Below are 144,179 nucleotides of genomic sequence, written 5' to 3'. Positions count from 1 at the left end.
TATACGGGCGGGCTGTTCTGACGTAAGGTGACAGCGTAAGATCGTAGAGTTTTGGGGAGCTTGATTTCTAGTTTAATGCGCTCACGTGAGTTGAACCGATAAATAGGTAAAAAATTCTATCGCGATAATGTACGTATTGATCGGTGGGGTTATCTATGAATCATCCACCTCTAGCTTTCATCACAATCGTCGCTTGATATACCATCGAAGTCCTTGGCTGTCCACCATATCATGGTAGCGTGTGCTTCAGAAACCGACTCCACGATGCAAGCACGATATTGCCATTGCAAGGGATGTATGCTTTGTTTTGCGTGTTTTGTTTTTACTTGATGAAGATGTTCTGTTACACGTGTGTTGTATAAAAGAAAGCGGGTTCTGGTGAGTTGCTCAACAAGCAGGTTTTTAGGTATGATCAGTTTCATGGAGTTACTAAGGGAGACAGTCCAGATGCCCGTGGCTGTTCTGGTTTAGTAAATAGTGAATCAACAGAAGCAGCTTCTTGTTGTGATACATTTCCGTGCACTGTGTACCCCACATACGTATAGTCAACAAAACTGGTCCTATTTATAACATGTATAAATATGCGCCGTGCAGTTCTATTTGTCATAAATTTTTGTGCAACGCTCCTATTTCCGAGAAACTGGCGTCACATTAGAGAGGCCGTTTGGATAGATTGAACTAGAGGGCTTTCAGTGTAGGCGATGTTAGTGTCACTAAAGGAGGTCTACATTCCCTTGAAAACATAGTGGATTGGCGTTTTGGTGAGAAAATGAGTAGAAGCAGCTGTGTATAGTAATAGCTTAAATAATAGTGTATTGCTTCATCTTTTTTTTAATGTTGTCTATGTTATGTTAGGTTTCATTGGTGGTGTGGGCCTAGATTCACACGAAACTGTCTTGATGGAGTGAGGAATTTTTCGGGATTTCTTGTTTGCTGTGAGCACCATCATTCAGTCATGTGGATACTGTAAATGTTTGTAGTGCTTATGCAGAGGTTATATACGTGTGGGCTGTACCTGCATTGTGCTCATGTAAACGTGTGAACCTTTTTTTCAACAAGTTGGCCTGCTGCTCCGGAACTATTTTGGGAGTGGGGGGGCAAGCACTGCCGTATTTTTCATCATCATCATCAGCTTGTCTACGCCCACTGCAGGGCAAACGCCTCTCCCATAGATCTCCAATTAACCCTGTCCTGTGCTAACTGCGACCAATTTATACCCGCAAGCTTCTTGATCTCGTCTGTCGGCTTGTACGTTTTCTTTTCTTTTTATTTCTCATATTTGGCCATTTTGTATATTTCTATTTTATTACTTTAATAATTGGTATAATTTTATTGACGTCTGTTATTTTTTGTTTAAATTTATTCGTATTTATTTCACATGTTTGTATCCTCGTTTATTCTGCATTGGTATACACTAAAAATAGTTTCAGAAGTAAGGAATGCTTGCGCAGACTGCGCAAATGATGAAACGGGTTCGAAAGCTGGAAAAACATGTTTTTTAAAATTTCAGCATTCGCTCCTGCAGTGAAGTAAATTTGAACGGGCGAAACTCCAGAAATGTTACAATAAACAAGAAAGTAGACACTATAGTTACAAAGCTATTAGCGCTGATAGACGAGCTTCATGGCTGGCACGGGAGGGACAGGGCAGGGGAGGCTCTCAAAGGCGGCCGAAGGTTGAGGTTCGTTCTGCCGTTCTACACACAAACTCTATCATAACCGCATTCAATTGCAGTTCCGCAGCTCTCTTCTTGTGCACGTGGAGCAGAAGAAGGTGTGTCAGCCTCCTCTGCGTCATTCGATTGCGTAAAAATGTTTTTACTCGCCTCAGAGCACTGAAAGATCGCTCTCCTGAAGCAGCTGACACAGGCACAAAAAACACGAGTTGCAGGTACCGGACAACCTGGTCCATCATCTCTCGCAGATCTGCAGACTTGCCCTGTAGTATCTGTAGAATGCGTTCACTTGCGGCCGGACCCTCGTCACGCAGGAGCGTTGGGAGAAGCACGAGCTGCGCTGAAAGCCTACTGATGTCAAAATCTGCAGCGTGTACTCCTAAAAGATCCTTTAGGTCGTCTGCCGCGAAGTATCGACCTTCAACAGCCTCGGCGAAAATGCGCTCGAGACCAATCAGCTGCTCCATGCCAGGCTGTTCGAATCGCCGTCGGATATCGTTGGTAATACGATCGATAGCGGCAAAAAACTCTTTTCTCTGTGACGACTTGGTGTCAAGCGCTGCAGGCTCCTGAGGCTTGTCTGTAAACTGAAGCCTTCTGGGCGGCTGCGAAACTCTAGGCATACTAGGTTTCTTAGACCTAACTCTCTTGCCCTTGAGTTTGTGCGTTGCCATAGGACGTCAAATGATGCGTCAGACCGTAACTTTGCCAAGCGGTCACAAAGGGCTTCTGCTGCTTCTTTGGCTCCTGCAGCGCGGTAAACTGGGCATTGAAGAATCCTCGCTAATTGCTCGCATGGGCCAAACAGTGCTATAGAAAGGCTAATCCCTAGTAAAGTTTCGAACTTCTTTAATACCTTTTCATATCCTTTCATGGCTGTCTTGCTTGTGCCACTTAGAGAGCTTTGAACTTCTAGCAGTTCCTTCAAAGTCGCCTGCACCCTTTCATAGTTCTCAACGAACCTTTCCATTGATTTTACTCGTACTGTCCACCTCGTTGGGCACAGTGGTAACAGTAGGGTGCTTGGCCCGGAACAATCCTGCTCACCGCCATCATTACCCGGAGGAAGTACGACGCTTGAATAAACAGTCTTCCCTGTTTTTCGATTCCAGGATTACATTGGAAACATCCTTTACAATGTTCAGAGCATCGCCAACGACACCGCAGTTCCTTGCTACCTCCTGGAGTGCTACGTCTAGGCAGTGGTTGCTGCAGTGCACAAATATTGACCGTGGTTCCGCTTCGGTAATCCTTTCCTGCACGCCTGTAAATCTGCCTGCCATGTTCGCGGCCCCATCAAAACAGTCCCCCCTTAGGTTATGAAAGTCCAAGCCCAGACGCAAAATCATGTCCCTCACGTCATTATACAAGGTCTCAGCCCTGCTGTCGGGTGCATTGTACATTTCAAGAAATTCCTCGCGAACTTCCAGTGTTATTCCGTCTACCCAACGTGTGAATTGCTCATTCCCTGTTACGTCAGTAGTACCGTCAGCTATGATTCCATAAAATGGACTGCATTTGATGTCTTTGATGATGTCCCGCTGCACAGTGTGCGCCATGATTTCAATGAGCTCGTTCTGTATGTTGCTGCTGAGCCATTTATCTCGCTGCTCCAGCCATTTCTTCAAACCAGGCACGTCTTGTGATCGTTCATCTAGCAGGTCAAGAAGATTTCCGTCATCCTTGGTTTGCCCTTGCAAAGCTTGTCCCGTGCGACATAGGTAGCGCACTGAACTCACTATTGCGCGCAGAGCCTGCCTGGCTTCCTCCTGCTGTCTGCTGCTGTGTTGAGATAACAACTGCGCTACACGGATTCCCTTTTCTCTCGACAGTTGGCGGCTCGCGGAGAGGCAGTGAAATTGGCTCTTCTCATGGCGCTGACATTTTTCAATACCCTTTTTCTAATTATTGAACCCGTTGCGAATAAAACATTGTTCCACTGCTGCAACGTCTTTTTCTCCTGTTTCCTTGAAGGCTAGTTGACATAAATGGCAAACCACGACGTCGCGTTCGTAGTCGTACGAGAACCACGTGAATTTCTCAAACCATGCATATTTACAGGACCTTCCACTGTGGTTGCTTGGGAATTTGTAGCTCTTTGGCGGCAGTGATCGAACATGCGGGGGCGAGTCGTTGTGGCTTGCCATTTCCATCGGAGCGCAGGCGCCGCAATTAGAGGTTGCCTGACTGAAGTCTGTTGCCGAGCGGGCCTCACCACCTGGTGCCACCGTTTCTGGGGTCTTTGTAACAAGTGAGATAAAAATAATTATTAGTCGATCCACACTGTATGAGTCGTTTTTATAATGCGTTGAAAAAAATAGCGAGAAGTGCTAAAAATGCGCGACACGCACAAGAGTATGAAAAGCACAAGAATAGCATGGTAGAAAAAAAAAAACACCGCAAAGACGTACCGTCAATATTCGCTGCTCCTTTCGCATGGTCATCTGCTTGACTTTCATGACAGTTGTTTCCTGCTGCCAGCCCAAGCACAAATACGAAATGTCATTAGAAACACATTAATAATCAAGCTGGCGACAAAAAAAATGTGACGCAATATACCTTGTGAACAGGCGCGTAGCCAGGATTTTTTTTCGGGGAAGGGGGGGGGGGGGGGGCTAAGGTTCAACCGTCCGCTCGGTGGTTTATAAAGCGCGTTTCGGGTCTCTTATGCTAGTGACGTTGATTATTGTGGTTGTATTTTGCCGTGCGCAGTTGTAATCTCGCGCAGATGATACTGGACGCAATGCACGCACGGACACCTCGTCCGTGTGTACTTTGTGTGTACTGTGTGTACTTTGAGGAAAGAATGCCACCCACAATGAATCTCCAGGTGTCTCCGTATACATATGGTAGCTAGCATGCACACTTGTCCCGGCATTTTTCTGAACGATCGCGTTCACAAAAGAATTGTAAAGTTCTAATTCAAACATTCATGGCACCGCTCATGTGGAAAAGCCACTAGGGGAAGGTGGCGGGGCAATGGCAAAAATAATGCAGTTTTTAAAACATAGGTAAAAGAATAAATACAATGCTATGCGATGTGTAACAAAAAGATACGACATTCGAGTTAAAAATTGAGGGCGAGACATGTCCATCAACACAAAGAAGTGTGAGAAAAACCTCTAACATCGTAAAACAGGTTGTGAAAGAATGTGTACGGGCGATGTGTCATGAAAAAATACAAAATGCATGTACGAAAACGAAAGCGCGAACAAAGCCATTGAAATAGTTTGTTAGGAAAGGCGATGTCTCTCCGTAGAGGAAATGACAATATTTATACAAAGGAATGTGGAAGTGGTGGAATAGAAACAAGTAAATTGAGGCAAAATAAATGAACTTCAAAATTACTATGAACTCGCGTAAACATCATGAAGTCAACATGCATATATTTCAGAAAAATTGTGCACATTTCCAGCCAACAAAAGACATCAGTTACAATGTAAAGTAAGATCAGTTGAAGAAATTGACTTACAGGTCGAGGCATCGCTTGTACGTGGACGCTTTAATGATGAGTTCTCCCAAAACTCGGAGAGGCGTTTCTGTTTTTTAGACATTGCCGTTGTTGCGTCCGGAGAACCTCGGCACTGCCATTTTATAGCGCCGTTCCCTAGACTCTTAGGCTAGGGATAAACGCAGCAAAACAAAATTACCCAATCGCAAGAATGAAAATGCCTCTTTCTGCAAAACCGTCCTCGGGAGGGGTTCCGCCATACGGGGATGTGGGGACCGCATGGTACAGTCAACACGGGCACAGCACCCTTGCCGGTTCGTAAGGAACGGGAGAGAGTGGTTCAGGGGTGACACACACAACGAACATGACCATCTTTTATTGCGTGCTTATTCCGCAAAACCTCCATGAATTTTGCCCGCGCTCGACTCACTTCCAGCTAAAGCACCCATTTGCAGGATACATTGACCCATCACTGTTCTGCCGCCTGGGAGAGCTAATTGGCCACTTATTGTAGCAGTCTGCCCGTACCTGTGCTGCAGTGTGCTTGTGCTTCACTCAGTGCTGCATAGACAGGGGAAGATTACCTGTCCCCTTTGGAGAAAAAATTACCCGCATTTCCCCGAGGGAAAGAATGTGAAAGTGCGAATGCACGAGTTGAATTTGCGCGGTTCGGTAATGTTCGCGAAAGAGAGATCACACACACACACACACACACAACTACAAAGAAAGAAAGATGCATTTATTCACAGACACCTATTTGTGTTGTCGTTGTACTTGATTGCTAGAGCGGATCTCAGCTTTGAAATTTTGTGTCAGTACTCCTTTAAGCAGGTGCATTAGCCCTTCTCACGCCCGATTCTTGGCCCATCCCCCACGTGGGTATGTGCCATGTCAGCGGCCAGGCAGCGCGCGCCCATCTCCCCCCGTTGCCAAGGAAGACGAGGAGATTCCTGGCCAATCCCCCACGTGGGTATGTGCCATGTCTGCGGCCAGGCTGCGCGCGCCCATCTCCACGTGCGCGGACATCGCCGTTGGACGCAGGTTCAGGGTCGCTTAAGAAGTGCATTGCACTTAATATATCACAGCGCTCTTCAGCAGTCAACGACAAGCGTCCCTCTCTTCCCCGCCTCAAATTACTCCAGTGCTTCCTTCCTTCCCCCTCCAAAGCGTGACACGCCAATTTTCTCCGCTGAGATGAAGCCTTGCGTTTCCCTTCCCGGCATGTCCGGTGGCACGTAGCATCGCCGAGGTGTGGTATTAGAGAGGGCATTCGTCGCGGTTGGGGGATTAGTTCCGCGGGCCTGCATTCGCCATGCCCGCGCCTCCTCGCCCTTCCGCGCGCGCAGGCGCAGACGGGTCTCGTTCAGTACGGGCACAACATATTACAAGAAGCGGAAAAAAGCGAAATGACGCCCAGGCAAGCCCATCTCCCGACGACCTCCCCGCGTCTGCCTTACGTGTACGCCGAAGCGGGAAGCAAGACGATATCCCGAATTCCCAAAAAGGAAGGCCTTCTTGTAGCCCACAAAACCATAAGAAAAAGCGCGAGGGGTTATTTGCGAAATTCCTTTGGGCGGTGCCATACCATTTACAGCGGTGTAACGCAAAACTTCCCGGAATGACTCCGCCGACACACAATGACGTCCTGATGTCAAGCAGCGCAGCCCATTAGCTTAACACTGCGAAACATAAGACCACCGCCTATACCTCGCAAGGGCGCAGGTGACTGACGCCGACAGAAATTATTCCGAGGCATTCTCCTCGAGCCAAGTCGGGGAAAGCTAAATAGTAGTTTTGTTGGTGCTTCCCACTCCAAGGCCACGCACGACCTTCGGTGCGAAATGGGGAGAAAAAAATTTAAAAAGAAACATTTTCTGTATAACTGCCGTTCATGGCCAAATTTAGTCAGTTCTGATAAAGAGAACCTATGAAGCTTCCAAGAGGTATTTGGTTGGAGTATATTTATTTGTTTTCATGTATGTTGTGACCCGACCACACATTGAATTCCTTGAATTCCGTGAATTCCTTGTACAGAAAACTGCAGTTTTCTGTGCAAGGAATTCACCTTACGAAAGAAAACGCGTGGCTTTGGCGTCCCTTGCGCTGAGCGTGGTTGGGGCTGAGCTGACCCGAGGGGGCCGTCGTCTGGGGCTGCACCCCCCCGCAATTATTTTGATTGCTGTGCTTCGTTATTTGTAAGCCCATGCATCTGATAGGTGTTTAGACGCGAATTTCCCTAATGGTCTCAAGCTCGAAGCAACAACGTCAGTTCGAAGGATATGCGACTTTGTTCACAGGTGATCTGCCGGGCTGTTGGGTCCGACCGGTTTTCCTTGCCAGGAAACGGGAAGGGGTCTACTGGACGGCATAAACTTCCTTTTATGCATCCAATTCTGCCTTGCATGAGTATATTCTCGCCTACAATTCGCACTTGCTTTGCCCGGCAAAAAAAAACTTGGCCGGCGGCTATGCAGACCTATTCTCATTCTGCATTTTGAAAGGGGGTGCATTTTACGATGCCGCAAATTTCTCTCACCCTCCAGACAGATCTTTTTTCCTTATTTTTCAGATGCGGCTCATGCGGGAGGGCGACCACGCTTTGTTTTTCAAGTTTTACAGGATGACACCGGGAGTCTTTGACTTACTGCTGTCGTTTGTGAAGAACGACCTCACACGGCAGTACGCAGTGCGAGAGCCTCTGGAGCCTGGGGAGAGACTCGCAAAGCTCGCAAAGAGAGACTTTTGGAAAGCATTGGACCACACAACCGCCAGTTTGAACACTTAACTATAGGTTTTGTGAAAAATTTGATTTCAGAGTAAGCGGTCGAAAAGTGGGGGGGCCCTGCCCCCTGTGCAAAAATGTTGGGGTCGCCCCCCCCCCCCCTGCCCCCCCGGTTCCGGAGTCCCTGCCTGCTAGACGCCTCACTTTCTTTTTTTCAGATTTTCCTGATGATTACAATGTGCTGAACTAGCTTGGGATATTGTTGTGAAAGTTTTTTTAGCAGATGAATGCACTGCAAGCAAGTCAACATCAACAAAGAAATTGTCTCTGGTCAAATCGTCCCCTTATAATATCAATTAAATTTAATGGACAATGTTATCCTAGCGGTATTTTTCTCTTGTTTGACATTTTAGGATCCATCCAACAGTGCCCACGGTGGTGGTGGTGGTGAAACTTTATTTCCAAAAAGGGTCCTGAAGGACACCTGACCGGTGTCAAGGTGTAGAGGGCATCTCCCACGTCGGGACGGGGAGCCCGAGACTCTCCGCCGCTACGCGGGCCTTCTGGACAGCCCAGAGTTGATCGTTAAGTTCACTGCTCCTGAGAGCACTGTCCCACTTGACCTTATCCTCCAGATAGGAGGCTTGCGTAGCACAACCACACAACATATGACCCAAATTCACACGCCCATCACACTTTGAACACGTAGCAGTTCCGTCGTAGTCCGAGTCGATGTGGCTCATCCTCCAAGGATTGGCGTATGAGTCCGTTTGTAACATGCGGAGAGTGACTGACTGCGCCCTGTTGAGTCCTTTGTGTGGGAACGCAAATTCCCGTCGATTTAAGTAGAAGTGCTTGGTGAGCTCGTTGTAGGTCTGAAGTTGATCCTTGAAAGCCCTTTGTGGAGGCGGGGGTAGTTGGGAGGGTGCGCGGCTGCTGAGTCCTCGCGCCGCCTCGTGGGCGGATTCATTGAAGTTCCGCTGTCCTCCCCCGAGGTCGCCCATGTGGGCTGGAAACCAGACTATCGAATGATTACTAATGTGTCTATCTTCCAATAACTTGGAGACTTTGGCATCAACCACTCCCCTGGCGAAGGCTCGAGTGGCCGCCCTAGAGTCGCTATAAATGACCTTATGTTGAGGATCAAGCAGAGCAAGTGCAATGGCCATTTGCTCAGCAACCTCCGGATTCTTGGTAAACACGGAAAGTGCATTGCACATCCGTTCTTGAGCATCAATGACGGCTATCGAAAAGGCCTGTCTTCCATTTATCTGAGCAGCATCTACAAAAGCCGACTCCGTAGGGCTCTCGAGAGCTGCAGCTAGAAGTGCCTTGGCTCGAGACAGTCTCCTTCCTTGATTAAAGACAGGGTGGACGTTTCTGGGGAAAGGACGGACCACGATGGAGTCTCTGATTTCTCTGCTAAGGTGTTTGACACTCTCCTTATTCTGTTCGGTAAAGATGCCCAGAGTGACCAGAATGTCTCTGCCTGCTCTAGTGCCTGACAGTCGACCTACCTGCGCAGTGTGCTGGGCTTCTGCGATTTCTGATAACGTATTGTGAACCCCTAGTTTCAGTAGGAGATCTGTGGATGCATTGATAGGAAGCCCCAAAGCTACCTTAAAAACACGACGAATCATGGTGTCGAGGCGTTTCTCTTCGGTTTTCTTCCAATTGAGCATAGCCGCGACGTAAGAATTGTGGCATAGGACGAAAGCGTGGATAAGCCTGATGGCGCACTTCTCGCTTATACCCCTATTCCTGTTGAGAATGCGTCGAAACATTCGTAACGCGTTTTCAACTTCCCCGGTAATCTTCTGTAACATTAAGTTATTGGAACCGTTTCCTTCGATAATTAAGCCCAGAACTCTGATGGAATTGACCTCCGGAATGCGATTGCCGTGCATGTCAAAAAGCGCAACGTTGGGCCTCCTGTCCTGCTCCCAACCCCTGGGCTTGCGCCCTGGTCTAGATGGGCTATAGAAAAGCAACTCCGACTTCTTTGAGGAGCATTTAAGACCCGCAGGGGCGAGGTATAGCTCTGTGGCCCTGACAGCTTTTTGCAATCGAGCCTCCAATTCACCGTCACTGCCCCCAGCACTCCACAGGGTAACATCATCAGCGTAGATGGTGTGTTCAACCCCCTCAATATCGAGAAGTGTTCTAGCTAATTTGGACATGACTAGATTGAACAAAAAGGGAGACAGTACCGAGCCTTGAGGAGTTCCCCTGTCTCCAAGCTCGAGGGGTTCTGATATAATATCTCCAATGCGTAGGGAGGCGGTTCTGCCGCTGAGAAAAGATCGAACGTAAGAAAAGAAACGCTCGCCGAGACTAAGGTCCGATATGGCCTGAAGTATAGCCGTGTGGCGTATATTATCAAAGGCTTTTTCTACATCAAGGCCCAGAATGGCCCTTGTGTCTTGAGTGACCCGATCTAGCAGCTTCTTTTTGATCCGGAGCATAGCTTCCTGGGTCGAAAGACCCGGCCTGAAACCGATCATGGTATACGGGAAAAGCTGGTTATCCTCCGCATAAGCGGAGAGCCTGTTAAGCACAACATGCTCCGCAACCTTGCCGAGGCAGGACGTCAGAGAGATCGGTCTGAGGTTTTTAAGTCCGAGAGGCTTGCCCGGCTTAGGAATGAGTATCGTATTAGCGTGTTTCCAAGTATCTGGGACGTAGCCCTCTCTCCAGATATTATTGATTTGTCTGGTTAGATAGCTTATGGAATTATCCTCAAGATTGCGAAGAACTCTGTTCGAAATACCATCAGGGCCAGCAGCAGATTTACTGTTAAGCTCCTGAATAGCAAAACGAACTTCTCCCTCCGAAAAATCTCCGTCAAGCGCGTGGTTGGGAGAACCCGTATACACTACTGGCGGAGGGACGAAAGTCTGCGTTTTTATAAGTGGCAAATACTGACCGGCTAGATCTTCCAAGAGCTCGTCATCCTTAGCTTCCTTCCACGCCTTGTGAATTATTTTGCTCAGTAGCGACCGCTGGGTTGGCTTGGATCTGGAACCTCCCTCATCTAGTAGATGTCTGAGGAGACCCCAGCCTCTCCCTTTGCGAAGTTGGCCGTCTAAGGAATTGCATATCTCATCCCATTGTTGTTTACATAGAACTTTACAGTACTCCTCAATCTCTCTGTTCAGCAGCGCGATCTTTTTCCTAAGTCTCGTGTTCAGTCGTTGGCCCTTCCACCGTGCTAGTATTGATTGCTTAGCCTCAAGGAGATTAGCTAATCTGTGGTCCATCTTCTCAGTTCCAACATCCGTGAGGATGGTTCTTTCTGACGCGTGAACGTCCAGCCCAAGCTGCTCTATCCAGCTCTCGAGCGGAGGATCTGCCTCATCGGGAGAGGCATCGGGATTAGCCCTCAATTTGCGGAACTTATCCCAATCAATCAGTTTAAACTCCCTCAGCTTCTTACAGACTACCTCGAAGCTGACGACTACAATATAGTTGCTGCGTTCCAATTCACAGACAGCTTGGTAGACAGTCTACGAAGCAGTCTAACTAGACGTCTGAAGGAATGAAATTGGAACGGCGCCTCGGTCGCAAACGCAACACCAGCGCAGACGACCAGCAGACGACAGCGTCGTTGCAGACATGTTGAGCTGAGCAAGCCGCAGGTTTCGTAACTAATATTACCGTTGTTATTACAAACGTTACGTCATTTAAAAACTAGACAAAGTCACCTTCATGACTAGTAAATTTTACTAAATATTTAAATAAAGGAAGAAGTGCTTTTGGTTCAACATAAAAACGCAAAAAGGTGGCGTTGGCGTCGCTTTTCAGTTTAGACAGGAAGGTAGCCTGCATCGTTGCTGACTTCGATGCTGTCTCCTCGAAGCAGTCTTCGTTGACTGCTTCGTTCGAATTGGAACGGGGCTTAACATGGCGTACTGTCCGCGAAGACGGCAACGAAGCTGTCTAAACGGTAAATTGGAACGCACCCAGTGATCGCTGCCGAGGTCAATATCAGTATTCACCCAGCTAGGTTTCTCGATTCCCCGGACAAAAGTGAGGTCCGGCGTCGAGTCCCTGCACGTAGAAGTGCCGCATCTAGTTGGGTGACCCGGGTCTGTAATGAGAGTGAGACTAAGGTCCGAGGCGTGCGTCCATAACCTTTCACCCTTGCCGGTGGAGTAAGGGTATTTCCACGCTTGGTGAGGGGCATTTAAATCCCCACCAACAATCAGAGGAGCGTTACCGGCCAGCCGTGCCACTTTAGTTAGGATGGCCTTAAAGCTCTGCCTGGATTCTTTTGGGCTACTATACAAATTGAGGAGACATATACTGCTGCTGTTGCCTATATAATTGTTAGGAATTATCTCCACAGCGATAAATTCTACCTTACAATGCGACGTACGGAGCTCGTGTCGGATATAAGGGATCTTCTTATTTATCAACAGTGCCCACGGTGCATTGTTTGAAATTTGGGCCCCATGAATCCTACCCTAAATGTACGAAATAAGAAAAAATGAAATTAGGTGATCATCAATTGCACGACATCTGATCATTGAAATTTGAGTATCAGGCGCCCAACCACAGGCTTGTGCAAATACATTTTTTAAAATAAATAAATCCAGGTTCATGAATCCCGGGTGGAACGACCAGCCATCATTTGTCGTTCAAGCATTTTGTTATTGATTAGCATAATCCAGTTCAGTCAATGAGTGGCTGTGATATATCTGTGACATCACGCCAGTGAGGCCGCCGTTATCACCCCTGCTCCTTCTCCTCCTCTCCCTCTTAACCCCTCTTGCATAATGCTACTTAACCCACGCTATCGCAATGAACGCTTTGTTTTGGCCCAGCCACTGCCCCGGCGTGTTAGTTTTTGTGGCGACGAGGTTGGGATTAAAACGGGGCGTCAACTCGCTCCATCGTGGCCGTCGCACACACGGGAGTATACGCCAGCCCACCGCAGTTTGGCGAGACGAACGACAAATGTCCAGCTTACCAAGTTCGTCTGGAAGCCTTCTTTGAGGGCAGTGGCATCACGGAAGACAAAAAGAAACCGGCCCTGTTGGTGACTGCGCTGTCCACCCACACCGTGGACGTACTGAGTGGACGTTGTGCTCTGGACAAGGTGAATGAACTTTCGTACCCCCAAGTAATTAGTGAAGCAGCCTTACTTACTGAAGCAGCCAAGGCCTTACTGAAGCAGCACTTTTCGCTGCCACTGAACGAGATAGCACAGTCTTACAAATTCTTCGCTCGCAACCAGCTGCCCGGCGAACCGGTCAAGGATTTTATCGAGTCGATTCGACAGATAGCGGGCACAATTTTGGCACATCGTTGGATAGAATGCTACGAGATAGCATCGTGTGTGGACTGCAAAGCGCAGAAGTGGGTCAGCAGCTACTCGCAAAACCACAGCTGACGAGGAGCGAAGCGGAAGAAATTGCGACATCCGCCGACATGTCCGAAGCTAACGCGCAAGATACGATAAGCCACGCCGCTGAGGGAAGTGTACAGGTGCCGTCAAAAGTAATTGGAGCACGGGAGCGGTGTCCGAACACTACCGAAGCGCCATGTAGCAGCGCCGGGCATAACGAAAAGGACCCGACAGCGCATGCGTGCGTGACGTACAGATGACCCTACAACAGTTCCCAGTGTCTTTCTTTACCTCTGGTCCGATAACTTTTCAATGACTTCATCGAGCACGCTGGCCGCAGTGATGGCGCTGATAGAAGAACGCGATGGGTCTGTAACCAGCGCGTGTGAACTGCCAAAGAAGCGGCGGTATCAGCGCTACCTGAAGCAGCGTATTTTTGAGCGCTGGGTTTTTTTATCAATGAGCAAGGGCAATACTGATGTAGCTTTTGTCTCGTGAACAACGCAGAGTCGTAGGTTCGAATGGGTCCTAGCGCATCAATAAAAGAACAACCATGAAAACAGTCGCCTTAGATTTACTGATCATCAGATAAGGCATGCAAACGCTCGAATACCACATGCTGAGGGGGCGGTATTTTTCTACGAAAGTTAAAAGCAGCGAGTATTCACTTCTTTTTCGCAGACACTAAGTGTCGATTTAAAACTCAATACTGTCGGCGTAGAAGTTTCCTGCTTAGTCTCTGCCGGCATGCCTTCAAGAGTGCCACGCGCTGAGCGGCAGTACATCGTTAGACTTGCATTAGAAGGCCGATCTCAGCGTGAGAGAGAGAATTTTATTTTTAACCAAAAGAGGGGAAATGTCTCTGTCGGAGAGCTTCATGGAGTCCATGGGTGCCTCCGTCCAGGCTCCCACTGATGGCCTTCTCGATGAAGTCCACCAGGCCACGTTGCTCGTCATTGGTCTTCTAGGTGGCCAGCCAGTCTATAGTGTAGTGTCGTCTAAAGTGTGCATAAATGCGGCACTCCCATAATATGTGTTGTTGGTTGGCGATCACATTACCGGTGCGGCATACGGGGGGTGCATCTCCCTGTCTACTTTGCATGAGGTGTAGTCTAGCAGGTGTGTTTAGTGTACCGGCTTGCGCTTGTCTGAATGTAGTCTGTTGGTGTCTTTCTAGGTGTGGGTGCGGCTGCGGTAACTGCTGCCTGGCTCTCCTGTAGTCTTTCAGGTGAAGCTGTCGTGGGCTTGATTCGGTTTCACTGGGAGTTTCGCCGCCATTCCCGGAAGCCCGGTAGTGCGCTTTTCGGGCGAGATATGCGGCATAACATAAATGCGGTCATTTGGTGCTGTGAACCGCATCATTCAGGCTTACAGAGATGGAGGCCCATTCCCGGACGGATTTTTGTTTTTGCAGCAGGACGTGAGCCCTATACATACTGCAAGGACGGCGAAAACGTTCTTGGAAGAGCGCGCTGTGCGGGTGCTGGACTGGCCGCCAAGGAGAGCGGACTTCATCATCGAAAATGTTTGGGGGACAATAAACCATCGCATGTCAAGGCTTGACCTCCGCACAGCAACCTCGGACGACCTGTGGCAGGCTGTGGAAGCTGAGTGGAACAAGCTCCGTGAGGCAAACGGCTTCGTGGAATCCCTGTACGAGTCTTTGCCACAACGCATGGATGAAGCAGTAAACGTGCAAAGAGCCTTCACTAGGTACTAGGTAGGCACTTGGCACTATGAAAAAAAGCCGCAAAGCACTTTGTTGGATGAATGTATTTTCCCGAGTAGTGAGAAGCTTCATATCTTTATTTCGTCTAAATCGTTATTCTTTCGGAACAAACTCAGAAAGAAGCATTGCCTCTATATACATGACCATCAATAAATATAATTTGGTGAAGCATGAAGGTGTGCTCCTTTGCCTGCTACGAAACATAAAATATGTAAGGCGTTGTGCCGCTGAGCCCTAGGACGCGGGTTCAGAAACTTGCTCCACGTGACACGATACCAGCCGAGACTGTCGCCAGGCCCGGGACTAGAACAGCTCCGATGTTATAAAGTGCCATCCATCCTCAAATGTAATTTATTGGGAGGCCTTTTCTTTCCAGGATGTGTTCGCGATACCCTCACATTTGTATAATATACAGAAAGCTATCGACACAAAGGCCGCATCAGTATCGCCCTGACCCACTGATTAAAAAAAATACAGTGCTCCGAAATGCCCTGCTTCAGAAGCGCTGATACGGCCGCTTCATCGGCAGCTCGCTCGCGCGACTTCGACCCATGCGGGTCTGCTATCAGCGCCATCACCACTGCCGGCGTGCTCGCTCAGCTGCAGAGGAATATGCTCGCGGCAGAGGCAAACAAAGGCACTCCGCGCGGTTGTGGGGCCATCGGTTCTTCACGCGCACATGCGCTGTCAAATCCCTTTCGTTCGGCCCGGCGCTGCTACATGGAGCTCCGGCAGTGTGCGGACACCACTCTCGTGTTCCAATTACTTTTGACGGTATACATACATGGGCGCTGGGGGGCCAGTCTTATCGCCCAAGAAGCCGGCCACAGACTGTTGCGTGCAACCGCTACGGAGCAAAAGGGCACGGACCTGAGGATTGCCGCTTCCGCTCAGCGACATGCTTCAAGTGCAAACAGCGAGGTCATATCGCCCTAGCCTGCTACCGCCGTGAGGGCGGTTTCTGGGAGGTTCCACCAGTGCGCCAAGTACAGGTGCTCCAAAAATAATACGGAGCACGGGAGCGGTGGCCGGAGCGCGCAAAACTGCATGCCAGCGCGATCTGTGCGTAGATGCGCCGCAGATAGCAAGAGTGCGTGGGCACATCCGGCTGGCCCCTCACGATGTTCTGACGGTCGTCTTATCGCCGGCTCAAGCGAAGCCGCTCTGCTGCCACCCCTGCTCGACATGGGCGCTTTCGGAACTTCACGAAGGCCTGTTTACGCAGAGCCTGCCAAGAAAGCTTCGTCTTCAGCGGGCTCCGCTTTCTGCTTCGTCATGAATGCCACCGGTTTCACTATGGTTGCCTGCCTGGCTCCAGCTAGCGCATAAAAATGACCAAAAAACGAAAATTTCATGCGCGTACTGGCTGCATTGCCTTAACGATACAAATGGGCGATCAAATAAAATGGGAAGAGATACCATTTGAGTCCAGTTACTTCAACACAAATATACTTTATTACGCGGGAGACACAAACCTACACAAATTCACTTAAAACTGAAGTATGTCCCGGCTTCAGAAGGCAGCGATTGGGCATATTTTGCAACAATGCTCGGCGAAATGAATCAAGGGTGGTTATCATTGAAGCAACTTCTGAAGCAGCCCTTTTTCTGGTCAAGAAATTCTGTTTCAACTATTTGTTTCATCGTCAATACCTTTGATTCATTTTTTAATCAGTGCAAGATATTGTCGGAAAGCCCTCGCTAAGTTCACTGTATTCCCGTTTTTCGCAGTTCATTGAATTTTATATAATAAAGCCTGTTTGTTTTTTAGCAACATGGCCTTTACTCCACTCCCTTTCTCAATTCTCTTGAGCGGCGCTTAGAACCCTCGCAGCAATCCAGCCAGCACGCGCATTAAATTTTTGTTTTTTGCTCATTTTTATGCGCTAGCTTGAGCCAGGCATTATTCTAGCCACATGGTTCAAAATCAAGCGGATCGCGAAGCACGGCAGGCACCCATAGTGACATCGGTGGCATTCATGACGAAGCAGCAAGCGGACCCCGCTGCAGGAGCCGAAGCTTTCTTCGCTGGCTCTGCGTAAACAGGCCTTCGATGATGATGATTAGTGGCTCTCCCTTTGAATCGGGGCGTCGGTTGTCAGAAACCGACTTGCCTGTTTTATTACGCTTATTTGCCCTACTCCCAGCCAACCTAATAGATTTGCTTTCTCCCTCCCATCTCCCCTCCTCCCTCTTTTAAACTCGTCGCCTCCACCCACCTCCTTTCTCCCCTCGCTGTTCTAAATTCTCATCCGTATGATTACTCCGCCTGAGTACCCATCCCTTCCCTACTGCGTACCTTCCCTACTGCGTACCTTCATGAAGTTCCGAAAGCGACCCTGGCGAGCAGGGGTGGCAGCTGCGCGGCTTCTCTTGAGCCGGCGATAAGACAAGCATCAGAACATCGAGAGGGGCCAGCCGGATGTGCCCACGCACTCTCAGTATCTGCGGCGCATCTACGCATAGATCGCGCTGGCATGCAGTTTTGCGCGCTCCGGCCACCGCTCCTGTGCTCCGTAATATTTGTGGAGCACCTGTACACGCCTTGTCGTCGCGGGAGGAAGACACGGCCACGGACGGTATGTTAGCGCTGGAGGCAGCGAACAGTCATATCGGCCACGTCGGCACCTTGGATTGTTCTGGGTTTCCAGTGGACATGCAGGTCGACACAGGCTCACCGGTTTCGGTCATCACGTGGCCCACATATGAGCGGAACAAAGCAGTGTGGCCCAAGCTGCGTGGTTCGCCACTGAAACTGACCTGCTTCCTGGGACGGCTTCCAGTGCAGGGACAACTGAAGCTCAAGGTTTCTTGCGGAAAACAAGTCGACGGATGGATATTTGCAAGTAATTGGTTGTTCCGGCCCCAACCTCTGCGGACGCGACCTGATTCAAACGTTCCACATGCTCGAGGTACCGGTCATGAACGTGAACACGTCAGGTGTGCAACTGCCGTCGGTGCGGACGACATTAACGTGGACCGGTTGCTAGCGGAATTCGCTGATGTGTTCGCGCCAGGTTTAGGTCTCGTAAAAGGGCCTCTGGTACACTTCGAGACGCGAGAAAACGTGGTGCCGAAATTCTGGAAAGCACGCGAAGTTCCCTATGCTTTTCTTCCAAAGGTCGACGCGGAACTTGACCGCCTTTCGGACGCGGGCATTAATTGTCCCGGTGCCTCATTCCAAGTGGGCCGCACCAGTGGTACCGCGGTAGTGAAACGTAGTTTCTGCATCCGCCTTTGCGGCGATTTTAAGCTAACGATAAACAAAGCCTGTCACACTGAGCAATATCCGTTGCCACGGGTGGAGGATATCCTGGCGACATTAAACGGCGGTGAAGTTTTTAGCACGCTAGACTTGCGGAAGGCGTATACAATCAGCTTCCGTTGGATGAGGAAGCCTTGCTACTAACGATCATTAACACGCATAAGGAACTGTTAAGCTTCACTCGCCTGCCTTTTGGAGTCACGTCCGCGCCGGCAGTGTTTCAACGTCGCATGGAAACCATTTTGCAGGGGCGTCCGGGTTTTCAGGTCTACGTAAGCGATGTCTTCACGGCAGAGAAACGCAACGACTGCACCACACTGCGCGAAGTATTGAGGCGTTTCCGGGAATATGGCGTGCGCTTGAACGCGGACAAGTGCAAGTTCCGCCAACCAGAGGTGGATTTTTTGGGACATCGAATTAGTGCTCGGGGTCTTCAACCAAAGACGGAAAACAGAGACTCAATCCTTGATGCTCAGGCACCGCGGAACCCCGCAGAATTAAGGTCCTACCTTGGCATGGTAACGTACTACCACAAGTTTCTCCCCAACGCATCGACCGCCATGGCATCCCTGCACCAGCTGATCCGCAAGGAAGCTAAGTGGCAGTTGGGTACCACTCAGCAGCAGTCATTCAGCAAAATGAAATACCTTCTCAAATCCGCAGATTTTCTAGCGCATTTTGACCCAGACAAGCCGCTGGTCCTGGAATGCGATGCCTCCCCGGAAGGAATCGGCGCAGTGCTTTCACACCATGTCGGGGGCGGTGTAATTCGGCCCAGGGTTCCGTTCTCAGTTATTGACGGAAGCCGAGCAAAATTACTCCCAGCTGGAGCGTGAAGCCCAGTCACTTGTGTTTGGCGCATCGAAATTCCGACCATACTTACTCGGCAGTACTTTCACATTATGGCGGAGCATATAGCCGCGTGTGGGACTTTTTCATCCAGACAGGCCAGTACCCGTGATGGCCGCTGCGCGAATGCAGCGATGGGCCCTGCTGCTGAGTGCATACAATTACGTCATCAAACACCAGCCCGGGAAAGACAACGTTCCAGCAGGTGTCCTCAGCCGCGCTCCCCTTGTCAGCAACTTCCCAGCCAGAGACGCAGAAAGAAACTGGGGACGGTGAGTATGTCCTGCTCACGAAAACCCTCAATGACGGTGTCATGTCCGCGAAGCAACTGGTCACTCTCACGGCGCTCGATGACGAATTAGCAAAGGTGCGAAAATGGGTGCAGGAGGGGTGGCCAAGGAATTTGGGGCATGAGGACTAGCACAGTTGATGCCATACTTCCAGCGGAAGGCTGACATAACGGGGAGTTACGGGCTTCTCTACTGGGGCCATCGCGTAATCGTCCCTAAGGGTGCCAGAGCAGTAATGTTACGTCTGCTGCATGATACCCATCAAGGCATTTGCTCAATGAAGCGGCTAGGGCGCTACTTGATGTGGTACCCCCGGATGGATAATGGCATTGAGCACATGGTCAAGTCCTGCCCAATTTTCATACAAGCTGCGCCTACGCCCCCCAAGAAACCCCCTGCATGGCCTGAAACGGATAAGCGTTGGTCGAGGCTGCATATCGATTTTGCGGGGCCGATCGATGGTCACATGCTACTCATTGTGGTGGATTCACACAGTAAACGGACAGTAGCGATACCCATGAAGTGTTCCACCACGCCCGCAACCACAGGGGCTCTGCGCACCTTGTTCAGTACATTCGGGTTGCTCCGGACGCTGGTATCAGATAATGGCCCGCAGTTTACGAGTTGGGAATTTCATAATTTTATGAAGCTGAATAGCATATAGTACACCTCCGAACAGCGCCGTATCACCCCCAGTCCAATGGGCTCGCGGAGCGGGCTGTTAGAACTGTCAAGTATTTATTGAGGAAGAATGTGCAAGGGTCACTGAAAACCCGCCTGGCAAGGATTCTGCATAGGTACCGCAGGACGCCGCAGGCCGGGGGCCTGACACCAGCGCAACTCCTAATGGGCTATGATTCTCGCTCCAAGCTGGGCAACGCAGTGTCCGTTCCGCCCCCGCCAGTTGGCCGTTCCTCCCTCGATGTGTGGCAGCCCGGTGATCCCGTCTGGGTGAGGAACTTCGGGAGAGTCGAGCCGTGGACTCCAGCCAGCATTACGTCGACAGACGGAGCTCGCCTGGTAAATGCCGACGGTCCGGAGGGGGAAACCATTCGGCGCCACAGCGACCGGGTGAAGCCACGGGAGTTGGAGCAGGACCAGCGGAACGAAGACGTGCCAAGAAACTGCTGATGGGCCCCTAGCAGGAGGGACGCCGAGGCTGGTGCCGGAAAGGAGCGGGACCGCCGGGAGTACCTCAACTTCCGTGTTGCGTCGGTCAGGCCGGGAACGCAAACCCCCAGACCGTTACTCACTGTAGGGGGAGCGAGATGATGTATCTGTGACGTCACGCCAGCGAAGCCGCCGTTATCACCCCTGTTCCTTCCTCTCCCTACCCTCTCAATCCCTCTCGCATAATGCTACTTAACCCGCGCTATCGCAATAAACGCTTTGTCTTGGCCCAGCCGCTGCCCCGGCGTGTTCGTTTTAGCCTGCACCAAAAAGAAATTTTTAAGACCCCCTCACTGTTTTTTTTTTTGGAACAGCAGCACGTATATTAATTTTTTAAGTGCGAATGCACTTCTTAAGCGACCCTGAACCTGCGTCCACCGGCGATGTCCGCGCACGTGGAGATGGGCGCGCGCAGCCTGGCCGCTGACATGGCACATACCCACGTGGGGGATTGGCCAGGAATCTCCTCGTCTTCCTTGGCAACGGGGGGAGATGGGCGCGCGCTGCCTGGCCGCTGACATGGCACATACCCACGTGGGGGATTGGCCAAGAATCGGGCGTGAGAAGGGCTAATGCACCTGCTTAAAGGAGTACTGACACGAAATTTCAAAGCTGAGATCCTCTCTAGCAATCAAGTACAACGACAACACAAATAGGTGTCTGTGAATAAATGCATCTTTCTTTCTTTGTAGTTGTGTGTGTGTGTGTGTGTGATCTCTCTTTCGCGAACATTACCGAGCCGCGCAAATTCAACTCCTGCATTCGCACTTTCACATTCTTCCCCTCGGGGAAATGCGGGGATTATAACTGCTGTGCTTTTGGCAACTTCAAATTTACGAAGTAAACGCGCGTTATGCGGTGCGTGGACGCGTCTGCTCGGGAGCGTTCGCGTTAATTGGTGTCGCATGCTTTTAACTGGTGGGGGCTATGAAGGAGCCGAAAAACAACCGCGTGATGAAGCGTGTCTTGCCAATAACAGAATTATTTCGCTTCCCACAAGCATCTTTCCTGGCCGAATGTAAAAAAAAAGGAATGCGCTCATGGTGAGAAACGCGCGCAAGGTCTTGAACCCTGCCGTAGCGGGTATACGTTTGCTTTTTTCATTGGGTTTTTAGGTTGTTTCATGTATTTATTTATTAATCTATCTATATATCTTGTTTGTTTGTTTGTACTGGGCCACTATTTAGGCCCAGGCAGCAGGGGCAACAAAAAAAAAAAAAAACAAGACTATCATCGATCGTTTCCGCCAAAGCAGGAAGCACATAAAATACATCAGAACGCATCAAAGTACATTATTTCCATAAACAATTCTGTAATTGCATAGTGGAGTCGATTTCTGAAGCACCCGCCGCGGTGGCTCAGTGGCTAAGGCGTTGCGCTGCTGAGCGCGAGGTCGCGGGTTCGATTCCCGGCCGCGGCGGCCGCTTTTCTGATGGAGGCGAAAAGCAAAAATGCCCGTGTGTACGAGATTTCGGCGCACGATAAAGATCCCCAGGTGGTCAAAATTAATCCGGAGCCCTCCACTACGGCGCGCCTCATCGCCTGCGTTGCGTCGGCGCGTTAAACCCCACAATCAATCAATCATTTCTGAAGCACGCGCCACAACGATATGGTGCACAGCCAAGGGCGTCAATGGTATCAAGCGACCATCGCGATGAGAGCCCATGCTAGCGCCGATTAGCCTAGCCTGCGCATATCGAAATTCGTCGCTAGGCTGATGAAACTGATCGAACTTTTTTTCATCTCGATCGGGTATGCGGCGGCAACGCTTCTCGCTGCCGACGGCGCGCTTGGACGAGCGGCGTGCCGCGCCCACCCGTTTGACTTCGGGGCTTCGGCACAAGGAGCGGCAGCGCCTGCCTGGAAGCAGACGACGCGCCTTTGTTGCCATAGCAACGGGGCGCATGCGCAGAGCAGTGGGGGTAAGATCAAGTGCGAAAAAAATGGCGTGCGAACTAAACTTTTAAAGAAGGGCGATGACCCCGCGCCGGCGCCGGTGCCCGCGGAGGCCGCAGATGCAGCCGCGGAGACGCCAGCGCCATCTCTCGCCCCCGCCGCGGATCCTCCCGCGGCGAAGTGAGAGGAGGTGGCGCCGCTCGTCGGCACCCCAGCAAAGAAAGAACTGAAACCGTGGCCTCCGCGATTTGCTGCCGGTGGCACGCCGTTGGCAAACGTGGCAAACTGTGGCAAACGTGGCAAAGCGTGGCAAACTGTTCGCATGGCGACGCAGTGAAACATCCCCCTCGCGAGGCGCACGATCAAATGCAGAGCATTTCCGGGGGCGCACGACGTTAAGTAGTTTGCGCTACGTTAATGTTGTTGCACTTGTGGCAACTGCTGGCGAGAGAGCGCCCGTCAGCAGTAATTTGAATGAGTCAAGGATATAAGGCGCGTTCGTAGCTTCCCATTCTGTGTCGGCTTTGTGGCGCAGTGGGTAGAGCACCATGTACATTGCGTTCCGCCCGCAGGGTCGAGGGATCGAAACCTGGCGCCGGATAGTATTTTCTTTTATATAGTGTAGGGGGAGGGGTGCGGACAACGACGGTGCGGACTACGACGGGACAACGCGGGTCACATCGTGAGTTACTGAAATGCTCTGGATTTAAAACGGCTCCTTATCACGCTATTCGCCGCCCTGTCTCACTCCCCTCGTGGTGAATATGCTATTCAAATTTCCCGCTCTCGCAGTGCTCACGCGCCCAGTGCCTGAAACTGCGCCAACGGGAGTTCTGTTCTTTTTGTGCTGGCTATAAAATTTCGTGTGCAGGAACTGTTCTGCGTTATTTCATACGTGCCATTTTTTTTCCCTGCGCGGCCGCTTTTTTTCGCTATCGTGAAAAGCAACCCAACCAGCGTTCCTAACTAAATGAACGTGGGGGCTGCCGGTTATATACACAGATTTTGCCTGAAATGTACCTGCAATTTTCTTTGCGCTAAATAACGGGGAAATGTATGACGAGCGCCAGAGGTTCACGAGGTACGAACGGTTACGACTATTTTAACCGCGTGGTTTTCGAAGCCTCAGCGTGACCCCCTAACGACGGTACACCAGGCTCTACTTGTGTCCATTATCTCGCTGCGCCGCCTGATTCCGGCAGTCGCTTGACATCGACCGTTAGCGAGTTACGACAAGGCGAGCCCACAAAGTGTTCTGCACTTGTAAAAACGTACGACGACATATTACCCCTTCAAAATAGTTTCTTGAGTTGGTAATTTATTGACAATAGATGGTCTAGACTAGTGATTGCAGGGTGCTTGATTGCTGACACTAGTCCTTTGTAGTAACCGATGTAGAGCAAGCATTAGAATATTGCTTCAAACTTACAGGCTTCAAGAGCAGATGTGAAGGCAGTATTAAAATATGCGAAATTTTTAGAAACTGCTGTTGCAAGTGAACATTCAGTGTTGCATCTCAGTAGTAGAGAACATGATTGACAGGTCGGTATCTTAGTCGCACAAACAAGATTCTCTGATGGCATGGAGAAATAGCTGGAAAGTGGCTATGGAGCTCCAGCTGCTTTACACATTTTCTGTAATACCAGTTATTTGTTTGAAGTTTGCAATAAAATTGATGTCATTTGTTAGTCTTTTTAATGAACGAAACTTTTCGTGGCCACAAAACAGTGGTCGATAAACAAATGCTCACTTTCTTCGGTGGCCTGTAACGATTCACTAGAATTTCACACGGCCAACCCAAGGAATCCATGGCTCATACACTGCAGGGTACAGGGGTGAGACAGCTGAATTAGATTTGGGAGCAGTTTTTGGAGCAGCGAAATCTCGATTTTGGAGCAGAAGAACCTTGATTTGGAGCAGTTAACGACATTTATTATGTCACCTTATGTGCCTAAAAAATCAAATTTCCGGCAGTTTTTTTTTTTTTTGGAGGGGGGGAATAGTGCACTTCTTAATCGGTTTTGAACGTACAAAACACTGAAGTAGCCTTTAATTAAAGTTTGTTCTACCAGATTATCACAAGGTACGAACTACACTTCCTTTTTACAAACCTGCTGAGCACGAGGTCGCGGGTTCGATTCCTGGCCGCAGCAGCCGCTTTTCTGATGGAGGCGAAAAGCAAAAACGCTCGTGTGTACGAGATTTCGGCGCACGTTAAAGATCCCCAGGTGGCCAAAATTAATCCGTAGCCCTCCACTACGGCGCGCCTCATCGCCTCCGTTGCGTCGGCGCGTTAGGCCCTACAATCAATCAATCCTTTTTATAAACCGTTTTTAAACTCTTAGGCTCTACGCTAGATAGCGTGAAGAGCCATTGAAAATATCCAATTAAAAACTAAGCAATCGTAAGGCATTTTTATTATCATGCAAATGCCTAAATTATTATTTTTGTTATCCAAGACTCGGCTTTAAGCACAAGTGTTGAGCCATGGCAAAAGTTGCGCAAAGCGAGGTGACAGTCGTCGCACCCCACCAGCTTTCCCATTTCAATCCCTAAGGCGCACGTTCACTACGATCGTAATTTGAGTAACGTTGGTATGTTTACCCACCTCCCTTTTGGCATTAAATTTCACTTCAGATAAACTAACCATTATTACTAGCGTGCAGTAATATAGCCCGTCCCGCTATCGCACACTGCTAGAACATTTTGCGGCGATGGGGCCTGCGCCGCCCCATCTGCAGTGTCGACCGTCCCATTCCCGCCGCTAGCAAGCTCGCTGTCAAAGGCAGAAATAACTCAGTGTTTTATTCACTTCACTTCATGCATGCGCCGCGCCTCACACTCAAGGCCGAAACACGGCGAATTTGCGGGCGCCGCGTCTTTCGAGTGGTGCAACTTCCCGTAACAGATGAAACAACTAAATGTACCCACCGCCCATAACCTAAACCACGGTAGAAATCTTCGAAGAGCGCTGCCTGACCTAGAGTGAACTAGCCTGAACCACGAGCAACTGCTTCGCCCGCCGGCCATGTTTTCCAATCTTCACCACACACCACACAGTGATGTCGATCCAGAGATACGGCGCTCCGAAAATTGACGTTTTTTTCATCAACTTGAACAAGTTTTGTCACCTCAGTAAACATTAGAATTTTTATACAGGACTCTGCAATGGTTTGCGATGGGAAAGCTTTAAAAATGTACAGAATATAACATGTGCAACCCGACATTGTGTCTTTCGAAAAAAAACTGTTTCGGGGACAATTTTATGCGGGTTTGTTTATTAATTGATCACTAAATCAAACTTTTACAAACACGATCACCTTGGGGGTGCTGAAAAATTATGCCCAGAAAGTATTTTTCCCCACTGAAACTGACGGGAGCGTTCAAATCTTTGGCTCTCAGACTGTTTTGGAGCAGTTTGGCGCAATTTTTCCAATTTTCAAGCTTTTGGAGCAGCCTGGCGCAGGAAAACAAATTTGTATCAAAACTGCGCAATATGCGCAGCTGTCTCACCCCTGAGGGTAGTGCTAGTCTCCAAAAACATTTGACAGGACGACTGGAAACTAGCGCGGCCCACACACTCCATAGGTGGAAACCAGTAGCCCACCCACACAGTGCCATAAAACAGCTAATGAACGGAGTGCCTCTGCTAAATATTAAGCAGGTTGAAAGGGTAGGTTCGCATTGATAGATTTTATGCCATCGTTCACTGGGCGTAGATTAACTATTTAACGGGCACAATAGTCATTTTTGTTATTTCGGACAGTTCTTGAAGGGTTGCCTAAATGTTCTTTAACAAAACAAGAAGTGAAAGCTCTCAGTTACGGATTTTAAAAACATTGTTTAGCCTTTCCAGCAATTGTCCCAGCCTGAAGGAACTCGGCTGATAGTTGGTGCCGACTGTCGTCCTCGCTTGCTAGCTCCCTGACCAAGCACATGAATCCAATGACTAAGAAAGATGGTGACCAAAGTGAGAAGAGAAGGTGGATCCCATACAACAGCCCTTGATCATCTAAACACCAGCAAAAAGCGCCGATGGCTCACAGGCCACGACTAGGGCGTTAAAATACCTTTTGACATACATTTACAGGGCATTTACAACCTTTTATAAAAAAAAAATCTTATTACACACAGTCCCTCCATAGAAGGGGTTTGTTTCAGACAAGGTCGTTGAAATTTGTTATTAGTAACAACATAAACTCATCATTGGTCCCTTTCATTCTGCACACTTACGGGCTTCGTTTTAAAAACCGTGCTGTTTCTATTTCACGTATAAATGAACTGCTTATGCAATATTCTCTTATTTACCTATGTTCGAAGTAAACTGTGTTATACCGTAAAATGTGATGTGCCGAGTGCATGCAGGTGTAACATTCTTCAATGGAACATGCAGAACATGAAGCTCAGTGCTGATAAACTTAAATCAGGGAAAATAAAGCTTCCCATGTTGCTTCTTTATTTTTGTAACTATTCTCTCTACCAAATACCTTGGTGGTAACTCAACTAAGCTCACCTTTACCCTAGGCCTTTATAATTATTTTGCTCTGCAATTATACATTCTCAGCTGGAGCATGCCTGCTGAATTCAGGCCCCAACCACACTTTGCTATTTCACTTTTGCAGCTGTATGAAATGTTGCTCTTTAGGTTTTGCCAATGATTTCCAACAGGCCACTTAACTAGTGTCAAAATCATTTTATACCTTTAATTGCTATTTATAGCAAACAGTATTATATCATTTTTCATAACACATTTTGTTGTAACCTCATTCAATGATTTTGTTACCCCGCCAGCCTGGTTCATAAATATTTGCGTGAACATCCTTGTCTTGCAGCTAATCTGCAGTAACAGACACCACACATTTTGGCTTTCCAGCGTAGCTTTGGTGTCCGCAAAAAGGAATCTTTTTCTTGGCTCGTCTGCAGCGCTTTGTAGAAAAAGATCACTTGCTGGTTTGGCTTTCCCGCAGTACTTTAGTATAGTGCAAGAGAGTATCGCTTGCTTATTCCTTTTTTGTTGAGGTTTTAATGCTGTGCATCTTCCAGAAGAACCCTGGCATTTTGTTTAGAAATGGAGCTTCACACCACAAACAGTGCACAGAAAGTAGAGCTACTCACTTTTTGCATAGACACGGAAGTTTGGCAGATCACTTGTCATTGACAAGTGTTTGATTTCTGGCTTAAGGTGCAACGCTGGGATAGTTTACTAGTTGGGGGGGAAAACGCAGCGCTGATAAACGGTACTGAAGTACTAGGAAAGGTGCCGTGATCAACATGGTTTCTATGTGTTGGCAGCTTTTTGGTCCAGTGTTTTTCATGAATATTTGCCAGGGGGCCTTAACATGGCCTGCTTTTGTGTAACAAAAATGTCAACAGTGAAGCACTTATCAATGCTCACATGCTGCTCATTGATACCAGAGCAAAAGTACATTCAGCAGTCATTTTATTGTTAAAGCCACCCATGATCCATACACCTTCCAGCTGTACTGCAACTTTCACAAACACCGACAGGCATTCACATCCACGCACGTGGCCTTGGCTCCAGTTCTTGCACAAGGTATTAAGAAGTACTCTCGGTAGTGGGCAATGTCACGCTTGACACCAACCATTACCCCGAAGTTGTACTTGATAAACTATCTTTTAAGCCTGTTGGCTTAAAGGATTGTTTAAGTGCCCGTTTTGTGGAAGAAAAAGAAACAGCTAATGGACACACAACACACAACCCGTGAATGTGTTTTCTAGCAGCTGGCTTCTGACGAGACTTGCATCATTGTGAACGAAATGTGGGACATTTTATAATGCCCCTTATCACTAAGTAAATTCACTTGAGCAATTTTACAAAACAGTTTACACAGTGCGGAGTTAAAAAGCAATAGAATGTGAAACGTCCCCTCACAATTGGAAACTCTTCCTGTTCACTACCCCAAAGGCTTGGACAGTAGACGCTTAAGCACGCTTCATCAGTTGCGAATATATGCATTAGTGTCAAGTTGAACTCCGCAGAGTGCTTGGGATGGGCATATAGATGTCACAGCCACTTGGAATTTGTGCATACTGCAAGCCTCCAAGATAAGCTCTCATCATCATTAGCCCATCCTGCTGAGAGTGAATGGAAGTATTGCGGCTGGTTATGTTCAATTCCAACCAAGTCAAACACAAGAGTAAAGAAGGAACGAGCCTATTAAAATACATACTCAAAGCAGATGCAGGAGGCAGTTTTGTTGCCTAACCACGTTAGAGGAGGCGAAAGGTACTGGAGCGAAGGAAAGGGAAATAAAAGCCAAGCAGCAATTTTAAGCCTTGCCTATCATTTCATTAAGACTTCTTAAGTTGAAAGCACAATGGTACTCTAAGAAACAAATCTGAGCATAGATGAGCAATATAACTGAATTGTCACTTGTTAGCCTTAAGCACACCAGACTTTTAAAGGACTATTAGCAGAAGTTCCAAACTTGGCTCACACGGCGATCTTATCGGCTGCACTTCTCCCATGCTTGCACAGTTGGAGCTTGAGCCTCCTTGCACAAGAAGCCAGCCAGTCAGCGAATTGTTTCAGTGGTATCTTGAGTAGATATATCTTTGGACGTGCAGTTGGGCTCCACCCACGGAAGTGAAGCTGCGCTCCCTGCACGGATTCTGCAGCGCCGCGTGCACAGATCGTTTCTGCGGAATAGTTAGGATACATTTCTCAGCGATAGTACTACTACCCCGGGGGAAAAATTGCAGAAGCTACATGCGAGGTCGGATTGCGTTCGATGATGCCGTGCGCTACCTGACGACACTCGATTCGTGCACACGCTGACACTACGTCGCTCGCGTTGGCATGTCATCAAAGACAGCTACCTCGTTAGACACGGCGCGACGCGATGGAAAATACTGATCCCCACGTTTTATAATTGAGCCACCACTCTAGAATTACAACACAAGGCTTGGCATGGAAGAAGCGAGGCACAAGTAGACAACGAATGCAGGCGCGTAAAGCCGATAGCACGCGAACTGCAAGACAACGTGAAGCTTACAAAATATTAATCGACAACACTACAGTTCTAGGAGCATGTAAAAAGCGGGGCGAAGCAGCGTGCAGAAAACAATGCGTTAGGCTTACCAAGACGTGCAACAGCAAGTTCACAAAAAATACCCAATCTAAATAATTACAAGCACACCTCCCAACAAGAAAAAAGCGCCCCGAGGCAGCCGCTGTACAGGGAGATAAGGACGTAACGATGCGTCAGGCCTGCCATTCGGACCACGGGCGGAGAACATCGGGACACAAGACGTGAACACCCGGCTGCCGTCGTCGTTAACACAAAAAACGCGGCATGATCAAATGACGTAAATAAGACGTTTGGTTTGTGACGTCACAGGAAGTCACGTGATTACTTTAGCTTGACGTCACTTCTGCGTGGCAGCAGCCGTTACCAGGGGGGCGCAGCTCGTGCCACGCACGTGGCAGCAGACTCAACCTAGAAAAAATCCCATGCGCCGAGCCGGTTTTGTGAAGGCCGTAAGGGGAGCGCAGGAAGAGAGAGTCGAGTCCGGCCGTAGACGCGCCTGTGACGTTCCAGCCGACGGGGGCTTCTTCCTCTGGCCAGCCACCCCGCTGAAGAACCGGTCGAGCTCTGCTGCGCACGCTTCACCCACTTGCTGCTCTGTGAGCACGTAGAGCTTGCGCGTACACTTTCTCCCGAGCAGCTGACTGTCCGGGTGCTCGCTGGACGGCTGCAACGTCAATGCAATGACCGTGTTCTCGTCGGTTTGGGTTTCAAAATCGCTGATTTTTGTTGACCACATGCGGCGTCCACGTGCGTATTTTAGCTGTTGTATTTTGCATGTTGCTTTCTTTCCAAGCAGACTATACGGAAATGGGGTTTTCAAGACGTCGAAATTTTGAGTGCAGTTGGTCTTTAATGCCCGTGGGGCCATAAGTGTATCTTGAATAAATAAATACAGAACAGTAAATACATGGAACGACTGTATCTACAAATTAACGCTCCCGTAGCAATTAAGAAGTTTATAAAATGAAAAATAAAATGGCAGATTTCCAGAAGAACCCCTAACACAAATAAAAACACGGCCCCTCTACAAACAAGTCACATTCTACAGTCGCCACGAGGTTGGTCGAACTGTTAACATGTTCCAAAAAAGAACGCTATTGTACAGTGCTTATTTCTAACACTATTTTCAAGTTCTTACTCTCCCTCCTGTGACACCTAAGGCTGATATTGGCTGGAGAGCACTCCTATGTGGGCAGCAAGTTCTCTAGTGGTCCTAAGTGGCGAAGATTCGGCAAAACAAAACCCGTTTCTGATGTCAGGATGATGCTCTGCCAGGTGAGTGCAAGGGTGTAGATTGCTTGACATTAGCACAATAATGCATTCATCACGACAAGTTCAGTTAGGTCTCTTCGACATTTCAGAGAAGTGCATATAAAAAAATACTTTGAAGAACGACTTAGAAATACTGATGACAAGAAATGGGTGGTTACGGTCTCTCTAAACTCCAAACTCAAAGTAAGTCAGCTTAAAACACATTATACCTTACACCACTATTAAACGTTCATACATGATTAGGATCTACTTAAATGAGTACTGACACGAAACATCAAAGCTGAGATAACTATGCAAAAAGTTTCCTTTGTATATGAAAATTTTAATAGCCAACGTTCAGGATAACATATTTTAAATCAATTTTAATCTTTGCATGCGCGAGAAAGCTCCGAATAAATACCCTTGCAACACTGGCAAAAAGCAAGACGCACTGAGTGCCTCGCCATGCGCTTCGCCCCAAACTGCCAACATCAGGGCTTCAGTGACTTAGCCAACACACTGGCTGCTGATGGGGCACTCTGCACTGCGTTGTGTAACACGTCACAGTTTTGGGATTGATCTCGTGCGGCCCGGGTGCATGCGACCACGACCAGCCTGAGCGTGTTCGCTCACTCTAGGGTGCGCGTCCAGACTGACCATGATGCAACGAGAACAGTGACACCACGAGCGCCATTCTCTCATGGTGGCTGCCTTGGGGTTCATTTTGTAGAAGCCAAAACTGACACAAATAAAGAAAGCTCAAAATAATTTACCCTGCGGTCGACCATCTAATGTTCCATTCTATGATTTCTGGGCTGGCAGGCACCCATATAGCAATAAGAAAAATGTAACACGAAAATTTCATACCAGTACTTGTTTTTAAATATTTACATAGACACATGAACTGCCTGCTAACGGCCCTTTCTGACACTTGTTGCCCCCATCTGTCCACCATTCTTCAGCTGAGCATGAAAGACTGGTGCAAGAAAGTGTCAAATTTAGATTTTACAAGTCTACAAGCTGAGTGATTCAAATTGATCTTTTTGTGATCTTTCTTCATAAGGATTTAACCTATAACCACTCTTCACCGGCTCGGCTCATGTACAATGCTTAAGCTTCATGCACATTCTGTACTTGGTACAGTTTCATTTCCTAAAGCAATGCTTCCAGCCTCTCCCTGATGTGTCTGTAGTCTCCACCCAAAATGCCCTGCAGGAAATCCAACTTTTTCTGATGATGATGATGAACATTGAAGTGAAAAAACATTACAACGCTTCTCGTGATATGAACCGTACTTGAGTACCTCATGTTGTGAAGCTGATGTCTACCCCATTGCCCCAATCCAACACAGTCGAAGCAATTTGGATTTGCATGGATCAGCAAAATTACACAAGAAAATTCACACCTCCATCTAACGACAATGGTTGCGCGCTACGGAAGGTCATGGATTGCCTGCATCAGCAAAGCTCTCTAGAGAGCATAACTGCAGCAAACCGTCCCGACGAGGAACAGGTGCTCAGTACTGGGCTGGTTAATTTGGTGTTGGACTTGATTTTGAAAAGCTTCTCTTTCCCCTATTGTTGCCCTTTCGACAGAGGAGTAGTTGATTTTTCATTAGGTCTTCCCGTCAGTAACTAGGTCACGGCTACATACTTGGTTGGCACACTTCCAGAATGGCCTGCGAGCAATGCAGTCTGTCTGCTGCTAATTCCAAGTGGACCACAAAAAAAGCCACTTGTGGAGGCATTCACCTGCTTTCCATGGGTACTCAGAAAGGACGTAGACCAAGGCTTGCCCTCTAGGCCCTGCACCAACATCGTAGGCGCCAGGTCCTCCAAGCACTTTTTTTTTTCACTGGAACCCCTCCTATGGAGATGCTGCCGGAACAGGATTGAATGCTGTGTCAGTACATCTGAAAATTGGGCGAGCTGGTAATACATCTTAGAAAAACAAAATGCGTAAAAGATGGCGACGCGGAATCAGACCACAAAGGACAACCCACTACAAGAAAAAGAACACACAGCACATCGTCCTGTGTGTTGTTCTCTGCAAAAGCAAACGCGGGCAATCTCTGCCGCATTGTTAATAGCAAGAATCATCCGAGGAAAGGGAGAAATGAGTGCGGTGTTAACCATGCGCAGCCTTTAGTTCGGTGTTTGATTGGCATGGTATACAGAATTCCGTTCACATGTAAGTCTGAGTATGTGGGCCAGACAGGAAGCTGTATAAACATCCGTCGGAGAGCACATGTGTCCATGATAACGAATTCAACAAGCAGAAATTTTCCTGCGCATTATAAAAAGTGTGGGTGTCACCCTTCGTTCGATGAGACCGTGGTGTTGCACAGGCATAATGATATGACTGTTGGGAAATGGTTAAGGCCTTCTTTATCTATGAACCTAGCAACAAGTGTGTCAGCACACTCTACATGGGCAGGAGCACGCGCTAATCGGCACCATGTTTCTCTAATCTATGATTTGTTTTCGTGTATTAATTTTGTGTTTTTCAATATAACGGCAGTTGCTAGTACGGGCTTCTGTGTGTCCCTCCCATCTGTACCCGTTATTTGTGCGCTTTCAAGTTTCAATGGCGTTGCGCCCTGCCACATACCATTTGTCCCATACGCAGCTCCTTTCCTTCACCTTCAATGTACACTTTACTGGCAGTTGCTACTGGTGCCTCCTCATAAACGTGCCCAAAACGGTGCGTCACCTTTATAGCCCCTCGTACGCTCTGATTCTGCCGCCGTCATTTATTCTATCATCTATCTCTTCCTTTTCCTTCTAATTTGGCTGACAATTTCGCGGCATCTTTTTTTTTTTTTTTGCCGCGATATTCTTACGCTCTAGGTACAGAAGCGACGCTTTCCATTCATACTCCCACGCCGCAGTGCAACTTAACTGCACGAAGAGCTATACCTCTGATGCGTGCACACGACATACTCGCGAGATTAACGGAATCAAACACATACATACTTACGTTAGAGGCACTGCATCTCACACATTCACGACTGCGCTTCGGGGAGTACACGCCACTGGTTCGATCAGCCTTGAGCAATGTTACGGGCTCCTACACAAAAGGAACAACAATGAAACGCTTGAAATTGCGGCCGGAGTGTGTGGAGACATAGCATCGTAATTTGAATTTAGCGCGTGTGCACACAAAAGACAAACCACGCTCTGGATACACGAAACAGCTGTTGGTTAGCAACCAACGTCTGGTTTGTTTTTTCCCACTGACCCAGTTGCTCGTTCAAGTATACAGCGCACGCTAACTTTGAATTCAAGATTGTACAAAATGTGTTAACATCATACTCGGTTACTAGCCACCATAGTTACAACTCAAGAACGGCACCACCTCATGTAGTGTATCACTCCGCCAAAGCGCCGGACCCGTGGCGTCAGTGCGCGCGCGTTTTGAAAGGGGTTTGCTATGAATGCGTAATATCGTCTGCGCAGTTTGTTTGTCGTCACTGGAGTCGTTTATAAGCATATTAAGTCGAAAAAATCACGGGAGCGGCTCACGCCATGTTCAAAATATTCCCAGTAACGCCCTACTTGCGCCGCGCGGAGAAACATCCGGCTACGGTGATAAGGCACAGCGGCAACTTGCGGCAACAGCGGGAAACAAATGTCCTTGCTGGGAAAATATGCGCATAGATGTTCTCTTTCCTGGTCTTCGGTGTCTGTGACAGCAAACGCCGGTGACCGGCGGCAGTGGCGTAGCCAGGGGGGGGGCTAACCGGGCTCAAGCCCCCCCCGAAATTTTTCCGGCCAGCGCCGTGCTGCCTGTTATACCTGGTACGTCGCCTGTGAACAAAGGGGCATAACCTTCTGACGTGCTACTATTAAAAACATTCACGTCTGAATGCCTGTCCTGACGCATTGTTGCTTACACAAAACGAAGCGCCCAGGTCAGGATAATTGCGGAGGGGTGCAGCTCCAAAAGCGATGGCGCCTTCGGGTAAGCTCAGCCCACGGGACTCCAAAGGTGTGCGTTGTGTCCCTTTGTGTGTGGCATGTCGCCACACAGAGAATAATTGCCCGGCTGAGTCATTCTCAGCAGAGTAGATTGACTCGTCGCGGTATGGCCGGGGAAGCATGGAGTGCGCAAAAAAAGAGGGACCGCCGGACATTGATGGGTGAAGACTGGCACGATGAAGGCCCGAAAGGGAAAAGACGATCTTTGTATGCGTAAGCAAAACCACGTGTAAGCGGCGGTGGTTCTGAAGAAAACGATGGTTCTGCTTATTGGGCGAAACGCCTGCTTTAGCAGGATGACTGTCGGGGGGGGGGGGGGGGGGGGGTAGGGGGGGGGGGGGGCAGAGGGCCTTTGTGGGTGAGGCGTACAGCAAAGTATGCCCCTCTTCTGCACGTCACCTCTTCATTCTTTTTCACGTTTCTGTGGAGCCCGGGAGGGTGTTGGCGTGGGATAATTGTATGGTCTCAGCTTGCGCGCACTGCATGTTCTCTCCTGAAAGCAGTGTTAGACAGATTCGTTCGGCGGTATTTTTCGCTAACCTAGGAAACTGGGGAACACCCACTTGACAAAAAGGGCGCGCTGCCCCCAAAGCGGGTTTTCATGAATGCGGCAGCAGCGTATCGCATTGGTTTGGCGAATCCGGCGCGGCTTTATTGTAAGCGCGAAGGCGCGACAGTCACCAGCCCTACCACGGGCAGACGGCGGTCGCGACAGTAACTAATAACCGATGGCCATCTTTGACCTGGTCGCAACTAAAGCCCCTTCATTGCGTCCACGGCCACTTTTTGCCTGGGCGGCGGCTGCCCAGAGCTATGTATATTCAGGGGTTTGAGTCACAACAACGCCGACATGAGAGAACGGTGCAAGGGCAGAAGCGCCCTGGCTTTGGGAAGCTCACACTCGAAGTGCCATGCAACACACAAAAGAGGCCGCAATTGTAAGTCATTTTCTTCCCTTGACCCCTGATTTATCCTTGCGTGATCACTGCCTTGCGTGATCACTGTATCTTTTAATATTTAAATAATTGCTTCCTAATATTTACACGACGTCACAGTACCTTTATGTCTGCGAGCCAAAAAAATTATATCTCCTTTTATTTCTAATGCAATTTTTGCGTTTGAACTGGTTGTTGAAAGGTGCGCCAGCTATGAACCAAGTAGGTACCTTTGAAAGAGGGAAAACGTAAATTCTACTCATATAAATGCTCAACTATCCTATGATGCACAAAGTTGACGAGGGTTACTCAGAGCGTATCCGGACAGCGTTGCGTTCATTAAGAGTTACCGCTGTCCATGAAGTACATGAAGAGTTGAAAATATATTTGTGTTCGCTGGAGCTTTAGTAGTTTGCTTCATCTACATTCACACAACGTAATGTGAGGTAGCCGCTGTCGCATGGTGTGCCCGTTATCGGAACTTTTGTTGCCGCGTTTCATACCGACGCGCGCATTCACTGCTACACCCCATTTTAAAATCATCATAGCAGTGTGCGCAAGTGAAGGGCCTTCGTACTGCTGGCGAAAAAACCAACGTGCCTTTCTAGTAGAATTTTCCTTCAGCTCTTTCTGGCCTTTTTTTTTTTTTGAAGTTTTGTGGGCTCAAGAGTATCGTTCTTTCAATGCTCAATCGATTTGGTATGATGAACGAATGTCGTAATTAAAAAAAAAACAGGCTACAGACCACAGGCCCTCTCAAGAGCACCAGCACACCTCCGCCCCCCGGCCCACGTGCGGGTGCGCGCTGAAGTGATTTTGCCTGGATCCACTACTGTTATACGTCCTAAAATATCGCATGAAGTAAATTTCGAGCATTACTTAAGTAACCGAAATGACCGCGGAATTATCACTGTAAACAACTTTGCAATTTTTTGCCAATGTATTATGTCGTAGCCTGAAACCATGCTTCGATTTGAACATCACGGTCGCTGTACCACCCTAACTGTACCATTACTGTCCGTTTCATGCTGAAATACGGTAGTCTGTGGCATTTATGTACGCGGGGCCATGCCATTACGCATGTTTTCTTGGTGCTGCGGGCAACAAAATGCTGACTCATTTCGAGCATCGACCCAGGCCATGTGCAGCTTCCCACTGCACCCTGTTTCCTGGTGGACCAAGGAGCGTCCCAACATAATAATATATTTCCATTTCCCGAGTCGCTAACGAAAACTGCAAAATTCCTGTGCGTCCTCCAATGCTGTTTTATCGTTTACCGTTAAAACCGCCAGTGTGCTCGGCTCAACAATGGCAGCGCACGCGTCCACTAAACAGTATGTCCTTTCATTAATGTTTGTAACCAGAATGGTAGGACCTCATCATAATTCTTTCCTGAGATCTCACGACGAAATTCCAAATGCAGCATGGTTTTGCTCAACTTGCATGCCTAACCGCAAGAGTATGGTCAAACAACGCCGTCTTTGCGTTATTATTTGTTCTTGATAAATTTAAAGTTCGTTATTTCATTGAATAGTGAACTTTGCAGTGATTTGCTCTACCTCATCCAGGAGTGGTACTTACACCTAAAGGGGATTGCCGCCCCACAAAAGTTACTCAATAGTACACTACTTCAGGCAGACTGTAGGGCATTTATACACGAAGCATTGAAAACTTGACAGAGAATAATGCAATTATTTCAGAACACGAAGGCCGAGCTTTTTAAAGGAGAGTCGACATTTGGGCGTACCGTTGGCGATGTTACAAAGCACCAGCTTCTCATATCTGCCTGGCGTCCTTAGAAGCTATGAGGTGGACTGCGTCACACAATCAGAACAGAAGCCGAAATTTCAACTGACATGGCTTGACAGTACCGATGGCTGAATTATTCCGCTTTTCGTGAGGGCTAATCCTATCATGTTCGTGTTAACAGCGCAGTTCTCGGGCGTGATGTCTAACGCTTCTTGTATGCATAATTCATAGCCTGTCGTTTTTTTCTTAAGATAAAACCTGCGCTACGTATAACGTAAGTGCATAGACCCGGTGTATTCAGCACAAACTTTACTTCATTGGCCTTACACTGGATGATTCTGTACGGGCGCAGAAGGCCTATAAGCAGAACAATTTCGACATTTAAACATCAACTAAATAAAAAGATATAATTTTTACGGCCTACGTAATTTTATTGCGGATGTCACAGACACCATACTGCACATGTTGAAATAAAGCAAGTAATCACGTGAAACTGTGACCATTTAGTGCAATGCCTGCACAATGTGCCCGTGCGTGCAATGTACGTCCCGTATCACGGGCGCAGATTTGCACCACGGGGTCTGCGGATTTTCGCCCAGTTTACAACTTCACCTGGCACAAATACAATCACAATAAACACCAATATCATGAGGGAACCTTAAAAGGCCTATTTAAAAACAAAATACAACCTAGTTCAATTTAATAGCACTTGTCTTTGGTAACTCGTACAGCTCCATTCCAATCACAGACGTTTTTTCAACCGAAGCAATGCAACAAATGTCATAAATTTTCAAATTGTGCGCTGCAGTGAAGTAATATGGGCAGGAGTGAAGTACATAGGCCAGCATTACAACGTAGTTATGAGTATGTTAACTGCACGTTAGAATGCAAATGGTAAGATCAATGGAGGCCCCTCTACAATCGCGCAATCATGTTCCTTGGCGGTGACTTAGGTCGTTGGGCCAATCGTACATACAAAATCCTGTGATGGCATAGTGAAATCGCCGCCGGGAAGTGTTTAATTGACTGATTGATGGATTGTAGGATTTAACGCGCCGTAGTGGAGGGGCTCCGGATTAATTTTGACCACCTGGGGATCTTTAACGTGCGCCGAAATCTTGTGCATACGGGCGTTTTTGCTTTTCGCCTCCATCAGAAAAGCGGCCGCCGCGGCCGGGAATCGAACCCGCGTCTCAGCAGCAGAACGCCCAATGTTTAGTTTATTATGTACATTATTCCTTTGATTAGTTTGAGATAAAACTGGTATCGTTGTTATTGGGACAAGACAGTCTTTTTAATTAACGGCAGTCTTTTTAATGAACCAAACATGTATTTTGCGCTTGCAAACTGCCGCGTTTTTTTTTTCTTTCGGTGGGGGGGGGGGGAAGGGGGGGGGGCGAGAACAACCTTAGCCCCCCCCCGAACAAAAATCCTGGCTACGCGCCTGACCGGCGGCATGGCTGAGCCATGCTGTAAGTCTCTTGAAATGTCCTAAGTACACCTCATCCGATAAGGAGCTCGCACGGTATATTCACGCAGCTGGAGCTTCCTTTGGTGGCAATCGGCACGCTCAAAGCTCATATCAAAGATCAAATCAGCACGGCGCAAAGCGTTCACTCGCGTACCTAGGGAAACAGCGTTTATTTTTTCGTTATCCCGAGAGGGTGTTGTCCCCAGGCCACGGGGCGGCCTCTCTCGCATCCACCGTGGTCCCACGTAATTCGCGCCAGCAGCGCCAAATCCTCCCCTAGTAGTACGTGGCCTCTGAGAAACGTTGCATTAATCGCCATGGCAACGAGTGGCGAGGGGGGAAAGGGCGTTTGCTGACGTCGCGGATGCTGCTGACGTCATTTATCCCGCGGCAGCCAGGCCGTGCCGCCGCGCGCCGGCCCCTGAAACCGACGCTCGTCCAACTTTCGCGTCTGCCGTCTGCCGCCGGTCGCTGCCTCATGAGCCGCTCGGCAATGGCACCAGGCGCGAAAGTTGGACGAGCGGCGCCGATGACTCGAAATGGCCGCCGCCCGTCATTTGTTATGTGTGCAGTAACGTGTTTAATAATTGAACGAAGAAAACATGTAGGTAATAGTACGTTTTCTGGTGTCAAATTGTTGTCTTTGTGGCGATAATAATTGGAGTGTTACACAAACATTATTTTTGCTATGCATTTATTCAAGATTCATATGAGGACGTCTTTGATTCGAAGTCATGAAAACACATGTACTACACCAATATGCACATACATTTTATGTACACAGTATTGGACTAAGCAAAAATATGACATATGCAAATTGAGGCATACAACATTGTACAATAGGGAAAAAACGTGCTACATACACATTTACAATAACACGGTTAGGCGGGCTAGTTGGTATTCTGAATTCATGGCTGTAACTTTTGCGCAACTTTACACGGTGACAGGTACAGGTCTTCGAGTCCCTTTTTGTATCGGTCTCCGTCTAAAGTTGCGCAAAAGTTATGAATACACATTTAGGTACACAATACTTGATTACGAAAGAAGAACTTCGAAAGTTCTAGTCCCTGCACAGATTTTTTTTTCGCGCACACCGCGGCGGGAGAAGAAAAGAACTTGAAAGTTCCACTCAATGTATACTTATTTCTTGGGCTCACCTCGAGACAGGAATGTTCTTAGACATTAAAAAAATTCGTTTCAGTTCAGAGACACAATAATTGGGAATCTATATGTTAAAAGAAAGCACGCACACGTATGCTTCAAGCCCTGCCTTTCGGGCGAGTTAACGCAAACTCTGAAAGAAAGCGTTGACCCGCCCATTAACCTGCATACACTTCCGAGAAATCATGTTCACACCAACAAAATGCAGCCATAAAAAACTGTTGCAACACAATGACCGCACTGTAGACACTCTTTGCTGGATTATATCTACGTACAAAAACAATGCCCAACCATGTGCACGTCGTAGAACACAGAACACAAATCGAACGCACCCGTCTTTTCTTTTAATGGCGCGTGAATTAACAGTCTGCTTACCAGGGGTGGGAGGGAAGGCGGGGGGGAGAAGACACCCAGAAAAAAAAAGAAGCTTTCCTGTATTTTAAGCCGCAGATATCGGCCAGGCTGTTACAAGCTACCCTCTAACTCGCGTCTGGGCAGCGCCTCTTATCTCATCCTGTCCGATACGGCATGACCATTCTAACTTCAGAACTATGGAATACCAAACCCATTCGCGATAAGATGACAAGGCGCGGGCGCGCAGTTTAGATTGAACAGCAAAGCCGGCAATGCTACTTGGTTTTATTTATTTTTTAATGAGCGAAACGCTTGCAATGGCGGCTGCAGACAACGCATGTATTTCGGTTTGGCCTTCCACTGCTTCATGTGAAAATCGACTTGCATTGAACACCGCGGAGTTACGTCAGATTTTTCGGAGCTCTGAAGCAACGCTTGGCAGTAGTTTCGCCGCAAATATAAGGTTTTGGAGCAAGACGGGGGAGGAAAATTGCTTAGGGCGCAGCACCTCCACGCCATCAATCGATGTGGTAGTATGTACGCCATGAAAGGCAAGAAGCGCGTACAGTTGACCTTGCCTTCTTTGTGAGCAGGTGCGTCGTGATGACATTGGATGGATTGAGGAGAGTCACCGGAGGAAACGTCCAATGAAGTCGCAAACCATCCTCGACTTGGGGCCCAAACCTAGACTCATACCTGCTGCACGAAACAACAAAAAATACCTTGATAAGTATACTGAATCGACGTTCCAGCAGTTACTAAGGCAATCATCAAAAAGCGGCAATGCCACCACAAATTGATCTTGCGAGCAAGTGTGTGCGTGCCAAAGACGCGTTTACTTCTACTAAAACTTTGCGTACCTACACAGCTGGGATATATTTGCACATTAGTTTCCACTCCAAGACGAGTGACATGTCTCATTAACTTCACGTTACATGCGCGAATTATTTTGAAAACAGAAGAGTGCAATCAGTCGGCTTTTAAGGAATTCACTATAACTTGTACAAAGCTAATTTGCTTACCTGTCGTCTTTGGAGAAGGCGAGAAACTTGGTCGAACTGTACCGCCCTGTGTTGCTGCACCACAGAGCTGCGCAGGAGTGGTAACACTCCTTCCTCCGCTGCCCCATATTTAGAATACATTCGAATGTATTTTATAATGCAGCGAAACTTTCCGCCCGTGGAAGCGTTTAGGCAACCCGCGCAACCCTTCGCACGCCGGCTCGCTCACGCACGTACCGAACTGGCCCGCCGTGCGCGCCGAGAGAAAGAAAAAAAAAATATTGGCGCCGGTGAGCTGTTGCGCATGCGTGAGGAGGCGCGGAAGCGTTGACGCTGTGGAAAGAAAGAAACACTGAGGGAAAGGGAAGGGCCACGCCGCAGCACCGTGCCGCTAGGATCGCCACAATTTCGGAAACCGAAACTAGCCAAAGTCGCCGACCAGTGCCCAGGCGCTCAAGTGACGTCATGTTTTGCTCACGTGAGCTAAGGATTTTCTTCCGCCCCGCCTTCTAGCCGCCCTGCACGTCGCGCACAGTCGCGCACGTGATGAGTGGTCGTTGTGTTGGTTGTGTTTCGGAAACTTGCGGCTCGATGGCTTCTGTGAGTGTGGTGGGTTTTTACATGTGCCATCCTGTGAGTGTGGAGCATTGCAAGTGCCACCTGCATGTCTGTCAGCACAAAACGGTCCTACAGTGCCGTGGATTCGGCTGTTGATTGGCGGACCGTGTCGCCAACAGACAACGCGGTGTAGTTTTTATTGGAGGTGAGTGGGGTCTCGGCACGGTCTATCATACTCGCAACACCGGAGGATTGTGAGCTGACGGAAACAAGTGTGACGGCGATAACTGGAGGATCGAGTTACGACGGGTTTGTTGGCCGCGCGTTGTTCCGCGAAACCTGAGCTGAGTCAACAAAGCTCAGGCGAGCATTCTGATCGCCGTGGCACGAGCTCTTTTTCTTTCCCCGCGATAAGAGCTGCGCGCGCTCAAACTAAATGGCGCGCGCATGTTTTATCTCGCGCGCGTTCTGTTCCCACTTGGTTTTCAGGCTTCGACTGTAAATGTGTAGGATCTGTACACGAGTCCAGTGTCGTCGATAGAGTACGATTACGCATACACAGCGCAACAGTGTGAGTGTCTATTCTGTCTCTTGTCCGTGACCTTTTTACGCGGCAGTGGTGCTCGGATTATCCGGTGTGCCCAAAATGCTACCCTTATTCCGTAGTCGTTCTGTGGGTGACGCTTTTGGAGCTCGATCCTGCTAAACCGTCTGCAGCAGCCATAGCCGCGGAGTGCAGACGGTTCCGCATGATCGAGCTTTGCATGTTGTTTGAGCATACGACGGGAATAGGGAGGGGAGGAGAAATTGGCATTGTTGTGGATATTCAAAATAGAGGGAAATCGCAATCGCTTTCCTTTGAAACCTTAGCGCTGCAGAGCCCATATCCTGTGCGACTTCCCATGACCCCCCCCCTACCCAAAATGCTCGGCTGAAACTTGTACGGACCGTTAGTGACGATTGCTAGTGGTATCCCGTTGTAAACGGTGTAATGACATGTCATCTTACCGAAAAGGAACTAATGTGTCCATGTTTTATACTCTTCGTTTAATACTAGTTCTGCTCTTAGGGCAGGCACAAAACACTTTTTTCTGTTACTGGTGGTAGCTGTCCTAGGCAATATTCTTCTCTGCTTTTCGTCGCCTCAACAGCCTTGAGGTTAACTCCCTCTTCGCTACCCTTAAATCCTGGGGCTTATGGAAGCCGAATATTTCCCTCATGTAGATTTGGATGGATGCATTCGCATTCCAACACTATGTGCCGCATAGTTTCTGTTTCTTTGCTGCAGACCACACATACCTTGTCATTTTGTGCATACTTTCCCACAAAGCTCTTAGTTCGCAAGCAACCTGCTCAAGCCCCAAAAAGCGAGGCACTGCCCTTGGAATTATAGAAGAAATTTTTGTTTGTGATGTCCAATTTCCCTGCCCTGTACATTTCTAACGACATTTTAGCTTCCATTTTTTTCTCCATTCATTCGTTTCTATCTGCCTTGGTTCTTTTTTGGTTGTCTTGGCTGGCTTTGAATCTCTCTCCACAATTCTTTCTGTATTTCATCGTTAGCCTTCTAGTCTTCCTTAGCCACTACGTGTCCACACTTTTCATGTATATGTACCCAAAACCTTAGCTTGTTTTTCCGTGCACTTCTAAGGCCAAACGGCCTACCGTTCTCTGGTTGACTTCAAGGCCTGCTAGAGCGTCTGATTTTAAGCAGAGTACTGCATTCGCAAATGTGAAGCCCGGAACCATTAGTCCTTTCCACATTCCTCTCACTACTTTCATATATGTTATACCGCCACAGAGCTCCATGCTCCGTTATAGCTTTGTTTCGCTTTCCTTTACTTTTTAAGTTGCTCCTCGTGAGTTCTTAAGTAGTTGTCCCCTTCGTTTATCCACGACCCTGAATATTTATTTTCCTTGACCTGGGTAATTCGCCATGCTAAATTGACACTGAGTCAGTGCTGGTGTCATTGAAAACCAGCATCCCCCCCCCCTTCGCCTCTGTAGTCAGCTTCTATGTTGCGGGGTTTAATCGCACTGAAGCTATGGGGCGTGCTGTGGTGGAGAGCTCCGGATTCTCCTCTGGAAATGCAGTTCTTTCGATTTTCAGCACGGCCATCACATCATGACCGGTGAGGATGATGAATACAAGTGTGTGTCACATGAAGGATGTGTTTGTTTACATTTCATTGTGTGTGTGTGTGTCCGTGTAAGACGAGTCCAAATTTCATGTCATTCATTTCTCACGCACTGCACAGATTTTTTCGAGCTGTTGCAGTTTTTGTAACTGTCACTGTTTGCAGCTGGCAAGTTTATAATGATTGTAAGACGTACATGTTGATGAGCGCGTGTTTTGTTGACGAGTGCAAGCTGCTATGGCACCTGTTTTTTATTTTTTTTTATTTTGGGGGGGTCATAATATAATGGCACTGGATCAGCACAGCAGAGATTTTTTGGCCCTGTCGCATTTTTTCATTGCTCACTGCGGCTACTGAGCTGATTTATTTATTTATTGGTATCTCAGTGGCCATTTTGGGGGCATTACATGAGGGGTGGGCAGACAAAATGCCAGGTGAGAAACAGGCCAGAGGTGTGAACAAGAACGGTTTCAAATCGTACGCAATTCCTCCAGGAAGAGCGTTCGAGTCGTGTGCTGTGAAAACAAAAAATGGACTATGAAAAGTTGTAGCATGGGCGCTTGGCAGGGTTCGCACAGGTCCTTGAAAACCTTGAAAACCCTTGAATTTAGAAGTGTCAATTTCAAGGCCTGGAAAGTCCTGGAATTTTTGCATGGTCCTTGAAAACCCTTGATTTTTCCGGAGAGAATCAATGGCCCTGTCTTTTTACAAGAATTTAAAGTGCTTGTCATAGATTTTAGGTGTTAACAAATGTAAAGAAACTTTGTAACAATCAATTTTCAGTGTATTGCGTGAAATTACAAGTTTGGTGGATTTTCATTATTACAAGGCAACATTGGGAGCTGGCACTTGTCAATCCAATCTATATCACGATACAATCCAGTAAAAGCCAGCTTCTGTTCTCTATCTTGCATCTAGTCTGTGGGCGCTTGCTCATTGCATCTTTACTGTGCCTCATACGCTCCATCTACGTTTGCTTTTACGTGCAAATGGTGGACGTGTACATAGTTCATCCTGCCTTGAAGCAACACTTGCTCGATTTTATTTCAGCTGATACTCTTGCTGACAAAGCAGGAGATGCAGGCAACATTAACTAAGTTTTGAAATCAAACAGCCTCAGAAAAACACAAAGAAAAACCTGTAAATACGAGCCATGAAATAAAAAAATAAAGCTGGGGGAGCATTTACGAACCCGTTAGCACCTATCTAGATGTGAACTAATGTGCTTAGGTATTGTGCAATAAAAAACTTTTGCATTGTGTTGGAAAATTTTAAATAATCCCAGATAAAATATTACATGGGGACCTTGAAAATGTGTTTTCTGGTCCTTGAAAGTCCTTGAAAACCCTTGAATTTTTGCTTTTGAAGCCTGTACGAACCCTGGCTTGGGGGTAAACAGCGTTACTATGACTGTAGGGTGAGGCTCAGGGCAACTGATAACTGGGGGTATGATAACTGATTATTTTGGTTTAAAGAATAAAGGAACCGGTGATAAAGAGGCAGACAGGGTATCATTCGACGGAAGACAAGGGGGGGGGGGGGGGGGGGGGGAGTTGTGATTTTAGGGCTGAAACACTTGAGTTATACGAATTCCCGTTAATACGAAGTCCACGGTGAGCACAAAAACTATTTAACCGAAGTTCTAATTAAACAAAAAGGCGCAATGATAATATTGTTGTTAGTCAGCAACTCATCTGTCTCCCTTCAGAATCTCGACTATTGTCCCCCAAGTCAAGCACACGACACGGGTTGCCATGATAGCTGAGACGTCTCCAAAATGGAAGCGTGCACCACACAAGCTCATCACCCAGCCGTGTGTCAACAAAAAGGAGGCTGAGAACCTCAAAAAAAGAGAGAGACGCATATGCTGGCCCAAGTGTCAACTGGCCTGCCACTTTACCAACTGTGCGCTGCCTCATTTTCGATGGTGTGGAAATTAGTGCGGAACGCGGCAATGTTTTTGCGCTCGAAAATTTTAGATTTTATCGAGAAAAGACAGTCATGTTGATGCTTTTTAGTTGAAATTACTTCCAATTGAACCTCCAGTTAACTGATATAATGGGTTTTAGCTTCGAATTATCGAGCAACTTCTTCCCTTCAATTGCGTGTAAAATTTCCCCGACCAGCACAGCACTTCCAATTAGCTGGAAAATTTTAGTTAAATGACTTCAAATTATTCAGCGTCGACTGTAGTCGGAAATGATGAATGTGGCTGAACGGTTTCGGACTGACTCAAGGGCATTACAGAGGTTGTCTTGGTGTGGGTTGTGGGTGGTGTTGCTGTAATCAAGTTTTGAAAGGACGAATGCTTTGTAAGCAGGTAGTTAGACAAAGGATGGTTCCATGGAAAGGTTGTGATGCAAATAGCCGAGGACACGAGGACCAGGATAAATCGGGACTGATTCCTAAGAACTTGGGAAACGTAGGGAAGGATACAGTGGTATTGCTTAGGTGGTGCATGGGAGTGCATAAGTTGGACGGCGGTCAAAAGAGATCAGAGAGGTTTCACTGACGTGAAGTGTCATGAGCCATTTCTTGCACCACGCTGCGTGTCAAAGGCAAGACTGGTACAATGGGGACAGGACGGGCGCAGTCCTGTCCCCTTTGTATTAGTCTTGTCTTTGACACGCAGTTTTTCTGCTCCTAAAATGCTGTACCAACTAGCTCAACAACATGTACTGAGAGTGAAGATAGTTTTAAAGGGCATTTACATCAGGGTAATTGATTATCGGCCGGTAAACAACACAATCATCCACGAAGAGATGGGTGCTGGAAGAAACAGCACCCGTCTTTTCATGGAATGGGCACTGTGAAACAGGAAGAAATGGGTGTCGAGAAGGTCATTTATTTAAATCCGAAAAGAAGCGGCTCCAGCAATGATCGTCGGCAGGATTTTGTCTTGACGGGGGCAAATCCACTGCATTGCGGGGTGAAGGGAGAGGGTGAGAGGAAGGGGGCGATGGTTTTGGTGTGGCTTGGGGTTCAAGTGCCCCTTGTGCACCCCCCCGCTAACACCCATGGCTCCAGCGCTGTGCCTTGGGGGACACCAGAAAGGACTGGGGATGGAGAATGGTTGACGGTGGGCAAGAAAACTTTGAATCCAGTTTAATATTGACGGATGTAGCTTGAGGCATCATAGCTTCGGTATTAGTCGGGAATGGGGGACTCTATCAAATGCTTTCCCAAAATCTAAAAAAAAGGCGTCGATTGGAATGTTGCGGTCAAGATGAGAATGCAGGTTGTGAAGGAATAGAGCAAGTTGAGTGTCGTGAGAGTAACCTTCGTGGAAACCATGTTGGGATTAAGGAAGTTTACAAATGATAGAAAATTGCCAACATTGGGGTAACTGATATGTGCCATGATTTTAGAGCACACAAATAGGATGGTAATGAAGAGTGGATTGGTTTCCTTTCTTTGAAGACATGGGTGAGTTTGCCAATCTAATGTAACAATTCCTGCGTCCAAGGATGGCTGAAATATGAAGGGGAAGATAATTGATGATGTATATTCAGTGTTTTTTAGCACTTCGGCTTTGATACCATCATTTCCAGAGGACGAAGGATTTCGTAGCACGTCAATTTAGCAATACCAAAGGCCAAGGAACGCGGCTTCGATTCCGGCTGCCGTAGCAGCTTTTCTGATAAAGGCGAAAAGCGAGAACACCGGTGTACGATATTTCGGCAGGTCCCCAGTTGGTCAAAATTGATCCAGAGGCCTCCACTCTGGCACGCCTCGTAGCCAAGGTGTAGCTGCGGCACGTTAAACCCCACAAAAATAAAGAAAATAATAAAATGAAAAGCATAAATACCAGAGGGATCAAAGGTGATGCTAGTATAGGAACAATGTAGGAAATCTGGCAACTCTAAAAGGTCACCTGCAGGCTCGTTAGTGAATACCGAGCAGGAGGCAGCATTCAAGGTGTCAGCTACCGTACAATCTGTTAGAAGGCACCCTGAGCGACCCAGCTAAGATAAGATTACATTGTTCGGCGTTAATTGTCTTCCAAAATTGTTTTGGGTCGGTTTGCAGCATTGATGGCAATGGGATGGCAATAGCAAGTAGAACTTCCGCTTATTTTCGGCAATTAGCATGTAATACTCTCTGGCAGCAGTGCAGTCTTTTTGCCATTCAGACTTCAGTCTTGTAGATTTAGCTGAACGGAACAGGTGCTGTTGTCATTGTTTAGGCATTTTAAAGCAACGTTACACCAAGGAAAGTGGAAATGCCGCTCAGTTGTTGGGGTAGTTGGTGTATAAAGATTTATCAAGTGCTGCATTTCATCCGTCAGGCAAAGCAGTGGACCGACAACGTTTATTGCAGCTAGTTTAGTTTTAAAAAAATGTTGTGAATTGCAAAATTTGGTCAGATCAATGAAAAGGGCTCCAGCATAATTTCCTGCATTAGTTGCATGTTGTCAGTGAAAAGACAGTAAAGCAAGATTGGAGGGATTACCGGCGCAGAAACGCAACTGGTGGGTTTATAAGATGTTGAAATTTGATGAGTACTTGCTTTAACGCCGCTCAATGCATTTTTCTATCATTTTGCCAAAAGTGGGAGATTTGGATGGGCCGATAATTAGAAAATAAAGTTCGGTCCCCTTTTATGAAGACCAGTGTGACCTTGGCTCTTTTTAGTTGGATGGGAAATGCACCCATTTCGAAAACTAGATTAATAATGTGGGCTAGCGGTTGGCGATCGCAGGAGCGATTCATTTAATGTTCAAAGGGCGAATTTGTTTGAGGCCTGATGGTGTTGATGACTTCATCCGGGCTGGTTGGAAACAGGAAAGATGAATGTGAGGATCACTGGTGGTGCTGCACGAGACTCACTGGCGAGAATATAACGAAGGAATGCATTCGGCATGTTGACGAAATCTAAGGGGTGATTGTATACAGAATGACTGAAGCTCAACAATAGGTGCCTCATGATTATGATTCAGATATGAGGTAATTACTTTTCTTTGTTTCCTTACATCATAACTGGCTTGCAGAATTTCAGCTTCATAATCTCTACCTTTCGCTTCTTTTAACTGCTTATTTAGTACGTTGCAATATTGCCGCAGGCCATTCTCTCAGGTTTTTTTACTTGTGTGTTTTGTTGGCAGCATCTGTCTGCTCCAGGTTGTCTTGTCTTTGTTCGGAGCGTAGCACGTGTTTCCCTCTCTTTCTTTTGTAAGCCGTACAGGCAATCTTGTTTTTGATAGGGAGAGTGGTTCACACTGTTGTCACTACACCACAATGCTCTTCTTTCATCACCGGTGTTCTCGATCAAATTTGATTGTTCCAGAAAGAATAACGCGGAGAGATAAAAAAGTTTTGCAGGGCAAACACCTCAGCATTTGATTCGCCGACTCTTATCTGTGCACATTACTCTGCTGGCAGCTATTTCGACGCCTTCTTTAAGTTCATTGTGGAGCACAAGTTCTCTCCAATAAGCTTTCTTTCTCCAAGAATCTGCATCATCCTTTGCAACGCAGTGATGGAACTGCTGCTCCAATTGCTCCAAACTGCTCCAAGATGAAACTTCTGCTCCATGCTGCTCCAAATGGTCATTTTAAGGGATTTTTGCTCCAAACGTGCGCCGAAAGGGCATTTCGAAAGCGTGTGGTAGCACTAAACCGAAACTAAAAATAAACTTTTCTCTAGTGTCACCTTTATTTAAACATTAAAGTGAAACCTGCTTGTAAACTGAGTTTGCTGCGGTGTGTCTGCGCATCTGTAGACATGGCCTTCTTTATCTGTGATCGTCCACGACTTTTTTTATGGCTTTACAGCCGCCCTGGGGCATTGCCATGTTTGTCACAAAGAACATATAAACGGTTCTTTGTGGCGTGTACTAGTGTTGTTAACATTGTAGAGTTAGTATTATTTGGCTTTATATTTTTCAAGACGTTTTTCTGCAATCATTTTCTATTGCATGCTGCATCGGTCCAACTCCAACGTTGTTGTGGTGTACCCGAACTACATATACAGACAAACCTGGAAGTTAAAATGTTAAATTTTTTTAAAACGTGACGTAAGGATGACTGTGGTTTTGTGGCTTTTACTCTAATTGTGTTTACCCTGTTTTAGTTGTTGGCTGCGAGTGGAAATGTGCATTTTAAAACTAGGACAGTTTAGTGATGTACCTCGATTGATTGAGGGGTTTAACGCGCCGACGCAACGCAGGCGATGAGGCGCGCCGTAGTGGAGGGCTCCGGATTAATTTTGACCACCTGGGGATCTTTATCGTGCGCCGAAATCTCGTACACACGGGCGTTTTTGCTTTTCGCCTCCATCAGAAAAGCGGCCGCCGCGGCCGGGAATCGAACCCGCGACCTCGTGCTCAGCAGCGCAACGCCTTAGCCACTGAGCCACCGCGGCGGGTTTAGTGATGTACCTCAAGTATTTTTATCCAAAAATTGAAGGCAACAGAGATCTTGTTCGGATTTTTGAAATGATGTGCCTACTGCATTTGATCGTTGGTTTTTGCATGCAGTATGGTGCGTAATAAATATTGGAAACTTTAAGGGTTTTCTTGTGAATTATATCCACCCTTATAACTGTATTGAAGCGTATTTTGGCATCTGCTCCAAAGTGGCTTATGGCTGCTCCAAACTAGAATTTTGCCTGCTCCAGCAGCTGCTCCGAGAAGTAAAATGCCGCTTCCATCACTGGCAACGTGACATCTGGTGGAGGTACAAGGTGCATGAACTTTAAGCCCCAGGCAAGCTGCCAAGCAAATCCTTCCCGTGCCAGCTGTCGACACCAAGGTCTTCCCCCTGAATATGGTCTTCTTCAAGACAATTTGATGAAAGTGGAGACAGCGACAGTGACCAAAGCTTGCAAGTCCGTCCCCCATGGTTCTGCAACACCGTCATTAAAGGAGGCATGAAGACAAAATACAAGTTGGGTTTATTGGAAAGACTGCTTAGTCCCGATAACAATGATACCAATATCATCGCAATCCTCGAACAAATAACGAAGATATTAAAGAAAACGTGTGAAGCAGTCGCGACCCATAGCCAATTTCCCGCAACTTTTCTATGACGTCACGGAACCTTGTTTGTGCGATTGGTGGCCGCCTCACTGACCTGTCGTGACGACACACGACTGGGCGTCTGTAATGGGGCCTCTAGTTCCATTTGACCGCATCACTTGAATGCTAACGTGCAGTTAACGCACGGAAAATTATGTTTTATTGTGGGCCCCTATGACGTCATTCTTGCTCATAACACATCACTGTGGCGCAAAATTTGAAAGTTTTTAAATACTTCTTGCTTTTTTGTCGTTAAAAAAACATCTTTTGTGGCTGTAATGGAGCTTAGTGAGATACTGAATCCTAGTTCTTTCAAATTAAACGAAGTTGTATTTTCTCTTCATAACTCCTTTAACCGTTATCGTTCCGGGGATCCCCCACTGAGGACCCAGAAGAGTGTTCGGAGAAGCTGAAGCGCGTCCGTATCTTCAACGAGTGGGACGTCCAAGAAACTTTCTAGCGTGTGTTTTTCAATGTGAAAGATGCTGCTCAAACTTTGTTTAAGAACCATGAAAGCTCCCTGACCTACTTAACTCTATTCAAAAGCAAGTTCCTTAAAACAAAACACAGAAGCAAACAAACCAGGAGGCATGGTTCACGGCAGTATTAGTGTAGTGAGCTCTGAGTCTAATATTCTGCGGTCGCTTTCCATTTTTATAAAAATTGTTTTTTTATGCATGCTTTTAAGCAAACTAGTTATGATCCATAAATTATGGGGAGCAGGAAACTTTTTTGGCAACTTGTAGCAACTGAAGACTCGTCTAGGCATCTATTAATAAACTGATCATGCACATCATTTGCATCATTAGATGCTAAAATATTGGACCAGTGTACGCTTTTTATGTGGGTAATAAGCGTGCATTATGTTATCAGTTCTCAGTGTGTAAAAAGGTTGATTAGAACTGAGCAAACGACATGAACAACCAAAGAAAATTGGATATAGAGAAAATGATGCTAGCATCTAGAACGCCGTGGTGATATGGAGTTCAAAAATATGTGGTCAGTTAAAGTGCCTGCATGACCAGCAACCAATCTGGAGGGGAGAGTGATTAACGATTTGTAGCCATATCCAAGAAAGCAGTTACTGTAGCCAATGCATGTGTGATTGTTGGCGTCTAAGATGACACATGACAAACAACAACATCAGTTATTTGAGATGAAACGGTGCTGGTGAGTGCGAGGCCGTGTCTTTTAAAGTAATGGACAAGCGAGAAGCTCCGAGAGAACTAATATTACAGCGTTTTTTTATCAAAAAGTGCTCCATGCATGGCCCTTTTCCCCGCTCACCTTTTTGCCAGCCTTTTGCCAGCCCTGGGACATTGAGTGAAAATAGCAGTATTTGTATGGCAGAAGTGTATGGTATTGTAGTTGCAGTGGATCCATTGCACAAGACAAAATACAAGAATTCATCATCGTTACGCACTCTCTTAGTATGGTTACGTTGTCCTAAAAACGCTGTCTTGAGACACCTTATTAAAGCTCTAATTTCTGCGTCTGTAACACACAACTGAAAATGATTGTTTTTTGCTGGGTTCATGGACAGAGTGGCATTTTGGGCAGCAAAATCGCTGACCGTAATGTGGCTATGGCAGCCCTCTGTAGTAGCACAACTAGCGCAGGCATACCATGGGTACCTATGTCGACATGAAATTGCTGATATGAAGGGGACTCTGTAAATACTGGAAGCTAACACGAGACACACAAACAAGGAACAAACTGCACACGGTAAAACCACACTTAGTACGATTCGCAACAAAGTATTTTCGCAGCTTGCACTCATTGTGCAAGGCTGGAAAATCAGCAGAGCTGGTGACCCGTCTCCTTCGGTCAGAGACCTGGCTGCTGCACCTCGCATGAATCTCCGTGACTGGCAGGCCCGGATCATTTTGTCCCCAGCCTTTCACATCTCTCCCAAAGTCGACCGCATTAGCATGCGCTAGAACCTGCGGCAACCGGCTTCGAATACTCGCCTTCTGTGCTCCCCACTTCAGGTGTGAACGTATGTGAACTGGCACGTAGAAGACTGCGACTGCGTGAGAGAGCACGCCGAGAATGCTGGGCAGAGTGTTCTCAAAGCTCGAGCTGGCCGGCACCGGGGCTCCTCACGAGGCACACGCTTCTGTACGCTCGGTATTTTTTCTTGGTATCGTTTTTGCGAGCTCCTCACGTGGTAAAAGCCCAGGCGCAAGCCTGGATGACGCCGGTCACTCCTCCAGAGGTGCACGGTCATGTGCGCGCGGTATTATTTTTTTGTTGTATTTTTTGAGCTCCTCACGTGGCTCAAGCCCACATGCAAGCCTGAATGACACCAGCTGTTCCTTGCGAGGCTCACACTTCCATGCGCGTGGTATTTATTTATTTATTCGTTTATTTATTTAATTATTTTGTGAGCTTCGCACGTGTCGCAAGCCCACGCGCAAGCCTGGCCAACACCGGGCACTCTTCACGAGGCACACGCTCACGTGCGCTCAGTATTTTCCTTTGTATTTTTTTCTGGTAACAGTGTACGACGGAACTGTAAGCGAAACAGCGCGGCTGTTGAAAACAACACATTCGTTGTGGTATCCGTTTGCAGACTTAAAATAGCTCACACACTCGTACTTTCTAAATGGCAGACATACACCAACTTGTAATAGGTGCTGTGAATGGCTGAACAACGCTTTAGTGCAGTGTGTTGCTTAGAACCACGCAAGACGACGGCACTTTCCTTGACATGAAAGCATCCAATTCCGTTAAACCCCTCATTGTGTTTAGGCGATCAACCAGTGTTTTCAACTGCGCGTCTTGTGTCATACCTTTATGACAGAATTTTTAACACTTTTTTTATGCTGGACAAAACCTCTGACCCCCTCAGAACCGAGGCCATACTGAGGGCCCCCTTGCGTGAGCCAGAGCCTCAGACTCTTGCACGCTCTTCTCTAACACCATGCAGACGGAATCACCTCCTCTGCTTTGACTTTGTGTTGTGCTGTGCACTGTTCTCTCTCCTACCTGTTCAGGGTCCCATTTCATTTGGAGCACTCGTGCCCGTCCCTTCCGGCTCGATCCCATTGTCAGAGCCACTCTGTGTCCAACTGGTGGGGGTCACGCGCTTTCTTTTGAACTCTGAGCGTGAGGGAGCTTGTTTCTAGTTCATCTCCTGCCGTGGTGGGACCTTGGAGGTGCTCTGTGTGAGTGTCCCCGGTTTTGTGACGCAGTGTGTGGCCCACCCTGTGCGAGGGAGGCATGCTGTGGGTGGCGGTGCTCACCCTGGCCCTGGTGGCCGGAGTCCTGTGTGTGCCCCCAAGCATCGACTACACGGACGGGGGCCTGGAGGTGGACGTCGGGGATGCGCAACCCGGCTGGGACCTGTTGGTGGTGCGGGCCACCGAATGGGAAGAGGGGGGCCTCCCCTGTGCGGGCCCCTCCACCCTGGTGAAGCAGCAGACCATCCAGGTGAGCAGGGAACACCGCCTCGGGCCGGAAATGCCCTCTTGAGCAGCTGCAGCAAGAGACACGGCGGCACACCCAGACTTGGCCGCCTTGAACGCCCTGTCATACGTATTACACAGCGTTAAACTGTGAATTGCTGACTCGCCACTTAACTCTTTCGTCACGGCAGAAAAACGGCCGATTTTGAGTGCTTCCACAAAACTATTTCTTTCTCTTGAGCTAGTGGACAAATTTAGCATTGCTATGCATGGAATTGTAGCTTATAGATTGCGCTTACAAACACATAGCAGCAGTTTTGTGAAAGGTACAATTATTTACAGTTTATAAGTCAAATAATCAGAAAAAAATGCACAAAAAAGTATACACGCAACACATATAGGCGATTGTAATGAGCCTAAAAATTATTTTAGGAATTCTAAGATATACAAATTGTTCCTACATTTCTTGGCTATGATTTAATATATATATCAACGCTGTGCACCAAGTTTTCTATTTTTGTGGGCCCATCAACCTAGCGGAACTGACGGCTGTGCCCCTCCTCGAAGCCACTGGAGTGTAAGTCGGTCATACATCCAAGCACACTTTTTTGTGTTCTGATACAAAATCCTTTTCACTTTAGTGGTAAAAAACCAGAAAAAAAATCCAGCGCTCTCGAAAAGTGTCGCACATCGCTCCGTAGTGGTAATCTGACACGAGTGCCAGGCTATCATGAAGGTGATAGCGCGATCTGACGCGGCGCATTTGGCAAAATATCCCCACCGTACGTTGACCAGACCCTACACATCAATGTGTAAAGCCGCAGTCGTCAGATAGGAAGCCCGTTTTGTTTATAAATACAGCCCAAAAATCGCGGGCGCCGTTTTCACACAACTCGCCACTATCGTGGGTTCAAATTTCACTCTTGGCGCAGTCTCTGCACGCGAAATATCAACAAAACATAATAAAGTCGAAAAATTAGTTGTCAATAAATACGCCAGATGGCGTTAGTTGCCCGCCAGGCACTGTTTTTAGCTTTCGCAGGATGTTTGAAATCATTGGAACCCCATGTCTGATGGACGCCATTTTCACACAACTCGCCACTATTGCGGGTTCAAATTTCACTCTTGGCGCGGTCTCTGCACGCGAAATATCAACAACACATAATAAAATCGTAAAATAGTCAGTCACCTGCACTTGGAGACCCGCACCAGAAGACCCAGGAACATGTCCTAAGTGTCCGGCTTCGGCGGCTGAAGCTGATGTCAATCATCTCTTGTGGACGTGCAAAGGAACCAGAACAGCTCGGGACAGTGCGCTAAGAGTGGTTGGTCTTCGGTGGGATAAACCGGGGGACTTCAACCGGTGGGTGAACGAAGACCACTACTGCAGGTCGCTGCTGAACTTTTTGCATGAGACCGGACTCCATGCCTACCTTTAGACTTGTACAAGGTCATCAATTTCCTGACTACCTGTGCTTTTGTACCCGGTATGTTTATTCTACCTAATGTCTTATCTTTTCTTTATATGCCGCATGGCAAAAATGCAAATTAAAAAAAAAAAAAAAGTTGTCAATAAATATGCCAAATGGCGCTAGTTGTCTGCCAGGCGCCGTTTTTAACTTTCGCGGGACGTTTGAAATCATTGGAACTACGTGTCCGATGGCCTATGGTGCCGTAAGGAAAGAGTTAAGAGTGCTTGCCCATTTTCAAACCACATGAAGCACCCAAACAACCACCTGCACAGTGACGGCAGTGGTTGTTTGGGTGCTCTTCCTCCAGTCCCCCAGGATTAATGCCCGCATGGCAGTGCACCAATGTGAAAATGGCAGTGCCCAGAGAACGTTGGAAAATTTTGGTGGATAGGCCCAGGCTAATGTACCAATGCACCTGGGATACCAGTGCACCTAATGGCATTGGTGTGTGGCCTAGGCCTTTAAACCAATGCAGCTTCAGAACAATACCAAAATAGCTATTGGTTTGTCAATTGGAATTTTTCAATACCTAATCACGCATGCATGTTTGGATATCAAACTTTTTTGTTTTGATAAGGGTTACCTGTACAAATGTCTAAAGAGTAGGGGTGTGCAATTAGTAATTTTTGCTTTTGAAGAGAATACAATGTGAATAATGATTTTGTTTGACTAGGTATACAAATTAAAACAAATCTTGAGCGACTTCCAATAAGAACACCGAAATTTACAATTTTTTATTAAGCATGCTTCAGTAACTATAGCCTGAGAAATATGAAAGGCTTGTTTAGAAGGTTTTTAAAACCTTTTATATTGCATAAAACAAGCACAAAGAAGCTGTCCTGGTGCTCTTAGCTTTATTGATATATCGCATGAGGGTAGCTTCGACTTGTTGTGGCAACTTCAACCGCAAGTGCTTCAGCGTATTAGTGTAATTAGGGTATAACTATACTGGGTGTTTCAGCGAACTTTAGCATCACTTTAAAAATATGCTGATGCACGCTAAGACGATGCGACTAAATGCATGTTGCTCACTTTTGTAGGTAGTGTGTCACACTTTTTTTGTATTTTGCTTAATTTGATAATTAGTCAATTTTAATTAGCCAACTTCTGAGGCAACAAAGCTAGGAAAAAGATTTCCAGTGAGAAAGTTGCAGAGCGGTTTGCAAAATGTCCGAATAAACAGTTTCTGTATTTCTATTAATTATTTGTGTTTTTCGGCTTACTGATGATGGCCACAAAATACAAGAAAAAAAAAACCACGTGACACTCTCGCAGACACGTCGTAATTGCAGTGCCCCAAGTGTTCTGCATACAAACAGCTGTAGGCACGCTGCAACTTAACTCTTTCCTTACGGCGCCATAGGCCATCGGACGATTTTATTATGCTTTGTTGATATTTCGCGTGCAGAGACTGCGTCGAGAGTGAAATTTGAACCCGCGATAGTGGCGAGTTGTGTGAAAACAGCGTCCACTGTATTTGGGCTGTATTTATAAACAAAACGGGCTTCCTATCTGATGAGTGCGGCTTTACACATTGATGTGTAGGGTCGGGACAACGTACGGTGGGAATATTTTGCCAAATTCGCCGTGTCATATCGTGTTATCACCTTCATGATAGCCTGGCACTCGTGTCAGATTACTGCTACAGAGCGATGCGTGACACTTCTGAAGAGGGCTGGATTTTTTTTCTGGTTTTTTACCACTAAAGTGAAATGGTTCTTGTGTCAGAACACAAAAAAGTGTGCTTGGATGCATGACCGACCTACACATGAGTGGCTTTGAGGAGGGGCGTAGCCGTCAGTTCCGCTAGGTTGACGGGCCCTCAAAAATACAAAACTTGGTGTACAGCATTGATATATATATATATTGAATCATATCCAAGAAATGTAGGAACAATTTGCATATCTTAGAATTTCTCAAATAATTTTTAGGCTCATTACAAACGCCTATATACATTGCGTGTATACTTTTTGTGCATTTTTTTCTGATTATTTGACCAATAAACTGTAAGTAATTGTACCTTTCACAAAACTGCTGTTATGTGTTTGTAAGAGCAATCTTATAAGCTACAATTCCATGCATGGCAATGCTAAATGTGTCCACTAGCTCAAGCGAAAGAAGTAGTTTTGTGGAAGCACTCAAAATCGGCCGTTTTTCCGCCGTAACGAAAGAGTTAAAAGGCGGCAGGGCAGCAGCGTAAGCATTGGCTGTGCCACTTACGCCAGCGATGTGCTTCCCTCGCGACAGTTCATTATAGTGCTAAGCAGACGGAGCAGTTATCACTTGTGCTGCCGGAAGCAACTAAGCGGCTGCGCTCCTATGATTATGCGCAGAACGCTTGGGAGGACTGCAGTCACGACGCACAAGTACGCATGTCACGTGTTTTTCTTTTCTTTTCTTTTCTTTTTTAATTTTGTGGGCACCGTCACTATGCTGAAAAACACCAATACTTTATAGATAGAAAGAATGAAACGGTTTATTCTGACGTTTTGCAAACCGGTCTGCAATTTTTTAATTGGAATTTTTTTTCCTAGGTTCATTGATTCAGAAGTAGGCTACCTAATCCTAACTCATTATTCAATTTACTAAAATAAAAAACAATGTGACACACTATGTATGCAATATAGAACAACATGCATTTTGTCGCGTCATCTTGGAGGGCATCGGCATAGTATTTTTAAACTCTGAGTAAAGTTAGCTGAAACACCCTATATATTTTGGCAAGCTATTTGATCACCACGGTATATTTCCTTATGAACAACAAGGCATGTAGTTGAAATTTTTATGGATCTTCACAAAGGCTTTCAAAAAAAAAGAAAAAAAAATGAAGGAAGCACTAACGCGTAAGACTTGAAGGTAGTGGAGCTCTGGGCAACCTTCACGACCACACGACGATTAAAGTCCACGATTGCAGCAGGCTTGCTTCATTTTCGCTGCCGCAACAACATTTACTCTGTCATTGTTGCTATAGGTGTGGGCTTCTTTCATTTGGGAAGATAATACAGTTGAACCTCGTTATAAGAGACATGGATAAAAGAGACAAATGGGTGTAAGAGACACTGTCTACCCACATGGCTGGCTGCCCTATCTTTCCCACTAAATTGACCTCTTTTATAACAGACATCGGATGTAGAAGACAGTGGGTTATAAAGGACAAGTCATCCTTGAACTTTAATCAATAATCTCGCTTGTAACAGACATTTTAACTTACGCCTGCAGTCGCTATTTATTATAACTTCAGCAAACACACAGTGGTTCAGTCAGCTATGAAATGACGATGAGAAGCCCTGCCAATGGAAATGCAACTTACAGAAGTGATTGAAGCTTAGTGCCATCCATTGAAGTGCGACCGCACATGCGGGCTCTCCCACGTGCGTAGCTCCCAATCAAGAGGCATCGCACTTGTTGAGTCCTGCAAGCGTAATGAATAACCTGAGCAGACAGCGGAGGAAGCTGTGCGCTCTGGCTATTCATCAGGCTTGTGAACTCAACATCTACGATTCATCTTCAACAAACAGTGAAAGGAAAGAAAGCTTGTAGAATCGGTTGTAAAAAACAGTGTAAATGCAGTCATGAAGCAAACAAAGATTCAGAACTGTTTCATAAATTCTGGGGGCAAACATAAATTAGAATGAATCTATTGCAACATGCTGTAGCGTTCTTTTGAGCTTATTTTATTCATACGGTGCCCACATTGAACTATGGCCTGATTAGTAAGTGAAAACGTGGTTCCCTGCTTATAAGAGACATCTCGTATAAGAGACAGAAACTGCTTCCGGGTACGTGTCTCTTATAAAGGGGTTCAACTGTAAATGTACGTCACCTTGGAGGGGCGTACACTATGACGTGTCTGTCTTGTTCCGAACAAGTGTGGCCACGATTACAATGAACGCTGGATTTTTATTTATTTATTATTATTATTTTTGTCAATGTTAGCCAATTTCCTTAAGTGGAGTACTGACACCAATTTTCGGCGTTAATATTATGGCACAGTTCGCTTCCTTCACTCAACAGAATACCCTGGCTGAAATATGAGCGGCCTGCGACGCGAAGAACATAGTTCAATTGGATCTCATTTATCGCGCCGACGGAGCAGCGGACGGAGCGGCACTCAGCAAATGGACATCAGCGTGACATCATCCCGCGATAGCCAAAAGAAGTGACACGACAGCGCTCGTCAAACATTCGTGACGTCACTACACGCGCGCGGCCCCGTGAGCGGTGACTGGGCGCTGGCGCATTCACAAATGTGTGCACGAAACCAGAGCTACCGGCATAACTGGTGCCCAGAAAGGCACTGTTGGCAAAAATAAAGTTCCACACACGGGAAAGGAAGCGGTAATATAGCCCGGAATCGCAATAGAAGTCGCCATCAGGACTTTTATTGAAAGCGGTCATCGAATTTCCGCCGCAATGGTAGGCCTAGCACCTTCAGGCAGCTCAGCCGTTCAGCTCCGGTGGTGGTGTGGTCGAAACAACGCCCCCACCAGCCTCTGCAGTGTTTTGACGTCCACACAAAGCGGTGAAGTCATGCCGGGATTCTGCCTTTCGGGATGAAAGCGCGGGAATTTGAAATAAACGATTTTAAGGCCGTTCAGTGTAATTAATTATCGCATGCTGGAGTATTTAAAGTGCTGTTTTGGGTTCGCCAGACCATTAAGCATCGATAAAGGCAACAAAAGTGGAACGTAAAATTTTCATGTGAGTAGTCCTTTAAGTGGGTATGTTTGGCTTGATACACGTGGGCAGGGGACGCGGGGCAATCGTCGCGAGGCACGCACACGCAAGCGCTAGGCATTTGCTTGGTTTTGTTAACTGCCGGGCGGTCACCTGGGCTTACGTGTGCTCTCTCAGCAATTTCTTGATATTCTTAATTGCGAACATGAAAACTTTCGATTTGCTGAAGAGCTTCACAAACACTGGGGCATCGTAAGGCATGAAAAATTTGCCGATTCGTCTGCCTTCTGCATACTTTCATGGTGTGATGATATCCCCGCATTGCGCTTGCTCGCGGTTCCCTTTCCAAGCCCTAACGACACAATAAATTTTGTTTTCAAAAAGAAGTTGCGTCACACTATCTGCACGCACCCACAAGTCATGCGTAATGCATATCTGCCAGGTTTCCTGAATTGTCCGGGAGGCGCCCGTATTTCTATAGTTTTGTATGATTGTACAGCCGAAACATAAATCTTCCGAACATGCACCCGCCGGAGTTACTTGGCAAGGCAATCCAATCCTACACCGATTGGCATTGTTATCTGTGAAGAGCGTAAGCGGCCATGCGCATAAGCTGAACTGCTCGGTACCACAGGAACGCTAAATGCGAGAGGCAGTTCAATATAGTAAATGAAAATTGCACCAAGTTCTATGCAACCATGTTTGACACAAACCTCAGTCGCGTTCTTTTAGCGAAGTGTCGCAGGCGCGAACATTGTTAAGCTCTACTGTCATCTCAGGACTTCTTCCAAACTGTGGCGTCCGCCACTTCGATGATTTAGCGACTGACCACTGGTGCAGCTTGTTAGTAGTTTGGACGAAAAAGTTCAGTGCCTGCTTTGGTGCAGCAAAATGAAAGTGGGGTAAGTTATTCCATTCTGTTGCTACTGAGCTTTCCACCCCTCAGCACCCCCCACACCCCTCTGACATCCTGGTTAGATCTCCCTAGTGCCATCCTTGCGAACCTGGCAGGTATGGTAATGTAAACATATCAGAAAAAGTTGACATCAACATCAGTGCCAGCAGTTGGTGACAAATGTGAGTGTGTGAGGACAAATGTGCTTGGCAAACCGCATTCGTGAGTGCCGCAGTGTTAATTCTGGCTTCTCAAGGAAGCTTTATCTCAATGTCTGGAAGTGTGAAGCTAGACAAACTCATCACTGTTTTCTGTCCCATATTAGAAAAGAAGGGAAACGTTACAGGCTTCAATAAATTCAGTGCTGTTCCGTTTTGTGAAGAAAAGTGACCAGTAAAGCTGGCCACAGTACGAGTACACGAAACAAAACACTGTTGTTTTTAATTTGTCATTGAGCACACTTCCTCGTTAATTATCTGAAGGAAACTTGGAAGGGCTAAGGTTCTATTCTAGCGCACAAACATGGGGCTGTCCGTTTCCTTCCTGTAGAAGCCCGTGTAATCACGGCAGGCGGGAATTCCGCAGTGTTTACACCTCACTGCGAACTTTGTAATTACGAAATGTAAATGAAATTTGGTGAAACTTTAGAGTCGTTTTAGCGGCTAATTGTCGTATAACTTGGTCTGGGGTAATTCCGATTGAACAAGAGTTACAGTCGTGTTCTAGAACAGTGTACCGTACTACCTCTGTGGACACCATGTATTGAGTGCGGACGGTAATTGTGTAAAGTTTACACCTGCTCTGTGATTTAATTATCACAAGTAAATTGAACTCGATGCTATAATAAAGTCGCCCTAGCAGCCAATTTCAGTATGCTTTTTTTTTTTTTTTCAATATACCTGCATTAAATTTAGAGCTACAGGGCATTCACCAGAAAGCTGGCTTTGCCTGCCGCAAGATTCAAAATTTCTTGTCTACGCGACTCTGTCCACGGATGCAAAAATTTTCAGAAACTAGCTGTAGACAGCTTCATTGTAAAAAAAAAAATTAATTTGTGCAGCATTTGATCAGAAAATCAGGTGCAAGTTGAGACTATGGCAATACGAAGCTGGTCTTTCTTTATTACAGTGTTGACTGGGGCAGCTTGAGCGTGACGATGTTATCCGGATGCGAAGAGAGAAGCCGAATAAAATCCAAAGCCGAATTCGAAGCTGAATAAAATCCGAAAGTTTTGAATATTCACACCCCGGACAAATAAGTACTACTTCCACGGTTTCAGCTTAACCGAACTATATGTGGTGAATCTGGAATTGGCAGTAATTGGGTGTTTTACAAATTCCTCATTATCTGTTGTGCCCTTGAATACATCGAATTGGTATTTTCCGACAAATGCTACCTGCACAAACCAAAAAAAATATACAATGTAAGGATTTTGCCCAGAGATGCCGCCAGAAAACTACAGTGTAGACCATCTATAACGTAACCACTTATAGTGCAGGTCCGGATATAATGGCGCGTTTTTCTGGCCACCAGTAGGCCTCGCATAAAACTCAATGCATAAGTGCACCGCTTATGATGCAGTTTCCCGAAGCACAATACCGTTCATAGTGTGGCTTTTTGGCGGGTCCGCCGATTTCCCGGCGCAGCTGGGGCATGTTTTAGTGTCGCAAAAGAGAAAGAAAAAAGATTCAGCCATTCGACGCAGCCCTCTAACTTAGACACAGAAAATTTTAAAAATAGGCAGCCTTCGGTTCTCGTGTTCCGTTTGCACGTGCGTGATAACCACAACTAGCATCGCGACCGCAAGACGCGGACGAAAAAAAAAAAAAAAAATCCCACTTGCACTCTTATCTCGTTGTCTCGCCGGCTGCAGCTGGGCTGCTGCCGGCGAGACAACGAGATAAGAGTGCGGCATCCCTGCGGCATCCGTTCTTCTGGTCGCAAGAAACGTAGATCTTTCAAAACATAAACAGGAAGTATAAGTTAAGCCCACACTCGCGGCTTGTAAGACCATGCAGCAGCAGCGTCTGATGCGGGAAAAAAAAGAAAAAAAAAGGCAAAATAAGGACTGTACCTGTGTTTTTAAGTGGCGTTCTTTTGAGTGACGATAAACAATGATTGAAAGTTAGCTTGTGATATGTTTGGATTCGTGCATGTTTTGTTGGCAGTGCAGTACCATTTATAGTGCACACACGGGATAAGCGGTCTACACTGTAAAAGCATTTCTGGTGAGCATTACATCTGTGCTTTACTAGTGTAGGGATTTATGTCCTGAGCTGCTACGGGGAAACAGGTAGCGTAAAAAGAAAACTCATGCTAATTTGATTTGCAGCACATGCATGCTGTACAAAGTGAAACCACTCGCGAAACGGAGCTTGTGAAGAAATATGCACAAGCTCCCCTTCTTCACCGTGTGGATGTGCGCAACATCGCTTTGGCTCTCCTTGTCTCCATGTCGCAGGCTGGCCAGCAGAAGATCCTCTTCTCAGCCGATGGACTGGAGCCTGGCCTCTACTGTGCAGTGGTGAGCTGGGCTGGCCTGGGGTCGACACGTTCGGCTAGCTTGTTCGCCAACCAGGGCATCACCTGTTTTCTGGGGCCAATGGTTGAAGGCACTTTAACGACACTTGTTGCTGAGCTTGTTGGTGCGTGACTCAAAGAACAAACCTGCGAGGCTACACAGACTAGGATGAACAAAGACAAGGAACGACACATAGAGGCGCCTTATTTGTCATTTCTTAATTGCTTTGTTCTCGCCTGTTTAGTGTCGCTGGTGTGTGTGTGTGTGTGTGTGTGTGTGTGTGTGTGTGTGTGTGTGTGTGTGTGTGTGTGTGTGTGTGTGTGTGTGTGTGTGTGTGTGTGTGTGTGTGTGTGTGTGTGTGTGTGTGTGTGTGTGTGTGTGTGTGTGTGTGTGTGTGTGTGTGTGTGTGTGTGTGTGTGTGTGTGTGTGTGTGTGTGTGTGTGTGTGTGTGTGTGTGTGTGTGTGTGTGTGTGTGTGTGTGTGTGTGTGTGTGTGTGTGTGTGTGTGTGTGTGTGTGTGTGTGTGTGTGTGTGTGTGTGTGTGTGTGTGTGTGTGTGTGTGTGTGTGTGTGTGTGTGTGTGTGTGTGTGTGTGTGTGTGTGTGTGTGTGTGTGTGTGTGTGTGTGTGTGTGTGTGTGTGTGTGTGTGTGTGTGTGTGTGTGTGTGTGTGTGTGTGTGTGTGTGTGTGTGTGTGTGTGTGTGTGTGTGTGTGTGTGTGTGTGTGTGTGTGTGTGTGTGTGTGTGTGTGTGTGTGTGTGTGTGTGTGTGTGTGTGTGTGTGTGTGTGTGTGTGTGTGTGTGTGTGTGTGTGTGTGTGTGTGTGTGTGTGTGTGTGTGTGTGTGTGTGTGTGTGTGTGTGTGTGTGTGTGTGTGTGTGTGTGTGTGTGTGTGTGTGTGTGTGTGTGTGTGTGTGTGTGTGTGTGTGTGTGTGTGTGTGTGTGTGTGTGTGTGTGTGTGTGTGTGTGTGTGTGTGTGTGTGTGTGTGTGTGTGTGTGTGTGTGTGTGTGTGTGTGTGTGTGTGTGTGTGTGTGTGTGAGAGAGAGAGAGAGAGAGAGAGAGAGAGAGAGAGAGAGAGGAGCAAAGCTCACCCTTTGCTCCTCCCCCACATCTTTGTCCCTCGGTGCATCTCGGGGAATCTCCCAACTGCCTGTGCTTGTTTTCTTTGCTGACTCGTGATCGGTGAAAGGCACACACGTACGGTCTCTTATCTTTCCTGACTGCGCGCGATGCTTGCAAACAAATTCTTCTGACACTTGGTGATAAGACTGAAATGACCAGAGAGGCGGAAAAAGACGTGGAACTGTGCATCTGCCGTCTTCTGTTCATTGAAAAAAAATTTGAACGCATGTATGCACACAACATTCACTGTGCATCACAATAGGCTGCCGTCAAGTTCAGGCTTTCCCGCGGTGCTCTCTGCAGTGTCCCTGCACACTACGCTACGTTTTGTACGTGGCAACCGTTCTTATATGCCCTTGTGAACACGTCCTGTGGCCGCAGAGAAACCAAGGAATGCAAGGTCAGGGATAAAATACCGTATTTTCGTGCGTATGTATAACCCGCCCCTGCGTATAACCCGCACCCCCTTGTTTCCATCGATGAATGAAAACAAATGTGTCCCCGCGTATTGCCCGCATATTTTAAACGTAAAAGGATGGACCAAAGCTACTACTCAAGCAGCATTACGCATTTGTTTATGCAAAAGCACTTGCCTAGCTGACTACGTAACTGTGCCATAACTACCTGATAAATGAATAAATGAATAATTTATGGGATGAATGATTGTATAAGTACACATCGATTATACCAATAACCATCCTTTTCAGTGATAGATGTAGCTTAATGCTCATTAGTTTAGAGTACTGGTTTCTTGCTAATTTTTTTTCTCGGAAGAAAGCGACGACACATCAAATGGGATGGGAAGATAAGTAGACAAGCGCCTGTGCTTCTTCCAAAGTTACGTACCAAGCAGCCCAAGTTTCGACCCTTCTCTGGTTTTTCTCAAGGTTGGGATTGGCACCGAAAACGTGCCGAATATAGTTACATTCGTCAACCTTGTAGGCATTTCACTATTTAGGCTAAAGGTGATGCGTGTGTGTGTATAACATTACTTTCAATTTGTTCATATTGTTGCCTTTAAACGTAGATGGAGCTTTCTGAGTACTGTTCCTGAAGTATTCTTTGCAGGTGTTCCCAAACTTACTGAAAAAGGCAGGGCCGCCTGAGAATGGTTCACTTGAACTTAGAAGGCTGGTTTTTGTGTGGTAAGTTGCTTAAGCCCTGCCTAATTACTTCGCAGCTTTTTCCAGAGATGGGTAGTTATGCTGACCACTGTAATTGAGGTTTCTTAGTATTTGGACTAAGCAATAGCTTTAATTTTGGGGCAGGCGTTACCTGCCGGGGAGTGTTGACCCTGAGAAGAGTGAAAGAAAAAAAAACAACAACAGAGGACGTTGCCTGAAATCAAGGAAGGAACAGTACAGGAAAGGTTAACCAGGGAACTGTCCCGTTGGCTATTCTGCACTTGGGGACGGGATACCGGAATTACCGCATTTTCCAGTGTATAAGTCGCATTTTTTTTTTTTTTTTTTTCTGAAATTTTGGTGGGTGCGTCTTATCGACTGGTGCGACTTTTGTGTGGAATAAATTTGGTACGTGGCGGCTGCACGTGGTCTGCGCTTGAAAAGGTGCCTGTGTGCTGCGTGACGTCAGCGCACGTTAAGAGACACAGCTCAATGGACTAAATTAATGAATTATTTGTTAGTGAGTTGGAGCAAGAAGGCTTTGATGGCTTTGCCTAAACACCGTCTGTAAGTACCTGCCATCTGTGTGTATCAATAAACCATTTTTGAGAAGTTAGTTCTGTGTAGGCTTTGGATGGTAGATGCATGTGTCTAGCACTGCTTACGGGGGGGATGCGTTCAGAGGCGGTGGCCGCCGCAACCATGTACTTTCGGCGCACGTTCTAACAAACTGATCCTCTATAAGCTTACCTGATTAACAAGTGTGTTTTGTTCATCGGTGAGTCTTATACTCCGGTGCAACTTATATACATTCTTTTTTTAAACTGCAGTTTTGAGGGGTGCGACTTATAGACCGAAAAATACGGTACCTAAAATTCTAAAAAGCTTAACTGCTGAAACAAAAATCATATGGCTGCATTTTTAGGACATCTTCTACCGCAGGGGGGGTGGGGTGGAATGCTGCTTCAACATCTTGCAGTCGATGCCTTGCAGCGTGCAAGGTGACTGCACCAAGCCCTTAAATTTCGTGCCGAGAAGGGCTGGCAGACAGGTCAAGTTCCTGGGGGCCAAGTTCGTGAGTGGCCCTGATACGGTCACCCTCTGTGTGCAGGTGGTGTCACCGGGAAGGAACCTGACGTCGGAATGGCCAGCTGAAATCAAGGCTACACTAGGTGGGAACCCATTTGCTGAGCCCTCGTGCGAGGAGGCGCTCACGGGGCACGGGTTGGGGCGGGAAAGTCGGAGGTGGATGCATCCCGTGTGCCACGAAGATGGAAGGCTGGACATGCGCCTTCCACGTGTAAATTCCACTGCAGAAGTGCACAGGGTGGGGTGAGGGTCGAGTGTATGCGGTGGACAGGACACACATTCCCAATCGTTAGTGGGGATACGCCCTCTGTTAGCGTTTTGAACGAGCCAGCAGCTCTGCCCACTACGCAACAGCCCTTCTTCAACGCAGAGAGGTTGTGGTGCCTCATCACAACGAGGAAACGCCATGCGACAGTTGCATCCACACTTGAGGACCATTTATTCGTACCTTCCAGAATAGCCCCACACTTGGCTGCCCGAATAAATGAGATGGTGAAACGCTAGCACAAAGACGCAGTTGAAGCAGTCCTTTTCCTGTTCAACCTGATCTGGGAAACAGGGCGGCTGCCCAAATCATGGGAACGTGCGGGCGTGAGCGCTGAGCTAAGATGAGAAAGGGGCCAGCGCTTAGCTGGAGAGAGAGAGAGAGAAATGACATTTATTTACACATCCGGCGTGTGGGAAGTCCCCGGCCTCGCAGGGCGTGGATGTTCCCTATCTTAAGACTACGGCTATTAGAGTCCGATAGTCCCAGAGCCTAGACCTCGAGGATGTTGTGCTCCAACTAGGCGACAGGTACTCGGGTGCCTCCGCGCCCGTTAGACGGGTCGTCGGCTCCCTTTCTCCGCTGCTAACTTCGGCCCAGTAGCCTGTGCAAGCTGCTTGCGTAACCTGGGGCTTTCCTTGCACCTGATTCGCAGCTCACATCACTGCACTCACTGGAATGGGTCTTGCTTGGCATCTTGTTGCACATCGAAGTTGCATGCACAGGCAAACCACTGACAGAGCTGCGTGCCGGTGACAGACTGGGCGTGCGTTGGCACCTTGCAGAGGTGGCCATCACCTATCAGGGTGCAGGGGCAAAGCTGTGGCATGCTGCCAACTCCCCCGCGCTTTCTCTCCTTGGATTCACTGCTGTTTCTGACTGTCGGAATGGTTTTCCCGAGAACTGTTTAGAAGCAAAGGTCACAGTGCAACACGGTGCGAGTGATCTTCGTGCCGACCGGAGGCCGTGAAACCGTGGCAGATGTCATCGAGGGCTTCCGCTGCCATTCTCCTGACGCAGAGCAGTGTTCGTCCCTCCTCCAAATGAAAGAATTCCCATTAAGAACAACTTTTCTTTTTTACCACATCTTTTTGTCGCTATCTCTCCATTTTTTTTATTTCTGAATGGAGGTCCCAAAGTAGGTGATGTGGGGAAAAAGCAAATGTGTGTGGCTTGGGCAGCCTCCGGCCATTATTAGCCTCGGTGGCACCAGTGGCAAAAGAACCATTTTGAACGCTCATTTGAAAGACCAAAGTTTAATGAGGTGTTATATTAGTTCCAAGTTGTGGATCGAAAACCTGCTTCGATTATTCCATTCACCAGGGTTATAGTATTGGAAAATGTAAAGATTACACTTTTATAACCAACACTGTTACGTCTGTTGTTTGACCAAAATTGGCTAATTATCCCTAAATTATTTTGGGAGCTAATTGACCAACTGAAAAAATAATGGCATATTTGAAGTTGGGGTGGGCGGGGAGAAGCAGCAAGACTGACGAGTTTCAACCTCATAATCAATCAATCAGGATTAGTGGGGGATTGTCCCAGTGTTTTTTTTATTATTATTATTTAATTTTTTTACAGAAAATTGTAGGTAGGTTACAGGAACTTCCACTGAGTCCATGTTTTTTCAAAAGCTGCAACCACCTGTTTTCAAACATTATTGCCCGTACTTTCAGTGAAGTGTTTTGCATTGTGATACAAGTACAATCGCAAGGCTTTTGTCGGTGAATGGGAGAGCTGCTACCCTGCACTACTGCCAGTGCCTATTTTTACATGACAAGCAACAGCAAAAGTCTAATATTAGTGCAAACGGCCCTGCGACCTCCCTGGCCTGTGGCTGCCATGGTGGGTAATCACACCGGCATTCCCTACTCATTCCCCCCACACGGTAGCACCCTCTTCACAATGTGTAACGTGGGCTTTTGCGCTGCAAAAGAAATTTATGGAGAAATTGGAGAGAAATGAGAAAAAAGCTGACGGCTTTTGTTGTTCATTTCTGGACAAACGAGGCAATCGTTTGGCACCACAAAAGAGTCGGAACAGCTTTGAAAGGTGTGACGTTACAGCTTAAAGCAAGAACTGACTGAGACTGGTGTCCCTTTCATAAAAAGGGCAGCTGTCGCTGCATTTTGTGCGCAAAAAGAGGGTGTAAAAAGGTGTGGCAGGGTCTTGTTGGTTGTGTTTGCAGACATGGGCCCCAATCCGGTGAAGGAACCCCTTCAGGCCGACTGGTCATTTCCAGACGAAGGGAAGGTGGCGCCGTGCCTCAAGTGGACCGCCGTGGTCACCCTCAAGGGAGACTACAACCTGTGAGTTCTTGTCTTTCTGCCTGTTCACTGCTGCACCCGTCACGGTGCGTGAGGTTTGAGCCATTGGTTGTGTAAGCATGTTTCACGGGGGGCTTCAAGTGACAGCCTGCAGGGGCAGCATGCGCCTGACTAAGGTCCAAACACATTGGGGCTCTCAGCCGTTTGCAACACGAATTAAGATGTAGCTGTCAGAAAAATTTGTAACTGCCTGTGTGTATGCTTTTGATAACCGAAATTTCACTTAAAAGCCACAAAAAACCCGGTCTCGTAAGTTATTGAAGGGACACTGAAGTGAATTTGTCAAGCTCCCGTTTTTGCTTGCACTGCGTAGACTGGCTCAAATTAGCACACTTTTCATCGTTTATCCAGTTGACAAATCGGTAATTATTTTACAAAGCGCGAAAGAAGAAAAACTACCATGCGCAGTTTGCGGCGGCCGCACCAACTAAGGCTGTGACGTTGGGAGGAGGGGCGCCGTGATTGGACGATGCCCAAGGTTAGCAATCAAACAAGTTTCGGTTTCGGTTCTGTAAAACATAACCAATGGCGTTGTTGGATGGGCATTCTCAATATCTCAGTAATCATCGTACCGCGCTTCTGCCATGTTGTCGGCTGTAAAATGCACAAGATAAGCCTCCCAGGACGGCTTGTAGTCGTAGCATTCACTAGCCGAGACCTACACAGTGCATGAACGCCCTCCGCGTACCCGCAGACGCCCAAATGTCATGTGCTTTTCCCCCATATTTGGTGCTTGCTTCCCTTATGTCTGTATCGTAAAAAGCGTGGTCGCACCAGGCCAAGAGTCTGTTCATTCTGGCCTGTGCCCACTGCCTGCAAGCAGTCGGTGCTTATGGCAACAGCACGCCAACGAGAACTCGCTAGCGCGCCAGTGCCAGCCTGCGCGCGTTTTGTGAACTAGTTCGTGTAGCCATGAACGTTGCGGCCCAAAAAAAGGTGAACTCAATATAGAAAACATCGGCGGAAAACAAAAAAGTTAACTTGCAAAAAAAAAAAGCACGTACCCGCGGGGATTCGAACTCGTGACTTGCAAAACATTTGCGGTGACATACCTGGCGCCCCAGACCACTGAGCCACGAAGCGGGACGCGATGACCTTGCTAATATAGGGTATATATTGTACAACCGGTTTACACTTTTATTTAGTTTTGGCATTTCAAGCAGCTTAGGTGACTATTTGTTGTACTGCGCTCGTGCAGTAAGCGTCGCCCGAGTTTCCACACTAGCTCACGTCTAGCAATTGCATTTCGTAGACGGAAAAGCGTTCGCAGATGCGTAGTCGTGCTGCTGACCGCTGTGCTTGTTCGCCCAGCGCAAAAAAGTGCTTCCCGCGCCCTAGTTTTACGCTGTACGGTAAAAATATCAGTTGATTTTATTTCCTTAGTACCTATATTGACTTCGCTGACTCTTCTCCCGCCTTCAAGAGGCCTTATATTTTCCTACTGGCGAACCAGTCAGCGAAGCGTCGCATGTGCGCTTGTGCAGCGCTTGTGTGAAGCGACCTTGACTTGGAGCTAGATACAGTGTACAAACAAACCAAGTTAAGAAAGGCACATTCTTCCATTCACAAACGTGTCCTGGATTCGTTTCAACTAAGCGAACAAATTGCGACCAAGCAATTTTTTTTAACCTCCTTGATTGCGACGACCCGCCGGCGGCCGGCGGACGAAACGCTGGGCCGACTGACTCTGTCGGCCGGGGAGCCGTGCAGTAGCGCAGTCGTGCCTCAGCCAATTGCCAGCTCATCCCCTCCTGACGTCACACAAAAACGCCACAGAAAATGGGCGAGCGTAAAGAGAGGAGGACAGCGTTTTCGAATTAGTTTTTCTACTAAATAAAATCGCGTAAACGCGCCTAGAGTGGTCGAAACATGGCCTGGGGACTCCGGACTACAATTTGCGCTAGTAATCCCGCAATGTTTACATATCACTTCAGTGTCCCTTTAATATATTAGGTCGTGCCCTGATAGTAAACACGCCATCGTAAACGTGACCACCGTTTCCTAACCATTTATTTATTTATTCAAAAATACCCCTAAAGGCCCTCACTAGGAGGGTATTACCACGGCCGCTGGATGAAAGGTGCACTGACGTGCGGCCTGCCGCGTGCCTCCAAAGCGGCGTTCAGGGACTGGTTGTGACGAGCGCGGCCCGCGGGACGCCGGCTTTCGGGCCGCTTATTTCGAAGTTTGGGCTTATCATCGGCGTTCCACGCTCCACTTAAGGCATCTGCCACCACTAATGTTACGCCTGTTAAAAGACAAACACGATTAGCGGCTGCTGAGCTTCATTTGGTCAAGATGGAAGTTAAATTCCGTTCGCAGCAGCAGCATTCCGCGTGGATAGTGTGCCTTCTGTCTCGCATTGCGGTGTCGTTGTGTCTTACATCGCCCGGCATGCTCTTTGTTCACGCCCGGCAGAGATTTACGTTTTGTCTGCAAGCTGCGACTGCAGAGAATATATTAAAATTCCGGACAAACAGGAACAACGTTTTTGTGACGGGGCTTGTTATTTATGAGTACCAACACTTCTCAATGTTTAAAGGGGCACTGACACAAAATTTTGAAGGCGAGATAACGTCGGAGATAGATTGGTGGGAACACATATACATCATCTGCAAAATATCAGCGGCGAATACAGCCTAGAACATATTTAAAATCAATTTTGAAGTGTGCGAAACGCAACCGAGCAGCCAGCAGAGGACCACGCGCAATTGTAAATAAACAACATCCAAACACGTCACGAGTTTGTGTTTGCCGCTTCCGCACTTCCGGCGTTTTACGCGGGCTCGCCCGGCTCGCCGCTCCAATCGGAGGGCCGGAGGGCGGAGCTTCTGCTCTCGAGAACGAACGACCCGATCGTTGGCGGCGGAGGCGCCGTGATTTCGTCAGCTAATCGGGCAGCTGGCCGCGACCAAAGTTTTACAGCGATTCCAGGCACTCTGTTTCTATTACTGTTTATTACCATTGGATGCGAAAACGCGCCGGAGGCACGAAAAGCCCACTGAGCTAGCCGCACGGTCGCTGTGCAGGCGGCGGCCACGGCCGCGAAGTGGCCCAGGCCGGCGCAGGTAGCTCGAGTGATAGCTTGTTACCGCTGCACGAAATTGTCCCCAAGTCCCGACCATAGTGGCTTAAATGAGAAAGGAGTTAATGATGCGATGGCGGGTTGCATTAAAAATTGTCATCTGCACCGCTTACGAGAGCGGCACTCGAATATCCGCCGCAGTGCTGAGCCGAACACATCTGTAGGCGGACCTGTAGGCAGACCGGCCGGCTTCTCCCAGCGCGCGTCTTGCCACCCACCGCCTCGAGCGTCGCGCGTCGATCTTTAGCCGCGGTAGCATTTGCACTCGCAGCGCCTGCGTCACATCCACGGTCGCTTTTTAATTATGCGCCTCACGAGATCAGTACGTGGGGGCATTCGCAGAAACTGCCGTCGATGCGGATTCGACAGTGCTACGGCGGCTCTGCTCTGTGATATCCCTCCGACGGTCACGTGGTCAGCTTTGTTCACACAAAATCCACAAAATCCATCGCTTCGCGGCACTCGCTGAAACCGAAACTGCGACTGGCCGCATTTAAAATCCCTCTAATTAAACAACCGTCGCACGCTGAAGCAAATGAGGTTTCTACAGGTTATAAGTAGGTCACTAGCTACTTATCGCAACGAAAAAAACAAGATGCTAAATTTTTGTGTCAGTGCCCCTTTAAGACATAACCAACTTTTATGTAGGTTTTTCCTCGTGCACTAAATAAAACCACAATTCATATGTATTAATCTCACGGCACATATGACTTGATTACACGTTGTTAGTTATGAAGTAATACTACCGTATAATGCGGAATATAGGTCGAGGCGAAATATAGGTCGACCCCCTTACCTTGTAGCCAAAAAAATGAAAAAAAAAAAAAAAAAAATTAGTTACCAACCATTGTTTTATTGAGACTATAACTTGTTTCGTCTCAGATTACTCATTTAAAACTGTCTGAAGTATCGTCGGACGACTGCTTCTGGCTCGCTGTCGCCCACACAGCAGGTCGTCCTCGGTGCAGTCCAGGGAATTGCTTATGCAGCACTTAAACACTCGCAAGACGATGTCATCGTGAAGTGAGCGCAAAGCATGGCACATTCGTGTGCAGACCGGAGCGACAGCCAGTCTGTGCAGGCGGTCAGCAAACATCTTGGGGTATCCATTCGTAGAGACATCGCACGACGCTAGCGGACAAAATTTGCCCCTTTGTACAGCAGCACAGGTGCACAGAGCAGCGCCCATGAAACGAGGCCTTCCGAGCGTTGCATACGGAGAGCTGCCCCTTCAGCTAACACTGCTAGCAACACTTCTTTTGGCAATACCGAACTGGCGCAAAGCGGACACGTCATTGGTCTTGGAAAACCCCCAACTTTTCTTTTAAATGCTGATGTAAACTGGCACCAAGTGCCTAAACTCATTTTGAGCAAGAAGAAAATTGCACGCACACATTCGCCGACAGCGAGAGAAGCAACAAAACAAAGATGGCGCCGCATCCGATTGATGGTGGTGGCGATGGTGCCTTTGGGGTTTGGATGGGCTCGATGGGCTGCCCGGTCGCCAGATGGCAACTGCCAGTGACTGCAATATAGGTCGAGGGGTGACTTTTCGGCAAATTTTTCTGCAAAAAATCTCGACCTATATTCCGCATTATACGGTACTATCACAGCTATGTCGGCCCCTTTTTTATTTTGACAATATATATATACAGTTGAATGAAAAGCGATTCCAGTTTCTACCTGATATTATTACTTGTTCCCTGTAGCCTCGAAAAAAATTAAGGAGAGCACATGGGATGTCCGGGTCCACAAAAAACTTTAAAAAAATATTTGGCCAGCTCGGCAAGCTAAATTTTTGCCCGAACACAAAAGAAAAAAGCGAAATTGTACAGAAATTCCAACAATTGCCGAATAATGCGTAAGCATTCAAACACCATTTTTCCATTTCACATTTTCTTATTTTCTTTGCTATTTTAAACAAACAATCTACATCTTGAATATCGTAATTATTAATTGTTGTAACTGCGTGAATTACGCATTTTTTGTGCAGATACAAGGCACTACACTTCTTGCATTACGTAGAGATGTACTCAAAAAAGAAAGCTGACGTAATAATAACGTATGTGAAAATTTTCCTACGCTATGAAAATTGATTCCAATTGAAGCGCAGTTATGTTCATAGAGCAAAACTATCACAACGCCTTTAGAGCGCGCTAATTTGAGCACCTACTTGTGTTGCTCCAGGAGCCCGACCGCTAGCTTCAGGGATAAATGCATATGGGTTTGAATCGGGGATGAAATAACGGACGAAATTTACCTAGCGCTAGTTCTCATCGCAAAGTTTGAAAAATGCTAAGCAGCTAGGAGAGTGGACCGTACGCACTGTCTCTTGAACACAGCGCGGCGCATTTATTTTTCTTTCTATACAACCTCTGTCATTAAGTTTTCAGTAGCGTGTTTAAAGGCATTGTCGTGCCTGCGAAAATGAAACAACCCAAATCTCTATGCGCGGCAAGACATGATCGAGCCAGTATAGGAGTATCAAAAGACACGCATACCAAAGTGTCTAGTCTTTTCAAATCCTTTTTCAACCATCCTATCGCGTGTCCTCGTTTTATGAGGTGCGCATTCCGCCCAGCCAACATTTTTTTCAAAGAAGCTTTAATCCGTCGCCGGCAAATATTCGTCGCTCTCCCATGTGTCGACACCGCGTTTCCCGAGAAAAGGTGACATTTTTGAAATTTCGGACGAATAAATTCCCACCATGTACCTGCCGCTTGAACTGTAACTAATCAACTTGCGGCTTTAAACTGTGCAACGCGGTTTACGTGCTGTGTGTGAGACGTTTTCAGACAAAGCTAACCCGTGGTTATTATCTTTTTGTTGAATATTATCTTTTTTTAACAATGTTGTCGAATATGGAACATCTTTTTAGATTAATATGGAAAATGTATTGCATTATCTCATTCAAGAATTATTTTAACTTCTTGCTGTTTCAGTCACGGCCGGGCGGCTGGATCGAGCGACAGACTGACTGTACATACATACATACGGACAGACAGTTTTCGCGGTTGAGTAGCCCTGAAATGACAACATCTTTTAAAACCCGTGCGCTGGCTGTCTCTTAGTCGGCGCGAGCACTCGCCTACGGGGACCACCCCGCTCCGTCCCGAAACCAGTCCCCGAACGCTAGCGCCACAAGGGAGTCAAGCGGCGGCAAACGTAAACACCGCCACTCACGCCCTCGCCCGTTGAAATTCAGGCGACGCGGCAGGCCGCACCTTGCGTGCGCTCTCATCCAGCGGCCGTGGTATTACATAGGGGGCAGGATACATTGAGAACGAAAAAAAAAAGAGTACTAGCAGCACGTTAATAGGCAAACAAATAAATACAAGTGGGTGTGAGGCAAAAAAAAGAAAAAAAAAGAAAGCAAGCAAGAAGGAAAACAAACAAAAAATCTTGAAAGAACTCTAGAACCTATAAAAGCACTTTTTAGTAAAGTTAACATACGAAGTAAGTCTGTAAACGTTCTTGGAATTTGGTCGGATCTGTAAAATTTACAATGTGAGATGGTAGGGCATTCCAATCCACAATGGTGCGAGGTATGAAGGATTGTGAATATTTGGAAGTGTGGCATTTCACACGTGTCACTTTTAAGGCATGGTCCCGTCGGGGAAAGATGGTCGGTGTCGATGAAAAGAAATCAGGATGAAGAGAAGAGTGATGGTACAGTTTATGAAACAATCAATGTGAGATGGTAGGGCATTCCAATCCACAATGGTGCGAGGTATGAAGGATTGTGAATATTTGGAAGTGTGGCATTTCGCACGTGTCACTTTTAAGGCATGGTCCCGTCGGGGAAAGATGGTCGGTGTCGATGAAAAGAAATCAGGATGAAGAGAAGAGTGATGGTACAGTTTATGAAACGATGATAAACGTGACAGTTTACGCCAATCTGATAGGATAGGTAAAGATGCGCGAAGTTTTAGAGCCGTGACGCTGTTTTGACGTGAATAATCTGAAAAGATGAAACGAACGGCACGATTTTGAAGGGATTCAATTTTGTCAACTAAGTATGCTTTGTCAGGGTCCCAAATGGCAGATGCGTACTCAATTGTAGGTCTGATGACAGTTGTGTATGCAAGTTTGCGGAGGTTAGATGGAGCATGTTTTAGTCTGTGCTTTAAAAAACCCAATGAGCGGTTGCGGGATGTGTGGTTTGTGAAGGACATAAGTTTAGTTTTAGAATTATTCAACGACATTAACCAAGTGGAACACCAAGTAGATATGGAGTCAAGGTCAGTTTGGAGGGCCAGTTGGTCAGTAGAGCAGGTTATTGTACGGTAAATAACACAGTCATCAGCAAACAGCCTGATCCTTGAAGAAACGCAATTAGGTAAGTCATTGATAAAAATTATAAAAAGTAAAGGGCCCAGGACACTGCCTTGTGTAACACCAGAGTGTACTTGACCGAAAGAAAAATTAACGTTATTAGCAGATGTGAATTGAACCCTTGATGACAGAAAATCTTTAACCCATGCAATTACAAGAGGGTGGATATTAAGTTGTGTAAGTTTGATTAGCAATCTGTGGTGAGGTACCCGGTCGAAAGCTTTGGAAAAATCTAGAAATATTGAGTCAATTTGAAGCCAAGCGTGAACGGATGAGTGAATATCGTTAATAAAACCAGCGAGCTGAGTGTCACACGAATACCCTTTCCTAAACCCGTGTTGGTATTTAAAGATGATATTATGTTCTCCTAAGTAGCTAATCACCTGTGAGTGGATGATGTGTTCGAGAAGTTTACAAATAGTGCTTGTTATTTACATGTTATTTTGTGTTATTTGTTTACATGTTATTGTGATCTGTAGCCCTTATATAGCATATTTGCTCACATAATGATCGCACTCGCATATTGATCGTACCCGCGTAATGATCGCACCCCTGAAGTTCGTCGTCAAAATACGACTTTTTTTATTTCCCACACAATGATCGCACCCTGAAGTTGCCGCAGCCATATGTTGTACGTGTGCCAAGTCTAGCTGACGATGGTCGTGCTTACCTATGTTTCCTCCTCTTTCAAAGCGGACGTGGCTGCGTTATTGCCGCAGACTTGCCGATATTAGTGATATCGGCAAGCATGAGTTCATTATTGGTGCGGAAGAAACTCTCCCTAAATGCATGTAATGAACTCACAAGACAAAGAAAAAAACGCCCTCAGCTTGCTGCGTCGGCAGCCGTGTCTGCAGTTTTGGTGTCCCGCTCTGTGGCAGCAGCAGCCATTTACTGGTCGACCTGTTCTCACCTCACAGCAAACTTGTTCTAGCGCGTACCGGTATACATGAAAACACTGCTTTGCGTCATTTTGCAATGCGGCTGGCGGTGGTCCAGAGAGTTTTTATTATGTTTTTATTTATTATGTTTATTATGCTCATGAGGCCTATCATAAAAATTCCGACCTGCATCTTGCTTGCGTTTTCTGTGCTTAAACTTTTTTCGCAAAAAATTTACCTCGCGTAATGAACGCACGCCTAAATTCGCACCATATTTTAGGGGAAAAAAAAATGCGATCATTATGCGAGTAAATACGGTATTAAGGTAACAGCTTCAGTTTTGCTTTAATGAACATTTTAATTAGACAGAACGGGTAACACCAACAATACCTACTTAATGCGCCATAGAACGCTGAGGCGTCCATCTTGCTCTCTTGTATTGGCAAGGCATTGGTGGGTGGGAAAGGCGCGGCATTCACAAGATCGTGGTGGCAGCATTCCGTAGAGCGGGAAAGGCGAATGCTGGGTGAGCGATTCATGGAGGGATGGCGACGATTGTAACTCACAAAAACGCTCTTAAACGTCGTGGGCACAATTGTACGGGCCGTGTCGCAAAGGGATTAGGTTAGACTCGCCGTGAGTAGTCCACCATAGGGAATTGCTTCTCGGACAGTGTGCGGCGTGTCCCAGGCTGTTGGTGTGAGTGCCCTCCCCTGCCCTTGCATGCCGTGCAGGCACACCGTTGAGGCCAACGTGGAGCCACGGGTCGACCCTGGCTGCGAGCAGTTGCGGGTGACCCTGTGGCATGTCACCGCGGAGGCTGCGGCTGAGGGGGACTGTGTCCACGACATCATGCTATCGCAGCAGCTGTACACACCGCTGCCAGTAAGTTCAACTGCCTGTGAGGACAAATGCCATTGGCCAACACCATGCAAGAGTCCTCAGGCTGGCCTTCTTATCTGGATCTTAGTACAGTAAAATCTCGATGATACGAATCTCGCGGGACCGCGAAAAATATTCGTATCATCCGAAATTCGTATGAACCAATACAGGCCAAAAAATGTAGCGCTGAAAAAAGTTTTCGTGTATTTCTTTTTTTACTTTCGCCAGAAGAAATTCGTGATTTTCTTCTGCATTTTTTTACCCCCACGTCGCAAAGCAGTCCTTTCTGGAGCGCGTAACGCTTCGCGCTCGTCACCTCACTCGCAGTGCCCAAGCTCGCTACATGCCGCAAGTCAAGCGTGAACCGCATGGTGCATTTTTGCACGCGATTCGCACACCTCGGCTTTGCGCGCACTGTATTTTCACGCCTGTATCGACGATTTCGCGCCCGCGGTAGCTCCTACCTCAACCAGAAAATGACGCACGACGCGCGCGGCAGGATGGAGGAGCCTGACGACTTGCGAAGCGCTCGAGACAGCCGGCTTAGCTCCGCCGGAGATGGTTAGGCTTAGCACCCCGGCAGATATTTCATGGGCGCTTTCACTAGCGCCGTGGATGATGTTTTATAGTACCGTTTTCGCATGCATAATCAGCTCCTTTACCACACAAGCAACTTAGCGTCTGCCTTGAGCGGCATTTTAAAGAGCGGTTAGGAGCGGTCGCTCGAGCGGCCTCGCCACTTTGTGGCCGCAGCTGGCCACGCCGCGAGAAGCATGCGGGGTTTTGCGGCAGTGTCAGCAAGCAGAAAACAACGGCCCGGCCGTTTCTAGAGAAAGAGCGACAAAGAGGGGAGAGAGAGCCGTCACTTGCTCGTTCGGCAGTCGGGCCCCTCACCGGCTTGTTCGTATCATCCGCCGGGCCACGCAGGTCCGTTCGGAACAGCCGAAATTTTTCCCATTGCTAACAATGCAATTTCGCCGGGACTTTTCAGAAATTCGTATCATCCCGGAATTCGTATCACCCAGAATCGTATCATCGAGATTACACTGTACAGGGGTTGGCGTTTTGTTTGGTTTGGGAAGTTCCTAATGAGGGCAAGGAAATTCTGCCTCCGTTTGGCCTGCAGCTGGGTGCTGATTTGCAGGCGGGCCGTGTGGCCCTCTTGAATGTGTCCTTTTTCCTCTCAGTGGCCTTTTCTTCTTAATGGGCACGTAATTTCTGCTTTTAATGGGCCATGCAGACAAAATACAAGTTGGTTTTGTTCAAAAGATTAGGTGTTTTACAGTGCCCCCAGCGCTTGTCCAGCAGCTAACGATGCTGTACTCTCTGAGAAATTAAACAATTTAAGGCAAAATTTCAAATCTCTAGTAAATCATGTGTTTCATGAAATCAGCAATGACGTATCCAGAGCAGATACTTGAAGCGATTGCTGGTACGGAGACTAGGGCTGAAGCAAACAGCCAAGCATGTTCTCTTTTTTTTTGTTTTGTTTTTGACTTGCCTACCGTTCGTCCTCCCAGATGGCGCCACAATACTGCCCAAGACCGCTGTCCGCACTTCCTTTGTTTTTCAGCGGATTTGTACCTGGATAATGTTTGTTATGGTTGATGGCACTCAATTCGTGAAACAGTGGGCATGCTCAACAAACAGTCAACGAAGACAATGTGGCTTATGCCAGTTGGCCAGTGTAAGCTAGCTCAATGCGCCTGACGACTGCGCGGATATAACAAGCGCAGTGTGCACAATGCCCAGTGGTGCTTCTATTTTTATGTGTGTGTTTGTAACTTCTATTGTTTACCACACCATTCTTTCTACTGTCAAAAGAATTTGCGCTAAATTTAAGTGCCAATTCTGCAAGCCTGTAAGCCCCGCCTAACTTGCATTTGCTTTTTCAAGCCTCAGCCAGTTACACAGCTGCCCATAATACATCATAGATTCTAGTGCGGGAAATGAGCTAGTGGTATGCGTGGCCATTCTCTTTTTGTCCTTATTACGTAGCTTATTTGAGTGCCGTTTGTGTTCAAAGTGGTGTCAGTGTTAATCTAACGAGGCAGTCTTTTAAATCAACCAAACTTGCATTTTGTCTGCGGGGCCCCTTTCGGGGCTAGAGTTCCATGGGTGGAATGTTTGAAGCAGTGCAATAGCCAGCATCTCACAGCAGCAATCTCTGGAAGATAAAAAAAAATAAAAAAAAAAGATGTGAAAAAAGTAAAGATAAAAGAAAAGGGCTGACAGGTACACTTAGTTTGTAATGCGGACTTTGAGAACAGCTGGTGATATTTTTATTGCTATTGGATTACATTTTTGGGTCGTCGACCTGAATCTAAGAGCAACGACAACAAAAAACCGGAATGGGCTATTCAGTGATGAATCCTGAAGTGCCCTGTTGAAGCGACAGGTCCTTGCGACGCTTCCCCCGACTGTGGGGTTTGTTCACTTGGTGTGTTAGTCAGCCTTGGGCTGGTGGGGGTCGCAAGTTGTTGAGGGCCCGCAAAAGGGCTCTGGCCGCCAGCCGTGAAGCGGCCTTGAATGTGTGCACCACAATGACTGTTGTGCCTGTGATGCAGGAGCACTCTGTGGACGTGCGCTTCGAGGACGTGTCCCCTGGAAACTACTGTGTCCGGGTGAGTGCCGGGGCTTCCCAGGTTGGCCGATGTTGGGGCCTGTGTGGCAAGTCTTCTGGGAAGGGAACGAGGGAAAGGTGACTCAGCTGTGGCCCCTAGAGATTTAGATAGTCTGCCTTCTGCACAACTCTCCGCACGAAAGACAGCATACCGGTCGACCACAGCGCCGTTTGCAGTTGCAAAATTTTTCAAGAATTGCTGTTTCAAAAAGTTATTCTTTGCTTTCCCAACTCGGTTTTTTTTATGTTGCAATTCGTTCTGCGTTTGCGCAACTGCCTCTACCAATTGGTGCTTGTGCGGGCACTCCGGCACAACACAGGTTCGACGGGAAGTACGAAATTTGCAGTTGTCACTCGGCCTACAGCACACTGTATGCCGAAACTAATCCAGTAGCTGATCATGTGACTCTAAATAATCCTTCCAAGTTTCCGTAAAGCCGTCGGAGCAAATTTTTAACTCTTTGTTTTTTCTCGCCAAAAGACCGCAGATGACGCGCAGCAGACGACAATGCGCAATAAGGGGGTCATCTCGCCGACCGCATGGTCGCAGTTTTTTTACTACTGTTGCTTTGAATGCATAGTAAACACTTGCAGGTTGAACAAATTAGGCTCCTTCAGCACAACAAATTTATGTCAGCTCCCAGTTACCATTTTCTGCCCAGGTCGTCGGGCGGTGAAGCACCTGTGTAGTTTTTTTTGTCACCAACAGATGGCGCCACTGTACAGAAAAAAAAAAATCCAAAACAGTGAACCAATCGTAGAATCACTTTTTGATGCGTAGGGCCTATGGGGAGTTTCGCAACTCCTATATCAAGTAACTCTGGTCTATACGGCGTTCGTTCATCAACTCTGGCAACCCCATTACGGGCAAAGGCAAAACTATGTTCTGCTCCACACGCACTCCAACGGTGGTTCGATAGAAAAAAATGCAAGCAAATGCCTAGTTTTGCGGGATGCCACTGTGAGTTTGCCTAACACTGTTGTCTACCGGACATGAAGCGAGGCCTACTATCTGATCACTTTTGACTCTGCGCTTGAGGTTTACCCTTTGAACGGTGATAACGCGTTGCAGTGTCTGGGACCTAAGCTAGATAACTCCGCATATTGTAAATTTCCAGATATAGCACAACAACTTCGTTCCTGGTTCGGAGTACGTTCCAGTGTACGGTAGAACGCCTAATATAGTAGATTGGTAGATTATTATTATTATTATATTATTATAATTATGGTTGTTATAATTATTGTTATTATTATAAGAATTCCTTATTCTGAAGGGGTTACTGAAGGTCTCGTCATGGATGGAAAAAGCAGTGAAGGAAACGAGGACGTCGACATTCTTTTGGGCATCCCCATGGTGCTTTGCGAAAGTCCACAAGGACATGATGGTCTCTTTGGGTGGTCTGGCCCAGAGGAGGCAATGCCCTCTCCTGGAGGGTCCTGATGTTCGGCGGAAGATTGGCTTTTCTCTCCGCCAGGATCCCCGAAATAAATAAATTAAACTTAGCTGTAAGGGGCTGGCAGAGGCTGTCGTGGCAGCCCTCTGCCAAACGGCCTTTCTGGCTGCTCCAAGCCTGCTACAAAAGGCAATTTTGCCTGCTCCTAGGACTGCTTTCAAACCCACGCACCCTGTTCTACCCTTGCGTTAAGAAACCCTCTTGGCTTGTACAGCCGTTCCTCATTACATAATTAAAACATCGACCAGAAGGAAAGTTTGGCATCCACCTCAATGCAGCCGCACGGCTACAAAGAAAAGCTGCACAGCTTTCTCAGAAACTTCGCAGTTGAAGAAAAATTCGTCCTGGTCCAGGATTCGAACCCGGGACCACCGCTTCGAATCTGTTCGAGTTGTTGATCAATTTGCCCTCGTGCTACAAACGACTAGCCTCTGGTTAGCTCAGTTGGTAGAGCGACTTCCCCGGTTACGCGGTGGTCCCGGGTTCGAATCCTGGACCAGGACGAATTTTTCTTCAACTGCGAAGTTTCTGAGAAAGCTGTGCAGCTTTCCTTTGTAGCCGTACGGCTGCGTTGAGGTGGATGTCGAACATGCTTGATTCAATGCTGATGCTGTGGCCCCATCTCCGCTTTGTGTGTTCAGTGAGCTTCGTTGGATTGGAACAAGTTTCCCCCCTCGAGTTCAAGCTAATAAGATCCGACAGTATAATAGAACATGGCATACCGACCTGTAAAAAGCTGTTAGAATACATAGTCATGTCAGAACCACAAGGGCTGTGCCTTTCAGTGGAACAATTGTAAATGGTCTTTTGCCACAGCTGTAGTTGTAGCTTTGTGAGCTGTCTCTATTGGAAGAACGATTGGCCAAGTGGGAAGCGTTGCAGTGGTGATGTGCCATGCATTTTAGTGGCCAGCCTTTAGCGACAGGCGGCCACGTGCAAGTGGTTGGCAGCATGAGTTTGGCGTTGCGTTGTGTGTTGATATTATGCATTCATTTATGCATTCATGTTATGCAAGGGTGAAAAAAAAAAACCAAGAAGCCCTATGCCGGCGTGCGGCTCTTTGCTAGGGAACTGCTTTGGTTGGTAGATGCATGCAATGCTGCTTGTCCCTAGGTTTGCTTGGTTGATGCCATTCATGCATTTGGCCCACCGTGAAGGGCATTACGCAGGCAACAATCCAAAGGTCGTTTGAACTGTGGCAATGCGCGTCTAATTATTTTTTTCGTTCTGGGTTGTTTTGCCATTCACAGCGATATTGTCTTTAATGTCCACCAACTGGGAGAACTGGGAATTGTAATTGCAGTTGTGGAACACTCGGGGATATGTACTTCTACCAATGATGGGAACCAGCCTCATTTCCTCGCACAGTGTATCCGGCAGCGGTGCCAAGGCAACATCCAAATTGGATGCGACGCACACTGGGTTTTGTACGTGCTTCTGCTCAGTTTGCTGAGGACTCAACTTGACCCTACCTTGCGTTCTCCTTTCCAGCAAAATGGAGCTTAGTCACTCGGGAGAATCCGTACAACTAGGGCAGTTTGGGAACCTGGGATTGGTGGGCAGCATGCTTAAAGGGACACTAAAGGGTGGGAACAAGTTGGCCTGTGTCAATAGAATTCAGTGCCGAGAGTCTAAATACACCATTCCCGCAACGAGCAGTTGTTTAATCGGGCAGAAAATGCACGAAACGAGAACACAGCAGACGACGCCCCGTACGCTTTTGGGTACTACCATTTGTGACGTCACAAAAGTGGTTAACGGCGAGAGCTCATTGAAGAAGCATCTATAGATGTTTTTCTCTAAAATAAACAGTTTCTAAGTGGTTGGGCACGTGGAATTAACGTAAATAAACGCTTTCCGTGAGCTCATCGTACCGGAAAAACACAAGACTACAGCTTTTTTACGCTGCGAGGCAGGCTGTTTCCCTCGCTATTCAGTCAGCTATCATGTTTTCAGTTTCATTTTCGAAAAGCATTGATGCACAACTAGCGAAGTCAATAGCCTGCGACTGTGAGCGCCCGAGCTTCTTCAAGCAATATGCCCAGCAGGAAGTGGCCAAAGTCCCTTCATTAGAAGCGACAAAAGGAACAAGGTGCACTGCAGGTGATTTAAGCGAGCCGCCCGAGCTTCCCATCTCCTGTCCTCTGCACGTGGGCTAGTAGGGGTAGGAGGAGGAGTAACACTTTGTTTAAAATATTGCTATCCTTAAAGCGTGCCTGGTTCAAACTAAATTGCCCCTTAAATGAACCTACTGCAAGTGGCTAGCTGACCGATCCACCCATTCACCTCAAGCTGCCGTTGCTAACCTGTAAAGCGTGTGTCGCTCTGCCCTTGTTATTTTTGAGCCAGCTGGAACATGGTGAAGCGTGTTTATTTTACACTAGGTTTGCGCCGCGGCAGAGGAAATGAATATGGGATGGCTGTGATTGCCAGACGGCGTGAAGGGAAGGCGCCCTCCCGAAGGACGCCAGCTGGGATGCTGCACTTGATACTCAAAACGGCGCTTGCTACTTCAAAATTGGCTTTGTCGCAGTCCTCCAGGCTCCATGCTCGGAGCGGCTCGCTGGGGTCTGGGGTGCTGGAGTAGGCGGGCATACCAGCCGCTTGAGAATCTAAACCCGTTTGTCATTCCGTCGGTTAAAAATCATAAAAGTCCAAGCCAGCCTCTGTGGCCACAGAAACGTTGCTGTAGTCGGCCATGGCTTGGAAACGTAAAAGCTACCGATGCCAGCGTTTGCGCTCTAGGCCGCATCAGGGCTTCACTCCCATTTTGTGACGCAATGGCTACGTCACAAAAAAATGAAAGGGAAGCGGGCGAGAGAAATGCTAGCTTTGTTTGCTTATTTCTCAGCAAATAACACAACCTTGCTCACTGAACAAAAGCTGAGAGAGAGAAGAAACTTTAATGAGCCAAAATAAATTGTGGGGTGGCTTCCTAGTCCGGAAGTCCATGGGCAGTCCTGGCTCTGTCCACTCGGTCAACCAAGATCATCTGGTCGTCGAGGCTCGAGCTGGACAACATGCTCTCCCACTGCTCGCGGGAAGGGTTGGGAATGGGAGGAAGGTCGGGGTTTCGGTCGCACTCCCAGGCGATGTGGTAGAGGGTGCCTGAATTGCTGCAAAACGCACACTTCGGGGAGTATTGTGTGGGGAATGGGTGATTTAGTCGTACTGGATTTGGGAATGTGTTTGTTTGAATTTGTCTTAATTTGTTTTCCTGCATTTTAGACAAACTGCGTTGGGTGGGGGCAAGGTCCTTCTACCTAATCTATAATATTGCGTTATTTCCTGGAAAGTCTCAATCGGCGTTGGACTGAGCTCCTTCTCTGGGGCCCGGTTAGTAAGAGCACGGGCCAATGTGTGGGCTGTGTCTTTGCCCGGGAGATCGGAGTGGGCAGGGGTCCAGACGATTCTGACCGTGCAAGAGGGAGGGGTTTTGCTCAGGAGGCGCAGTGCTGTTGAAGAAACTGCACCAGCCGCGTAGCTTCTGCGTGCCGCTTGACAATCGGTGATTATCGTAATCGCGGTGGTTTCTGTTCTATTTCTGGTTCTGTTATGGCCAAGGCAATCGCCACTTCTTCCGCTTCCGGGATGCAACCGGTCTTGGTTGTGAGACTGGTGAGTGGTTGATCCCTTGAGGTAACCACTGCAATCGCTGCTCCTTGGTAAGGCTGGTATGGGGCGGCAACAGTGTACACTGCTGTGGAGTCTTTAGAATACCGCTTGTCGAGGGCCGCTGCTCTGGCTTTTTTTCCTCCCCTCATGATGGTCTGGGTGCATATTTTTTGGGAGGTTGGCGACACAAAAGCTGAAAGAGTTGCGAAACGTGTGACCTTTCAGTTGAAACAAATTTTCATTCAGCTTTTAGTGTCCCTTTAAGGGTGAGCCGGAAAGGAAGGCCTATGATTGGGGGAGGGTGGCACTCATGGTGGGTACAGATGTGAAACGAGGGGCTGCCAGTGGGTCTCACTCAGTCACGGGGACTCGTGGATGGGAAGACGGCAGGCAGTGTGGCTGCGTGTTGGTACCGGGGTAGCATTTCGGCTGGCGTACCTGCAAATTTTCCCGCCATTTTTTCGCGGGGCTACCATGGTTGCCAGACCAGGAATGCCCTCCCCGCTAAAAGAGCGGTTGCAGGTGGTCGCCAGTTTATGTGACACCTTCGCCTAATGTACCAAAGCTTTTTCTTTCTTTCTTTTTTTTTTTTTTTCTCTCTTCGTTCGCTGCCTCCTTCCTCCCGCCATCCCTCCCTCTCCCTTTATTTCTGTTGTCCCAGCGCCACTGTTTCCTCTCCGCCCGACTCACTGCGCGTAATACGCGCGCGTTTGAGGCCTGCGTGCGCGCAGCATTCGCTGTGTTTATTGGTTTTTTGCTTGCTTGTTTTGTTTTTATCACATTCGAAGCTACAAAAGATTCATGCATGCCGGTTCCAGCAGCGGCTGTGTTGATTAGCTCGCATCATACACTTGCGAGTACTGCAAACGTATTGGGGCCCGTAAAGCCCGCGGATATGTCAGTCTGCTCTGCTTACAAACCCCTGCGCTCTCGCGCCGCTGGCTCAAGCTATACCGAGTAGCTTGTTTCTCAATGCTGAAACGAACCATTTGGTGATCGTTTTCTGGCAGCCCCAAGAAATGAAATCTGTTCATCGCGGAATATCCCCAAATTTTTGTCGCGCGCACGTATCGGATTTGTTTTTCGGTAGGGTGCGTGCATTGCGTGTTAATGTTACTGTTAACGTATAACTCGCACATTAAAGTGCGTCATGTGTGTGTGTGTTATGCTCCATCACGTGCTAGCTTTGTCAAAGTCATGCCATCGATAAGGGAAAAAGAACTCCCACCTCCCCTCGCGGGAACCCCTGTGTAGATGTGACACATAGGGGGTTCACGTTGCAGCGTTGGGCAGCGGAGGAACGGCGCTGGAACGATGGAGCGGAGCGGCGCAGACACCATGTTTTATAGCGCGCATAACGGTGAGGGGACGCGCCGGCGCCAGTGCGTCTGCCGCGGCTATGACACAACACAATCCAACACTATCCACTTTAATCCAATTCAAGCCAATTAATTCGAATCCAATCCAATGCCCCTCGCGAGAGAGTGTTCGCTATCGGAGAGGAGAGGGGGTGAGCGGCGGAGAGCACAACTCACGAGGCGAAGAGAATGGGGGAGGGGCGGACGCCGACAACAATGCCGACGCCGGATGCAGGGACAAGGCGAGTGAATGAGATGCAGTCGCATCTAAAAACTCAAACGAGGCATTATGTGCCTGTGCTGGTGGCTCTCCAGGTGCCAGGGGACCCTATCACCGTTTCAGTTGAAAATTGCAGCCGAGGCTATACAGGCAGAACTCGTGCCCTGCAGCCTCATTTTCTCTTCGAGAAGGAAGCCCGAGGGAAGCACGGTGGGATGAAGGGGGAGCAGTGTGACGGAGGGCGACACCGAAGGCAGGGTGCGGTCTGTAGCAGTGCTGTGGCTTGAGAGGAGTGTCGGAGAATGAGTGCCATCTCCGTGAGTCATTAGAACTGCCGAGGGGAAAGCAGGGCCTCCACGATCGGCTGCTGCCAATCGCGGAGGCCGTGGGGAAAGCCACAACGCCTACACTTCACAGAAAACAGGGTGCTGAAAGAGCAAACACATGCTGGCGCACAACGCTAACGCACGCACGCTACCGAAAAACTTATCTGTTATTTGCGCACGTAAAAAAAAATTGCGGATATTTTGCAACAAATGGACTCCAAATTTCTTGGGGCCGCCATTATTTTTGTGCATGTGCAGTGCGCTAAACCCCGTTTTTCTATTTTCTCTTTTTTTTTTTTTGATCTCGATACTACTAGACGTTCTGCCCCACTCCCCCACCCAGATGTTCTTTCTTCCCACTCAGCGAGATCCGGTCTTGGTTCCAAGAGAGTGGAGATCGGTGACAGGCAATGTTCCCAGTCATTCGGACACCTGATCTACCGAATGAAGAGAGAAAAGCGAACGAAAAGAGAAAAAAAAAGAAGAAAGAAAGAAAAAGCTTTGGTACATTAGGCGACGGTGTCACATAAACTGGCGACCGCCTGCAGCCGCTCTTTTAGCAGGAAGGGCATTCCTGGTCTGGCAACCATGGTAGCCCCGCGAAAAAATGGCGGGAAACTTTGTGGGTACGCCAGTCGAAATGCTACCGGTACCGGAGGGCAGTATGAGTCCTCCCCCCCCTCCCCCTTCCCCTGCTGCCCCAGGTGACGCCCCTGTGCTTCAACAACTCGGACGACTGGTCACCCTCTCCCTCTTCCTCCCCCCACCCCAGGTGACTCCTTTGTGCAACATGTCGGGCTGCCCCAGCCCGTGCCTCAACAAGAGCTCGGACTGCCTGAGCCTCACTTCCCAAGTGCTGGAGCTCCCAGGTGAGCGCACCTCTCTTTACCAGGCTTTGCCACCACCTCTGTCACCCTGGTCTTCTGACAGCACTTCAGTGGTCGTCAAGTGCCTTGTCCTCATGCTTGGCACGGAATTTTCATCTCGTCGAGTTTTCAATCCGATTCCGAGGCTCTTACTTGCCACACAGGAATTCCTACCGGTGTTGCAGACTCTATCTGCAGCTTACGGTTCCACAGTAGCGCAAACCACCCTCCAAGCAAGCTTTAAAGGGGCACTGACACGAAATTTTGAAGGCGAGATAACGTCGGAGATAGATTGGTGGGAACACATATACATCATCTGCAAAATATCAGCGGCGAATACAGCCTAGAACATATTTAAAATCAATTTTGAAGTGTGCGAAACGCAACCGAGCAGCCAGCAGAGGACCACGCGCAATTGTAAATAAACAACATCCAAACACGTCACGAGTTTGTGTTTGCCGCTTCCGCACTACCGGCGTTTTACGCGGGCTCGCCCGGCTCGCCGCTCCAATCGGAGGGCCGGAGGGCGGAGCTTCTGCTCTCGAGAACGAACGACCCGATCGTTGGCGGCGGAGGCGCCGTGATTTCGTAAGCTCATCGGGCAGCTGGCCGCGACCAAAGTTCTACAGCGATTCCAGGCACTGTTTCTATGACTGTTTATTACCATTGGATGCGAAAACGCGCCGGAGGCACGAAAAGCTCACTGAGCTAGCCGCACGGTCGCTGTGCAGGCGGCGGCCACGGCCGCGAAGTGGCCCAGGCCGGCGCAGGTAGCTCGAGTGATAGCTTGTTACCGCTGCAAGAAATTGTCCCAAAGTCCCGACCATAGTGGCTTACATGAGAAAGGAGTTAATGATGCGATGGCGGGTTGCATTAAAAATTGTCACCTGCACCGCTTACGAGAGCGGCACTCGAGAGAGAGAGAGAATAAACTTTCTTTATTGAGAAAAAAAAAAATTAAAATGGAGTCTTCGGGGTGGCTTCCCTAGTCCAGGACGCCTTGAACTCGGGCCGCGTCCACAGCCCTCTCGACCAGCTGACGCTGATCCTCGAGGGTGGAGCTGGCCAAGGCTCTCTCCCAAAGCTCATGGGTGGGATAGGGATTGGGGCGGGGAAGCGGAGCTTGGTCGCAGCCTCCTATATCCTCCGCAGTGCTGAGCCGAACACATCTGTAGGCGGACCTGTAGGCAGACCGGCCGGCTGCTCCCAGCGCGCGTCTTGCCACCCACCGTCTCGAGCGTCGCGCGTCGTCTTTAGCCGCGGTAGCATTTGCACTCGCAGCGCCTGCGTCACATCCACGGTCGCTTTTTAATTAAGCGCCTCACGAGATCAGTACGTGGGGGCATTCGCAGAAACTGCCGTCGATGCGGATTCGACAGTGCTACGGCGGCTCTGCTCTGTGATATCCCTACGACGGTCACGTGGTCAGCTTTGTTCACACAAAATCCACAAAATCCATCGTTTCGCGGCACTCGCTGAAACCGAAACTGCGACTGGCCGCATTTAAAATCCCTCTAATTAAACAACCGTCGCACGCTGAAGCAAATGAGGTTTCTACAGGTTATAAGTAGGTCACTAGCTACTTATCGCAACGAAAAAAACAAGATGCTAAATTTTTGTGTCAGTGCCCCTTTAAGAGCAATCTTTCCCCCCGTCCCTCATAGACACCGCCTTCACTTTTCAGGAGCTCCAACGAGCATTTGATTCTCTGCACCACAACACTACCTCTGGCCGGAACAAAATCACGTGCAGGATCCTGATGAACCCTAAGTCAGTCTCTCAACTGTCTCTTCCAACTCATGTCGACCATGTCTGGGACACTGGATTGACCCCCTCGTCCTTGAAACATTCTGACATTGTTTTCATCCCAAAACACGAAAAACCTGCACTAAAGACAATCTTGGACGCATTCCTCTTACCTCGTGAATAGGCAAACTCCTAGAATGCATAGTGCTTACCTGCCTCAAAGGGCGCATGGAACACCACTGTGCTTCCACTGCCCCAAACCGGCTTCCCTCAGAACATTTCAACACAGCTTTGCAAATTCCTGAGCTCCTCCCAACTTCACAGCCTCCTCACCCTCAACCTTCACAAAGCATTGACTCAGTATGACATGCGACCATGAGCTGAATGTACAACTGTATCAGATCCTTTCTCTCAAACCGCCCACCGTCCCGGGATCATCAGTTCCACCTTTTTATTTAGCCCCTGGCACCTCACAGGGCTCAGTCCTTTCTCCATCCCTTTTTAACCTGGCACTAGGCCAACTGATCCCCCTCTTTGTCCCTGTCCCCACCTCTCGTGCTCCATCTATGCCGATGATATTTCACTCTGGTCCCCACGTAGTAGCCCAGCCAAACTCATAGAAGCTCTTCAATAAGCATGTATGGTCATCAGGGTTCGTACAGGCTTCAAAAGCAAAAATTCAAGGGTTTTCAAGAACTTTCAAGGACCAGAAAACACATTTTCAAGGTTCCCATCTAATGTTTTATCTGGGATTATTTATAACCTTTCAAACACAATGCGAAAGTTTTTTATTGCGCAATACCTAAGCACATTAGTGCACATTTAGATTGGTGCTAACAGGTTCGTAAATGCTCCCCCAGCTTTATTTTTTTTATTTCATGGCTGGTATTTACAGGTTTTTCTTTTTTCTTTGTGTTTTTCTCAGGCTGTTTGATTTCAAAACTTAGTTAATGTTGCCTGCATCTCCTGCTTTGTCAGCAACAGTATCAGCTGGAGCAAGTGTTGCTTCAAGGCAGGGTGAACTATGTGCACGTCCACCATTTGCACGTAAAAGCAAACGTAGATGGAGCGTATCAGGCACCGACTAGATTGAAGATGCAAGATAGACATCACAAGCTCGCTTTCACTGGATTGTATCATGATATGGATTGGATTGACGAGTGCCTGCTCCCAATGTTGCCTTGTAATAATGAACATCCACCAAACTTGTAATTTCGCGCAATACACTGAACCTTGATTGTTACGATGTTTCTTTATATTTGATAACACCTAAAATCCATGACAAACACTTTAAAATCTTGTGAAAAGGCCGGCCCATTGATTCTCTACGGAAAAATCGAGGGTATTCAAGGACCATTTAAAAATTCCAGGACTTTCCAGGCCTTGAAATTGACACTTCTATATTCAAGGGTTTTCAAGGTTTTCAAGGACCTGTGCGAACCCTGGGTCATAAACAATCATGTTCGCTTCATAGGTCTCCATCTCCCCTTGCAAATCGGCCTTCATTATCGTTAGCAAGAACGGCAGAACCCCTGACCATGACCTGATCAACATCTCTATCAATAATATCCCAATTCCCGAAACGGACCCACTAAAATTATCGGTCTTACTTATCACTGCACTTCTAAGTGTAGTGATAATCTGTTATGCATTCATGTTATCACATTGTGTTATGCATTCATTACACAAATTGAGCAAGTGACTCACCTCCTGCAAATCGCCAGTGTGGCTTGCACGAGCAACACATCCTTTGCATTGTAGATGCTTTTACCATGCCCTGCACACTGTATACGCTGCCATACCTGCATCCCACGCCCACCCAACTAACGAAACTAGAAACAGCTATCTGTAAGCTTTACTGCATAGCCCTTGGTGTGCCCCACTACACACCCGCTACCCATTTTATCGAGACCAGCATATATAGGTAACACTATCGAGGAACATACTCACATGCATAAACAGGCCCAACTTCAGCGCCTTCTGAACATCTTACCAGGGGCGTACACTCCTGTGGAAGATCACCTGCCCTACCGCGTTGCTTCCCCCAATCGCGAAAACTACCCTCCTTGGGCCACGTTTCCTCGTCTCCGCATAGAACCCTTCCAGGCATACCACCCGCGTCTTTCTACCCTGTAAAGACCTTACCAAGCATGTCTCCTTCCTACAAGAGCAGGGATCGGTGGTGTACTTTACAGACTAGGGGCATTTTTTTTACCTTAACTGGTGCAGATTAGTGCAGTGTCGTGCAGGCCAGTGCGAAGTGCTACTGGGAATATCAATTAGTAAAAAAAAAAATGAACTTATGCTGCACTGCTTGCACCAGTGCAGCCAGTTCAGGTAAAAACAAATGCCTCTCCTGTTTGCGTAAAGAAAAAATGAAGCCAGTCATGGCAGGATGTATTCTGGATAGAGCTCAAAGGCATCTAGTCATTCCTGTCGTCGTCACCATCGTGCCTGAAATTCCTACTTGGATGATTTGTTCCAAATCTCTTAAATTCTCCCCTTAGGGGCACACATTAGTCTTCAGCCATTTGATTTGATTGGTTGTAGGGTTTAACGCGCCGCCGCAACGCAGGCGATGAGGCGCGTTGTTGTGGAGGGCTCCGGATTAATTTTGACCACCCGGGGATCTTTAACATGCGCCGAAATCTCATACACACGGGCGTTTTTGCTTTTCGCCTCCATCAGAAAAGCGGCCGCCGCGGCCGGGAACCGAACCCGCAACCTCGTGCTCAGCAGCGCAACGCCTTAGCCACTGAGTCACCGCGGCGGGTCTTCAGCCATTTAAGAAATGGGCGGATCTAGGGGTTGTGCCTCTAACATTGCTGCCAGGGCAGTGAACGGCGGACAGTTCACAATGGCTTCAACTTCTATAAGTAGAGTGTAATATTTAGCATGGCAAAAACAGTTGGCTTTCAGAACCTTTCTCAGTGATTCCGCAGTTCTTGAAAATCTTTCCCTGTGTTAACCCACCAGGTGGCTTGTTCGGAGTTGAATTTGTAGTGTATTTGGTTTTCTCAGAAATATTCTAGGAACTTCAATTTTCTCTAATATATTCGAGCACTTTCTCGTCTTTTATAGTGTTCCAAATGTTTTTTTTTTTTTGTTGTCTTTCGAAGCTCTTTTAAAACTGAGGCTATTGTCCGTACGTACTGTCTTGCAAATTCTCCTTGTTGCGATAAAACAATGAAATGCATCCAGGAAGTCTGGCGCAGTATTACTGCAAACAAGCTTGAGGCGTAATGCTTACTTGACAGCGCGGGCAAAGATGACAGTGTAGTGTTCCTTTGCGCTATCTCCTGTAAAGTCAACTGGAAAGTCCTGTAAAGTCAACTCCAATGATGCTGAATGGCTCACATTTAGTTACTCGGTTTCTTGGTTGAGGGGATCGCTCATTGGCTTTGCTGCAAACGTCTTGCAGATTAACCCCTCCCTTTTCTTACCACTTGACAATTTCCAGTAATTCCGTATCGTTCTCGCAGCTGCACCAAATTGTCCTGAATGGTGGCATAGAAAAATACAGTCGAACACGGATATATCGAACACGGGTATATCGAATTATTGTCTATATCGAACTCATAAATTATCCCCTTGAAAATTCTGTGTAAAAGTATAGGAATTCGTACGTTTATATCGAACCGTATTTTTCCCGAGATTGGGTATATCGAACGCCGCGCGAGCTGGAAGGTGCTCTTCGGCGGTCACTGCACCGCCGATTGAGGTTGAGGAGGATGTGGAGGAATGCGCGGGCATGGAGAAGACTGGCTCGCGAACTAATCCCCCCTACCGGAACGAATTTGCGCTTTCCCAGTCGGGCCCCGGTACCGGCCGCCGTAGCGTTAGCGGACGGAGCCCGGTATGCTAAATCTCTCTAGGCACACAAGCCCGAACGCTCAGAAAATGTGACAGTGCGAGGTAGGGATGCCCCGACTGCGCACGTCCTTTTTTTTTTTTTCGGCTGCGTACGTTCCCGGATTGCCGAAAAAGAATTTTTTTTTCTCTCTCTCTCTGGGTCTGTCTTCCCCCGATGTCGTCTCGGGAAAGGGAAGAGGGAACGAAGGCGCTGACGGCATCCTCCTTCTTTTGCATTTTGCTGCTGTTGCTGCTGTTTGGCGAGTTGTCCCGCACCTTTCGGAGATCACTGTTTCTCTCGGAGATGACCATCGCGAGCGCTTTGTTGGAGTCCGTTCAGAGAGCCTTGGAATTGTTACCCTCAAAATTATTGTGGTACGTGCGCGCTGTTCTTCTTTTGCGTGCGTGTGGTGCATGGTGTGCGAAGGCGCAGCGTACTGCTGGAATTTTCTAGTTGTGCAGCCTCGAGAAGATCGAGACCAGCATCTTTAATTACATTTCCAGGACGAAGAAGCAGGCCAAGATCAGCGATTTTTTTTTTCACGGAAATAAAGCGTCCTGTTGCGTCGTGAGTGCGGAATTAGTTGTCATTCTTGAATGCGACGATCGATAAGTGATCGTCCGCCGTAGGTGAGGTCTCAGAGCCTATATTTTTATATCGAATTTTTCATATATCGAACTATTTCGCGATCCCCTTGGAGTTCGATATACAGTGTAGACCGCTTATAACGTATGTCGCGGGAGCCGCAAAAATCCGCACTATAAGCGGTACCGCACTATAACCAAAACACGCGCGAATTCAACCAAATCGCCACCTATCTCTCAAGTCAACCTATATTTATCATCACTCAAACGCACAGCACTTAAAAACGAAGGCACGGTCTATATTTCGCGTTATTTTTAACATCAGCCGCTGCTGCAGGGCAAAAGCGCAGTCTCACAAAGGGCGAGCGCGGCTTTAACTTCTGTTGTGTTTGTTTTGAGACCATGGCTGCGTTTTTAGCGTCTATGAACAGATGCCGCAAGACGTGATAAGAACGCCAGCAGGATTTTTTTTTTTTTTTTTTTACCCCACCTTGTGTTCACGATGCCGAAGGCGGCTGCTTATCAGCGCAACGGGAATCTTCGGCTTCGCGCGGCTCGAATGTTCGGAAAGGGAAAGAGCGGTGGCTTATCAGCAACAACGTTCTAAAGCGTGAACCGCGTGGTAGATTTGGTATCGCGAAAACGTGCAGTGCACGCCAGCGCGGATACAACTGGCGTGGTGTGGGCGGCGCGGTAAAAGGCGGCAACATGGCGTCGGCACTGGCCGTGAAGCGGTGCAGGCAGTTCCAGTAAGTTCCAGTGACCGCTTCTAACCGCTCGCTGAAATGCCGCACGGGGCGCAAGCGAAGATGCTCATGCAAGAAAGGAGCTAATAATGTGGGCGAAAAGTGGAATATAAACTGCCATCCACGCTGCTTGTGAAAGCGCCCATCAAAAAATACCGCGGTGGTAAGCCTAAACATCTCTGGCGCGGCTAGCCGGCTCGGAGCGCTTCGAATCTCCCGCCATTAGGTACGCGTCTCCCCATTGGTGCAAGTCGTCAGGCTCCTCCCACTGCCACGCGAAGAAGCCACCGCGAGCGCGGAATCGTCGACACGAGCACGAAAAAACAAAACAAACAAAAACTCACGCGCAACGCTGATGTGCACGATTCGTGCGCGAAAACGGGCCATGCGGTTCACGATTAATAAAATGAACTTTCCGCGCGCGGATGGGTAGACTGTCGCTATCTTCCGAGATGCATCAAGCAAGGTCAGTTGTGGTTATCAGGTACGCACGAACTAAAGGGTGCCTATTTTTTTTCTTTGGGTGTCTACGTTAGAGGAGGGCAAGGGGTGCACGCTGCGTCAGATGGCCGATTTCATCCTTTCTTTTTACTTTTGCAACCCTAAAACGATGCCTCAGCTGCGGCGGTCGATCAGCAGACCCGCCGAAAAACCGCACTATAAACGGTATTGTGCTTCGGCCAACCGCATCTTAAGCGGTATGCTTATGCATTGGGTTCTATGGGAGGCAAACCGGGGGTCGCAAAAACCCGCGTTATATCCGGTCCCGCACTATAAGCGGTTACGTTATAAATGGTCTACACTGTATCCGTGTTCGACTGTAGTTGGTGAGCGGTTTCAATGATAATGTTGTCAATTTGTTAAAAGTACGGTGGGGTTCTGCTCGCTGGTTGCAACGTTGGAACCTTGTGGCTGCCCTCTTGCTCCAGTGAGGTTACCCTCATTTTGGTTGGGCGCACAAGGTCGCGGGTTCGATTCCCGACCGCGGCGGCCGCTTTTCTGATGGAGGCGAAAAGCAAAAACGCCCATGTGTACGAGATTTCGGCGCACGTTAAAGATCCCCAGGTGGTCAAAATTAATCCGGAGCCCTCCACTACGGCGCGCCTCATCGCCTGCGTTGCGTCAGCGCGTTAAACCCTACAATCAATCATCTTGGTTGGGCAGAAATTTGGTTGGGCAGAACCACTGATCACTAGATGGGTCAAATATCGATGATGCGGTGACTGTCCGTGGATTTATAAGTACGAAATGTCTCTACTTTTTAATTCTCACACATGTGCATGGTTTTCCTTCAAGGTTAATGGAATTATGGGCGGACAGCATTACCCAAGCTGTGAAGTTGAGAGACCTTGTCATGCTGTTGATCCTGTACAAAGTCAAAAAAATGAAAGAAGCTCACACTAACCCGCAATACTTGGAAGGTAGCAAAGCAGTACGCAACCTTCATTCCCAACCATTACGACGGTTTAAGTCCACGATTGCAACCGATTTGCTTCTCCATCGCTGCCGCAGTGCCCTTTACATTGTTGCCATAAGTGTGAGCTCTCTTCATTTTCTTGGAAGTGATAATTATTGGATGTTGCCTTGGAGGGGCGGACACTATGACGTGTCGTTCTCGTTCCGAGCAAGTGTTGCCACGATTACATCGAATGCTTGAGTTTTTCTCTTTTTTGGGGAGAGGGGGGGTGGCAATCTTGGCCATCTCCCCTAGTGAGTATGCTGGGCTTGACAAGCGTGCGCCAGGGATGCTGGGCAGTCGTCCATTTTCTTGGGTTTTTTAACTGCCGGGCAGTCGCCACAAGGCCTGCTCTCGCGTGCCCACGCTCGGCATTTGCTAAACAGCTTCGCTGTTGAAAGGCGGGAAACTTTGACGTTGGCCACGCTATGTATCTTGGTCTGTTCATCTTCAGTTTCAGCCCGGGTGCCCGTTGGTGCGGTGCCTTCCTCTTCCTTGTACAAAGCCCCCACCCCTTCCCCTTTCCCCTGCAGTTCCGCAGCAGACTGGCCGCCCCTCCGGGGGGGGAGGCCCCGAGGGCCGGCTGCTGTGGCTGCTGCTGGTGCCCCTGCTGGTGGCCTCAGCCCTGGTGATGGCCGGGGCCGTCTGGTGGGCTCGGCACCGGGCCTGGCTGGCTGCGCGCTCCAAGAAGGCCACTGTGCCAGTCCCCCCAGGCACCGTTCCACCCCGACAGCCACCAGGTCAGTGGACCGCCTTGCTTGCACAGGGGGGGAGCAGACTTGGCCACAGGCGGGGATGGTCAACTGCCCTCATGTAGAACAGGGAGCGGGGTGCATTAGACATGGCTAACCTATGTCGGTAGTGAAAACGTGCGGGAGAAGGCAGCATGCGAACCATTTGGGCCTGCCGCCAATACAGGCCACATGCGCCGGAGTAAGGGTGTGTCAGGGGTGAGACAGCTGTGCATATTGCGCAGTTTTGATACAAATTTGTTTTCTTGCGCCAGGCTGCCCCAAAAGCTTGAAAATTGCAAAAATTGCGCCAAACTGCTCCAAAATACTCAAAGAGCAAAGGATTTTAATGCTCCCGTCAGTTTCAGTGGGGAAAAGTGCTTACTGACGGCATAATTTTCCAGCACCTCCAAGGTGATGCTGTTTGTAAAGGTTTAGTTAATTGGTCATACAATAAAAAAACGTGCATAAAATTGTCCTCTACAGTTTTTTCGAAAGTCACAATGTCGGGTTGCACATGTTACATTCTGCGAGTTTTTAAAGTTTTCTCATCGAAAACCATTGCAAAGTCTTGTAGAAAAAATACTTATGTGTACTGAGGTGACAAATTAGTTGTGCAAACTGATGAAAAAACGGCAATTTTCGAAGCACCGTTTCTCCGGAACAACATTACTGGGCGCCGCTATCTTGGTGTGGTGAAGATTGGAAAACATGGCTGCCGGGCGAAGCAGTTACTCGTGGTTCTGGCAGAGTGCTCTTCGCCGATTTGTACCGTGGTTTTGGTTATGGGCGTGGCTGGGTTTACATGTAGTCGTTTGATCTGCTGCGGGAAGTTGCGCGACTTGAAAGATGGGAGTTAATGAAGAACATCGTTGTGCCCTTGGATTCGCCATACTTCGGCCTTGAATATGAGGCGCGGTGCGTGCTTGAAGTGAAATTTCGGACTCATTGCGGTGTTATAAAACGCTGTTATTGCTGCCTTTGACAGCGAGCTTGTGAGCGACGGGAATGGGATGATCGATACTGCAGAAGTGGAGGTGGCGCGGGCTACATTGCCGAAAATGTTCAAGCAGTGTGTGATAGTGGGACAGACTATTATTGCACGCTAGCAATAATGGCTCACCTGTCTGAAGTGAAATTTAATGCCAAAAGGGAGGTGGCTAAACATACCAACGTTACTCAAATTACGATCGTAGTGCACCTGCACCTTGGGAATTGAAATGAGAGGGCTGGTGGGGTGGGACGACCTTGCTTTGCACAACTTTTGCCGTGACTCTACACTTGTGTGTAAAGCCGAGTCTGGGATTACAAAAATAATAATTTCGGCATTCACATGATAATAAAAATGCCTTACCATTGCTTAATTTTTCAATTCGATATTTCCAACGGCGCTGCACGCTATCTATGCATAGAGCCTAAGAATTTAAAAATGGTTCGTGAAAAGGTAGTGCAGTAGCAAAAGCTTTATTGAAGTGCTGTTTCAGTGTTATGTACGTTCAAACTCGATAAAAAGTGCACTTTTCTCCCTGGAGTTGCCAAAAATTTTATTTTTAAAAAGGCTCCTAAGGTGACATAATCAATGTTGTTCTTCTGCTACAAATTCGAGGTTTCGCTGCTCCAAAAATTGCTCCCAAATCTGATTCAGCTGTTCCACCCCTGGTGTGTAGTTGCAAGTGTTTTGTTCGTTTTATTCGTGTGCAGATTCTGTTGGGGCTTTTTGAGCTTATGCAGGAATGGTAATGCTGGAACAGAAAGAGAGGATTGCAATTGTAATGTATATTATTGGGAGAAATGGCACAGGATGTGTGGAATTGAATACACTGAATACAATGTGTTGAATGCACAATTTTTGAAGTATTTCCAAGTTCATAAACACAAAGGACAGTTGTTTCAGCGAACAGGGATACATGAAATTGCCCCATGTTGAAAATGAGAAAAGCCATCCTAAAACACATTCAAAATATATTCTCTGAAACAAGCATGAGGCAATTGGACACCGGGCACTTATGATCGTGTTGTTGGCTCCTCGTCTTGTCCTGTTACTCGCACCGTATTTTACGCAGGGCTTACCCATGTCATGCTTTCTGGCGCATCTTTGGTGTCAAGCGTGAAAACCAACCCAAAGGAGTGTACCGTTCAGTGAACCTTCAAAGCTTCTAAGCTTAGAAGTGACGTGGCGGAGCCGACTTTTACTGCCCTCTTCATTGATTCCAAATATTCTCAAAGTTTGAACAGTTTGAATGGTAACACTGCACTGTGAATTGAATGGGGTAGCAAGTGGTACATGCCAAGTATTCAAAGTTTTGATTATTCGCACACGTCTGCCTTGAAGTTATGCTCTCAAGAAACGAGGCTGCTCTGTTCTTTGAGTCCCTTGGCCATTTCCTTTTTGGGATGCACAAGCCGTCGAGCAGACAGCACAGCACCCTATTAGTGTGCTGACTAGCAATGTATGTTGCAGAGCCATTTTTCAGTGCAGAGCACTTTAGGGGCTCGCCTTGTCAACGTAGCTCGCTGTTGCGGTCGATGTCAAACGACTGCCGGCATCGAGCGGTGCCGCAGGATAGCGGACCCAAGTAGAGCCTGGCGTTCCGTCGTAGGGCATCCCGTAGACGCTTCGAAAACCAAGCAGTTTAAATGGTTATAACTGTTCGAAACTCATGAATTGCTGGCGCTTGTCATACACCTCCCTGTTCTTTAGTGCAAAAAAAAAAAAAAAAAAAAAAAAGACTACAGGTACATTTGACGCAAGATATGCATAATTAACTGGCAGCACCCACGTTCATTTAGTTAGGAATGCATGTTGGGTTGGTTTTTACGATGGCAAGCGAAAAAAAGCGGCAGTGCAACGCCGGCACGTGTGAGAGGAAAAGCAAGCACAAAAAGAACAGAACTCCTGCTGGCGCAGTTTTAGTTAGGGGCTGCGCAAGCACGGAGGCGGGAAATTTGAATTGCTTTGGATGGTAGCAGTGAGCGGATAATAGTGCTACAGACCATTATGGTTAATCACTTTCTGTGCACTTCCGTCAGCTTTCACATTCAGTGGAACAGCTTTAATCTTTAACAATCAAATTGCTGTTTCAATATCTCTTTCATGCCTATGTCTCTGTTTTGGTACATTTTCTCACCCGAGTAAGTTGTTCTGTGCATTTTGGAAGTGTGAATGGAGGTGCGAATGCCGCAGCGTTTGGCAGCTGTGGCAGCTGTGAAGTTAAAAGAGCTGTAAGAGTGAGGGCAAGTGGGGAGGTTGGAGTGGAAGGTTTGTCCCCTTCGGGGGTGTTCTCAACCTCGAGTGCCCCCTTCTTCCTTTCCATCGCCTGCAGTGGAGGTGCGCGTGGTGTACTCACGTGACAGCGAGGCCCATGTGGCGGCCGTGGGGCAGCTGTGTGCGCTGCTGCAGTCGGAGCTGGGCATGCGGGTGGAGTACGACGAGGCGGCCACGGGCCCCGCCCACGTGACCCACGACTGGGCGCTGGCCATGGCGCATCTTCCCTGCCCCCGCTTCAACGAGGCTTCCCAGGGGGGGAAAAAAAGGGTCAAGATGCTCGTGCTCGAGTCGGACGGCGCACTGCTCAAGCACCAGGCATACCGCCTGCACAAGGTGAGTCCCGCTCGAGGCAATGAATGAAGCCTGCATTTACTGATTCCAGAAAAGCGGAACGGTTGAAAGTCAATATTGCCGCGAACCATGCATTGGATTTGTTTATTTGTGTTTTGCTTTTACCGCCCGGTTGCACCGGTCTGTGTTATCTCTGTGCCAAGAGAAGCGCGTGTTCCATTCTTTCTTTCTGTGCCGCATGTGTTATCTGTTCTGATAGGGAGAGCATCCCGATCTAACGTGAACAGCCCAGAATAATCTTCTTGGATCTACAATGTTCTCGATGTGAATCGACGGTTCGAGAACCACGCGCGCCAAAAGATAAAAAGCCGGCAGAGCAGACGTCGGGGTATTCGATTCTGCGACGTTCGCCGGCGCACGTCACTTTGTTGACCGCTGCTTCGCCGCCTCTGTATTCTTTTGAGTTGTTAGGGGAGCACAAGTTCGCTCCAATAAACTTGTTTCTGTTCCAAAACAACTGCGTCGTCCCTGGCTTCGTGACATCTGGTAGAGGTACTGGGTAGCACCCTTCATGCGCACTACAACCTCTGAAAGCCGCCAAGCCAGTCCAACAAGAGCCAGCCTCCGCCGCCAAGATTTACCACCCGAGTTCGGTCTGCTACCGGAGAAAGCGAAGACGAAAGACGTCGCAACCAGCACCATGGTCAACCAAGCCGATCGTCCCGTCGTTCTGCAGCAGCCACGGGATCCGCCATCATTCCGAGGAGCCCCCGCAGAAGACCCAGAAGAATGGAACACGCGCTTCCCTTGGCACAGAGATAACACAGACCGGTGCAGCCGGGCGGTAAAAGCAAAACACAAATAAACAAACCCAATGCATGGTTCGCGGCATTACCTCGATGGGACGACGCAGAAACGTTCCAGCATGTTTTCTTCTACTTGGAAGATTCGGCTCGCACTTGGTTCGAGAACCACGAGAGCTCCTTGACAAACTGGGCTTAGTTCAAAAGCGAGTTCCTGAAGACTTTTACTACCGTGGTCAGAAAAGAACGCGCAGCGCTTTTGCTGGAAACTCGAACGCAGCACCACAACGAAGGGGTCATGATCTTCGTCGAGGAGATGAAGGTTGCTTCTCAACCGTGGTGTCTCCGTCGCAAGAGGCATTGCGCGCTTTAAGCAATGCAAATCTCATGTTTTGGTCACCAATTTCACCGAGGAGTACCAGCATCTAAACAAGGGCGCTGCAATTGCGTTCCTAGAAGAAACGCAAGAAGCAAGTCAAGTGATCACAGTCGCTAACTTTGAATGTGCACGTGCAGATGCTTCCAAGCCGCCGCAACCTTTCGACGTGAACCCGGTGCTGCCGCAAGAAAATCGGGACAGATTACTGGATTTGCTCCGTCGCTACAGCGAGTGTTTTTCGGCAAACTCAAAATTACGTCAGACACCTCTAGCGAAGCACCGAATTATAACCGAAGATGGAGCCCGACCTACCCGACAGTCACTGTACCGCATCTCTTCACACGAGCGGGAAGCCATCCGGACTCAAGTCGACGACATGCTCAGCGACGACATTATACAGCCGTCGAAAAGTCCGTGGGCTGCGCCGGTCGTACTCGTGAAGAAAAAAGACGCCACATTAAGGTTCTGCGTTGACTACCGGCGACTGAACAAAATCACCAAAAAGGACATGTACCCCCTGCCACGAATCGACGACGCCCTAGACCACCTCTGCCATGCGAAGTACTTCTCATCGATGGATCTGAAGACCGGCTACTGGCAAATTGAAGTGGACGAGAGAGACCGAGAGAAGACTGCATTTATAACCCCGGATGGCCTATACGAGTTCAAGGTGATGCCTTTCGGGCTGTGCACAGCGTCAGCAACGTTTCAACGAGTCATGGACACGATGCTAGCTGGCCTGAAGTGGCACACCTGCCTCGTATACCTCAACGACGTTGTCGTATTCGCCCGGACTTTCGACGAACACCTCGCAAGGTTGGAGTCTGTACTCGAGGCCATTCGTACGTCGGGGCGAACGCTGAAGCCTGAAAAGTGCCGTTTCGCGTACGAGGAACTCAAGTTCTTGGGCCACGTCGTCAACGCCGCAGGAGTCCTACCTGACCCAGCAAAAACTTCAGCCGTTGCGAACTTCCCAAGGCCGAAAGACAAGAAGGGCGTGCGGAGATTTCTCGGATTGTGCGCATACTACCGGCGCTTCGCTTCGTTGCAAACTTCGCACGCATTGCAGAGCCACTCACGCGCTTGACAAAAGATAGCACCCCATTCAGCTGGGACAACGACCAAGAAAAAGCATTCGGCGAGCTGAAAAAACGCCGAAACAGAAATACACACAGACGCCAGTGATATAGGCTTGGGTGCCGTCCTCGTCCAAAAACAAAGCGGGTGCGAAAAGGTAATCGCCTATGCCAGCCGTGGTCTGTCGAAGGAGGAGAAAAACTACTCTGCCTCTGAGAAAGAGTGCCTGGCAATTATATGGGCGATTTCAAAATTTCGCCCATACGTGTATGGAAGACCATTCAAGGTTGTGACAGACCACCACGCGCTGTGTTGGCTCGCCAATTTGAAGGACCCCTCTGGCCGTCTTGGGCGGTGGAGCTTGCGCCTGCAGGAGTTCGACGTTACAGTCGTCTATAAATCCGGCAGGAAACACTCCGACGCCGACTATCTGTCCCGCACCCCCGTCGACCCACCAGCATAAGACTCCGATGAAGACAGCGCAGGAGTTCGACGTTACAGTCGTCTATAAATCCGGCAGGAAACACTCCGACGCCGACTGTCTGTCCCGCACCCCCGTCGACCCACCAGCACAAGACTCCGATGAAGACAGCGCGTTCTTCGGAATCGTGACGGAGAGCGACCTAGCCGCCCAGCAGCGCGCCGACCCTGACTTACGCGTTATAATCAACTACCTCGAGGGATGCTACGTCACCGTACCTAGAACATTCAAATGCAGCTTACCAGCATTCAGCCTGAGAAACTCCGTCCTCTTGAAGAAGAATTTCAGCCCTGGAACGAGAACGAATTACCTTCTTGTCATCCCCGCAGACCTTCGTGACGAAATTTTGGAAGCGTGCCACGACGACCCGTCTTCTGGATATCTCGGCACAGCCCGCAAAATTGGAAAAATCAAGGCAAAGTACTACTGGCCCCGCCTTACATCCAATGTCAGCCACTACGTCCGCAGCTGCCGTGACTGTCAGCGACGAAAAACGCCACCGACGAGACCCGCCGGACTTCTGCAGCCGATCGCCGTCCCATCAATGCCCTTCCAACAGATTGGAATGGACCTTCTGGGCCCGTTCCCTACGTCACGATCCGAGAACAAGTGGATTGTCGTAGCAACAGACTACATGACACGCTACGCAGAGACCGCCGCTCTTCCGAGGGGGACTGCACAAGAAGTCGCCAAATTTTTCATAAGACAAGTTGTGCTGCGACATGGAGCCCCTGAAGTCCTCATCACGTACCGCGGAACGGCCTTTGCTGCGAAGCTCATGCAAGGAATCTTACGCTACAGCAACACGGATCACCGAAGAACGACGGCGTACCACCCCCAAACGAACGGACTAACGGAACGTCTGAACAAGACGATTACGGATATGCTGTCCATGTGCGTCGACGTTGAACATAAGACTTGGGACGAAGTCCTCCCGTATGTCACGTTTGCGTACAATACAGCGACGCAGGAAACTACGCAGATGTCACCGTTCGAGCTTGTCTACGGAAGACGGCCGACTACGATTGTCGACGCCATGCTTCCGCATGTAGAAGACGACGACCTCAACGCCGACGTCCAAGGATACCTTCAACGTGCGGAGGAGGCCCGCCAGCTTGCTCAAGTTCGTATAACGGACCAGCAGCTGGTGGATGCCGGCCGCTACAACCTCCGACGCCGAGCCGCTGAGTACCATCCAGGGGATCGTGTGTGGGTTTAGACTCCCATCCGACGACGGGGACTGAGTGAGAAACTTCTGCGACGATATTTCGGACCCTACAAGATTCTACGACGTGTTGGCCAACTTACCTACGAAGTGATTCCCGATGGTGACTCCGGCACATCACGACGACACACGCGGCCCGAAGTCGTCCATGTGGTTCGCTTAAAACCTTTCTACAGACGATGACGAACTTTTATTTTTATTTGTTCGGACTGTCGCTTATGTTAGCATCGGGTCGATGCACTCTTAGAGGGGGGGGGTAATGCCGCGAACCATGCATTGGGTTTGTTTATTTGTGTTTTGCTTTCACTGCCCAGCTGTGCCGGTCTGTGTTATCTCTGTGCCAAGGGAAGCGCGTGTTCCATTCTTTCTTTCTGTGCCGCATGTGTTATCTGTTCTGATAGGGAGAGCATCCCGATCTAACGTGAACAGCCCAGAATAATCTTCTTGGATCTACAAAGTTCTCAATGCGAATCGACGGTTCGAGAACCACGCGCGCCGAAAGATAAAAAGCCGGCAGAGCAGACGTCGGGGTATTCGATTCTCCGACGTTCGCCGACGCACTTCACTTTGTTGACCGCTGCTTCGCCGCCTCTGTATTCTTTTGAGTTGTTAGGGGAGCACAAGTTCGCTCCAATAAACTAGTTTCTTTTCCAAAACAACTGCGTCGTCCCTGGCTTTGTGACAATATTACGTGCTTTGTTGGAATTTCCTTATCCCTGTTGACGAATCATGATGCGCCTCACTGCTTTCACACCTTGGTCTCTAAGGCCTTCCAGCAGATCGGTTTCAGTTTTGTTCATCAGATCTGGCTCAGAGATCACACCCTGGGAGCTGTTGAGGCTGCGGTGGGCTGTGACCCTGATGTCCAGATCTGTGATGCGAGTTTGAGTCAAGAGATTTGTCGCTTGTTGCTTGTTCTTAACTTCCACAAGAGATCACACCCTGGGAGCTGTTGAGGCTGCGGTGGGGTGTGACCCTGATGTCCAGATCTGTGATGCGAGTTTGAGTCAAGAGATTCGTCGCTTGTTGCTTGTTCGTAACTTCCACAAGAACTTCACCAGTTCTAAGTTTTTTGGCATTGTAGGATGTACCAACAATGTCCTCAAGATATTTAGAGATGAGAAAGACAGACTTCGTGGCAAGGGGGTTCGATGTGTCGACAGATTCTATTATCAAAAGGCTAGGATAGTTGTCCGGCTTTGGGAAACTCGTGGTTGGCAATGGAGGAAAGGTTACTTCGGTGCGGCCCCTTTTAGGGCACTGATCTTTGGATTTAGAACATTTAGATATCATATGGCATGTAAATGAAGCAGGGGACTGGGGTACTTTCTTCGTCAGCCTTACCCCGATAGCTGAAGAGGTCCCAGAGCTCCCTGCCTAGTAAACAGACAGGGAGCCCATCCACCATACATCCGTCAGACCGTACATCCCCAACCCGCACCGCTGTTTTAAATGCCAGAGGGTTGGGCATGGCACTAACTCCTGCCGTGGTCGGCTAACATGCGCAAAATGTGCACAACGTGATCATCCCTCAGACAACTGCCCTTCACAAAATCTCACTTGTGAAAACTGCCAGGGACCACATGCTGCATACTCTCGAAAGTGCGAAAGATTCAATTTGAAAAAAAAAGGTAATCAATGTTAAGGTCCCGAAGAACATCACCTTCCAAGAGGCACGGAAGAGGTTCGCCTCTTTCCCTCTGGAGAGGTACGCCGACGCAGCTCGCTGGGGGGGGGGGGTGGAGCGGCGTCTGGCTTCAGCGGCGACACAGTACTGTGAGTCAGACTTTGTTCCGCCCCCACCCCCCCTGGCCTGCCTCTGGCGGCCCATCCCGTCCCCACACCGCTCGCTGAGCCAGCAGCGGTTATGGAGACAACCATTTCTGCTGCATCCATCACTTCCGCTCCACCGTCCCAAACCACACGCGAGGGCACGGAGGAGATGGAGACGGAGGAACCAGGGGCAGCTCTCACCCCCGCCGCACTGCCTGTGCCATCCGAGGCGTTCCTGAAGACCTTGGTGGTTGCGGGCCAGGCAAACCGCGCCTAAAAGGGTGCGTGGTTCAAGGAGCTTGATCACTCAGGCACTCTGAGCACATGCGACGACGAAATGGACGTCGGACAGTTTCTGCTTGCAGCGCAGCGCAAAGAACGTGTCCCGAAACGAAAGCCTTCCAATGAGCTAAAAAAGACGAGACTCACAGCCACGAAAGACATCACATAAACATATACGCTCAATTAGCTCTCATGGGAAGAGAAAACATAACCTAATGGAACTGTAGAGGTCTTCTTAAAAACTTTGAACGATCTGTATGATATACTGCACTCCAATCTGCCAAGTACCATGTGTCTACAAGAAACCCATTTAGTGGCTAAGGCATTGCGCTGCTGAGCATGAGGTCGCGGGTTCGATTCCCAGCCGCGGTGGCCGCTTTTCTGATGGAAGCGAAAAGCAAAAACGCCCGTGTGTACGAGATTTCGGCGCACGTTAAAGATCCCCAGGTGGTCAAAATTAATACGGAGCCCTCCACTGCGGCGTGCCTCATCGCCTGCATTGCGTCGGCGCGTTAAACCCTACAATCATCAAGAAACCCATTTAAATTTCAAACATACAAATTTCTTGAATAGTTACATGGTATTTATAAAAGACAGAGATGGTGGTGGTACATCTTCCGGGGGTGGGGCCATCATTGCCCGAAAGTCCTTGGCGTGTCACACTATCTAATTACAGACCGTCCTTGGGACTGTTGCCATTTTCAATAGGCTAATAACACTATGCTCTGTTTACATCCCTCCAGCCCTCAAGCTCGGATTTCGAGGGCTAGATCAGCTACCCTCACCATTTATCCTTTCAGGCAGCCTCAACACACATAATGTGCTCTGGGGCTCTCGCACGGATGCCAGAGGTCGCCTGATAGAAAAACTTCTAACATCTTTGGGAGCATGTTTGTCTGCTAGAATTAAGCTTAAGGCCTTCCAAGTTTTAACTCTCTATGGACCGGTCACATGTTGTTCACTTGTAGGAGGAAAAGCGGGAATTGAAGAAAAGTTGGCCCGAACAGAAATATGAATGGGCATGAGAACTACACAAAGCAGTTGCCGCCACAGGTTCCAGCTCGTCGAGTAACTGCGAATCCCTCCCGGATGAAGAGCAACTTTCCCGCTTGTAACACAGTGATCCAATATTACTTGTTCAGCGTAGGGAGCTTTCAGAGCAACATTTTCGACAGTGTCTTTCAGTGCTAACCACAGGCACATAACTGGCTTCGGGTTTATTCGTGCACGGGTTGGGAGTAGGCGGCGGAGTGGGAACGTGCAGGCGCAGCAATAGGTTTAATGTCCTTTTGATGACATGTCTGTTGTACTGACAGGAAATTTAAATGCGGACGTCAGCTTGGCAACGGTGTTATCGAGTCTAATGCTTTGTGGATGAGAACAAGGGAAGCTAAGAGCGTCCTTGATTGCCTGAGAGCATCCGGATCCTCTTGAGGGAGTGTAAAATGGGGGGTGACTCAGGTGATTCTTGGTATAAACAGTGGGTGAACGTCGGATGACGTTGTGTTCCTTCATTCTTTGGAGTTGGTTATATATGGACAGAAGAGCATGGGGAAATCTTGTCTGACGGATTTGGTTACATGAGCGATAGGTTGGTTGTTCGAAGTCGAGGGTGACTTGGATAGATAGGTTCATGAAACGCGGATCGAGGCTTGCGAACAATCTTATGATGAAACTTTGCTGTACAAAGGTCGCTGAATGCTTTGCTGGGTGTATCGGCTTTCCACCTCTCTTACTCCTGCTTGCGAGATGGTTGATGGAGGGTGAACAATAAACAGCAGTCCTAATATCTTGTTGCGAGACATGAGTGCCACTACTACCCAGCAATCCTTCTGATACCCATGCCCTGACTTCAGGGAATGCTGCTGTCTTTGAAACACCAAGGTGCTACAAACTTTGACCCAAGCATCATTTCTGCTGACAAGGGAATTTGCAGGCTAGCGGTAAGGGTTAGTTGTGGAGGCTCTCGCGTCTATTTAGTGCCGTTATCCTGCCTGCTCATAGCCACGTTAATTTGCATCTGTCTCTCATCTGTTATACGTAGGCAGCAAGCACGTTCAGGCATTTGTGTCGAACCTCGATCGTAATTTGGCACCTGTCAAAGACCAAATCGTCCTGTGAAGTGTTGTTGGCGAAGGACCCAGCAGGCGGCCGCCACACACTGCAGGGGCTGGAGAGAGGGGTGCAGTTTCAGTGTCACCCTTGCCCTCCCCCGGTGCAGGACGTGGGCGTGGCGAGCGAGAGCAGCGTGGATGAGCTGTACCACACGACGTATGCGGCGCTGCTGAGCCAGCAGGCGCAGGCCCTGGGCGACTACTGCCACCTGCTGGTGGCCCGGCTGCCCTACACGACGCTGCCCGACCGGCTGGACCTGGTTCCTGAGAAGCGCTTCCTGCTGCCCCAGCACCTGCCCCACCTGCTCGAGGCCCTGCTGCACGACCCGGCCAAGGGCCCAGGCGGCCAGCAGCAGCAGCGCATTGCGGCCGCCCTGCGCTCCGAGGCCCGGGCCCGCCTCGACCGGGCCCTGGCCCTGGCTGGCAGCGCGCACCAGGGGGACGGGCAGGGGGGACTGGCACACCTGCGGGACGTGCTGCTGGGTTCGGAGGAGCAGGTGTGATGACCTCCGCTCTCACTACCGCAGGTGCAGTGAACTAGAAGGGAAAGGTGTGTCGGTCAAGGCCAATTAGGGGGGTCCCTTTTGCGATGGAAATGTCGGCTGAGGAACTCCTGTTGTTAGCAACGCCCCTGGTGGCCGCCGCTTACTAGTTGGTTTCAGAAGTTTTATTTATTAAATTAATCCCTTTTTATGGCCCTAGATAGTCTTATTTCTTCGTTTTATGGTATAAAGTTTCATAAAAACCCCAAAATAACTGTTGAGTTTGGTTTGAAAACTTATAGGGGGCGCTGGCTGCAACAGGAGTTCTCTGAGGAACTCCTGCGCTCCATACATTTTTTTAACCATAAAAGGGACCTGCGCTCTCCATTGGTTCTCCCCCTACACGACACACCTTACCTTCTAGTACACTCTACCGCAGGGGAAGTGTTAAGCCATGGTTGCGCTAGAGTGTACGTTCCCAAGGGTCCCTGGACTTAGTGAAAGTGTGGTAGCACTGACACAGACAAGGACAGACCAGCACTCTGTCGGCCTGGAGATGCTCATGATGGCAGGGCACTTTCACTGGGAACGTGTGGCAAAAGAAAACATTAGGGCCGATCCTTCTTCTCAGAGGAGTCAGTTAGAACATGGGATACCCGGTGGTGGCAGGTGGAGGTAGGGCCCATACAAAATCAATCACGCACTCCACGGATACTTCGAAAGCATTGCTAAGAGTGTGGGAGGGGGCAATCGACATTTCTCCATTCTCCTGCTCTTTCTATGGTATTGCGGGCCATCGCTTTTACAACCACTTGTTCTGTTCCCTTTTCTTTGTTTCATTCATGTTGAGAAGTGCTCTAACCGCAAAAGTGAACAGCAGTGATTGTGAGAAACAAGCCAGGATAGGTTTCATGTGTTGTCTCCATGAGGAACACGTCCAGAAAGAGGGGTGATTTCTGTTGGTTAGAGGTCAACACATTGATGATCAATATGTGTCCATGACAAAACTTTACTGCATTGCAAACAGATCAAAAACAAGGCCCCAAAGAGGACGCAACTTGTTGCACATGACAAATCATTCGCACCCATTGAGTCCTCAGGTCACTCGGTTATTTTGCTTTGAGCGTTCCACCCAAATCACCATCCCGCAAAAAAAAGAAAAGAAAAAAGTAATCATTGCACCAGGTAACAAACATGTAACAAAGTTGTCAATATCTAGGCCTGACCGAACCATCTCATTTATCTTTCGGTGCCTTGTAACCAGCATAGTTTAAGTTTAAGTTTTTCAAGTTTCAGTTTAATATTGCGATAGAAATTTGTACAGAGTAAACTTTAGGATATCCCGTGTCAAAGACTAAGGAGGTATCACTTAGAAATTCTGGTTCTTGAAACATTGTTTCGAACACTGGCAAAACTCGTAGCATACACTCATCTGGTACAGTATAAACCGGCCCAAACATCAACCGTCAATATAGAATTGACAATTTAGCTTGAGGCGAAAAAAAAAAAAAGCTGACAACAAGAATTCTGCAGAAAGGCTCCCCTGAAATAGATATATATTTTTTTTAATTTCTGGCATTGGCATTCCCGTCAGTTCAAGTTGCTGATCAGAGCTGTTGGAACTTCCCTTAATGGGGAAAAGCCCTTGAGCTTTATAAAAATGGCACACCCAAAACCTATGGCTTTAACCCTTTGAGGGTTGAATTTTTTCGCCAAATGCGACCCCCCCAGGGTCGATTTTTGTTATTGCTGGTTTAAATTCTTCGGATCAATTTATTTCGATAAAAAAATATCGTAATTTTTTAGGGTGACCATAAAGTGACAAAATCGTTTGTGTTGCTACATACATGTGGTTTATTCACGAGTAACACAAGAGAAATTCTAAATAAAAACTAGAGAGTAACAAGCCAGCACCTTTTGAGTGAATCGAAACCAGATGGTCATCAGTTTCGCAGGCGCAAAAATCGGGAAGCCCCCAGAGGACGATACCAAAACCAGTCGCTGCCCCAGGCGCCCTTGGTCTGTGCCAGGCGCAAGAAGCGAGAGACTCCCGGTCGGCGTAAGGGGCCTTAGGTGTGCGATACCCAGCGCGCCCCCTCGTTACCGGATGCGCAAGCGATAGCCGGCGCGCCGCTAAAGTAAATCATAAAAAATAAAAAGAAGAGCCATCGGCGCAAGAAAATAATTTGACATGTTTCTGCAGTGTGGCAACACATGAAGAGCAAGAGAAGTCGGTGAAAAAGGCGCGTTTTTTAAAAATACAAGCGGTGACGTACGCGTATGTTATTGACCATTTTGAAGGTGTTTGCAGAGGACGTACTATCGCGGTCACACTTAGTGGGAACACGGGAGCGCGTGGCGCGAACTGCTACTAGAGCATCCTAACGGCGCTTTGCGGAAACATTGCGCATGCGCGTTGCAGGGGAAAAGAGAGTACAGACCTCGTCGCGCGCATCGCGTTATCAGGCGGCAGTGCGTCGTCTGCTACTTGCCAGCTACCACCGCTCAAGAAGCAGTCGACGTTGCCAGTGGCTGCCGTGAACGGCAAAAATAAATACTGCGGCGCTGGAAAAAAAGTTCAGAGATTTCTTTTGCGAGCAAAAAAAAAAAACAAACGGTTGATGCAAGGAAGCAAGAACGAATCGCGGTCTTTTTCTACGACGCGCACCGGCAATCTGCGGCCATGAAGATCTAGCATGAGCCGTCACTGCGAGCTGTGGAATATTTTCAATGCTCGACCAGCCTGACTATACGCGACCACCAGGCGCATTACGTGCAGCAGGCGTTGCAATCTACGGAACTTTCATCTCTGTGTGCATAAATAAGGACGAATATGGTCTGACTGCAAACCTCGCTTGAAACCAAAAAAGCGAGTCTTGGTCTTGCGATGCTCCTGTACCTTATGTTTTTCTGTGTTTTGTGAAATGTTTGCAGTAACAGCAGCTCCTAGTTTGCTTCTTAATTTGTGTATGGCTCGCGGCATAACTAGGTTTACTGCAGGTTGAGGAGGACCTTTGTTATACTGGAGAAGCTGGATAACCTGCGACAAGAAGTTGTGCAGCCTGAGAATATTAGGGGGAAGCTAGCTTCTCGATTTCAAAGAAGTTTTATTGCACGGCCTAGCCCAGCTTATATCAGGGAACAACTCCGACGATGTGGAAGTGTTCCGTTCTTGGTTTTCTGGCAAAACACACGCGCAACTTCCTCGTCTGGGCGTCAGTAAAAGTATCGTAAATTGTGGAGTGAAGCCGACCTGAAAACTTCCCGTTCCCATCCGCGAATTTGGTGAGAGGGGCGACATGGCAGCTAAAAATAAATTTTAAGTTTTTCGCATAGCTTCAAGTCTAAGTACTGCTACACTGTTTATATGCCCCCGGGGTCAGCACCAACACCACAGACACCACAGACCCATTTCCGCAGGCAGACCCATTGACACATAACACCACAGACCCATTGCTGCCGGCGATATCCCGCAAGTAATCTGGTAGCAACATGCGGCCCATGTGCAGCTCGTGTGTCCTTCAGTGGGAAGAATACAACGAATTTCGGGGCGCAGTTTCATATCTCGGGTGAGGATACACCAGTCTACGCTAGCCACTCGGTATTCCCGGTCGTCGTTCCATAGGTGAGTTACAGAAACTATTAGGACAAGTCATGGTGCCTTTGAGCCAGCGATGACTGCTTTAGGGATGCTTTTTTTGCTTCCAAATGGACAATAGAGAAACTGCTGTAGTTTCTTCAACCACGTTGGTTGACGGTATTGCTACACCTGTGCAGCTGTAACTCGCAGCTCGCGGTGACGGCTCGTGCTGGCGGTCTTCATGGCTGCAGAATGACGATGCGCGTCGAAGTAGGAAAAGACCGCGATTCGTTCTTGCTTCCGTGTTTGCGCGTAAAAGAAATCTCAACTTTTTTTTCCAGCGACCCAGCATTTACTATCGGCATTGACGGCGGCCACTGGCAAAGTCGACTGCTTCTTGTGCAGCGGCAGCTCGCAAGTAGCAGACGACGCGCTGCCGCCTTATGACGCGATGTGCACGACGAGAGCTGTACTCTTCTTGCCTCCGCAACGTGCATGCGCGCTGTTTTCACGCGGCGCCGTTAGGATGCTCTAGTAGTAGCTCGCGACACGCGCTCCCGTCTGCGACCACGATAGTACATGCATGTCCGTGACTCTGAAAGGGTTAAAGCCAACTTTCCTCAAATTTCACCTTGCCAAATTTACTTTGAGCGTGTAGTACGTACCACCAAACCGACTGGGACATAACTAGTAGACCCGTGAAATGCGTTGTTAATGAGTTATAAACGTTGAAAATAGCTCCGTCGCAGGCGACTCTGCACCTGGCGGCAAAATGTGCAAAACAGCTATGAAGTAAAAGTGTGGCCGGTGGGGTGCGTTTTCCTTCGGCCAGCCACAAGAACCGGTCGAGCTCTAATTGGCACCTTTCCCCCTAGGGCTGCTTCGAGGGGGAAACGTTGCGCAGGTGCCCTCCAGCAGGCTGGCCGCTTGCGGCCGCTCTGTCGCCGGCCGGGCCAGCTGCAACGTCGCTTGTAATGGCCATGCTCTTCTCAGTTTCTGTTCCAAAATCGCCGATTTCTGACGCCTGTTTGCGCCGTACATACGCGTATTTGAGCTGTATTATTTTGTATCATCGAGTCTTTTTAGTGAGACTGTATGAAAATAAGGTTTTAAGGAGGTCTAAATTTCGAGTGCAGTTGGTTTTTAGATGCACCAACTGCCTTTCAGAGTTCTTGTTGTGCAAGCCCAATCGCTTTGCAGGTAATGGCCACCAGCGTGATTGTGGGGTCTTTAACTGAAGGCCCTCTTGCAGCACTTGTGGAAGGCCCTTTTGCGGCCCCCTTTGCGGCTCGTGACCCCTATTCTGGTTGATGCGGTGGGTCACTCACTGAACTTAGGTTCGAATGCTTGGTTGCTGTGCACTCCAAGGAACAAACGGTTGATAGTTTGTGCCTGTGTCGTGTTTCCTTGTCTCCGTCTGCGTTTTGTACTGCTCTGAGCAGCGCGAGTATTCCAGTCTGAGTTTACCGATTATGAACTCACCCAAAGGGATGCTTTGCTTGGTCGTTTGTTAAAATATGCACGCGGCATCACCTCAGACCCAAGCGCAAAAAAAAAGGGACTGCATACATCAAGAGCATTCAAACAGAAGGGCTAAGGCTCATGTGTCATTTTCATCAGCAGGTCCGATCCCTCAACACTAGCCTCACTAGAAAAAATAAAATTCATCTGGAAACGTTATAGGGGATCACAATAGGCTCAATTTTTGTCGCTAGAAGCAGCACAACTGTGTCCTTGATGCTAAAATAAATGCGCACGATTTTTATTTTACAAGGAGAACAGGGTTTGGAGCGCGCTTTTATATCACATGGTCAGGGCTTCCTTCTTGACTTATCTGTTTTGCCGGTGCTTCAAATTCTTGAAATGAAAGTGCCTTTTCTCTTATCGGGTGCTCTATAGCAAGTTGTGTGCACCCTTGTGTGTGTGCTGCCACTCCAGGTGTCAAGTTGACTGTCCCCCGTCGTCTTTCTATTCCTGATCGTTGTAGTTTTGGACGACAGAGTGCCGTTCTTGAAACCAAAAGTGCCATGTCTAATATTGAATGCTATTATTGATTTTGTTCTTCCTTTTTTATACGTTAGTCTTTCCTTTTTTTTTTTCATTTCATTCACAGCTTTGTGTCTCCTAATTCGCCCGTACTGTTGTAATCCACTTTTTATGTATGGGCGATTCAGAGCATGTATGATACTGCCGCGATTTTTAACAGATTTCTATTGCGAGCTGTGCTAGGTGGCACAATTCTTGTTGTGGCTGCTGTTCTATCTTTTTTTCCCTCTCTTTTATACCCAATCACATGGGTCCAATCAAAGTTGTAAACGTGTTGATGTTACTATGTGCTGAAATTTTTTTTTCTTGTTCTGCATGTACTAGTCTTGAGAGAGATTTCTATGCTTGCGCTCAAAATAGTGCTCATTTAATTTTGTTTTTGTGGTTGTTGTTTGTTTTTTTCAACGTGTACGTGAAGTTCTTAGTGTACAAATTTTGCAAACACTCCTGCCTTGGCAATCAACAGGCCGCTGGCGGTATCAAGAAGATAGATGAATAAATATTATTTTTCTTGCACAATGTGGGACTCACCCCTTCCTTGTTTAGCTGGTGGATTACTTGCGAGGCTGAGGATTAGAAATGAGGTTTGGCCACAGTTTGGCCACAGTTGAAAGGGGCCTTGCCCAGGCCCATCAAGCACTGCAGCACTGCACCAGTGTGCAGGGTCAAAGGGAAGACACAGGACTGAATTGCAGCTACACGCTGTCACAAGCAACAGTAAGAAACGCCAACAACTGGGCAGTTCGGCATAAATAGTGTGGTGGCATAGCAAATAAAAGGAAACGCACGATAGCACTGTGGTGTCTTCCCTCCACGCTGTTCAGTGTGCGAGTGCATTTGATGGCTTTACTAGCTGGGGTAGTTTCTTAATGACGAGGGGAGTCTGTATGCTGGGCACTTCATGCTGATGCCAGTAGGGGCTTAAAACCCGAAACCCCCTACCCACACAAGTGAGGCCCTCGTGAGGCATGTAGCTCATCTCAACTGGGAGTGGACTTAAGGGATGCCAACAGTGCTGAACACCACGGAGAGTATAGTTGAGCTCTTTTGCATGTGAGAAGAGAAGTTTTGCAATGTTATGAAAAGAAAAAAGGCCTGGTTGAAAGCAAGTGGCATGTGTCGGGTGCCTCTGTGGCCTGTTGGTAGGTGGTGGGCTGTTGTGTCGGTGAGCAGGGCAGTCTTGGGGACTACCGTTCCAGCGAATGCGTGCCACTGCAGTTGGGCGACCGACTTCTGTCGAATTAGTTCGCCTCCCCACGCGGTCCTGCAGTACGTTTGCTTCAAGGAGGCAAAGTGGGTGAAGTAAGCCTCAAATGAGGATCGCGTTTAAAGTAGACGCATTCTTGCCACACATTCAATAGCAAGGGCAGGTTCTGGCCATCGTCTAGAGCGTTTTCCCAGCAGAATGGTGCAGGCTAAACGTGCTGGGCTCGTAACCCGGAGGTCTGTGGATTGAAACCACGCCCTGCATAATCTCTAACGGTAGGTGCGTGTGTGCAACTTAGTGGGGATCCCCTTTACCTCACAGGGCCCCGCATGCACAGGCAAGCAATGCGTGCAACTGGCTGCCTCCCGAGCACATATAACTCAAACACGCTGCTAGGTGAAGCCTAAAAAACAAACCATGAACAAGGAAAGAATGCTGTTTAAGAGGACCTGCAACAGCCAAGCAGTGCTCAGGATGGCCATGGACAAGCTTGTCGCAAGCCACGAGAGACTTCACACTAAATACGGTGCGAGGAAGGAGGGAATAGTACAGGAAAGGCAGGGAGGTTAACCAGAATACTGTCTGGTTGGCTACCCTACTCAGGGGGGAGGGGATATGGGAAATGAAAGGGAAAGGAAGGACAGCGGTACATATTAAAGGAGAAAATGAGACGAAAAACACAAGGCGTGACCAGGCGACTAGAAAGGCAGTACAAAGGACGTACACAAAACCAGAAAATGCACAAAACTAATACGGTCCACTGATATAATTGGCGAACTAAGGGCACTGCACTATAGTAATGTCCCTACAATCGTTCAGACAGGCCCGTGTCCTTCAAAAAAATTCCCTCGCACTTCCCCGAGGGGGAGAGTGTGTAAGTGCGAATGCACGGTTGTTGGTTGCGTGATTACGGTGGATATCGTGATCTTAATGAGTAGTCGAGAGATTACACACACGCACACAACTACAAAGAAAGATATTTCACTCGTTATTGCTGGTACCGTTGCCCGGTCCGCCATCATCGTTATCGAGATGCAGGACCAGCGACCGCTCTCGACGATGGCGCGCGCTCGACTAATACCCTCCCGCGCCACGCGGCCGCTACACGAGCGCCCTCACGCGTCGGAATGCGGAGCGCCCGCTACGCGAGCGAGAGCTCTCCCACCCGAAGTGGAGAGGAGGCGCCCAACACCCACAGTCACTGAGCGGAGAGAGGAGGAGGAGTGTAGCGCCCGCCGTTACGGCGAGGGCTACACGAGCGCCCTCACGCGTCGGAATGCGGAGCGCCCGCTACGCGAGCGAGAGCTCTCCCGCCCGAAGTGGAGAGGAGGCGCCCAACACCCGCAGTCACTGATCGGAGAGAGGAGGAGGAGAGTAGAGCGCGCCCATCTCCCCCCGTTGCTAGGGAAGACGAGGAGCGCGCGCACCCGCAGCTGTTGCTATGCGGACGACGGCGGCGGACGATTCAGGCTCGCTTAAGAAGTGCATTCGCACTTAAAAGAGCAGTAGGGCTTTTATAGCCTTTTCGGCCTGTGACGGACAACGCCTATGGCACAAAATTGTCTGCGCTGTAAAGGGGAGGTCTTCGATTCGGCGAAGTGTGGTGGAGAGCTGTTGCCTCGGCGTTATGAAGCGGTCACAATGGCACAGAAGGTGTTCAATCGTCTCGTCGGTGGCACACGCATCACAAGCAGGGCTGTTGGCCATTCCAATGGTGTAGGAGTAAGCACCGGTGAAGGCAACACGTAGCCACAGGCGACAAAGTAAGGTGACGTCCGAGCGTGGCACGTTATTAGGTAGGTGGCGCTGCAAATCTGGGTCGAGCGAGTAAAGACGAGCGTTTGAGAACTCAGGGGTATTCCACTTAGCGAGAGTGACTTCCCGGGCAATGGACCGCAGCAACCTTGCTGCATCAGTGCGTGATAGAGGGATGCGGGTCAATCTTGCACTTGTGTGGGCGCCATGAGCCGCTCTATCCGCCTGTTCGTTCCCAGTAATGCCGCAGTGGCTTGGGAGCCACTGGAAAACAATATCATGTCTATGCCTGACTAATGTGTCATGTAAGCACTGGATTTCAGCCACAAGTTGTTCGTATGGGCCGCGGCGGAGGGCAGACGGGATGCACTGAAGAGCGGACCTCGAGTCGCATAGCACAACCCATTTTTCTGGCGATTCCCGCTGCATGAATAGAAGGGCCTCCCAAATAGCTGCCAATTCAGAAGCGGTTGACGTCGTCGAGTTTGAAAGCTTAAAATGAATTTCGGTCGACTTTTGTGGTATCATAACAGCGCCGGCAGAACTGGACGTGGTGACCGACCCATCCGTGTAGACATGGACCCAGTCTCTGTATGCCTCATGTAGAAAGAGTAGGGATAGCTGTTGAAGACCGCTAGGTAGAAGGTCCGCTTTCTTTTTTATTCCCAGAATATTTGTGTCACAGCCACCAATACGGTGCAATCTGCCTTAACGACCGTTGCATCCCAGAGCTTCATGCCATTCCCAGCGCTTTCCATCGAGCGTTTTCATGAGGGTGTGTGTCAATAAACGTCGTTCTGGAAGCGATTCAATGGCGCAGTCTGCACGAACCAGACTCACTGTGGCGGGCACAATTCACTACAAAAAAATAGCTACAGTGCGAAACAGAAACTATGCGAGAACTATGCAAGAAATAGTTGAAGCACACACGAAATTGAAAGCCTGGGCTGTAAGTGTGTGAGCAGGGCATCAATAACATTGTCCCAAAAAGACAGAATTTTTTTTCCTACACGTGCAGTACTTCGGGTATGACATAACTTGGTATCAGTGTAGGTTGTGCCAAGTGCGTGTGCATACGGTGCAAGTCTTTGTCATAGTAAATTCGGTTGGAAGTCAGCGCTCATCCCGTCGTTTTTCTGTGTCCTTGTTTCTGTTCGCACCATAGCTAATTTTAAAATGATCTACCAACTTGCCCAACAGTCATCATCATCATCATCACCAGCCTATCTACGCCCACTGCAGGGCAAAGGCCTCTCCCATTATTCTCCAATTACCTCGGTCCTGTGCCAACTGTGACCAATTTATCCCCGCAAACTTCTTGATCTCATCTGCCCATCTAACTTTCTGCCGCCCCCTGCAACGCTTGCCTTCTCTAGGGATCCACTCTGTTACCCTTAATGACCAACGGTTATCTTGCCTTCTCATTACATGCCCTGCCCACGTCCATTTATTTTTCTTAATTTCTACTAATATGTCCTTAGCACGTGTTTGTTCCCTGACCCACTCCGCTCTCTTCTTGTCCCTTAATGTTACATCTATCATCTTCCATTCCATTGCACGCTGAATCGTCCTCAATTTAAGTAGAACCCTCTTAGTGAGCCTCCAAGTTTCTGCCCTGTAGGTGAGTACCGGTATAAGATGCAGCTGTCATACACTTTCTTCTCGCTGCCATTCATTATCTGAGAATGTCTGCCGAATGCACTCCACCCCATTCTTATCCTTCTAATTATCTCTGCCTCATGGTTGGGATCCGGGGTCACAACTTGGCCTAAGTAGATATATTCGCTTACCACTACCACTGCCTCGCCACCTATCTCAAACCGCTGTGCTGTCCCGAGGTTATTGATCATTACTTTGGTTTTCTGCATATTAATTTTCAGGCCAACGGTTCTCCTCTGTACTCTGTGCCCAACAGTACACGTTGTTGAGTTTCACTAGCTCTAACTCTGCAGCAACATGGTGGGTTAAGCAGCAGCTGCATCGTCGCTAGACTGCAAACAACTGAGCTGGGCTACGTCATCTGGCTCCTGAAGGAGACGTTCAGAGACGAGCCGGGTTTAACAGCTGCATTTCAGAGCGCTCCGTGAACTGCAGCACGTGGCGCCAGGATAGGACGCGAGGAAGCGACGCAGTCTTCGCAACTGTGTCCTACTGAACGTCCACCCTGCCTCAACAATATCGACCTCCAAACCCGGGCAACACAAATACATCCTGGGGAATGATACTCAGTTTGCTCAGCGCTTACCGGCACGTGCAGACTGCGCCCCGATGACGCGACACCGCCTTGGCCCGGATCGCACTTCCAGCACAAATCAGCAATTTGAACTTCGCGCGCAACTGGCAGCAGCGCTGTGGGACAACGACGGATACCGCTGACTCGAGGACTGAAATACCAGCCAGCGAACGTCCACTTCAGGCACGGCACTGCACCGAGTATGCACAAACATCAGCTACTGCTCTTGCAGCAACATGTAAAGCGCTCCGTTTCGCTCCCCTGTTCTACCAACTCTGCGACGTTCGACATACTCCCCTTGTTTGTGGGGGTGTGGAATCTAACCCCGGTCCGATGTCGAAAACTGCGGCGGAGGAGTTTGCAGCTGCTCTTTAATTTAGTCAATTGAGAAAATTCTGGCAGTACAAGCTGAACTGCTGGCAGATTTTCAAAGCATGAAGAATAAGCAGGCTTCTACTGCTAATAAAATCGTTGCTCTGAATTCTAGAGTTGCGGCCCTTGAGTTAGCCTTGGGGTCAAAAAAAAAAAAAAAACATCTGTGCCCGGTGATGAGGTAAAAGAAAAAATGATGTTGCAGGATGTGTCAGCTCAGCTCACTACAATTACATCAAGATGCGAGGACGCAGAAAATGGGCTCAGGCGAAGTAATTTACTATTTTTCGGGATAGAAGATGAGCCTAAAGAGGACTGGACTGCGCCTTAAAAGAAAATTCTCAAGTTGTGCTCCGAGAAACTGGAAATTCAAATTAACAGTTCGCAGTTTGAGCGGGAAAATCAGACCTGTAATAGCCAAACTGACCCTTTTTTAAAGACAACCCAGACAACACACAATGTCCTCAGGACATCATCAAAAGGTCCAAATGTCCTCACTGCTTTTGCGATATCCTCAGGACATCCTCAGTACGTCAGTGCGCTTGGTGTCCTAGAAAGGTTTATTTGAGGACTTTCTCAGGATGTGCTAATTTTGGTCCCTAGAAGACAATGGTAACGCTCGCTAATCTTGTCATCTGCACACAAGCTAAAAGGTTTAGATTATTCAATTGGCGAAGGCTTCTCGTCGGCTACATGACAAGCTAGGAGGAAGCTGCTTGAATCTGCGAAACCCCAAAAAGTGCCTTTTAAACTATCAGTTGATCGCTTGCTGATTAATAAGAAGACTTACACGTACGACAAAATCACTGATGCAGTTGTGATGTCAGATAGATAGCTAGACATGAGCACGCGCCCAGGGGCAAATGCTCAGCTAGCTAAATTAGCCGAAGCCACCCGTATCCGGGACATTGCTGGCAGTATCTTGCGCCCCATGTGTGACCCCCTCTTGTCGTCCTTGTCTTCCTCAGAACTATTCTTTTGCTGCAATGTCGTGCCAACTAGCCCAAACTGGCACTCTCTTCAACAGCGACGTTTGCGGCAGTGCCGCCCTACTGCGGTGGTAAACCGGTGCCGCTTTTTTCCCTCGGGCACATGTTGGGAGCACTCGGCTCGGCGCCCCCTTCCAAGTGGCGTCCGGGGCACTTGTACCCCCTTGCCCCGCCCCCTCCCCTTAGTTACGCCACTGGATGTAACCGTACATAGAATCATGCTAAACAATAACATTAACCGTACCTCTCGCTACGAACACCCAGGCATACCTGAGTTAAGCCACAGCCAATTTTTTTTCCGGGCTGCCGAGGCCGGCCTGGACTTTACCTCTGGTCGCCCTCCAAGACATCACACAGCATTACCGCATCCTTAGACAACCTCTCCCGCCTCCTCTGCTAAACCTACTCAAACATGAAACAACTACTCTCCGTCGAATTAACACTAACAACTTTCCTCACCCCACCTGCTACAACGCCTCTATCTGACCAGACCATTTTTTTTCTCTTCTGCACATGTTCTCTTTGGACCATACCCATTTTTGTCGAAAATAAGGATATTTTGATATCTTTTAGGTACGTACCCTACCAACACATTTATTCTTCGATTCGCCTATAAGACGCGAGAAGGAGGTGAACGTACGACGTGTCCAGGCGGCCAGGTTTATCAGATACGCGGTCGGGCACTTCCTGTTTAGAGGCTACCTCGGGGCCACTACCACTGCTTACACCGGCACTGTCTTGAAACCGTTACCCACAAGATAAACGCATGCTTTACCCTGAAGAATGTCGAAGATCTCGAATATCAAATATCTTGAGTATGACCTTAACGTGATATTGGAAACGTGACTTGGCGCACTTCTCTGATGTGGCTAAACTGCAGCGTCGCCTTGGACAGTGGGTGGATGGAGCTGGGCTGCGAGGAACGTTAGCTGCAGTGAGCCTCCCGAGAAATCGCACCACAGCAGCGTGGGCGCGCTTCGAAGGACCTCCGGTGTACTGTTGGACGCAAGGCAACGGGCAGTGGTGCTCGTAATCTTCATTTTTAAGGCAGTCACAACTTTTCGTATCGATCTGCTCGAGAAAGGTGCCGGCGGCCGGGCCATGCAAAGTCTCCAGTACCGCCGGGGCAGTATTTACGACCATTCTCTTCTGCTTATGGCCAGTTCTCTGAATGGGTACAGCCTGGAGCATGACGCCGCTTTTCATCGATAGTTCAGAGATATCTTGACGGAGGTTGGGATGTAAACAGCCAACATACTGCCGCCGACTGAGCACGCCAGGTTTCTGAGCTACCACAGGATCCTTCCGGTTCATTGCATGCCGGTGTTTTTCCAAGTACACGAACAATTCCCAATATGACCAGTGGTTATATAGGTAACCTGTTGACTTTGTTGAATATGAGGCACGAACTATTATCGGGCGTCACGGACTATGTGTTCCGAGAAGTTCTTTTAGGCCAAACCACTGTATTTGAACGACACCGTCGTGTGGGAGAGTAAACGTTTATTCAAAGGAGAAGAGGAGGTCGGCCTGAGAAACTGATCTCGGGCCTGCTACTTCCCACTGGAGGAGGGGTAATTGGGTAAAAAAGAGGAAGGAGTGAAAATGGAAGGTATGAGAAATGACGGTGAAAACGACTAATGGAATGTTCATGGGGTCTTTCCCGAATTGGTTCCATTCTTCACGGCACATTTGAATTTCTGTCTCTTCTTCCTTATCGTGGGAAAATGAAAACTTTCCGCCTATGCGGCATATCAATCCTTTTAATTGACATTCTGCGTCGCACAGGAAGTGCGTAGTTTGTGCATATATCATGGAATGGAATATCGCGTCCCTGCCCATGCAGTCGCCTGACCCGCTAGAACCCGTAGGGGGCAATATCCCTCCGTTGTCGTTGCTGTACGAGAGCAATGAGAATAGTAACAGCGATGATATTCTCTTCCAGAGATAATTTCGCCATCATGAATAAGGAGGCCTCGGTTGACATGATGTCGCTAGGCACATTCAAGTAATTTATTCTTTCTTTTCGGGATCCATCTGAGAGCCACACGAAAAGTCCGCGTTGCTGAATTGCTCAAACGAATGTGTGCACCAAGTCACGTTGGTTTTTAAGGGCCTTGTAATACAGCTCGATATACATTTTGTGTGCCTTGTTTTCTCCTCTTTTTCTTCAAGCGAATTCTGTTGCCAACTGATATTAGCCCTTTCATTTGCCGTGTCTCCGTATGGAGACGCGACTTTCTTCGTCGTTTTCCTCGTGAAAACGAAAAGAGTTCATGCTTCAGAGCGGTGCGGCTGATGTTCGAAACCTACGGAAGTGAAAGGTAGCACCATGTGATGTGGAATGGCGGAACCGCACTCGTAAACATCGTTTCAAAATGGACGCCACCACGTTTTGTGGGAGCTCCGGTGTGTTGCCGTCCTGAGTTCTCTTTTACTGCGGCGTAAATCATTTACAAAGGCTAAAACAGCTCTTTCGTGTGCAGAAATTATTATTTCGCCTCCTTGTCTGTAAACTGGCTCAGGATATTTATCGTTTTTTATAGGGAAAAGCAGGATTGAGTAATGGTGTCTCCGTATGAGGACGCGACGCTATTTGTATGATAATTATTCTAGCGAGACTGAACTTTTTCTTCTTACCTCTAGACATTTGACACTGCCTAGCCTCCAAGTATGGAATTTTTCTGCAGTGAATATAATAATTCGTGACTGCAAGGGTTAGGACTTGATATGGCCAAAGCTTCTTCTGTGGTAACCGGGTCACTATCATCGAAGCCAAATTATCATCGTCCTGCGAGGAGAAAGAGGAGGAAGAGGAGACATCACGAGAAGGGCGCGCGAGGAGACTGAGAACACGCGATAGCCGCCATCGTAGCTCTTCTAGGCACCAATCCACTGCAAGCCGCAACTCCCTCGTCCATTTTTATAGCCGGTAGAATCACCGGTCAACCCGTTTCCAAAGTTTCCGGCAACAAATCACTCGGCCCAACTGTCACCGCAATGTCCGCAGCCAGAGGCCCCCGAGTCAGACACAAGGGCACGCAATCCGGGGCACCCCGCCGGCGACCCCACTCGGCGCATCGGCAGTCTCCGGAAACGCGCGAGGCCGCGATCACGGTAAGCATACGCCTGCGTCGCGTATCGCCAGGTTAACTCGAGTCGCCCAGCTGCAGCGGAAGGGCGTTTTAGTGCAGAGAACTTACCCGTCCGCTGCTGTGGTTTGGCGGTGTCGCCGGCCTTGTAACCGAGAGAACGAAGGGAACACCGAAGACCGAAGGAAAACAGAGGAGGAAAATGTGGCGAAAGTGTGAAGGGGGAGGGCGGCATGCCGAGGCAGCGCTAAACGCTCCCCGGCGGCGGCGCGCTACGAGATAGCCGAAAGAACGAAGACGCCACCGTTTATGAGCCCACAAGGCAGGAGGGTAAAATTATGGCGCAAGTATGAGGGGGAGGCAGTATGCTGAGGCGGCGCCATAAAAGGCTAGCATGCGCTGATGAATAATGCACGTGCATCAGTCCTTCGGCATCGTCCTCGTTGCATGGCTCATTCGAACCACGTGACACTTGCGGAGGAGGTTCGCACACGATTAAAAACATGCTCGGCGGCGGCGACGTGCTGCTATATAACGGCAGAATTGCGCGCGCCGCCGTGTGTTCGCGGATCGCGCTATCGCTTCTTGAGACGCAGCAGCCACGCGCTGTGACCGACAAGACGGCAGTTGGCGCTGCGCCTAATTTCGCATTAGAGAGTATCGTAATGGTCATGTGATTTTTTTTGTTGGTGTGCTGCCGGAGGTAAAGGTGATTGTGGAATGTCTCATTGTGTCGTGTCGTGCGGGTGCGTCTGCAGGCAACAAAGCAAGCGGAGGCATCCCCAACGAATGTCCATGACCACCGGCCAAGGGACGACCGGAACACGCCAGTTAGTTCGTCCGCTACCCAAGAACCACAAAGGAATGCAAAGGTAGTTCATTTTCATACTTGCGCTGTGTGCTCATGCGACTGATTTTCTACTCGTACCGTGCCCAGTTATGAGCTCCCTCCCATGAGCGCATTCGGAGCAGTTGGAAATCAATGCGAGAGGACTTCATTGTGCGGTGGCCAATAGGCTGATAATTGATAATAAACAGAAAATAGAAACACCAGTGTGGAGAGAGAAAGGGAAAAGCTTTAATAAAATTCGAAGAGGTCAGCCCCACTAACGCTAGGCATTGCTATTCCAGATGTGGGTACCAGCTGTAAGACGAAAGATATAAAAAAGGGGAGGGGCCAGCAAGAGTAAAACCTCGCGAAATATTCGGGATACGGACAGTGAAATGCACGAAGGTAAATCAATTTAAATATCGCTACAACAAACATAATATAACTGCCCATGACGGGGAGATGTGCATACATATTTAAAACGTACAGTCATGGGCAGATGAAATGAGAACACATAAGTACGAACTACAACACGAAAAATTGAAAATGACTGTTTGGGGAGGTCCAATAACGGCGCACTATTGATATATTCAGAAAGCCACATTTCCCAGCGTTGTTTTTGTAATTAGGCTAGGCAACTTTTTGACTTGCATGGAAAGAACATTTTCATGTTCGCATTTCATTTGTACATGACTGTACATGTACAGAGGGTTCACAGGACCAGCCAGGGCCACATGATCACAGGGTTCAGCCCAGCCAGAGTACTGGAGAAAAGCAAATTGTTTTAAAGCAAAGCTTTCTAGGTGTACCAGCCGACGGTTCTTTCGTGGCGTGCGGGACAACAAACTCCCAACGCGGCGGAGCCGGCGCCGGGAGGAAAGGGGGGGGGGGAGAGTTTCATTCGCGGAGCACACACCCTTGTAGCGCATAACGTGACTCACCATGGCCGCTTTCACAAGGCCTCGCTTTCAGTCAGTTTTGCCCAAAGAGCAGCGGCTGCTGCGGCGGGAGTTGCCGCTCAGCTGATAGGCAGCCGACCACCCCCGCTGCCTCGCTGCCCGGTAGCTCTGGCACACGCATGCGTCGTTGGGTCGGGAGCCCGGCGGCGGCGCTCGTGGTTCTCTTTTTCGTCCTTCGTGTGTCTGCGCTACCAATTCTTGTTGGAGACTAAGGAAGAAAGCGACGGCGGGCGTTTTAAAGCAAAGATTTCTAGCTCTACCAGCCAACGGTTCTTCTACCAGTCAACGGTTCTTTCGTGGCGTAAGGGACAACAAACTCCCAACGCATCGGAGGCGGCGGCGGGGCGAGGGGAGAGGGAGGTGGATGGAGGGTTCCACTCACGGATCACTCTGTAGACGGCGCGGCGAATTTACCCAGCGTTCCCCGGGCGGAAGTTCCTGGTCGCCGGCGGTGGTGTCGGCGGTACGTCTTTGTCGTCTGCATTAGCGACGCTTGTTTTGGGCCTGTTTTGGCGCATCTTCGCGTCAATTGCGCGCTGACTTCGCACGGCTTCATTAACTTGTTCGAGAGCACCTTCAAGGTAACCCGCATCGGACGGAATTAAGTGGTCGTACGGCAAACATACGTTAAGGATTTGTTTGCATGGCGGGAAAACAAAATGTACAAACCACATACAGACATCTGCCGCTAGAAAAACGCTACCTTTTGTGCACTGCTTGCCACGAATGGGACTCAGTTTTCTAAATTGGTGAATACCAATTCGGTTGTGTTTTAAAAGATACGACAGGCCAAAGTAGCACCTGGCCCAATAAATAGCGATTGTAGAGGTTCCCTCTCTTTTCTCCCAATTCTCAAACTTAATTAACTGCACATTGCTAATCTACAAATTGGCGATGAGCCGCGTGGTAGTGGAGCGACCCGGATCAGTTTTGACCCACTGAGAATCTTCAACGTGCACCGCAATTTCGGCACAGGAGCGTTCTCGCCTTTATCAGGACAGCGGCCGCCGCGGCCGGGAATCGCACCCGCCTCCCTGGGCACAGCATGCTTTAGCCACTGCGTCACCGCGTCGTGTCTTTTTGAGACGACTTTTTGAGATCTTCGGAAGGAAAGGGGAGAAACATTCGTCGTCGGCAGGATGCGTCTCAGCAACTGTACTCTGGGCGGCCATACTTCCTGCCACTTTCTGGTGTATTTGTTCGTGTAACTGTACCGTGCTTTTGGGTCAAATTGACAATGCCGCTCCGACATCTTGGGGTGAAGAGAACGTTCCTTTTAACCCACGGGCCATGACTTAATCGCCTACAGCGTGAGCAGCAGACCTGCGAAAAACCCTCCTTTGGTGCCGATGCTGCCACAACTAATTTCCTCGTTATGCATATAAGCAGAAATTAGGGGCTTCTTTAATTGCTACACAAAGGAAGGCGAACGGTAGAGAACTTAAACAAAAGCCAGCATAGAGAACGTTTTTGACTGTTAACGAATAAAGATAACTGTTATTTTTTTGAAACGCTATGAAAGAAAGTTGCTAAAAACACGCAATCGTAAAAAAGGTTGTGGGTTAGTTTCCCACTCGGTGGGCGTGTGTTTCCTGAAATTGTAATTCGTGTTTCTATATGGTAAGTTATAATAATCCTAATTCGCCTTTATATACCTTTATATTGGAAACTACGAAAAACGCACAATACAAGTCAAGGACACCTGACATTCATTATAGTAATATTGACGCTTACAATACGCACCTTCCATGTTGGCTGCCTATATTGCCTTCTCGTAAACACCTTAGGGTAAAAAAATGCCTTTTTATTGCTGATTTCTCAATATCTCATTAATAAATTTCAGATTAGGTACACCTTTAAACTTAAAAAATATTTGTAGCAGGCGAGGAGGATAAACATCTTTATTGTGGGAAAAAGTTGCGCGAACTCTTCAGGAGGTGAAGTCCTCAGTCGAGTACCCCATATGCCCTGCCAGCCGCGGCAGCCCGCTCCACCAGCCGAAGTTCGTCGGAAAGGCTGGACAGAGCACGCCCCGAGAGCTCGAGAGAGTTGTGAGGATTCGGCTTGGGAAGAGGCTGTGAGGGGCATCCACCGACCATGTGAAAAAGAGTGGAGTCGCTCCACAAAAGGGGCAGCTAGGAGACGTAATTTTTTCGGAGCAGTGGCAGACTCTTTTTGGCTGGGGAAAGGTGTTTGTTTGCAAGGCACGGTAGTGGTGTACCTGCTCGATAGATAGCTGTCGGTAGGGCGGGGGAAGGGTGCGTCGGGCCTGACGTAGATGCTCGGTCATCTCCTTGTGTACGCAAGCAGGGGAGTAAATCTCTCCGAGGCGGCGTCTTCACTCCTCGTGAGGCGTATCATTTTTTGCGGAAGGTCGTGGGCCGTCTCGTTCCCTCACACTCCCAGATGGGCTGGAGTCTATACGATCTGGATCTGTTGCTCCGGGGGGTTGCGGAGCAGTATTCCGGGGGCCGCAGGGTGCACCGTTCCGGCCTGGTAGTGCCGGCAGGCCTGTTGGCTGTCCGTGACTGCAGTAGGAGGCCTGGTAGAGGAGATGGCTAGTGCGATTGCTGCCTCTTCAGCTTCAGCTGGTGAGTTTTTTGACAGAGGCAGTGATAAGCCTGTCCTCCTTGGACGGGGCTTGCTGCCAAGGCGAATGCTGGGTAGGAGGGGTATGCTGCCGCGTCTGTGAAGACCGCGTCAGCATCTTGACTGTATACTGTCGTGAAGTGGCCTCCGCGCGAGCCTTACGCCGTCCGCTTTGGTGTTCAGGGTGCATATTACGCGGCAAGGGTTGTACATTAATAAATTCTTTAGTAGGTCGGGGGAGGGGCTCCAGTAGTGGGCCATTGTATCCAGGTGTATATATTCCCAGTCCTGAGAGGACCTGGCAACATTCTGGAAATATCTTGAATTGATAGGTACCTGGTTGCAATAGAAATTGTTCGCAGTGCGGTTTCCCTGTTATTCGCATTTCGGGTGTTATAACAAAACATTGTATGCGTGCTATTGCAAACCCTCGGTTCCTTTAGTCACTGAAATCAAGTGTTTAGGAAAGATACATGGCGACAGGCAACTGCAAATTAGGTACTGTTGCTACTGGGCCGTCCGAGCGCAGTCACCGATGTTCCGACATTGCCTTGCTCCGTCCGCTATCTACGCGGCGCAGCGCAGAGCGATGAAGCTCTGAAGCCGACGAAGAGTTGAAACAACATTTATATCTAGTATGTACAAGGGTAAAAACATCGTTACATAGCTCGCACAAAGGCGACAGCACGTCTCCACTCGGTACCTCCAAAAAGTGCCGCGCTCGCTGTGCTTCCGCGGGCTGGTTTTATAACCCAGGGAGTCTGCTGCAGCCGAGAGTGGTTTAAATCGCTCCAATCAGGACTCTCGCTGGCCGAAGTTTGAATCCGATGAATGGAGGCGAAGCGGTTGCATCATCCTAGCCGCCATAAAGGGGAAAGGAAATGTGACACAGCGGCGCCGTCTCCAGGCGCAACAGCCGTGGGCCGTTTTGCAGAGGCATGATTCGTCCCAGCTGTTGCGAAGGGGAAAGGAGAGGAGACTCTGCTACGCTTTCAAGTTGGAGCACGTCTGCCACGGGCGGTTTGGACCGGGCGCTCGGGCACAACAGTACATTGACACAAGAGGAACACGTAGTAGGTGACAGGAGCCCTTGAAGGGGCCATCAAGACAAAATAAAAGTTTGGCTCATTACAAATACTTCTTTCTCCCGACAACAATGACGCCAATTTTATTGTAAACTGTGAAAAAATAATCTAGGTATTAAACAAAACGTGCCATGCAGTGGCGACTCTCCACCCACCTTCCGGCAACTTTTCTATGGCATCACGGAATATTTTTTCTGCGAAAGCAACACTGAAAGTAATGCTTTCGGTGCTGACCCACATGACGTTACTCCTACCTATGACACGTCACATTAGCGCGAAATTTGAAAGTTTTTCGACACTTCTTGCGCTTTTTTTTGGTTAAAATGGTCTTTCATGAGTGGAATGAAGCTGAGTGAGGTACTAAAGCCTAGTCATTTCATAATTAACAATGTTGTATCAAAGTTTGACGGGCTCTGTCAGTGCCTCTCGTTTGGGTGGTTCCATGCAGAGTTGACAGGAAAAGGCACACAGACGCGAACGGATAGAGTCAAGTCCACTTATAACGATACCGTTTATAACAATATATCTGATATAACGATGAACAGCTATCGCACAGTCAACTTTTGTATTCTTTTTATGGTAAAATATACCGCTTATTACAATGCTCCAGTGCCACGATATCGGATATAACGATATAATCCGGTTATATTGGGCACCAAAAGTGCAACAGTGATGGCTGTAACGACGCCGTTGCGCAGCCTATTAAGGTAGTGTGTTCGTAGGAAGCCCAATGGGTGACACAGTCCCTCGTGGACTTTGTTTGCGCCAAGGACATTTACCTCAGCTAGGTGAAGCACCTATAGATGTCCTTGGAAAAGATTTGCGCTAGCTTCACACGCGGCAAACAAAGGTGACCGACTGTGGCTTCTTTTCCGCAAATTAGTAGCAGTGCGACCTTGCTGGCATGCGAATAAAATGTTTTGAGCTCTGTTCCGTCTTTTATTTTGCAACCCGCTTATAACAATTATCGGTTATAACGATGGGATTCCTTGGCACTTGGATATCGTTATAAGTGGACTAGACTGCATTAGCAAATATTTTGAGCATGAGAATGTGCATTCAGAATATTCCCCGCGAAACCGGCATCATCATCATCCATCTTGGTCACCGAGGGGTATGCTCCTCGATCACTCATAGCTAGCCGCTACACTTCATTATCATCTGTGGATAATCATCATCATCGTGCGCTCGATCTCCTCGGAACGTTCGAAGTCAGCAAGCCAATAAACGTGGTCTCCAGGAACAACCCGTCTCCCTCAAATGGGGTAGGGTGCTTTTCATCCTGCCGTCTACCTCTCGCGGTCGGACCACTGAAGCTCTGTTCAGGTTGGAGGTTGCTTCTGCCCACCACCCCCATGCAGCACGAGAGCAGCCAGTCGGGCAGCAACGCTGCGGCCCCGGCCCAGCGTGCGTTTACCCTCACCGGCCGCGAGCGCGATCCTCCGGTTTTCTCTGGTATCCGCATTGATGTTGAAAAGTGGCTTGATCAGTACAACCGAGTAAGCGCATTCAACGGATTGGACGATAAATTCAAACTTCAGAACGTCTCATTTTCTCTGACCGAAGAGGCGAAGACCTGGTTCCTCAACCATGAGAGAGACATCTCTGATTGGACCAGCTTTGACAAAGAACTGCGTCGTATTTTTGGGACGTCCTCAAATCGGTCAGATGGAGCCAAAAGGAAACTGGCGGTCCGTGTGGAGCTCCCGAACGAGGCGTACTCTTCGTACAACGAAGATGTCATCCCACTGTGCCATCAAGGTGACAAGAATATGTCGGGAACCGCCGAAATGTACCATATCATGAAAGGTACCATCGCTTTCGTCTTTAATGCTCTGACAGTTCAGAACCCTACCACCATTGCTGATGTACGCACGATCTGTCAGCGTTGGGACCACCTGCGGTCCTTTCACCTCCAACATGATTGTTCGCGTTCCTGCTCCCTTCCGCATTCCGAGCTCTGTACTCTGATCCGAACAATCATACGAGAGGAGCTACAGCAGCGTGACACTACCTGCTCCTAGAACACCCACGTAGACGCCCATGGGCTGCGTGACTTGATCAAAGAGGAGCTAGCGTGCATGACTGACGTTCACAGCCTTGTGGTCCTGCTCCTACGCATGTACAGTCGTACCCCGAAGCTGTTGCGAGACCATCCCTCCCCATGGAGTAAATTTCCCCTCCGACTACTCATGGCTATTTGACGGCTATTTCTGCGCCTTCGCCTCCACCGCCTCCATTCCAAGCGTGGCGATCAACGCGTCCGACTAGCGACCGGCCAGTGTGTTATTACTGTGGCATAAGAGGGCACATTTCGCAGTTTTGTTGGCGACGCCAGCTAGACGAGCCCTGAGGCTACGCACCGTATGAACGCGACGCCTACTTTGCATACGCCCCTCGTCAGCGCCTGCACTCGCCACCTCCGCGCCAACCTTCGCCCGTTCATGACGCCAGGAACTTCCCTCGGGGTTCCCGCCCGACACGACGCCGTTCCCCTTCACCCTTCCGTCGTGCTTTGACGCCTCTCCGTCCTGTCTCCAACTCCTATGTCTCCAACCAACAGCAGGAAATCTAGACGATGCCGTTTTTGGAGGGAAAATTGCATTTTTTTGGACCGATTACAACTGCTCCCGAACTTGCGTTTAACCAGCTATCTGTTCTCGTCGAAGGAATTGAAGTGGAAGCGTTAGTGGATACTGGAGCTACAGTATTTGTGTGATTCATGGTGATCTGTGTTCCCGTCTACGAAAGGTCAAAACTCCGTATGGTGGTCCCTGTTTACATGCCGCAAATAATCAAGGCATCAGGCCTTCCGCTTATTGTACCGTGCGCGTATTAATTGGAGAACTCCACCATTCTATTCAATGTGCTGTTCTTTCGCCCTGTGCTCACCAGCTTATCGTCGGATGGAAATTTTTTTTCCTCTGCTTCTGCCGTTCGTTCCTGCCATGAAACCGCCGTCCGTGTTGATGATATTGAACATTTCAGTTGTCTAGATTTTCCACAGCACACACTCAAGCTGAAAGGTGATCATGTTTTAGAAGCTGGTTGTGAGGGTGTTCTGTCGGCATCCTCGGACGAAATTAACGCTTTCGATGTTGTGGTGGTGCCCTCTACATTATTCATACATCCGTGAATCACCATCCCAACCTGCCTTGTTCGGTTTGTGGGCGGATGTGCGGTGTTTGCTGGGCTGAACACTACGAATGGGGCGGTCTTATTGGCCGAAGGAACCACTATAGCTTCAGTTGCCGACCGTGCCCCTGCGTCCGTAGTTTCCGGTGACGTGCCTCTTTCCAACAAGTACGTATTCGGCTCCCTTAGTAATATGTCGGGTCTTGTGTCCTCTATCAGTCATGACCTAATGCCTAATCAGAGAAAGTTATTACTGGACGTCCTAAGAAAGCGCCAAGCGTCTTTCGATGCACACTCCTGTACCCTCCCACAAACATCTGCAGCGGAGCACAGAATTAAAAAGGATGAGTCAGCCGTGATCCGCCGCAGGCCATATCGCGTCTCCTCGTCTTTACGGAAAATCGCCGAAGACAACGTGGATGACATACTCAAGCGCAATATTATTCGACCGTCGACGAGCTCCTGGTCTTCCCCAGTGGTACTTGTCGAGAAGAAAGACGGTTCTGTACGGTTCTGCGTCGACTACATGGCACTCAATAAGATCACTCAGAAGGACGTGTACCTGTGCTCCGTATAGACGATGCCTTAGATTGTCTGCAAGGGGCCGAGTACTTTTCGAGCCAGGACCTTCGGCCGGGTACTAGCAAATCCCGATGCATGAAGCTGACAAAGAAAAAAACCACATCTAGCACTTCCGATGGCCTTTGACGAATTTAATATAAGTCCATTTGGCCTTTGGAATGCTCCGGCTACATTCGAACGGATGATGGACACTGTGCTTCGTGGCCTAAAATGGAAAACGTGTTTATGCTATCTAGACGATGTTGTTATTTTTTCGTCCACATTTTCACAGCACCTTTAGCGCCTTGACGAGGTACTTACTTGCCTGTCCAAAGCAGGACTTGAACTTAACACAAAAAATGCCATTTTGCCAGCAAGAGTATTAAAGTGCTCGGACACGTCATCTCCAAAGATGGAATACGCCCGGATCCTGACAAAACAGCTGCCGTTATTAATTTTCCTAGACCCCTTCAACAAAAAAACCTGCGAAGCTTCCTTGGCCTGGCATTATATTTTCGGCTTTTCATACGCAACTTCGCCACCCTTGCATCTCCACTGCATCAGCTTGTACGCACCAACGTCGCTTTTAAATAGACGGATGATTGCCAAGCCGCATTTGAAGCTCTCAAAAATGCACTTACCTCTGACCCCGTCCTGTGTCATTTTTGACGACTCAGCGCCTACTATTTGCACACTGGTGCCAGTGGGTGTGGCATTGGTTCCGTTCTTCTCCAGCACGATGCTCAGCTTCGGGAAAGAGTCATAGCATATGCTAGTCGCTCACTGACGCCAACTGAGCAGACCTACATCATCACGGAACACGAATGCCTAGCTGTCGTCTGGTCTATACAAAAGTTTCACCATACCTCAACGGTCGTCATTTCACCATCGTTACGGATCATCACGCCCTCTGTTGGCTATCCACGATGAAAAACCTATCTGGGCGCCTTGGCCGACGGATACTGTGTTTGCAGCAGTTTGACTTCACCGTTGCATTCAAGTCCTGGGAAAAGCATTCGGACGCATATGCCCTTTCGCGATGCCTATTATCCTCCCCGTCGCAAGCTGTGTCTTCCAGGCCACGGCCGCCACATTTACTCATGGCACCCCACAACCATATTATCCAATAGAGGTGGCCACCGAGCTGCCATCGCTTCAGCGGGCCGATACTCATTGCCGAACTTTATTGGACCGCCTGAGTGGCTCGGCGCGACCACCCAATAGCCGGTTGCGACGCCAATTGAACAACTTCCGGATTATGAATGGCGTGCTCTACCGCACCAATCATCATCGTTGGGGCCATAAAAGGGTGCTTTTCGTTCCTTGTCAGCTCCAACTTCGCATACTCGTAGCTTTTCACGATGACCAACAGCTGGGCACCGTGGGTTCCAGACGACTTATGATAGGGTTCGGAGTCAATTTTTCTGCCCCGGCCTCTCCACGAGCGTCGCCAAGTACGACGCCTCTTGCCCGTTGTGTCAGCACAGCAAGACACATACATCACCTCCTGCGGTTTGCTGCAGCCGGCTCCTTGCCCTTTTTTCCATTTGACACAGTAGACATTGGCCTGTACGGGAAGTTACGTTTAATATCGACTGGATGCCTTGAATACTAACTGCTGTCGATCACTTGACCAGGTACGGAGACATCGCTCCCCTACAGTCTGGCTGTGCTCTCGAAGTCGCCGACTTGCTCCTGCGCAACATGATCCTGCGACATGGAGCGCCTCGGGTTCTGCTCAGTGACCGCGGCAAGATGTTTCTTTCACAAATAGTTGCAGAAGTTCTTCGCGCTGCGAACACCATCCACAAAACTTGTTCTAGCTACCTTCCGCAGATGAATGGACTTACTGAACGGTTCCACCACTCTGATATGATCTCCATGTACGTCAGCCCCGACCACCGAAATTGGGACATCATCCTGCCCTTCGTTACATTTGCTTATAATACCGCTGTCGAGCGCACCACCGGTTATTCGCCCTTCTCTCTCACTTTCGGCTGCCTACACTCTTTTGCCCTTGACACCGCATTTTTCTCTGCCTCACTCTCCTCTACTTCGCTACTTAATGAGCAGTTCTCCGATCGGATCGCCCATTGTCGACGTATGGCGTAACATAACAAAGATGCGAGCCAGCAAGGCCGAAAGGGCCGATATGGCGACAACCGCCGCGCCATTTACTAGTCGAAAGGCAAAGAGGCCGTGCTTTGGACACCTGTTCGAACATCAGGACACTGCGAGAAGTTCCTGCACCGGCACAGTGGTCCCTGCGTCGTCACTGACCAGACTTCTCCATTCAATTATTGCGTGTCACCAGTTAATCCTTCCACCCACCGTCGCTGTCGTGGCACAGAGATAGTGCATGTCTCTCCCTTGAAACCGTTGAACCGTCGCCAAACGAAACCTTCTGCGGTCTAGCGCCCGCTTTCAGCCGCGGGGGCAAAATGTGAGCATCAGGAATGTGCATTCAGAATATTCCCCGCGAAACCGGCATCATCGTCATCCATCCTGGTCCCCAAAGGGTATGCTCCTCGATCACTCACCGTCTGCCGCCCACCGTCATTATCATCTGTCGATAATCATCATCATCGTAAGCACTTTCTTCTAGGAATGTTCGGAGCAAGCAAGCTAATAAACGCGGTCTCCAGGAACAACCCTTCTCTCTCAATATAAAGTTTATTGACCATAGTTTGGACGCAGCCGGCTCTGTAGCCAAACCTCAGGAAGGAGGAGCATCAGCGTGGAGCAGGACTGCGGCTGCTGTTGTGCCGTGGAGGCCGGATACGTCGCTCTCGGGCCGGGATGCACGGGCGGCGCATGTACGCTGCTGGGCCAGGACTGGAACTCTCGAATCGGGGTGCGTGGGCTCTTATGGGCCGAGGAGGTGATCCCGGTGGGCAGCTGCGGGCCCGTGGATCCGCGTTGCTGGAAGATGTGCGAGGCGGCGATCCCCTCGTCACGATCTCTTGACGGAATGCAGGAGCGCCCGATCGGATGACTCCTACCACAGCCTGTTCGTGCGGCAGGACTGTAAGTTCATAACACAATCTGCGTGTAGCACTGTGGAGGCTTCATTGTTGACTACAGTCCGTCCACTGAGGGCCCCTAACTCACCATGAAGGAAGCGACAAAAGGCGCCGGTGCCTCTCGGTTCCACCTTCCGTGAGGGTAGAAGGAAACGTCCTTTCAAGGCCCCCTTTGCCGTGAGTTAGGCGCGCTCATTGGGTGGACTGTTACAACAGTGTAGCCTCCACAGTGCTGCACGTAGCTTGTGGTATGAGCTATTATTTGCGATTGGCGGAGAGGGCGATCGTGGGGCTTCTTCGGGCGCCTTCTGATACCCTCAGCGGTTTGCGTGAGAAAAGGAAGCGCGCTAGGGAACAAAGGAGGCTCGTTCGGTCGTCGCTCGCTCCATGCGCGTACGTGAGGCCTCCACCAGCGTAGCGGGCGCGTGAAGGTCAGCGTGGCCTTGTCCCCCGAAAGACAGGCATTGTACGAAAGCGGATTGAAGGGTGTTAAATCTCCCTCTGGGTATGCGCCATTCATCATAATCATCATGAAATCGCCCCTGTCATTAAAGTTACCGTCCCCGCTAAGGGCAGCCATGGCCCAGGTCTCGCTTCTCTCGTTCTTCCGTTAACATTTCTGGTGCCGTTAAGCCCGAGAGAATGAACACGTGCGGCGAAGGAGACCACCGACGTCCCCTCCGGCTTGAGGTTCGTAAAACCCCACTCCTTTGACTGCTGCTACGCTGCTTAGCCCCGTCCTCAGCCGGAGGTCAGCATGGCTGGCCCTAACCACGTAGTGACGACCGACCGAATGCGTGCGATCGATAAGCTGCGCCGGCATCATCGTATCCTTCGCGACGCAAGTACTAGACTCCTCAAGGCAGCAAACGATCTTCTTGAAGCCGTCTCAGCGACTCCTCACGACCTTCAAGAGGCCATTGACCTTCTGGAAAGTAAGGACAGCGCACTTTATGAAGTTGAAGTGAAAATTGTAGAGCTTCTGGACGATGATACGGTTGAGCGATATAACTTTGATGCATTGGCTTACCGACAAACCATAGATCGTACCATCAACCGTCTGCGCTCTGCTTTGAACTCTCGCAAGGCGCCCGGCGTGACAGCCACTACCAATGGCACATCAGGCACGCCAATTTGCCCTCGCCCATTGATATCTGGGCTAACCGGCGCTCGGCGCGAGCGCAGTGACTTTGTCCGAGATGGAGCTGCCAGATACGGGGTCGTCCACGTCTGTCACGCCGGGAAAACAAAGGGAGAGTGCACACCGTGTTGTGCACATGACGACGTACAGAACATCGACTGGGGATAGCGTGACGCCGGCAGGTCCGTCGGAGTACAACTGCTCTATGACGGCATTGCAAGAACCCGTTCCGTTCAACGCTGAGAACGGCTGTCTACCTCAAACCGGCTGCCTAGCTCAAACCGAACAAGATCAGGCGATCGAGAACAATTTTTCTGACAACGTCCCGCAAGTCCTCGTGCAGGAACAAGCCATCGTTGCAATGCACGATTCAAGGTTCCAACATGCCAAAGATGATCCTCAGCGGAAGAACATGCAGGTGGGAGCCAGCACGGAGCTAGCATCGAGTGACCCGGAGAAAGCTAAACGTGACGAACGCGAGGCCACGCGGGCCGCAGACAAGGACGACTTAGTGGATCCTGTTCAAGTACACGACGAAACACTTGAATTTAAGGACGTGAACAAAAGGATAGAGCTGCCACGGTTTGATTTTGACTTCGAGTACGTCTTTGCACCCGACTGCATAAAGAGTGAATCGTTACCGGACCTTCGGAAAGGCCGACTAGCACCAATCTCAGTACTCCTGGAGGTTTCACCCGAACACAGATATGAGTTCCGTATTCCTGGAGATAGAAAATCTGCACCACTTGTGTTTACTTCTCTGAACTGCGAGGAGACCCAGTGGACTGGTCGAGAACGAGAACCATGCAGAGTGCCGACAACGAGCACGAAAATGAGCTCGTCAAGAGAAGAAACTACAAGAAACTACAAGATTTTTCTAAGAACAGTTCTCGGCTGTCTTCGCACGAGCCACCGCACCAACAAGACACTGACAGTTGCGCGACAACGCCTTTCGGGAAATGGCTGCAATACTATGAAATATCTAACCATTCAAACGACTAGGTGCAGAGTTTTGTGTACATCCACTTCGCTTTGGCGACGCCAGGCTGTGCTCAAGGCTGCACGATGGCGCATGCACCACTGGAGACAAAAGAGGACAGCTTCTCCCGACAGCTCTTTCAGGATTGACCTTATGGACCGGAAGCCAACTTTTTAGTATTGTGGCCTTATTCATCCTCGCAGCGATTTTATCGCGGGCGGGAGAGAGATGCGACCATCCTTTGAAAAGGACGCCTGAGCGGAGGCCACGGGTCGCCAAGAAAAGAAGCGCTGTCACGAGGCTCAGAAAGAACTGACCCGCGTGCTTCCAACCGAAGAGTAAATATTCTGCGTTCAAGGCTGGACCACAAATCAGCGTAGGCGAGTTCGAAACGAACCAGGAGCGGCGCATCAGCTCGCGACGGAACGAGGCGTTCAAGGTGCCACTCTACGGGGCTCCTTCCGCAAACATCGTCCACAAGGAATGTGTTACAGGACGCAGGAAAGGATCGGTTCGCGCTGCAACGCTTGTGCCAGAACATTGAAGGACGATGCTTGTGCCCTTAATAGCAGACGTGAACGTTGCGCGCGCGGGAGGATGTTGAATCTCCCGATGGGTACGCATCAGTAATGATCAGCATCATCATGTAGTTTGCCCGTATCAGTAAAGTGATCGTGCCCGCGAAGGGCAGCCATGGCCCCGGTCTCGCTTCGATCGTTCTTCCGTTAACAAAGGGCATGCACGCAGTCAAGGCCGGAGCAATGTCCGAACGTTGCATAGTGAACAAGTAGTATGTACGTAGTAGTGAAAAAAATGAATTGTAATTGGGTTGGTGTGAGCACTGATCCCCGGTTTCAAGATTAGAAATGAAATGGTCGGTGATATCCCGGTCTATTGCCAGTGGCTGAAGGAAGTTTACCCTACTGCGGCTGATTGATTGTAGGGTTTAAGACGCCGATGCAACGTAGGCGATGAGGCGCGCCGTAGTGGAGGGCTCCGGATTAATTTTGACCACCTGTGGACCTTTAACGTGTGCCGAAATCTCGTAGAAACGGGCGATTTCGCTTTTCGCCTCCATCAGAAAAGCGGCGGCCGCGGCAGGGACGCGACATCGTGCTCAGCAGCGCAACGCCTTAGCCACTGAGCCACCACGGCGTGTACCCTACTGCGGCCGCGTGACAAGAGAACGTAAGGACGAAAGATTAGGACAAGTGCTTACCTCATCACATATAGCTTTGACTACAGAGAGGCGGTCGCTCAAAGGGTGGCCAGTCGGTCTGGCGCACACGTTCATGCCAAAAGACAAAGAAATGAAAGCGAACAGAGAGACGCCAACACGATGCAACATAAAAAGTCCTTGATAAGCATAACTACACTTTCTCCTTCAAAATAACGTCAACAGGTTGTAGTGCCCGAGCAATGTTTTATGCCCGTGGCTCAAAACTCGCAGCGCCCACTGTGAGGAGGCAAAGGGAGACAATAAAGCATGGGCTGACACTTTGACGCTCGCAATAGTTCGGGGTGAAAGATCTGTCATTTTCAACACACTTCACGGTGGCCTTTGTTATGTGAGCTTGTAGGACCTGATTTTGACGTAACCAACTTCCGGATCCATGTTACTGCGGCCGGGCCGTAGTTGTCGGGGGATAAAATGTATTTTGTAGTCCCTCTCAGAAGTCTTGTCGGTGTAGTTATACAGATCCGCTGGTTTCCCAGCCTCTCAGTGGAACGGCTGAAAATGATCATTCTCCGATCTAACAAGCAGGTCTCTCACAGAATCTCATCGCCTGTCCTTTGTGAAGAAGTGTTCATTCTTCTAGGCCACGAAACAATTAAGTGGTATCGAAAAGAATGAAGAATGGCTGAGGATTAACTCAGCTAACCGTGGATATCCAAAGAAAAGCTTAGCTAAGTCTGGAGTTTTGGTTTCATTCGGTTAACCTTTATTTGCCCTTTTTAATACTATTTGTCCAAAGCCTGCCTTTGTCTATATTTGTGGTCCCGCTTCTTGCGTTTTCTAAGCCTAACGGCTCAACGGTTCAACGCGCCGGCGATACACAGGCGATGTAGTAGAGGGCTCCGAATTAATTTCGACCACCTGGGGATCTTTTCCGTGCGCCGAAATCCCGCATACATGGGGGCTTTCGCTTTCCGCCTACATCAGAAAATTAGCAGTGGCTTAGCTCGGCTATGCCGGGATATACGTAGCCTGAGCTAAGGTTCTGCTGGTGATTGTTAGCTGTCCTGGTTGTCTAAGATAGCTTGATTATCATGCTTAGTGTTGCTTCAATGACATGTACACGGTATACACATTGTGATACATTTATTTTTATCAAGCGGCTCCGGCGCAACGTCACCAATCGTCTCAGAGCTAAGCTGGATCCACAGGCGGACGCCGGTGTTGCTGCGACGCACGAGCCATCGGTTCCGCACCCGGCCACCCCTCGCATGATCATAAAGTGGACCGGGGCGCCAAGTGCGGAACGGAGGTCAGCGAAGGCGTTGGGTGCGGGTCTGTGCGCCGTGTGACGTCACTGCTCCTCGCGCATGGGCAGCACGGCTCTCCAAGAGCCACAAGAAACTGCTCAACCTCGGCCAGTGTAGCTCACGCTACAAAAAATCTCGCCGTGGCCTTCTTCCTCAGTCTTCGAAAACAATTGGCAGCGCAGACACACACGAAGGACGAAGGCAAAAGCACAAGCGCCCGCCGCCGGGCTGGCCACCCAGCGGCGCACGCGTGTGCCAGCAGCTGCCGGACAGGTAGGCTGCGGTGGTGGTCGGCTGCCTATCAGCTGAGCAGTCGCTCCTGCCGCAGCCGCCGCTGCTCTTTTCAGCAAAAGTGACTGAAAACGAGGCCTCCTGCGCAGTGCTGAAACGGGCAAGGTGAGTCACGTTATGCGCTGCAGGGGTGTGTCGCAGCTGCGGTCAAATGAAGGTGAACTTGCGCATCCCTGGCGAAACCGGTCGACGAGAGTAGTATAGCTTTGCTTCAGAAAATATCTGTTACTAGGTGAGAAATCGCCGGAGGTTGTACGGTTTCTATAATTAGCACTGCCACTATCACTAAACCGGCTATTTCCCTGTTATCTGATGCAGGATGCTGAGGAATATGCTCCACCAAGCCCGGTGAACACCGCGCAGAACACGTCTCCCGTCCAAGTTCCCAGGAAGGCTCCCCTTGGCACGATCCAAGCAATCTTCGGAGCGTCCTTGTTGACCACACTCCTGCTCCTGGTCGCGGCGACTGTCTTTGGCCTGTCCAGTTGGAGGCAGCGTGTCTCCGTCACCGACACGCCCAGCTGTTGCCTCCGCGAGACAGAGTGGCTGTTCTACCACGTCAACTTTTCCCTGAACCCATGCATCTTCTTGCACGACTACGTTTGTGGCGTATATCGCGAACAGCGACAACCGCCGGCGTTGGGTGATTTCGATTCCAACCCGCAAAATGATCTGCACTTGTACTGGCCGCCTGCCCGCAAATCCGGGATAGCGGTGTACCGTTTGTTCCAGTCCTGCCTAAGCGCGGTGGGTAACACTGAGAAACTAGGCGGCTCAACCGCGACCACGTATATTGGGGCTTTACTGCCGAACACCGCTTTGACGAGGTCCGAACGGGACCTTCTGCTGTTCGTGCTCCGGATGGGAGTCAGGCACAACATAATGTCCCATCCAGTCGTCGCTTTGTACGGCCGTGGTGGCTTTCC

At 48.6% G+C, this 144,179-nt stretch overlaps 1 protein-coding gene across 2 annotated transcripts; it reads left to right on the top strand.

Annotated features, from left to right (window-relative positions):
• The first annotated feature begins 41,855 nt into the window (after window positions 1-41,855).
• LOC144152567 (uncharacterized) lies at window positions 41,856-117,045 on the top strand. 2 transcript variants are annotated; one of them, XM_077683874.1, is made up of 11 exons: window positions 41,856-42,114; window positions 54,262-54,499; window positions 63,980-64,042; window positions 67,392-67,452; window positions 69,826-69,946; window positions 79,000-79,150; window positions 81,715-81,771; window positions 89,516-89,612; window positions 98,528-98,734; window positions 102,049-102,326; window positions 110,526-117,045. In XM_077683874.1, exons 2-11 carry the CDS (start codon window positions 54,290-54,292, stop codon window positions 110,919-110,921), a joined length of 1,641 nt encoding a protein of 546 aa, XP_077540000.1. In that variant the 5' UTR covers window positions 41,856-42,114; window positions 54,262-54,289; the 3' UTR covers window positions 110,922-117,045. The 2 variants fall into 2 exon arrangements, with proteins under 2 accessions (XP_077540000.1, XP_077539999.1); XM_077683873.1 differs by lacking the exon at window positions 41,856-42,114 and adding an exon at window positions 42,186-42,480.
• The last annotated feature ends 27,134 nt before the right edge of the window (window positions 117,046-144,179 follow it).

This window comes from Haemaphysalis longicornis, unplaced genomic scaffold (genome assembly GCF_048455015.1).
Source record: "Haemaphysalis longicornis isolate Haplotype H1 unplaced genomic scaffold, Haemaphysalis longicornis Haplotype H1 scaffold_9, whole genome shotgun sequence".
NCBI lineage: Eukaryota > Metazoa > Arthropoda > Arachnida > Ixodida > Ixodidae > Haemaphysalis > Haemaphysalis longicornis.
The sequence above is the reverse complement of the archived record's forward strand: the minus strand, read 5'-3'. Positions and strand labels throughout refer to the sequence as shown.

Coding starts and splice junctions, on each gene's coding strand:
- LOC144152567 (XM_077683874.1), top strand. CDS start 54,290: ATGCTGTGGGTGGCGGTGCTCACCCTGGCCCTGGTGGCCGGAGTCCTG. Junction 54,500..63,979: donor TGAAGCAGCAGACCATCCAG/GTGAGCAGGGAA, acceptor TCCATGTCGCAG/GCTGGCCAGCAGAAGATCCT. Junction 67,453..69,825: donor TGAAATCAAGGCTACACTAG/GTGGGAACCCAT, acceptor TTGTGTTTGCAG/ACATGGGCCCCAATCCGGTG.